General features: G+C 41.0%; 6 protein-coding genes and 1 long non-coding RNA gene across 11 annotated transcripts in view; 2 read left to right on the top strand and 5 right to left on the bottom strand.

Moving 5' to 3' along the window:
• clcn5b (chloride channel, voltage-sensitive 5b) overlaps positions 1-3965 on the top strand; it is a 29599-nt gene extending 25634 nt beyond the window's left edge. For all 4 annotated transcript variants that reach the window (XM_061031707.1, XM_061031706.1, XM_061031709.1 and 1 more), the window contains one exon: positions 3691-3965. In XM_061031707.1, coding sequence (XP_060887690.1) covers positions 3691-3781 — 91 coding nt within the window. In that variant the 3' untranslated portion in view covers positions 3782-3965. The remainder of the gene's footprint in view (positions 1-3690) is intronic.
• Positions 3966-4190: 225 nt separating this feature from the next.
• On the bottom strand, positions 4191-4785 carry LOC132958745 (uncharacterized). Its single transcript, XR_009666817.1, has 2 exons — positions 4637-4785; positions 4191-4601 (listed from the first exon to the last, which is right to left on the bottom strand). It is a non-coding gene; the product is annotated as an uncharacterized LOC132958745 (long non-coding RNA).
• A 17914-nt stretch (positions 4786-22699) lies between these two features.
• Positions 22700-82543, bottom strand: tnfsf10l (TNF superfamily member 10, like). The gene is made up of 7 exons (XM_061031760.1): positions 80927-82543; positions 53525-53674; positions 29478-29514; positions 29276-29383; positions 26719-26882; positions 26425-26535; positions 22700-26340 (listed from the first exon to the last, which is right to left on the bottom strand). Exons 1-7 carry the CDS (start codon positions 81146-81148, stop codon positions 26155-26157), a joined length of 978 nt encoding a protein of 325 aa, XP_060887743.1. The 5' UTR covers positions 81149-82543; the 3' UTR covers positions 22700-26154.
• A 4769-nt stretch (positions 82544-87312) lies between these two features.
• Positions 87313-90885, bottom strand: si:dkey-171c9.3 (uncharacterized). The gene is made up of 2 exons (XM_061031769.1): positions 89533-90885; positions 87313-89497 (listed from the first exon to the last, which is right to left on the bottom strand). Exon 1 carries the CDS (start codon positions 90858-90860, stop codon positions 89991-89993), a length of 870 nt encoding a protein of 289 aa, XP_060887752.1. The 5' UTR covers positions 90861-90885; the 3' UTR covers positions 87313-89497; positions 89533-89990.
• Positions 90886-97666: 6781 nt separating this feature from the next.
• Positions 97667-105511, top strand: ccnb3 (cyclin B3). 2 transcript variants are annotated; one of them, XM_061031742.1, is made up of 12 exons: positions 97667-97849; positions 98090-98204; positions 98419-98502; positions 100476-100588; positions 100719-100893; positions 101055-101153; positions 101266-101358; positions 101647-101784; positions 102551-102706; positions 102827-102976; positions 103854-103984; positions 104930-105511. In XM_061031742.1, the coding sequence occupies exons 2-12, from the start codon at positions 98121-98123 to the stop codon at positions 105003-105005; spliced, it is 1299 nt and encodes a 432-aa protein (XP_060887725.1). In that variant the 5' UTR covers positions 97667-97849; positions 98090-98120; the 3' UTR covers positions 105006-105511. The 2 variants fall into 2 exon arrangements, with proteins under 2 accessions (XP_060887725.1, XP_060887724.1); XM_061031741.1 differs by having other exon boundaries at positions 97670-97853; positions 98092-98204.
• Positions 105512-125222: 19711 nt separating this feature from the next.
• On the bottom strand, positions 125223-129069 carry LOC132958725 (serine protease 33-like). Its single transcript, XM_061031757.1, has 6 exons — positions 128935-129069; positions 127853-127873; positions 127564-127714; positions 127147-127373; positions 126852-126988; positions 125223-126146 (listed from the first exon to the last, which is right to left on the bottom strand). Exons 1-6 carry the CDS (start codon positions 128990-128992, stop codon positions 125736-125738), a joined length of 1005 nt encoding a protein of 334 aa, XP_060887740.1. The 5' UTR covers positions 128993-129069; the 3' UTR covers positions 125223-125735.
• Positions 129070-135117: 6048 nt separating this feature from the next.
• LOC132958726 (chymotrypsin-like protease CTRL-1) lies at positions 135118-139064 on the bottom strand. The gene is made up of 6 exons (XM_061031758.1): positions 138927-139064; positions 138680-138700; positions 138355-138496; positions 137304-137560; positions 136535-136668; positions 135118-135865 (listed from the first exon to the last, which is right to left on the bottom strand). Exons 1-6 carry the CDS (start codon positions 138982-138984, stop codon positions 135488-135490), a joined length of 990 nt encoding a protein of 329 aa, XP_060887741.1. The 5' UTR covers positions 138985-139064; the 3' UTR covers positions 135118-135487.
• Between the last annotated feature and the right edge of the window lie 5115 nt (positions 139065-144179).

Below are 144179 nucleotides of genomic sequence, written 5' to 3'. Positions count from 1 at the left end.
CGTTGGTGGTGTGTAAGAAACACATTTCAGCCAAACCAGGACAGCAGATACTCCCCGTGAGAGGGAACTTCATCCCACTGTTTCACTTCTCAGACCCGAGGTGTTTACATGGAAATCTGACATGTTCAAACACACGGCTCGAGGGGATTTGGGAGAGGGATTATGTATATTTTCACGAGTGTACAGAAATAGAGTACTGTACCAACACTGTCAAACACTGGCTCATGGTTACCACACACACACACACACACACACACACACACACACACACACACACACACACACACACACACACACACACAGGGAACAGTGTGTGGTTTCTTTTTGTCACTTTCGGTTTCTGACGCACACTGACGGGGTTTCATTTTCAAACTGGAGTGAAAAGGCTCTGTTTGGGAAGGTAGTGGATGAGATTTTAGTCTGGGTTTAATAAAGAAGAACATCTAACTTTGACTCTACCAACTGAGCCATAGCCGCCCCATTGTACATTTGTAATCGTATTGACCAATCACGGATCAGCAGGCTTTGGTGTTTGCAGGAAAAAAAGTCCACATTGCGAGCAAAAGCCGGCAGAAAATAATCAGCCAAATAGATGTTCCGGCTCCAATGGGTGGTAATCTGACAAAAAATATTTATGTCTGAACAGCCAACAATCAACAACAATCCCTTCTAGATCAAGAAAGTCAACTTGAGCGACAAATCTCTGTGATACCGTGTCAGGATCGTCAGCGTTCAGATTTCACGACTAGCTGGAATACACTGGAAATGATCTTGACATTATTTTTGGGCCATTTCTGCCTCTAATGGGTAGGACAGCTGAAGAGAAACAGGAAACGCTTGGAGGAGAGAGTGGGGGGCAACATGTAGCAAAAGGCCAAGACCTGACCCAAAACCTCGGCTGCCACGACGAGGACCACAGCCTCTGCACATGGGACGATCGACTCAACCCCCAGGCCACCCAGAAACCCCGGTTTCAAAGAAGATATTTCAGCAAATTCACCAACACTCCCAGAAGCATTCATCCGTGTGGGACGATAGCCATGGAGATTGAAGTTTACCTTAACATCAATAAAACAGTTTTTACAAGACCTTCAAAGTCCTCACAATGTGCTGAATCACTTCTCTGCCTTTTGGTGTTGGAGTTTCCCACTTCCGCTGTAAAATCTGTGCCGCCTGGAGGTGAAGTGGGCTCAAATCTGTGTGAAGAACAAATTAACCGTCAGCTGCGTTTCATACTCCGAGTGTCTCTGGTGTTAAGCTGCTGCTCTCCTCCAGAACATCTGATCATAAAGGACTCATTTAGGGGTTCACTCCTTGCTTTGTCATCAAACAAACCTGTTGGAAGGCCGCTGACAGGCCCAGCGACTTCAGCGAGACCGGCACATGTTCACTTTCAGACGGGCCAGACAGACAAGACGAGATCCATCGACAGTGGATCCACGTGTGACACTGAGACAGAGCAGACCGATGAGGAATCACACATCCTCTACGGGAGAGAGAGCGTAAACAGGAACAAGAGGAGACAGAAGAAAATGTTGGAGAGGAAGAAGAGGAAGAAGGAATTGCTTTTGTAGCCGGTGAATCACTCACTCGTCTGGGCTCCGAGATTGACACGCAGCCGACAGGAAAAAGACCTTGAGGCGATGTGAAGTCGACCGTAACGTTTCTTTGGTTTGTCTGGAGAGATTAAAGATGTTGACTTCACCCCCTCTGACTTGCAACAAAGGAATTTTCCCAGACTATCTTTTGGGTTGGATTGTATCTTTTATCGTAGGTTTTCTCCCTTTGGCTGGAGTTCAAATCTAAACCGTCGAAAGTAACATGTTTTAAAAAAACAACTTTGTTATCAGCTTTACTACGAACTACGACAGGAAACACAGAACCATCCGTGAGCCTTCAAAATAGGAAACAATGCGTTGGGGTTTTTTTTGGAATTAGATGTTTTTTGCTGTGTATATTTGTTTTCCCATTCCTGTCGGATGGACTCCAAAGAATGAATGAATCAGTCGTGTCTGATAAATTGTTCGGGGCAGAGTTTAATCAACAACAGACGAATCCAATGAACACATCTGGGACTCTCTGTGCCCCCCTTTAAGAAGCACACTGCCTATTTGGTGGAGAATTTGAAAGCTCCTTTGTTTATTTCATAAACAATGATATGGATGTTATTAGTTGTTTTAACAAGAAATGTTTGAAAAGTCCGTTTCTCAGTACTCATGAATGTGCCTCCTCTTTTTGTGGTTCTCTGAACCAGCTTCCTCGTTCTCTCCATGGACTTAATCATGTTTTTAAGTGAATCTGAATGGACCACAGCTGGTTTCCTGAAACATGTTGATGATTTTCTTACCTTGCTAATGGTACTCAGAATAAATGTAAAAGCCTTGAAGGTGCACTATGGAGTTTTGGTAGAGAAATTTGAAAGTTGGAGACGTGTACAAATTCTGTTAATTGTTCATAACTGAATACAGAAACTGTCCTCAGAGGAAGTAACACTGTTTGAAGATAAAATGCTACATGAGAAGTTATGGTGGGGGGTCCGCAAAAGTGAAACCGTAACTCTCCTGGTAGCTTTTAAGCTAGGGGGACCAGGGACCTATATTTTCCTTTGAATAAAGTTTGTGTATTCAGTTCAGAAAATATAGCATAGAATTGTTTCACTTTTCCAACTTTCACATTTCATCACCAAATCTCCATAGTGCACCTTTAAAGGAACATCATACTCTGTTAACCTGTTATTGACAAGATTTAAAGATTGGCCAGGAAGCCTTAAAGCAACAATATGAAACTCTCCCACCTTCAAATATTTGTTTCAAAGTCGATCTAACAGAACAGACTGATGTAACATTTGGCCGTATTGTCATCAGTGTCATCGTTGTCTCATGTTAAGCAGCTTTAATCGTCTAACCAAAGCTGTGTCTCAGATTTGAATACTAAATCGATAAGTAAATCAATTTTACGCCAAGACGATGTCTCCACAACAGGCTGTAGAGTCGTAATTGCGCTGTTCATATGAAACACAGAATTAAAACTGGGAAAATGATGTTTTATTTCATTTGGACTTTAAAGAAGTTGTATGTTAGCTACATTAGTATTCATGGGCTACTACCACGCTAAATCAGCCTTTAGCATTAAAACCATTGAATGTGTTGCTCGTTCATTCTTCATTCTCTTAAAATGACTTCGTATGAGGATATATTTAAGTGTTCCTTCTGCCCACATCTTGTGTGTCAAACTACAATTACTTCCTGTTGTGTTCCAACTTTTATTACCCCAATTGTGATAAATGTGCGATCTGTCTACGAGCTCATTTTCAAGATTTATTAGACTGTTCTCAGCTCTTGTTTTTAGAAATAATAAAAACCCCAGAGGAGCTGGATTTTAACTTTTGTTCATACCAACTGTCGTGAGTGTGAGCTCAGTGTCGGGTGCAATCAGCCTTAGTGCAGTCGGAGCCTTTGTGTTTCTTTAGCGCTCGCCCTGTTTACTGTGTTTTCATGTTTCTTTCATCTCCCGCTGCGAGCCAGTTTCCCTCTGAGAGCGTCGTAAAACTGCCAAAATGTCAAAAGCAGACCTCCAAGCAATGTGCGAGCGCCTCTGCTTTCTGTCACCGCCGCAGCTTTCCATGATGAAGCAATCAAAGCATGACTTGAGGTAATCCTCTTCATTGTTCTGTTCTCTCTCTGTGTCCAGGAGGCTGCTGGGAATCATCACTAAGAAAGACATCTTGAAACACATGGCGCAGATCGCCAACAGAGACCCTGACTCCATCCTCTTCAACTGAACTCCTTCCTCCTCCGCCACCGTCTCACCCCTGTAGACTAGGGGGAACAGAAGCCACCAGCTAGAGAGAAATGCACCTTTACCTCGTCAGCTTTAAGAAGGCAGGTCAGAGAAAGCCAAGTAAGTCCTGCACCATTTGCACAGGCGTGAGAGAACAATGGATCTTTCTTTTTCTTAATTTTTTTTTTTTTACAAAATGGGGGCGGCGTTTTTTTTTTTTTTGGGGGCTTTCTGAAAGAAAAGCAATCTCAGAAACAATGACTCATCCTTACTGACGCTGCTGGCCCCGGTTTCAACTTGGATCCAGGAGGATGTAGGCCAGATCCACATGAGAAATACATGGATTCTTTCACATCTGCTCCTTTTTCCACCCTCCTTTCTTTCTCTCTTTAAAAAAAAGAAATGGAGAAATCTCGAACGCTAAAAAGCAAAAAATCTTCCCTTGCTTTTTTTTTGTAAACCTAAGAGAAAAACATTTTAAAAAGAGGTTTGAAAAGATAATCGTGTGTCATAGACACTGACAAGAGAAGAGGAGAAATAGTGAGATTATCAGGTGAGATTAAGAGATGTTTTGGAGGGGGGGTGGGGCTCCATGCCTGCCTGCCCTCCGGCCTTCCCAGCGAGCCCAGACAGAGCACTCCGAGCTGGGCTGATGGATGCTCAGCCGCCCTCTCCTCCTCTTCCCTCCCTCCTATGAGAGCTGTCCTGAAGCCTCGGGGGTGAAGGGTACAGGAGTGTGAGAAGAAGAGCCTCTGAAACACACACTTTACACTCCATAAAGACTCCCAGACAGCCTGGGAACTTTCCACAAATGTCTTTGTCTTCTCTATTTTTTTTTTTGTCATATTTGTAACACAGCGCAAGATGCCAGCCTGGGAACTATGCAGTATTTCCTCACCCATCTCTGAGTGGCGACCACACGGTTATATTCTCATACAAGTATCATGAAAACATCACATCAATGCTGCAATAACCATGTCATGCCTTATGGAAGATGTTTCTGCATAAACAACAAGAATCATGACATATAAGTTAAATTATGTAAATGTAAAAATTGTTTGTCCCACTAAATTATTTCACAGACTTGAACGTGTTTGTGTGTTATTTCTTTGTTTGGGAACTTCATCCAAGGTTATAAAAAAAACAGACTTTTTTCTAAAAGCACTTGAAAATGCCTCTAAATGTTTCTGTTAGTTTAAAATGTTAGCTTTAATAAATCCAGTCAGGGTTTGAGCAGATTAGAACTCAGGAAGCAGGTTTGAAATGTTCGTAAAAAAAACAGCACACAACGAAAAGCTCAAAAGAAAAAGTTGCTGTTGTCTCGTTTTCGGTTGCAAGCTCAACAAATTGATATTTGATGATTCATTATTGCGGTCTGATCCATCTGGCAGGTCATTGGCAGGATAATCCAGAACATCAAGGAGAATTTAACCTCCAATTTGATCCAATTTGACAGAATCGAGTCAAATGTAACCGCATCAGAATGCCTTCTCATTTGACTCATTTGTAGTCAAGTGCACGCCAGCATCTTGTCATGTCTTTATTTTTTAAGACATCTGTTTTCTGTTTACATGTGCTGGGAGACAAACCCACTGAACCAATTGGTCCTGGCCATCATTTTTTATTTATTATGTTGCTGAGACCTGATGCTCTTTCCAAAATATGTTGATTTGTTTCAGAGAATTGGCCCTCATGATCTTAAAATCTGAGAATGAGTTTGTCAGTTAATGGTTTCATACAGGTGATAACTCAGCTGAAAAAGTTCTCTGATTACCATAAAACTATCTGAGAACATGATTGAAAACATTTATTCTTTAATTACTTAAAGGTCTTGAAGCAGTAAATGTTTCTACTTGACTGAAGATTCAATTGGGACAAGTTTTGTTTCCCCATTTATACAAAAACTGGATGGATTGAATCATGGTTTAATGGCCCCTGAAGCCGCATCAAACTTAAGCCTTGTATGTCCTACATAGGGCGAACGTGGAGAGAGATGGATGTCTGCTCAACTGGAATGGAGAGTACGAAACAGTGTCGATTCTAGACTCTGTTGGGGCCCAGGCAAAACTCACACGGGGCACCACAAACCAGCGTCATCGCCATTATGTTCTAAATACACCAATGGTGACTTTAATTTTAAAAAATTGAGTTAACACTGGAATATTGTGACATATACCAGCCCCATCAGATGGGGCTCTCTTAGGGGGCTCTCCTACTGTCATTGCAAAATTCACACATTTTGGGCCACTGCTATGGTTTAAAGTTTGGCCAGGTGCCCCCAGCAGTTGCCTGGCTTGCCTGCTGACAAACAGCACCTCTGGTAAGAAACCAATTTGAATGCTTATTTAGTAGAAAATTATACAAATTCATGGATTTTCCACAATGACTGGAAGCTTTCAAATAACATTTTTGTCTACTGTACCATATTGTTCTTCATTATCAAGAAATAAATGGGATTGCAGTCAATTTAGTGGAAATGTTAAAATGAGTCTAGATAAATGGTTTGTTGGCTCTTCCAATGAGTCAACAGACAAACCTGAAGGTTCTGAAGAAGACGTTTAAAATAAAAAATGTAATCTACAGCTGGAATGTGAAATGGACTTGTAATCATTACATTTTGGGGACTGCTTCTTCAGATGACCATTGCTCTTTTTTTATATTTCAGACCCTCTGGGTTCAAGGTGTCATTTTGACTCGCCGTCTCCCCACAGCGAGTCCGAGCTCGTTCCTGGGCCACATAATCTCTGTGAGAAGACTTGAGGGGGGCATAGATCGAGAGGAAGTGTGTGTTTGCATGCGGGTTGTTATGGTATGTGTGTGTCAGGGAAGTTGACTTTTCCATGTGTGTGTGTGTTGCCGGACTTGTGTGAAAATGTGTGTGTGTGTGTGTGTGTGTGTGTGTGTGTGTGTGTGTGTGTGTGTGTGTGTGTGTGTGTGTAATTAGGGAATGTGAATCTATTGTGGCTGCTTAGTAATGACTCAGTGTATTCCTGAGCTCAGTTCCTGTGGCTGAGACTTCACATGGGGCTCGTGTTACCGACCTGCTCGTGGCTTCTGCATTCTCACACCTCACACACACACACACACGCACACACACAGTACCCCGTACAGATTGTCCTACCTTCTTAGGCCTATGTTTTTATCAGACATTTTTTCTGTGTTCCTGCGCTTTTTTGTTTCTAAAATATGTCGCCTTACCTCATTTGCCTCCCCTTCAGATAAATCACCCTGTTCCCATGCCTGCCATTGTCTTGGTGCACATTACAAAGCAGTGAAAATATTTCGGTGTGGTAGTACGCCAATTCAAGGTGTCATCCTACACCCCAAAGTGTCAAATCTCCTCTCTTACCTTTCTCTGTTTGTGTGTGTGTGTGTGTGTGTGTGTGTGTGTGTGTGTGTTCACATGTGTGCAGAGAAAGCATGCAAACAGGTGACGTGTGTGTGCGATTGTCTCGAGGGCTGGACAGAGCGACCAGATATTTAGGATCAAGCACTGTCACAATGAATCTGAGTGTGTGTTTGTGTTTGAAGGAATGCAATCCAATCCGCTGTGCAGTGTTGCGTCGCTGCCCTCGTGGCCTCACCTGAGGTTATAAGGTGGAGGTTCCCACAGATTCAGTCGCAGCTCTCTGTCTCTGCAGCTGCTCATGTAACACGGACTAATCTCACTGACCTTTCACAAACAAATATGTGAACAAAACTAAAGCCAATGAGACGCGTTAACTTATTTCTAATGGTTTTCTTAACAGCCTGAGTACACTAATTGAGTCAGATCATTAGAAGACTAAAACTTCTTTATATTCAAGTTGTCTTTATTTGGCTTTTATTAACACACTGTTGTTTGCAGTGTGTGATATCAAACTAAAAACGATACACTCAGACCCCAGTTCATCGTAATGAAAAGACGTCTTTAAGCTATATTAGCCAAGAAATGGTAAAAGCTTGATTTATGTATGAAAGAACCATCTTGGATCCATTTCACCACCAACAAATTTAAGTAGAAAAGATAATCATGATGCAAAAGTACATGTACAACATGTTCCATTTTCAGGTTGCAAAAAAACGATTAGTTAAAGCTACCTTCATTTTTTTTTGGCCACTTGGGGGCAGTGCTGTGAGCATTAAAAACACACTCACATATAATCACCTCTAAAAGTTGCAAGTTGCACACATCCAATTTACAAGGAGCAACATTTACAATTATTTGAAGCCAAAGCCACTTAGCCTAGTGTGATTTAAACAACCTCTAAATCTGTTGTCCTTTGTTTTACCGTCAAAAACTTTCCAAATCAAAATAGTTTTTCTAATTTACTCTGACATTCTGAAAGAGGCCTTAAAAAATCACTCAAGCCTTGAGGAGAAACGGCCGGTCTGAAGATCATTCTCTGTGGGTTTGTCGCTAAAAGCAACCCCTTTCACATTACACGTCAACATGTGGTTCATTGTTATTATAAAATATTGATAAGTGTAGTTTTAAGACTTGCTGACAGGTACGGCCTCTAAAGAACTCTCTCTCTGGACATTTTGGCATTCTTAACATGAGTTTTAGAGACTTGATCTCTCCCTGAAGGCCCGCACCTAACTGGTAATCAAATAGTTTAGACCCCTCCTGAACTCAGTGCGTCTGGGGAGAGCCCTCTTGTTGTATCTTAAACCTCTTAAAAACTTTTTGCATTCCCAAAACCCAACGTGCAACCCAAAATGTTTTAGCCAGTCTGATAATATTTTAACAAGTCACACAGTTTTGGCCTACAACGTTAACCTTAAGTGTTGCTGGCAGCTCTACTATGCCACCATAAAGTTGTAGTATATGTTAATTATTCCATTTTCACTCTAAATTGTGTTCTTCCAATGGTGTTCGATGGAGTTTATTGGACCTCTTGGCCCACTGTTGGTAATAAATCAAATGAAATAACTGTGAAAGCAAAAGTCATTCCTCTGATGTGGTGACAAAAAGGCACCGCTTCGTTTTTTTAAGAGCTCCAAAGGCGATGAGGTTAAAAACGGCTGATCATACTCGGGAGTTTAAATAGGTGATAAGAGTGTGATTGAATCCAGGGGAAGTAGGGGGAATGGGGGAATGGAAAGAAAACTTCTATTGGGCCAAGACACACTCTGGACGTAATGTAGCTACACTTGGATTTATATTCTCTCCGCTGGTTGTATCCCATATTGGATTGTTGGCAATCGAAGGCTTGGATCAACCTCTCCATTGGTCTAACGTCTATCACAGACCTCCCAAACACACACAAAACCCCCCTATGGATGCAATCAGATTGCAAAAAAAAAAAAAAAACCTGCTGGACAGTGTTGTAGCTTTCCTCCACGGTCACTGGAAACTCGTTTGAGGTCATGAGTGGGACTCTGCCAATATGTCCCTCAACTGCAATATAATCCTATTTTTGCACTTTTTGTAATTTCATGGAACACTTTAAGACTGTATCACATTCAACCACGTCCAGGAGCATTCATCGTACCCCTAAACAGATACATATTTAGTGTTTCTCGACAATAAGCTAAACCCATTACCCTTTTTTAAATAAGGTGCTAGTTGTGATTTGACGTTCGAACTCTGATTTATTTGTCTTTCTGTGAAAACACTTTATTCCCCCAGATCCCATTATCACATTTTTTATATTTCATCAAAATGGGCCAAAGGTTTCCTAAAAAATGATGATGGTACTGACCTGCAGACCTAACTTATTGCAAAAGTTGCAGTCTTTAACTCTCATATTGTATTTCACTTCTCGTATTTCTTCTGCGATCTCTATCACCTGTTTACATCTTAATGCAAACACTAAAGTGTTTTTAATGTACTCTGACGTACAGATACCAAAAAGAAAAAGTGGAATCGGTCACGCCTGTCAATCACTGAATGAACAGTGCCACTGTGACCGATCCGTTCCAGCTCTTTGTGGCCCTCAGAGTGTTTTCCACATTAATCAAGTCTTCTAACACAACCCACATTCATTCAATAATAACTGTCCATCAAAGAAACCGACAGGACCTTTAATCGCATTTGATTTGTTCCAGGAATGGCTGAGAGTCTCAGCCGCACAACATCTTCTGTGCGATGCATATTTTTCATATTTTCGGGACTCCGCTTTCTCAGACAATCCACACGGGTCCAGATGCTATCGCGGTGACCTCCAGTCAAGTTTATTTTCATGTCTAACGCCATGCTACAGAAACTTTACACACTCCCCACATATTGATCCCATTCCCAAACCTTTCAAAACCTTCCCTAAACACGCTGCAGATGTGCTTTTTTTTTTCCACAAGTCGATGTTCAGATGGAGGATTATTACATTTGTCATTGACTTATGGAGCCTGTTTGGCTGGTTTATCACATTCCTACATATCTACAGTCCAAATCTGTTATACACTGAAGTAGGGGAGCCTACATTTTTGTTTTTTTCGTCCAGCCCATTTGTTGTTTTTCAGGTAAATTAATCAACTTATCCAGTGGGAGCCCTAGAGTCTGTTGGGGTCTCAGGCAAGAAATACTTGGGGGGGCTTACATCCCACATTTATCACCATAATGTCTGCCAATGTCTGCCAATGTCTCAAAGCTTACTCCTCTTCCTGTTTCAGTTTTCTCTCCTATAGACGGATATTTTGCCTTTTGACAAGAAGCGACTCAACGAGTCGACTGAACTTATCTCCCTTAAAAGGTTTTATATGCGTTTTTTTGATCGGATCAGATGTCGCCCTTGAGCACCATCATGAAACCAAAACAACTCGCGCTGCATTGTTGTGTTAGCATGCTAATGCTAGCAATCTTTATTATGCTCGTATCTTCACACTGCATGTAAATTTACCTGAAATGAGCGTGATCTAGAAACACAGTTAAGCAGTGAGTACAGTATGTTATTCTTCTTTTCTCTAGTCCCTCAATTAAACAACTTTTATACACGAGGGGAGGAGTCAGCCGGCCGGATGTCCGGGCGATGTAAACAAACTGAAGATAGGACTCTGAAAACTCTGAAAACATCACAGACAGTGGGACTCGGGTGTTACACCCATTGTAGACAGTCATGACTCACAGAGTTATTTTCAGAGGAGATACTTGATTTCTATTACATTAAGTGTGAAAAATCACATATAAAGACTTTAACAGAGCTCATCAACTGATTCAAAATCACCCCACAGAGCTCTGCTATTGTCTGTCTCTAAATAATCGCACCTCTGCTGCGTCCCAAAGAGGCTATTTTTAATCTTTTATAACCGTTAGAATAATATCAGAGTGTATCACAGTTGTTTTTCTCCCCGTGTTGCATGTTGGCAGCCGCAGTGCGTTTCCCTCTTTTCCACTGTAAGGATCCAAAGCAAATACTGGTCTTGCTTCTCTTTATAGACTTTCAAACCTCCACAGTACAAAGCTGTAAACACAACCTTGGCATATTATCACCTTATAAAGTGTTATGGCTCGACATGGTTAGAAACAGTTGCCGGTACGCAAATCCTGCAGAGACAGAACTACATGAAGTTGTCTTTTGGAACAACCAGGAAAAGAGAAGTTCAAAATTCAGCCCCTCCAGGATTTCACAGGATTTTTAGTGATAGTGGCGGTCTGAAATTCTGTATCCACCTGGCGTCTTTCTTTTTCTGAGAGTAGTAACGGTCAAATAGCGAGGCGGTGGCTCAGTTGGTAGAGTCGTCGCCTCTCAACCGGAAGGTCGAGGGTTCGCTCCCCAGCTGAGCAACATGTCCGATGTGTCCTTGGTCAAGACACTTAACCCTGCATTGCTCCTGCTGCTTCGGTGGCGGTGTATGAATGGATAAGTGTTGTACTTACTCTCTGATGTACGTCGCTTTGGATAAAAGCGTCTGCTAAGTGAATTGTGACAATGTAACAAATGGCGTCAGTTGTCAAGAGACTGTTGTCATAGAGACAAGATGCTCATGCAGTCCTTTTCATTCTGACCGCACAAGTGCTTCATCCTTTTTTTTTTCTGCAAAAACAAAGTAAACAAAGTGTAATTTCCCTGATAACTCTAATTAACTCTTCAGGGTCGTTAGACTCTGTGTTCCCTTAGACGTGAAGGAATCCAAAAGGGGAATTATTGAGCTTCTGTCTCCAATCAGTGAGACTCTTATTCCCTCCCTACGGTAAGTTTTCATCTTTTATTTGTTTACTTTTGGGTTTCCTCCATTTTCAAACTGTGACATTTAATTTCTGACATTAACGTCTTCATCTGTGTGTGAAACCTCGACCGCTCTGAGCCACACGGCTTTGTTGTGTTTTAATTCTCGGCGGGTTTGTTTCCTGTGACAAAACCCCTTTGTGTGCCCAGGAGTTGCGCTTTAAAGACCTTTATCAAAGGCTTCATGATGTTTGTTGCTTTACTGCAGGATTAAGCGCATTGTTTAGGTGCCCTGAAAGGTATTCTGATCGCACCACTCCCACTGACTCTGAAATTCCCGTTTTCCAATGGCCGGTAGTCGGGGCAGCGGGGTTGAATCAGTAGTATTGTTCTCCTTTAAAAAAAAAAGTGTGTGTGGGTGAGTGTGTGTGTGTGTTTGTGTGTGCGTTTGTGTGTGTGTGTGTGTCAGGGTGAGCGCTTGTCTGGCCCCACTTAGTCTCTTCAGGATGTTTTGGGTTTTCTCTCCTTGTCCCCGTGTGCATGAACAACGTGTGTGTGTGTGTGTGTGTGTGTGTGTGCGCGCTTTCTTAAAACTAATTTCCTGGCTCATTCTTAGGAAAACAGAGAGAATGCTGGGTAATAATACAGGAGGCGTGGAGTGAGCGGCAGCACTGTTGATATGAAGGGTGTGTGGCAGCGATATGATGGATGTGTTGTGTTGCCGTGTGTGTGTGTGTGTGTGTGTGTGTGCAAGAAGAGGGAAAGTGGTCGCAGTATTTAGAGAATGCTGATATGGAGATAACTGCAGTGTGTGTGTGTGTGTGTGTCAGGAAGGGTGTTACTGTATCGTGGTGGCAGGTTAAAGAAACCAATAGGTCTTTTGTTAACACTCTTGTAAAAACACAGCGGGTCAGAAAAAGTAGATAAAATGTTGAATATGACAAAAAGCCTCCATTAATCACACAGTCCGTCTGGGGACCTGAGATTAAAACACAACACTCTGTTCTCGCTGTTTTTTTAAATAAAGTTTCGGGCAGAGTAGCAGGAGGTGAATGTTGACTATATATATAACAATAATAAATTAAAACATTTCTATGTCCACCATTTCCGCTGCATTCTTTTCACACCCTGTCCTTCCGTCTGAGCGGCAGCCTGCAGAAGGTAAAAACAATCTACTTCTGTGCTGAAGTGGTGTTTTTATCAGACAACAATGTTTGACTGTAGCCGTGTTAAACGCCTTCATATGTCCTCTCTGACATGCACACATTTTCCTTCTCATGCTGCACACATGCTCTCCAGGTTTTGGATGTTTCCTTAAGTCTTGAACTCTTGACATTATCATCGCTGCATGTATTCCTACTCTGCAGGACTAATGAAACTGAACAAAACCTCACAAAGACACAAAATTATACATTCTTTATTTCTTGTAAAATTGTCTAGTTGCATCAACATAACCATAAATCTCTCTTTGTCATGTGGAGCTTGATGTTATTTCGTCGCCTTCATGTGGTAACCACTTGACTCTTTCAACATGTGAACTGCTCTAATTGCGGCTTGTTGAGCGTGATCTGGTTTATCCTAAAACCCATTTAAAACATCAGCAAGACATTAAGTGAAGCCAGAACTAATGTAAACTGAATGTGAATCTGAGAAGTGTCTGAGACTTTACTCTCAACATTTACTGTCCTTACTTGACCCCGAGCGCCTGTAAGGATCCCCTCTGGGTTTTTGAGATAGATATGAGGCAGGAAACATGGAGTCGGGACTGCGAGACCAAATCTGTTTCACCATCAGGCTGCAATCTGTAATTTTTAACGACCTCATATGATTTAAATGAAACCAATGACATGTCATAAAACTGGACATATTGGCAACAAAGCCCAAGAGCTTTAAATCTTTAATGGACACTTTAATGTAGAGTATCCAATGAAAACCATATTTCACAATAAATAGTATGTTTTCTAACCCTTTTTATTTAATTTGTAAATAGACTATAAAGCGGTGTTTTATGGTCTTGGCCTCAGAGTTCATCTTTCTTGTTGATTTATTTATTTTTTATTTTTTTAAATGAAATTCACATTTGAGCCAGCAAACTAGCGGCATTCAAATTAAAAAATACACGTACCATTTTATGTTTTCATGTAGTCAAATAATACTAAAATGACTATGTAGCTGTATTGGTAATGATGCTAGCTTGATGCTGTTTCATCCAACGTAGCTCTGTGGAAATACGACATATGGCTTGTAGTTTAGCATGTTGCTAACGGTCGGGTTTGTTGGCCGTATATACCGTTTCATGACGTTTTCAACATTTGTTAAGACATCAAAATAACTTTTATGGTTGGCCAGGCTTAATAAATCTTTGAAAACTCTGAAGTGTTGGCTCAAGAGTTGCAACATGCCTAGCGCAAATATTGACTAGACATGTAAAGTCAACACAGGGCCAAGTAGAGAGTCGTATATCTAGCTTGGGACTCAACAGTTTGTTGGCCGAACGTGTTGCTGGGGTTGATGGATGGGCAGGTTATGTTTGTTTTACTGTTGAGTATTTACAGTTAGTAGCATGAAGACAAGTATTTTCTAGCCTTTCATGGTAAGATTGGTCCCCCCACCAAATTAAAGGGCACCATTTGAAACCTGAAAGTGATATTTAAACCCTTACTTGTCCAACTTTAATGCAGCTTTTGGGATTTTTTCTGTCACAGCAGGCTACAATTTCAGAAAGCTAACAGATGTTTCACCACTTGTTACAATACCTTCAGTTGCTTCAGGCTGTCCATCCCCATGGCCCTGCTGTACATTTTTACTGCAACCCTGTCAAGCGCCTAAAACCTCCGACAGCGGGAGACACCTCTCGAGGAAATACATCAAGGCGGTTTTCGGCACAGGAATTTCTGTGGTGCCCTCGAGCCTTTGGTAACCGCTGATTTATGATGTGATTTGTCAAGGGTGCTCAGGATGTCGCCCTGTCGTTCTGTACATCCCCTCAGCATTATCGTCCGTGTAGGTCAAAAGGCAGCACCGGCTTCTCGGATGGACGTCGGTGGATTGTCAGTGATGTATGCTAGCTTAGCTCTCCATGAAACATTACATTCTTGCACATGGCAGCCTCTCCCTGGGTGGTTTTATTTCCCGCTTCAGGAGGATAGAAAGCAAGAACGGCAATATGTAAAGCTTTACACCGGGATTAGTTCACAATAACATCTTCAACGATCTCAAAATTCAAAGCTTATCGAAGCTTTCAGTCCAGGTTTGTGAGCGGATTGACCTTTTATTGGTTAGCGGAGATTAGTGCTAATAAAAGCCTTGCAGATGCTCGAGGTTTTGATGTGTTGCCAAGGTGCTTTATTCACACCCACACACACACCAATCGTAACACAAAAATGTTAACAGCATCAGACGCTTTGTGGTATCCGCACAGACTCACAGCTGTTGGTTTTGATCTCCCTCTGAAGAACTTTTTGAGTTTTGAATTTGACCTGGGGGAAGGACAAAACACTTTGAGCTTCCAAACTTCTCTCCATGTCCAGACTGTTTCATCTTTAGCTTTATAAACATAGTGACATGTTTGGCAAAGTGGCCATGTTTGAAGAACAAATCAGACTCTTACCAGAAACGTCAGGGTATCAAATGGACAAGAGTGATGTTCTTGTGTTGGCCCTGGTTTGTTCACATTATGTATTATTATTGTGTCCCATTCAGTAACCAGTGGTTGACATCACCGAGGCTTGGTCCATGGTTCATACCTAGCATGAAGGCTATCCACTTGTTATCCGATCCCCCAGGACTCATGTTAATACACGGTGGAAACAACCTCTATATTCTAATTCTGTCTTATGCTGTTATTTAGAAACGCTTAGTTTAACTCACAGCTAACTCACTGGTTCCATGACAACACTTCCTGGTTGTACCACCCAAAGCAGCATGGGAACTGTAGTGCGAAAACTAATATTATTGGGGGAGGGGTGACTGGAAGAAGGAAATGATTATAGCAATAACTGCATCTTACTTTGCTTTTGATACGATAGTGATATAACATTTAAATATTTGTCCTTTTATATTGTATTTATATCTCTGCATTAATGACATTCTCTCCTATCAAATCAAATTTAGACATTTGTTTCTTGTTTAACAAAAATCGACATGTGGACATCAACCCAAACGACTTAACTTTGTAAATTTAGTTTTGTAAAAAGCTTCCTTACACGAGGATAATCCCACTAACACACCACCTGACACCCTTCCTGTGTAGCCTAACATGTCAGTATCAATCAGTTTCTAACTTTACACATATAAAGTAAGACCTGTTGTGATGAGGGAGGAAAAACTGACCAGCCCAGGCTTTAGTGGGATGAAACCTTCTGTAGAGGCTTTTCTGAAATCATACTCAAAATGAAAAACTCATTGACCTTTTCATGTTCTGAACTTTGCCGATTTAAAGTGAATACACATTTCAAGGACAATTTGTTCTTCCTTAGAAAAGCAATAAAAGAGAACAAAGCAAATTTATTCCCCACTGCTTGCAAATGCAACTGATCAAATGTATTTCTTCTACAAACTTTTTAAATTTTTCTTCTGAGAATTACATGTATTACGTCTTTTAAATGACCATGCCTCTTCTTTACTGGGCTCTCACTTCGAGGAGAAGAAATCGTAAAATTTTGTTCTGTTAAGTAAATCAAAACATTAATTAATTCACTCCTACATTCGGTTAAGACAGAATGGGAATAGCGTGCCAAAAGCCAAATGAATGGCCTCAGTTTTCCTGTTTGAATAGGATCAGTATTAGCAGGAGACCATCTTAACACAATTAGAGTTGGTGATTTGTGTTGGAATTTTTACTGAACAAATCACAGGCCTGGTCGATTCATAATAGGGTCAAAATTACTGCAATTATCAGAAATTACTGGATGTCCCCAGATAATGCAATTCCTGAAAGAGATGGGAAAAGGCGAGTTTTAGTTCTGGATCGACCCCTTAACCAGGAAAACTGATTAAGAACATGTCTGTTATTTTAGTGGCTTTGGGGAGCAGTTTTATGTTGAGTGAAACATATAAGGTACACGTGTTGGTGCTTGATTGTGGTGCCAAAATTGAGTTTGAAACGGGGCCTGTAGTCCATCACGGCAGGTCGGAGCAGGCCGTGCATGAATGAGGACGGTTGTGGTTGTGGGGACGACACAGTCTGATGGTGGTAATTGGGCGTCAGAGACGTCGGCGGTAGTAGTGCCAGATCACCTCGCTGAAGGTTGGGGGAGCTTCATCTACTCAAGAGCCTGGCTTCTGCAGCCGGGACAAGGCCTACTGATGTGAATGAATCCAAATGAGTAATCTTTCAAACAGGCAGCAGCCAATCAGAAGATCATCTTGCGTTTTTATTCCTGAAACATGTATCAGTTTCGGTCTATCAGAGAGAGTTTGTACCGAACAATATCTACATTAATAGAGAGTGTTTCAACTGAGGGATTTGCGTTTACAAAAAAGAAACCAAGTGGGGAATAAATTGACATAAAACAGGAAAAAAAATCTTGAAAACTGTAGTTAAATTCCATTTACGAGGGGAGTTGTATAAAAAGTTAGATTGAAGTTGGATGTAACAGAAGAGTGAAAAGGCCATGTCTGTGTTCCTTATAAACACTCACATTTGTTTCTGATTACAGTCAGCTGTGTGTGTTATTGTATTACAATTTGCATGAGATCACATCAACAACTCTCTGAAGTGTTTAAAATCTGCCTGTCCGCACCTCTTCAAGGGGTACATTTTGTTTAACTTTGAGTTTGATTTGAGCTTATTTAGCGACTTTCAATTGAAGTTTTCCCGGACCTATTCTAAAAAAGGAAGGTGGGAGGGGGGAATCTGGATTGAATCTATCATCAGCTGCTGCATTTGATGAATTTTTCCCAATGTAATTATCCTGCAGCAAGCATTGTTTTCATTGTGTCATGCTCCAATGAAAAACAGCCACAGAAACACACAACAGTCACTGGAAGTTCCGTGATCTGCTCCCGATGAGTTAATTCGTCTCTTTATCCCAACAAGATGTCACAGTATATTTGGTACGGTCCAATCATGTTAATCTCCCAAACAGTTGGGGGTGAATTTAAAAACTCACTACTCACTTGTGCTCGTCATCGAGTTATAAGCCCCAGATGTTTATCATTGGTGTATAACAGAGTTAATGTCATTGCTTCTGTTGCCATGGTTCAATTAGTGAATCAGGCTAAATGTAAAAAAAAAAACCCTTCGCTTTTATTCGTTCATGAAGGAATTATTAATTGTGATTTTAAAAGATTATCTTACTAACTTACCTACATTGCTGACTCATTGCAGAATAGATCATAAACCCTGCCTTCTTCATGTTAACAAATGGGACATGGGTCAAACTATAACGTTTAAATACATGGGTAATTTAACGATGAAGAGGCATGCCGACTTCCATATTTCCACCAATCAGCTCTCTTCTGCACATGGCTCCATATAACTCCACCAACACAATATGCCATCACCCGCTGTGAAGGTATTTTGGCTTCACTTTGGACAATGGAAGGAGATGCGAGATGTCTTGTCCATATTAATATATAATAAATGGTGGTTAGGCATTACTACATATCTATGACAGACTGCCTCATCTTCAACAAGTCAACCATAAACCCAACGGTCTCCCAGTATTTCACCTAATAACAGGTGTTAGCATGCTAAACGATTAAGCTATGCCCCATGATTGCAAGTAGAAAAATGACCCTAGCCGGCAAACGTATTTGAACAGTCAAGGTTTTAAATGTGGACAAAAATCCACTTGGCAAATCATTCTCGAGGAAGAAAATTATTAAAAACAGTAACTTGTTAGAGATAACATCAGATTTGGATTTCAACAACAAATGTATGAGTTATTAAAGACAAGCCTTGGCTGACAGATCGCTACATTTATCTTCTGGCTTGCAGGTCATGTTTTTCAACTGTCTCCGAAGCCTAAGCAGGAACTGTTTTTACTTTAAGAAATCTGGTCTGTCAAACTTTAACAGGACTTGAGATGCACTTCCCTCTGAAATGCGCAGTTATGTTCAGCAAGCCGCACTATAATCAAAATGTAAACACAGCCTGGATCTTGGAACGAAACTCGATGTATGACACAGCTGGAAACTGAGGCTGATTTACACAAAGTTCATGGAGGGCTCTGAGTGCTTCAACTGCTTTGTATCTTTCTCCTGGTGTGCTGAAGAAATGATGAACAGTGTGTCCAGCTCAAGGTCTGGAAGTTTCTAACGTAACACTACAAAACTCTGGAAATGAAGTTCAAAACCACATTTTTGCCTCACACAGGACAAACACACACCACATAATTACACAGTATTTAACATAAATTTGAAACATCTCTGCGTCTCAATGCAACAAATGGTTCTGCAGTGTTGGGTCGATGCCATCTTTGGGAATGTGATTGATTAAGTTGGCCTGGAGTTGGATTCACAGCAGACCACTAAAAGTCATATCTGTCTATACACATAAACACACTCTCTATAACTCACATAAATAGATACTCCTGAAGGCTTTTCTGCTGAGTCATGCATGTTTCAGAGCAGCCTTTATGTACATTTTAATTGATCGCTTGGTTGTTTAAATCTTCTCAGGGCGCCACAGGGACTCAGAGGTTTGCAAAAAGGTTTTGGGTTTTGGACCCCAATCTGATGGCCAGGAAATTTTGCTGTGGTGTTTGACTTTTCCTCTTGTTTCTGCTTTTGTTTCCATGGGAATTTGACACTTCGCTGCATGGCCTGAACCAGATTTTTTTCTTACTGGGACACTGACTTATGCAGGACTTGCATGAAGTTTGTGAGTACTCGTGAACAATGAAAGCATTAATGCACTCTGTCTGTCTCCTGTAAACATTTCTACTTTACTAACATTTACTTAAAGATGCTATATTCCTGTATATATTCTTTTTTTTACGTTTAAGGCAGCACTATAGACTGGCAACATATTCCAAGCTTTACTCTTTAAGAACTCAAAAAGAAGAAAAAAATGCCACATTCAAATTAAGGAAGACAAGGAAGATAGCCAATTATTGTTAAGGATTTATGAAGGCCACAATCACAAAGCTTAGCCTTTAAAAAAGCCATGTCTATTTATTCCAAAACAGTTTATTTAATGCTGTACTTAATCACATGTATTTCTTGCCCATCTCCAAAATGTATCTAGAAAATTAAATTGGTGATTAGATGGCAACAGGATTCTCCAAATATTCTGAAACCCTTGGTGATACTGTGTCATGCCGCATTGCAGTAAGCGCCTTTCTTGCTTCTTTAAGTGGCTGCTTGCCTTCATTTTGGCGTACTGGAAATATAATATTTGGTGAGTGTAACTGAGGTTGGATGGCCAGCCATGGCCATTCCAGTAAAGTAAATAAAATCTCCTGCTCTGATTCACCCAATGTGTATTCAACCCTCCAACATCGTAAAAAACTAAAAGTAAGTAATTTGACCTCATCATCATTGTTTCATTTAAAAAGAAACCAAGTGCCATTTAAAAAAAAAAAAGACGATAAAAACTCAGCTTGATGCTTCCTTGTTCTGAGGAATTGGCCTTTTATTCTACTAACGGATAAAATACAAACGTTGGTCTTTATGACTCAAAACTTTGCTTTCGATGTTACTGCTTACTGGAATGATTGGGGATGATGAGGCCCCACACTGTGCAGGCAGACTCATGGGTTTTTAAGTGCTGTTGAATGAAAGACTTGTCAAAAAAAAGCAGCATATGTTCCTCAGACTATTTTAAAATTTATTGTCAACTGAAATTGAAGAGATGGGATAAGTGAGAGCTCACTTTGCAGGGTGCCACAGATGTAAAACATTCAAACTCCAGAAACTTTATCGATGAGCCAAGGGGAGTCACTGCTTGTAAAAATGTGTTACATTGATGAGTACTTTATGGATCCCTGGAAGTATCCTCTTGTGACATTTAGCTGCTACAAAGGATGGTCAAAGATCAATGGTCAGTAGCTGATGGGACACTATGGCGAGCCTTAACTGTATCCTGTTGAGGTTGACTTGAGGATGTCAGTCAAACATTGATATGAAAATCAGTTAGGACTCTAACTTTTGGAATGTTACCTCTTTCAGTAAAGCACATTTTACTTAAAACAGGATTATAATGTCTTAGAATTATGAACAGTTCATTAAATTTAACATAACCCCAATCCAGAGCTCTTTTTCCCCCACTTGACCCAAAGCCCAAAAAGAGGACCGACAGAGGCTAGATCAACTTCAGATGGTTGCCAATGGGTTCAGAGATTTTTTTCAGAGAACAATTCTTTGACCACAACATTTAAAGACCAACATACCAGGCCAAGTTGCATTTAGTTGTGAGGTTGCAGATTGCAACCAACTGATAAAATACCCCTCCCCCTCCCAAAAAAAAACCTTAAGGGGAACCTTCGAGGTCAGCAAAACTCACAGAAAACTCAAAAGATGGTCTCTAAAGCCAGTTTTTGATTTGTAGGGCTTCTGTAGACACATGGCAGTAAAAACAAGGCCCACTCCATGGAGAAGACCTTCTGCCTCTGTAGATATAAAGAGCTAATTATAAACTTACAAAACCAATACCATTAGATTTCACCGAATGTAAAACACTGGATCTGTAAGTGTCCTTGCAGTAATGTAAAGGTCAGACTCCAATGTTTGAATAACTGCTTTTAAAATCCATTTGAAACAATGGCCACTTGTGTTAAGAAATACATGTATATAAAGAAAAGAAGACGAATGGCAGGCAAAGAGGTTTGTGGTGTGAAAAAGCCCTGGGCCAGTAAAATGCTGAATCTCACCCCAACTCTGTTCATTTTTCTTCATTTTTGGCCCATTGTAGTCCAAATTGCACTTCATATAAACTTAACAAGCAGCGCTGGTTGCAGTCCATGTTTGTTTTGGTACAAGAACACGCCATTTACAGCCAGAACCCAAGTCTTTATTGACAAGTTGTGTAATGTGTTGTCTACAGCATTTAGTCAGAAGGTTGGGTTATTTCAGGGTGATTGGCATACAAGGTTGAATTGGACATTATAACAGTAAAGGGTTTATTTCCTTCACTGATATTTTCTGAGCCCCAGCTGTGATACCGCGCAATGGAAATTGTGTGCCCAAGAGTTGTAGCACTCGAGTCTCGAGACCACTTTTTGAAGGTCTCGTACTGGGTGGACCCGGATTTTAAATCAAGATCGGTCAAGACCACCACTCAAAGGCTATTTTTCAACATCATAACTGTGATTAGAAGGAAAACATCTCTTTCTAAAATAACAATTAACTTCAATTCATGACAGCTAAACCTTCTGGGTGTTACGTTCTAAATGAGTGACACGCCCGCTGCATAACAGATGATGATTTTTCATTGATATTTATGATCTTGGTCTTGACTTGGTCTCGATCCCTAAATGTCTCGGTCTTGCCTCGGTCTCTGTTATGTCTTGGTTTTGATTACTGTGGTCTTGACTACAACACTAGTCCGACCTCATTGGTTTGACACCACATTGATGACTGGAGCATTCAACACACTGGAGGTTGACCCCGGGGTGATGAAAATGACATAAGCATTTGCTAGTTTTCAAGTTAAGGTCGTAAAGATGATCATTTGATGGAAACACCAAAAGTGTGTTCCAATCACCCTGAATTCACTCTATATATGTATGAGTGGTTTTCCAGTCTTTGTAGGATTTAACTTCAGGTTTGACCCAGGTTTTTGCATTTACTGTAGATGTTTTGTTTTACCTTTGAATAACCAAAACCAGACTCACTGGAAGAGCTGATATTGAGGTGCTCTCTGTATCCACATACTGCCACACAGGGAATGTTCAAATATTTGTTTATTTTCTTAGCAACAATATGCTACACATGTTCACAGCTACAAAACAGTCCAGTACAAACACATCTCAGACACATTCAATGCAGAAGTTTTCCCAGCTGGGGCCCGGGGATTTATGCTGTTGTCGTGTGTATGTTGCATTATCATCAACACTGGACCGCTTCCAATGAACTCTTTGTTTTGGCTTGGAGTGCAAGAAGGAAAAACGTATGATTTGTTGAAGTTCACCATGGATAATAAACCAATTTAAGTTCAACAGAGGGAGATTATGAGATGTTGGGCTGCGAGAAAGCCAAGAAGAAACGTGACAGGGTGCATGCCAACCAGTGAAAAAAAGCTGCTAAAACAGCAATCAAACACAAAATGAAACTTAATTTCAATTAAGTTCTTTGCACACAAAAATACACAGGATTGGTTGATGTTTTTGCACAGTATATACACAGGTAAAGGTGAACCACAGTGCCATAATGATGATTTAACCTGGATGTCACCAGGTTAAAAATGTTTGTGCATGTTTGACCTTGTTTTATGAATTGTCCATGTGAACCAAGCCCTTTGAACAAACATGCCCTGTAAGTTCACTAACACACACACACACACACACACACACACACACACTCCCTGCATGCCTTCGACTGATCACTGACAACAACCAGACAGCTTAGGGAGGCTAGACACTGCAGATAAATTAGTGTGTGTCAAGAGAGTGTTTGTGTCTTTACACTGGATGTGACGGTGGATGATGTGTGTGTCTGCAGAGAAGCCGTGATGTGGTGTGAGCTGATGTGCGTATCCCGTTTTTGTACATGTGCGTGCTATGGAGGCATGTAGGGGTTGAGTTTGTGCTGTTCTGTGCATAGTTTATATCTGTGAATATCCCCGCTCACTCCGCCAAAATCTTTCTTTATGTGCATCTGTCTCTTGTCCAAGCTTCGACTTAGAGACTCAAAATGTTCCATAGTTGGTGTGTCTCCAGGTGCGTTACCAGGTGAAATATTGTTTCAGAGTTTGGAAAACATGTTTGTTTCCCAGAATACGAGCGGCCATTTTGGACGTGACCATCTTTATAAACAGTTTTAGTACAAATGTTTTTCTTGAATCTGGTTGGCTAACTGAACTACAATGTTTGAACAAATCTCATTGCCAGTGGCTAGGGTTTACATATACTAAGAGTAGTTTTTTCATTCCTGGAAATCCGTTCATATGCTTGATATCCAAGTATTAGACAAACCGTCCATTGATGATTTAGCCTAGCTTAGCATTAAGAGTGGAAACAAGGCCAAAAGTGGTAGAATAATCCTCGAGGTTAAACCGACTCCTGACTTAAGCCTTAAAATTTGAAGAAAGACACAACAATGGATTTCAATTCCACATCTTATTCTTGGCGGGAAAAATGTCAAACTGTTCATAATAGTTGGGGGAGAAAGTGTAATATGTAAATTAAAACAACTAAAGCAATGATTGGCGTATCCTATTGTACACATTGTCAATAGTAAACACTTCAGAAACAAGGTTGTTAATGCAGAAAGTGATGACATTTGTTTCACAAAAAATAAACTAATTATGAAAATGATACCTGCTAGTTTACACCCTACACAGCGTTTTTTAAATGAAGTTTTAGTTTCTATGCTAGAATAAGTTAAATCTTCTCCAATTTCAGTCCATCCCCTCATATTTTCCATATCTTACTTTAGTTAACTTTTTTTTTTTTTGACTTTAAAGCTCCTGTGTGAAACTGTTGTTTGAACTGATTTTGGCGCCCCCTGTGGACAAAGCTGTTCCTCTTATCTCTTTGCTAATTTGTCCTGTAAATGTGTAAGTTGTGTTTTTAACAATCCTGCCTACTCTGAACAGTCAAACATGTCACTTACTGAGGATTTTTTTGCAGTGGAAAATGTAAAAAAAAAAATATATATAAAAAGTTGTTTCCGCAGCATGCTGTTTACAGTATCTCGTAGTCTGACACCTACCCCCTGGCAGCAGTTTCAGGCTTAAAAAATTAGAAAAATCAATCTTGATGCTGATAGTCTCGACTTTTTTTGGGATACCTAATTCTTCAAACAGCATTTAAGTGGTTATATTTCTTTGCTCTGGATGAATTCTTTCAGAACTTAGACTTCAAATGAAACCTTTTCTGTTTGATCGAAACAATCACATAAACAACGCTCTGTGAAGGTTGTTTTCTGTTTTTAGCAGCAAGCCTTTTTTTTTTGCACGCGTATCTGTCACCTTGTTTTGATTTGAACGACTTTTGTTCTGACCTCGGGGTTGTTTGATCTTTAAAACAAAAAAAACTGAATGCAGCTTCACCAGCCGGACGAGAAAGACAAGGTTCTTGACATGAAAAGAAAGACAAAGATGGCGGTGGAAAGTGAAAGAGAGAGCAGCAACAGAGACTTGTCGAGCTGCATTCTCCTCTCGGCCTCTTCCTCTCTCGTGCTGGGCTCGTCCTTATTGACATTTACAGGATTCATTTGAACTCCTCCTTTTCTTTGCAGAGTCATTTCTTCCAAAGGCACTGTTTGCTGCTTCTCACAGTCTTTTTTACAATGCTCAGCAAACATTTCCGTCCCTTAAAAAAATGTCCTTGCGTAAAATCCACAGTTCTAGTGTTGCACAGAAAGTCCTCAGCAGAGTCCAAGTGGTTTTAAGTTCAGTCAAAAGTAAAATACATATGAATCACTTTAAATCAGCACGGTTCATCTTCCAAATTTCATTCATAGCCGTTAATATATACAGTATTCTCATGGCACGCTTAAAAAAAAAACTCATTTTCTTTTGCTTTGGTTTGGTTTGATTTTCTTCCTTTACAAGTCCACAGTCCTTCCTCACATCTTCGATGCACAGGATCGAGTTTTTATTGTGTTTACATTCTTCCGTCTAGAATCCGAATCTGAAGGGTCCGATTGCTTCCCGGTAAAAAGGCTGTTAATGTGAGAGATACGCTGAGATTTACGTTTGGATTTTGGTAAAGGGCAGCGTGGGTGGCCTAATTTTTGGCCGATTCTCGTCTTACAAAGAGACTTGAAGGTTTATAAAGTTTGATGTGGTTTACTTCTTTACCTAAGTGATTTCCTTCCCTAAGAGTCATCAGATAATGGAAACCCTCACATTGACTTTCGAGGGATTGCACATGAGTCTTTCGTTATCTTGTTCTTGATGGTTGGGTTTAACTTAACGGAAAGTAAAGAAGACAAATCCATTGTTTCTTTTCCCTTTCTTCCCGTCATTTTGCTGCTTTTACGAAAGGGAAGCCTTCAAACCCAATCCATCCATCTTTCAATGTGTCCGTCCAAGCGAATGTCAAGGATGAAAAATCCAACATCTCTCTCCAAATGACCCTTTTTTTCCAATCTATGGACATTCAAGAGTCTCTAGTCCAATCATCTATCCATTCATTGTCCCATCTTTTCCATTTTTCTTTCCAACCCTTTCCTTTCAGAGGTCCAAGCGGAAGGCACCAAAGTAGCTGGAGGAATCGTCTGCGTTGACCATGGTCGGTGAAGAGACGGAGACGAAGAGCTCGTCGCCGGCCCGCAGCTCGAACAGTCCTCCCTGGTAGACGGAGTGGAGGGCGTACTCGGCGTCTGGAGCCCAGCACTTTGTTCCCACGCCCTTTAAGAGCTGCAGGGAAAAGGATATCAAGGTAAGTAGGATGTTCTATAGTTGGTATGACTTGTGATCAGAAGTGAAAGGGGGATAAGTTACCTGTATGGGGCTCGGGTAGGACGTTTTCTTGTAGACACACTGCACCAGCTGGTGGCTGACGCTGCGCTGGTCTCCATCACTGGCTGCTGGAGACGGATAACGGAAATACACCTAGAGGGAAGATGATCAAAATTCACTTTATGTATTAAGATTCTTCTACTACCTCTAAGGTATGCATTGAAGAGATTCAATTCAATAAATGCAAGAATAGTCAATAATTATTTGAAAATTGCTGGCTGTTTTGGGACCCTAGTTCCCCAAATGTAACGGTACTAAAAGGAACTGTATAATCACCTGTGAGTACAGGTAGTACCGCCCATCCTGGGGCACTCGCAGCTTCCCATTGTTTAGCGTCATGTTGTGCAGATGAGCTCCAAAGCTCTGATTGGCCCACGAACGGACCACATGGCGACAGGACTGGTGGAGACCCGGCGTGGGGGTCTGGTGGGGAGGGATCCCTGTTGGGAAACAAATCGTAAAATTTACATCTTTGCTTTTAGGAATGAACACCACCAGCTCATCAGTGGAGGTAACCAATGTCCATATCATCCAATGGTTTGTGGACAACTGTTTCAGGCCTCTAGCTTGACATTTGGTACTTCATCACTTTGGTTTTTGGAGACACAAACAAAGTGTAAGCAAGTTAGCAAGTCATCAGCTAGCAGACCAATTTCCATATTATGGGACTTGAACCTTCGACCCTCCAGTTCCCAACCCATGTCCCTACAGACGTAGCTCCTGCTGCCCCAAACTAGGACCAACTAGGACCAAAGGCAGACGATCTCCCTGGTGTGTCAGGGCCTTAAGAAGAATGCGTATTTCCTTTAACTTGGGTATTACTTTGGGTGCTGTTTTAAGCTAACCTAGCTGAAAACAGGCTTCAACAATAAAATAAAACCACTATAATACAAATGAACTTGTTTGAGAAGTGACTTGTCGACCACATGGTAGTCACACCTTAAGCATGGGACCAAAATGTATCACTGTGAAGAATACTTCAAACTTTGAGTGCATAAAACTCACCAGGAAAATGTGACCTGAGGTAGCAAACCAGGTGATTAATAACGTTGAACATAACTTGTTTTCACAAATGAGAGAATTTCAGGGAAGGCGGCCCCTGAAATCAACCGGGCTTGTTTGTTAACAGACGCACCTCAAGTTAGGGAACTTTGTATCAATGCTACATTGAAAATATGTTCACCGCATCAACTAATAAGTGCTAGAGAACATACCACAGTGTGTGTGTGTGTGTGTGTGTGTGTGTGTGTGTGTGTGTGTGTGTGTGTGTGTGTTTGTCTTGGTGTGTTAATCCTCTGGCTTGGCTTTAGTTCAACTCACATTAATAAGATAATCGTTTATGAGAAAACACAACTAAGGTCGACTCTCACTGAGCAACTTCCTTTAAGAAATCCAGGCAGAACGTGTGAACCTCACCCTCCCTTTCTCCTCACACACACACACACACACACACACACACACACACACACACACACATCGCTGCCTTTGTCAACTGGATGGAAATAACTTCAGTCTGCCTCTGCCAGATTGTCAACACCCCTCAGCTTGCACGACACTCTCAGAGGAAATGATATATGAAGTTCTGTAGAACACACCGACACGAGGAACATATTACTTTAGAAATGACGCTGTCCTTCTAAATGTCCGTTTTACTGCTCCGCTCGTCGACACGCCTCACTGATTCAGCAGGTTCTTGGGGGGAAAAGTCCTCCGGCATGCAGGAAGTGATGTTTATTAGAGGAACGACAGCTCAGACACAAAGAGGCTGAATCCTTCATCGTGCAGCGATGATTCATTTTAGAGATTACAGAGGAATCCGAGTAAGTCTCATGGAAAACGCTCATCTTTAACTTAATATTGCCTTCAAGGATTTCTCTGTCCTTTGATGAACAACATCTGCTCTCTCACTATCACACTTCAACATTTCCCCTCACGCATCAGTTTTAGACTGTTTCGCACTGTATCTACATTATTTTTTAGTCTCGAAACTCTTTTTTTAAGATTTTTTTGGGGGCTTTTTGTGCCTTTAATGGAGAGACAGGACAGTGGACAGAGTCGGAAATCAGGGAGAGAGAGAGAGTGGGGAATGACATGTGGGAAAGGAGCCACAGGTGGGATTCAAACCTGGGCAGCCCGCTTGGAGGACTACAGCCTCCATACATGAGGTACGCGCACTAACCACTGCGCCACCAGCGCCCCCTAGAAACTCATTATTGAGGAAGACTTCCTGGACTTTGGTATATTTGGACTTTGGATTTGGATTACTTTAAATCATTCTTCCTGCTTCCTTTCCCTTGCAGCCTCTGTTAATAGCTACATGTTCATTTACAAATTTTGCAATGACAGTCGGAAACCTCCCTAAGGGGCCCCCGTCTGACAGCCTTGCACCTGCTAAGTGTGGCATGCATTTTTGCTTTGAAAACCAACATTTGTCAATGAAAGTTACCGAAGGAAATGAAGAGGAATTATCCGTCTGGGAGTGAACAAAAAAAAGAAAAAGAGGGAGAGGAGTAAGCGTCGGGAAACTGGAAGACATATTGGTGATTAATGCTGATTGGAGGGTCCCCCAATGAATTTCTGCTTAGGGCCCCAACATACTCTAGAACCGCCACTGATTATGGATTAAATTAAAGCACTGTTTAAGTACATTTTGACACATAAAGCCACCTAGTGATTCAGGAAGTAATCTGTATCCAGAGCCTCTCCATAAACCTTCCTCCTCTCTCTGCACTAATGATCGACCTGCTGACAAACATGTCAGGAACTTTACTCAGACTCAGTTTCCTCCTGTTTCCTGAAACCTTTGACCCAACAGCCCTGATCTCCAGCTCACCTTGAGAGCCCGTATCTCGGAGGGTCAAGTGGGCCGACGGCCTCTGCGCCACCGAGGTCATGAACTTTGACCCCGAGTTGTTGAACGTGCGAGGCATCGTTCTTGCTTCTGAAGGGAGAGAGGAAGGAGAACATGTCAGACACTGTGTAGTAGCCCTTTGAGTCTCTGTGAGCGTTAGTTTGAGAGCGACATGGACACTGACCTATGAAGGTTTGTTTGGAGATGATGTTCTCCGTCACCTGAAAGAGAGAGAGAGAGAGAACATGGCGATGAGGAAAAGGTTGATCAGTGTGACGTGCATTGATTTCACTGGCTTTATTGAATCTGTGGTTCCTCTTGAAGTATTTATTTGACTTTTATGAACTTGAAGTCAATCATCAACCTGCTGTGGTTCTTTGTTTTGTTGGCTGCAAAGCAGGAATCTGGCTGTGGGTGTTTCTGTGTGTGTGCGCAACGTGTTCTTCATTTACTTTTTATAGATTACTCAGTCAGGCTGGATCAACATAAAGTGGAGGGCTTTGGAATCTCTTACAGTACAACATATAACATTTGAGTTGGATCGGACAGGAACAGGAAGAACAAACCTGCGCAGACAGAATTCAAAATCACTGTATTACAATATCAGGTGCTGTCAAACGATTAGAATATTTAATCACCATTAATCCCTATTAAATTGTTCATTTTTTGGCTTTTATTTTGAGATTTTCAACTTTGTTTGAAGCTGAGAGTACTTTTCTTGCCGTTTGAATTCAACCCTGCTTTTATTTTGAAATAAAGTAATCACCTTCTGGTACATGGGAGGTCACGGCATTAAAGGGAACTCGTTAGGGATCACAAACTAAAGTTCAAAGAAACGCTAACAAAGGTCAATGTTTGATCTCATACTCTGGACTCGTCAGCTGAGCTGTCTGAGAGTTTGTTAAAGTGAAATGAGACGTTCAAAGATGCAGCAGTGTCCTTCTTTTACATCACTGCGACTACAGGGAGACACTGAGGACGACTATCTACGGTGAGCGTGAAGGGACGAGATAGCTCGAGATGAAACGCGGTAAAAAATGAATGCAATAATATCAGACCTCAGTTAACTTGTTATTGCTTGATAAAGAGAAATGTCCAATCATTCTTCATCTTCTGCACACTTTTTAAAATAAATACGCACACACGGGAAGTATTCAAACTATTAAGAGCATGTGTGATATTGTCATCGCTCTCGCATACTAAAGTTCACACAATGACCTTTTAAAAGTTGATGTTTCCTCCATGAAAATGCCGCACGGCGCGCTAGAAACGCTCGTAATAAAGTCGGAGAACGGTTTGAAGTTTGAGGACGAGCCTCGACATCACAGCCATAAAACACACTCTGTGCTCTGTCTCGTTTCTCCCGCTGCTCTCTGTCATCCCACGCTCGCCTCCGTTTAAAAAAACCTCCCAAACATGTGGACACAACCCAGCCTCAGATATACACACACACACACACACATTATCTCACTCTCACACACACACACACACACACATTATCTCACTCTCACACACTCAGTTACTCTTCTTCTCTGGAACACTCGTGCTAATGCTTTCTGCACCGGCTGCTGCGCCTTATTTTTCTTGTTTCCCACTTTGTAAATCAAACTCACGTCGCCCCTTCTTTCATTTTTTTCCTTTTTCATTTATCTTTCCTTCCTGTCTTTTTCACCCCCATCCTTTCATTTTAACGCCACACTTTTACATTTTTCTCTCCATCGCCGTCCATTTATATTCATTTAACCATTTTCTCTCTCTCTCTCTCTGCAACTTTTCACCAAGTTCTCTCCGTCTTTCTTTTACATTTCTACTCCTCTCTGTGCCCCCCCCCCCACACACACACACACACGCCTTCAAACCAGAGATCACACATTTAATCACCTGTTTCAAGTCTGACGGGCTCCAAATCTCCCTGATTCATTTGCTGAAACGCCACAAAATCCTGAGTATGATGAATCTCAGCGCTCGTTTTAATGGTCATCCCGCTATAACCGCCGTGTTATTCTTGGCTGTTCCTCCTGAAACCAACCCTCAACCTAACCTGCAAATTGGACGTGATCGCTCTGGGGGTTTGGCGTGTATGTGTGTGTGCGTGTGTGTATAAGTGTGTCTGTGTGTAAGCAGAAGGGCCCCACACGCGTGTATACTCGTATATACTCTTAAGGGAACCCAGCACAGTGAAGCACAGAGCGCTGACCGGGCCGTGCTAGCTCGTCTCGCTTGGCGTAGCGTGCCAGCCTCGGCCTCACGTTCCTCCACTCCTGAGAGCAGAAAATTACCGACATGCACACCCACACGCATTTTTAAAGATCGAGAGAAAATTGCCAACAGATTTTCCCCGCATGTGGCTGAAGTTGAACAAGAAAAGTTGGAATACAAAAAAAAAAAAATAATAATGTGTGGGTGAAGTTTTCAGACACTTGGACACGTTGTGACTCCAGAACAGCATGTTTTCAATCTACAAGTTCAACATGGCTGTCGTCTTTAACGCCTAAAAAGCTCACATGGGAATCGTCCGGATGGCTGAAGAGGGAAATCAGCTGTGGACATGCTGCATGCTTAATTTATGCTCCTCACAGCCGTGGAAGCTCTCTCAGTCTGAGACTTCTGACAGGCTGCATGTTTAAGTGAACGCCACGGACTGTCACTTAGAGTTACAGTCCATGCACTCTTGGTTTTAATCTACTGTGTTTTTACACCTTACACCTGGATATTACACTCTGTACGGAGTTAAATATCACACACATTTAAAGGCTTTATATGTGATTTTTCACACTTAAATATAATATAAATCAAGTATCTCCTCTGAAAATAACTCTGTGAGTCATGACTGTCTACAATGGGTGTGACACCCGAGTCCCACTGTCTGTGATGTTTTCAGAGTTTTCAGAGTCCTATCTTCACTTTGTTTACATCGCCAGGACGGCCGGCTGACTCCTCCCCTCACATATAAAAGTTGTTTAATTGAGGGACTAGAGAAAAGAAGAATAACATACTGTACTCACTGCTTAACTGTGTTTCTAGATCACGCTCATTTCAGGTAAATTTACATGCAGTGTGAAGATACGAGCATGATAAAGATCGCTAGCATTAGCATGCTAACACAACAATGCAGCGCAAGTTGTTTTGGTTTCATGCTGGTGCTCAAGGGCGACATCTGCTGGATCAAAAAATCACATATAAAGCCTTTAAAGTGAGCCAAACCTAATCCTAACCCACCTGAGGAGTAATTACAAAAGCACCAAATAAAACATACTGGTCTATTTGGAACATTTTTCTGATTTGTTGACAATTGCCCAACAATTTATTGAGAACACTCATCTTTACCCAACAAGAAACAGAAGCTACAGTATAGCACCTGAATGAAACATAATATCTCCATCAGGAGGGAACAGATCAAACCATCACACTCTTGACTGCATGGATGGTTTCAAAGGGGAAACTTTTCCAATCACAGGAACTTAAAGCGCCTTCATTTTTTTTAACTTCTGCCTTTGTTTGAACAGTCGCAGCTTGAAGTTGTTACTCTTCCCTCGGGGTTAAAGGTCAGACGTGGCTCACATTATGGGATAATCCGGGTAATAAGGGCCTTTAGATGTTGAAGCAAAGTGTTAATGACAACAGCATGCCAATGAAACCAATTTCAACCTCGTAAAATGTTGAAATCGGGGGTATTTGTTCCATAGAGCTCCATAAAAGGAAAACCATGACCATTTATTTTATTTTCTTCCCCATTAGAGAGGCTTCAATTGGCTTTACAATTCAGGCGCAAAACTATTCCTTACTTTGACGGCGCAGTTTCTTACTTACGTTATCACTACCCTGTCAAAGTAGCCGTATTTATTCCAATTTCTAAAACACTAAATTGTCTCCTTTGGATGGTTGGCCTGCAATCACATGACATTTGGGCAGGTTGAGTAACAACATCATGACAGAAAGTAACAGAAAGTAAAGTTCTGTAGATGCTAGCAGAGTCATATTAGTAGACCTTTGGTGGGCGTCAAAGCGCACCAAACCGAATACCTACATATTGTTGCTTTAAGTTAATCTCAGCTGTTGAGCGACCTCTAAGTCCAAGAATGTTAAACGTCTGCATGTCTACTCAAGCGTCATGTGTTATCTCTTACCTCTCTTCACGCCCTCTGAAGCCTTCCTCTCCATCTAACTGCCTCCGTCACGCAATCATTCACACTTTTTGAACCACTTCAAATGTAACAGAAAGTTGTTTTAGAGAACATCAGAGAAACGCGGTCTTCAGTGAGGTTGACCATTTGTCTTTGAAACGTTGCAACCTTGGCGTTTTTCAGGGGGGGGGCCCTCGCCTTCTCACTACTCGACTGCCATGCTTTGTTGGATCAGAGCGTTTAACTTAATCCAGGTCATGATTCATTCAGTCTTGGCTGCAGGGGGGGGGGAGTATGCAGTATGTGGCTGCAATGAAGGAGTAGGAGTCTAAGTCGATCCATCTTCCTGACTCAAAATGGACTCCCCGGGCGGATGATACCACATATTCTGTCAGATATATCAGTTATAAGAAGCAGCGCTGTTCACCCTCCAATGCTTCCCATAAGGCCGCCTGCTACAGCTTCCTGTCCTTTTTTCAGATAGTACCTACACCTCTTGTTTTAAGGGTTTCAGGTTTAAGGCCAGAGACCAGAGAGGTCAAAATCAGGACCGTGTGGCATGCAGGCCAGAGGGGCACCTCTGACCTCTGTTAAATTACTTCAAGCTTTTACTGCCTTTAAAATGTGTTTCTCTAACCCTTGATCAGCAGGCATGGTGCGAGTCCAAAAAGGAGACCCCGAAACTCTTTTATCAAAGCCAAATGTTTTCAGAACCGCAAAACAAGATCCTTAGTGTCTTTGAGTGTATTGAAAGTATGATGCCATCATCAAGACCGACTTCTCTCAGCACTCTAACTACGACTGACGTCCAGCGTCCCTGTCCATCTGACTCTGCCGGAAGGTCACGTCTGACCTCTTGCCCTATGTAGAGCAAAGGATTCTGGTTCTGCTGCCACCAGGAAGTACGTCATGTTAATGTGTTTGAGACCTTTGCCCATCACGAGGGGTCCTCGCGGTCGTCAAGTGGTGATTCACTGTTAAACACTAAACTCCCGCTCCTGTTTAGTGGGTCACTTTTGTTTCGAGTAAATCAGCCTGCAGCCTCTGGGCGAGCCTCAAAGTTAAAGTTCGCTGAAAGTGCGACCCTATGAGCGCATTCGTGTGTGTGTGTGTGTGTGTGTGTCTGTGTGTGTGTGTGTGTGTGTGCGTCTGTGTGTGTGTGTGTGTGTGTGCGTCTGTGTGTGTGCGTCTGTGTGTGTGTGTGTGTGTGTGTGTGCGTCTGTGTGTGTGTGTGTGTGTGTGTGTGTGCGTCTGTGTGTGTGTGTGTGTGTGTGCGTCTGTGTGTGTGTGTGTGTGCGTCTGTGTGCGTGTGTGTGTGTGTGTGTGTGTGTGTGTGTGCGTCTGTGGGCGTCTGTGTGTGTGCGTCTGTGTGTGTCTGTGTGTGTGCGTCTGTGTGCATCTGTGTGTGTGCATCTGTGTGTGTGTGTCTGTGTGTGTGCGTCTGTGTGTGTGCGTCTGTGTGTGTCTGTGTGTGTGCGTCTGTGTGTGTCTGTGTGTGTCTGTGTGTGTGCATCTGTGTGTGTGTGTCTGTGTGTGTGCGTCTGTGTGCATCTGTGTGTGTGCGTCTGTGTGTGTGTGTCTGTGTGTGTGTGTGCGTCTGTGTGTGTGTGTGTGTGTGTGTGCGTCTGTGTGTGTGTGTGCGTCTGTGTGTGTGCGTCTGTGTGTGTGCGTCTGTGTGTGTGCGTGTGTGTGTGTGTGTGTGTGTGTGTGTGCGTCTGTGTGTGTGCGTCTGTGTGTGTGCGTCTGTGCGTCTGTGTGTGTGTCTGTGTGTGTGCGTGTGTGTGTGTGTGCGTGTGTGTGTGTGCGTCTGTGTGTGTGCGTCTGTGTGTGCGTCTGTGTGTGTGCGTGTGTGTGTGTGTGCGTGTGTGTGTGTGCGTCTGTGTGTGTGCATCTGTGTGTGTGCGTCTGTGTGTGTGTGTGTGTGTGTGTGTGTGTGTGTGTGTGCGTCTGTGTGTGTGCGTCTGTGTGTGTGCGTCTGTGTGTGTGCGTCTGTGTGTGTGCGTTTAGGCTCGGGCAGCATCTGAAGGACTACAGGTCTGCAAACGGTTCCAGCTGCAACAACAACAACAAATAAAACCCAAACTCGTCTGAACTTTCACCCAGTTTAGAACAACACACACAAGACAGAAATAGTCTGATGTCTTCATGTCACACTCCGTCCAGCCAAAGGTTTAAAAAAAAAAAAGAGACATAAATAACTGAACCTGAGGGAAAAATGAAAGTTTCAGAGAAAGATTAATATCCGAGTGTGGTTGAGTAATTCCTGAAAAATCTCTTTTTGGCTCGTCTTATCTACTTCATCGTTGTCTTGTTGAGTTGACTTGGTGCCCCGACAGGTGTTTTACCTTAAAAGGTGATTCCAAATAACACTTTCATACAGTTGGGAGGCTTGAAGGAGTATCATTTATGACATATTTATCAGAATTGGAGCCGTACTTTTTTTGCTTTTACGCCTGATTATGGGCCAAGCTAAAAAAGACAACTAAATCCTACACGTCCCATAATGCACCCCAATTGTGTGTTTTATTTGTCAAGACACTTCATGCCTCAGTCCATGCTTCTTTAAAAATAGAATTCTCCACAGGGTTTACAGTAGCGGGTATTTACCTACTTTCGGTTGTCTGGCGGATAAAGATATCAATTAAGGAGCAAAAAAATCTGACACAAAAAAAAACACAATAAAGACAAAAAATCTGATTCTTATTTTCATCTTCAAGGCAACGATTTGCAATTGATTGAACGAAAACGTCTGTGGTTTTATGTAGACAAGCTAGAAAATCAATAAATAAAAATCTGAAAAAAATTGAAATATCGACCAGATGATGGAACAAAGTGAACTCTTATCTAGCAGAGGGCCAAACTGTCTTAAAATTAAGTCTCTTAAATCCACAAAATTCAAACCTCATGTTGATGATACTGAAAAATATCGGCATCGTTATTCACTTAGAACATCACACTAATCCACCCAGTCAGGTCCAGCGGTTTGGTTTGAGCCACGCGGCCAACGGTCAAGGTGTACTTTATGAATCCTCTCAACTTTACCAAACAGCCACGTACAGGTCGTAAAAAAAATAACCCCATGCACAAACAGCATCTTTAAAAATGCATTAATGTACGTATGTAAAGATATCAGAAAACAACAAGTCTATAATGTTCTCTGGATGCTGGAGAATGAAGAAGATGTGTTGCAGTGACCTTAAAAGACTGAAAACACAGCAAGAAACAGTTTAACTCTCTGACAATTGAGAAGAAATTATCATACTTTCTGTCAGAACAAACAAGATTTATGGATCAAGTTAAATTACTTCCATTATTTTTGCCTCTCTGTCCCAATTTGAGCTCCAAAAATGTGATTTTGCAAAGAGCAGATGTGAGAGTGCCAAACGTCAGATGATGGTGGACGGGGAGAAAAAGCCCCCCCCCCCCCCCCCCCAAAAAAAAAAAAAAACAGAGAGTGAAAGATGATGGACAATTATGGGAAACAAGAGAAGAGGAGGAATGAGGGTGGAAAAAAAAAGTTTGGGCAAACACAGAGGAGAGAGTCAGAGAGGGGGGAAAAAGGGAGCAGAGGATGAGTGAATGAGAGGATTGAGAGAGGAGAAGAAGGAAGAGTGAAAGAGGGGCAAGTATGCACATGAAGGAGCGTTTCTTCGGCAGATTAGCAGGAGCTGCAACCAGATACTTTAATATGCTGCTCGACCCCGACGGGCTCAGACTCACCCTGTGTGTGTGTGTGTGTGTGTGTGTGTGTGTGTGTGTGTGTGTGTGTGTGTGTGTGTGTGCGGCGGTACGTGTGTGTTACCCTACAAACTCTTATCAGGGCTAATCTGGTCTGAGAGGGCTACTCTTTCCTCGCTGTGTGTGTGTTGTGAAGGTTTAGTGTGCCTGAAAATCTGATTTCTGGTAACTGCAGTGCACAAAAACCAAAGCGTCTGTATGAGTGCATGAGGGCCAAATATGGAGATGAAAAGTGTTGTTGTGCATGTAATGGCTAATGTTGCTAATAAGTAACTCAGGCTTTGTTTAAACCCAGATCGGTATGTGGATTTGGAGCATAAAGGAATGCACTTTACGTTTTAGGAAACTGGTAGCAGCTCCACAGAGATAACATCACTAATTAAAATGTAACACATGGATATTTTTGAGGGGTTTTTTTGTGCACAGCAACGATCTGGCTACTTCCACGACCTCTTGTTTTTTTCTTTTTTTTGCCCCGGGAACTTCCCCCTGACTCACAACCAGTGATGGATGCTCGACAGGCTGAGCCAGCGTAGAAAATTGACCCTCAGGTAATTCTCCACGCACACGTCTGAAATGATGAAGTCTGTTGTGTCAAAGTGAAGAAGCATGGTCTTCTTTGGCCTTGAAGCGGCAGCGCTTTGTCAAAAAAAACGTCTTCAAAGAATGTGCTAACCTCACTTTTGTCTCAATTCTGAAGTGTTTGACAACTTTTCGAAACAATGATGGAGAATATTGTACAAAGCCAACTCCCAGTCCTCAGAGCCCAAGGTTAAGGTTTCCTGTTATATCTGATTATTCCTTCAAAGATTTTCCATTTAAAATGGCAGAAAATTAAGAAGAAAATCCAAAAACGTCCAATTTCAAAAGATTGTGCCAGCAAATGATGGCGGGATTTGTCAATCTAATTAACCAATTCCAGTCTGGTTCAGTTGATTATTAATGATCAACTGAACCAGACTGATATGGGATTTTTGGGGCCAATGCCGATATCAATATTGGTAAAAAAAAAAGAAGAAAATCTGATACCGATATAACAGCTGATATCTTTCTTAGATCTATGTTCAATCTGTATATGTTGGTACACACATTGATTTTGTAGATCCGTCAAACACTTGTTGTAAAGATACATGATGAGGACAAGATGGTCACTCAACTGGAAAGTAACTGCACACACCGCTCAACACTCTGGAGAGTTATCATGCCTGTAATATTCCATATATAACACTCTGCTGGTGAAAGAGAAACGTTTGTTTAAAACTCAAATGAAATGCTATTTGATGCAGTTATATCGGTGCTTATCTGTGTTAAAATGAGTCGATACCGATAGTCACTTGATGAGCTAATATCGGCCGTAATTATCGGCTGGCTGATAAATCGGTCAGGCTCTATGATCAGGTTGATCATCGAAGAGTAGAGAGTAATTGAGTTGAATTAATGTAGGCAGAAGGCAGATTTGTTGCAGCAGAATTCTTTACCTTTCTGTCTTTTGTTCCTTTTCTCTCCCTTAAATACAAACTGAGGATGTATTTCATGACCCTAAAACTCATGGATCCTTTTTTTTTCATAAATCTTCGAGTCGCTGTGTGCCGTCAGCTCGGAGGTCTGACTCTGATTTACTCCTCCTGCCACTAAACCGGAGTCTCTCATTAGCCGTTTTATCGTGGAGAAGCAGTGAGTCGAGTCTTTTACGACAGGTAACGCACCAGTGGCCCGACTCGATGCCGGCCTCTGATAAGCGGTGCTGTTTGCTGTGGGAGTTTCCTGCCAGACAAAAGTTGTGTACAGGCTAGAAAGCAGTTCACTTCACACACATGAGGAAGACGAGATGGATATCAGACTTTTATTGCTGTTCAGTTTCTCCATCCACAGATGAGACTCTGAGTTAATCATCTCGCTCTTTTATCGATTCCAGCGCTCGGTTTCCCAACAAAAACAGGATAAAAGTGTTTGTAGACTAAATTATTGACTTGGTTCTCATGTGCTGTGTATATTTTACCTTCCTACATGTGTTTGTTTGTGTTTCTTTCTCTATTGTTCTCTCTGGTTCCCCTGCAAAACTAAATATGAAATTGTAGTCCAGGAGGCAGCGTGGCTGATGTACATGACTTATCTCCCTCCTGATTCTCTTTATGACTCTTGCTGTCGCCCTTAATCTCTCGTCCTACGATGATTTCACTCATAAAGACACAAACAGCATGAAACTAGGCCAGGGGTGCGGCTGTTGTAATGCTTCACTCTCCCTTATTATTGAAATCTAAGTTTCAATTCACCCAGTTCATTACCACTAACAATACAAATACTTGTGTGAGTACGTCATGAAACATGTGATGCCTTTCTGCAAATTTTGTTCCCCTAAAAGTTGCAGCTCCAGCTCCAAAGGATGAGATATTTAAAGTTTGTTTTGAAGGGGAAACCACAATTTTATAATTGCATTTCCTTTCTAAGCCAAATTCCCATTGTAGAAAAAAAAAAAGTTTTGTTGTTTTTGCAGAAATTCAAAAGTCCAATTCTTGCTTCTGCACCTTGCGTCGAATATTTGAGCATGCAAACACCTTCAGTCCTCAGAAAAATTGCTTTAAAGTTGTATGAAAACACGATCGTCCAACTCGGATCAGCAATGCTCAATCATTGGTGTCATATCTCCAAGCAAAATCACTTTTATTGGTCCAATAAAGACTTTGACCTTCAACGAGATGTAGTTACAGGAATTATCTGTGAGACAAAACATTTTTTTTTTTTTTTTTTCCATGAGCCTCTGGTTCAGTAATAACAAACTGCTGCTGCTGCTGCACATGAAGGAGGAAGTTGGAGAACCGGTTCTGTTCATGTAATCTAGGTCACTAATGTAGGAGCTGGTTCAGCACTTTCATTCATGTCAATGAGTTTCACACAGTGGCTCCATGTATAGGTTAATATTGAATCATCGGTGTATAATGAGAAACTTTGACGATGATACAGAACAACACAATACTTTTTGACTGTTGAAAAAATCTAGTAATATCCGTGCATATCTGCGATAAAATTAGCCTATACCGTTAGTCACTGGATCAGCCCATGTTATCGGCAGGCTGATTTATCAGTCAGACTCTAATTTAAATTGAGTTAAGCTAAATTAAACCAGTAGTTTAGTTGTTTGTGTACACTGTGTGTAGCCTTTTGCTGCAGCTTGACTCTGGCAAATTTACAAATTTTAAGAGTTCCAACACCTTGTAAATACCGATTCATCTCCACTATATTTTGAACCATTCTTCTATTTTTTATTTTAGTGTCATCCAATAACCCAACCCATCTGGCAGGTCGAAACAAACTCCTGAATTCAGTTTGGTTTCAACTCGCTTGTCTGTGCTTACCACTGAATCATCTCCAAAGACCACAGCTTCCTTTAAATAAACATCATAAAATCCTTTAAAAAATGATATTCCACTACTCTGGTGATTCTGAAGGCTGCAAGGTGGTGGGCCTTAAATGCTCATTGTCTAGACTGTCAGAGGCAAGCCCATATATTTATCAAACACAGCTTGGTTTAAGACGTTGTGCTTATAGTGCATGACTTCATAATGTAGGAGTTGTGTGTTCTTTTATCTCACGGCCATGTTTATGCCAGGCTGTCCGTTTTATTTTTCACGCTGACAGCTAGATCAGTCTGCGGTCCAGGAAGTTGGTACACAGTTAGGGAATGGCTACAGATAAAAAAGAGATAACAGTCTGAGTCAAGGAGACAGTGTTGGTCAAGAGATGATATTAAACATGAAGAAAACTATTTAAAGATTCACAGACGCTCTGGCTTGTGGCTGGGGATTTACTGAGGGGACTTTATTTTTCCCCTGAAGTAAATTCTCTGAAACTTGATCAACAGAAACATCCTTGATAGTGGTAGAGAAACCATGACTTCAGACCCAACCGACACTCAAGGTTGTAACAAAGCCTGCAGTTATGTTTTTAACAGCAGCAATGTGTGGCCTGTTTATGCCAATAAGAGCCACTGTTGAATTTTTAGCCGCGGTCAGAAGTTATAACAATGTTTGCTCTGTTCTCCAAAAACAAGTATGTAGATGTTAGAGACAAATGTTAACCCCAAAGGGTTTAAACCTTATATGAGCAGTGCTGCCACTTTTTTTTCACCTCAAAAATATCAAACCTAAAAGATAACATGGAAAAAGTATAATTATAACAACACATAAAATCTTAAACTACAAATCATTGGTTAAAAACGATACAGCACTAATAACTGCTTAGCTCACTAATAAAACAAAGATTAGCTGAAAAGGGGATTTAAAATCACAAAGATGATAAGTAAAACCCAATCTTTTAAGGCAAAATCACACCATAGTTGTATCTAATAGCTGTACTCGTAGGGCTAGATGTTGGTGTAGCTAGTAGGATAACTGCTAACTTGCTAGCTAACTGAGAAAATGCTCGCACAATTCAGTCACAATAACTCTTAAACCTTCCTTATGCTCATCCTTTAGACGTTTTTTTGTTTCAAGGACAAATGATCTCATGTCATAAATAGTTATTCAAGATGAATCAAATCTCAAATTTCACCTAGCAAAAACGTTAGCTTGATTGCTAATGGGATGATTAGCAAACAGTGCACACAAAGAATATACAAAATGCATTGATTCTGCCTCATAAGAGTCTGAAGTGAGTGTCTCCCTTCCAAGAAGTTTGAGAAAAAGTTTAGCCCAATTAAAGAGGATGATGCAACACAGCTTATAAGCTAACAAGCTACAACAGCTTCCGTGTAAGCTCATAGAAAGGTAACTGGCAGTCCTTGGCCTTTGTTAGTACATCTCCATACCTGTAGTACCATATTTCCAGCTACAAACCATTTAGTGTGATACAAATGATATATGGATGCTTTTAAATAAGAGCTGGATAGATGGCCAAACAAAGCATATTGCGTAAAGCGTAACCAAAAGCAGACACCTGAAAATCCCTTCCCCGCCTCGGCCTTTACCTTGGAAACTCCTTCAGCGTGAGCTTCTTTAGCTTTAGCGTCTCAAACTTGAGTTGTTTTTTTAAACACTAAAGACAAGAAGCTTCTGAGCTGCACCCAGGGTAAAGCTAAGAGTCATCCACAAAGAAACTTTTGCTTCTCCATAACAATCACATTCATCTACCAGAGTGGATATGATTGATTTCCCCATAACTGTAGCTTCATTTTAAGCTAAACATTGGATGCGGTTGACTGTGATGAAGCTAATTTATGGATGCTAAAGAGCAAGTTTATAGAGGATGATATTTCAGCTTGTGGGACAAAAAGTGTGATAGATGCAGTAAATATTTCCCTGTGCGCCACTGTTAGCTTTACAAGCTGCTATATTATCATTTAAGTAATCTGGGAGGAGCTCTAAAGCTTTATGTCTTCTGTGTTAAACAAACAGCTATTGCTAGATGCTAATATACCTAGCAGAAACTCATAGTGAAGAGTTTGGTATGTATTTCGGGGGGTCGCTGTACAGGAACTCCGGTATCATGAGGGATAAACTGTTCTCGGCTAAATCTCAAAACAAGCTAACGGGAATAAGAGAGAAAGTGTTATGGAGACGTTAATATTTCTTTGTGGACGACTGTTAGCTTTACAGTATGAGATTTAAACAATTAGCTCTCAAGCTTCCTGTCTGTTGTGTTACTCAGCTAATTCTAAAGTTGCTAAAGAAGTTAAACAAACTCAGTGAAGCAGTTGGGCATGTAAAGATGAAGGCAGAGGGGGATTTCGGGGGGTTGCAGGACAGGAACTCCTGAGTTCCCTCGGCCTGAGGGAAGAATGAAGAGAGGGGAGGGTAGTCGACGCCAGACACAGTAGTCTTTTGTTTTTGTGTATCAGCTGGAAATCACTAACAACACAGCAGCCCTCCACTCCCTCCCTGCATGTGTGTATACACGGCATGTCAGTGACTGACATTTGCTTTTGAATAGGCAACTGTATAGACCAGAGAGAGATAAGGAAGGACTTCTCAGAAGCCGACTTGTTTCTGTGGCATTAAAATAGACTCCAAGATTAGACCAAGTGACCGACACGCTAAGTAACAATGTTTCTACGGTTACGCCAACCTCACCACATCGCATCTCTTCACCATTACTCAAGAAGGACATGACCTTCTTTGGACAAGTTTTGGTTCATGACAAATGAATTGTCGACTTTAGCACGTATTCTTTTCTTCTTCTCTTTTAGCCTTTAAAAACCGTAACCATGACCTTTTCCAAAACTAAAGTCTTATTAATCAATTAAGTTTTAAAAGACAAGCCTGGTAATGTTCCACATTATCTTATTCTCGCCAAGTCCAATACAAAAAGCATTTATCTCAAGTGTTTCAACTTACCAACGTGATCTTTCTGAGTGTCCAAGCGTCATATAACGTTATCCTCATTGCTTAAGAGCTCCCTTGTCAAAAACTCTTAAAAACACATCCAAGAAGGACACCTTCGTAATGGTTGGCGTATCACAGGGGTGGTGGCTGGTGCATCATTCTCTCAAGTGGGGGGAGGGCGTCATTTCTTCACAGATGGACATGGATCTATATCTTAGGAATAAGTCCGTAAATAGATATCTGTTTATAGCCATTTGATGAAGCTAAATGGTCGTTCGATGTTTGCTGACTGGTTCAGGGACTGCATTGGCAACTCTTTTGCTCTCCAATTATTATCCTCGTATTGGCTTTTACTCCGTTAAGCCATTGGGTCTAAAATGCTCGTAGTAGTAAATGATACTATAAGGACTACAAATCGAAACCTGATTATTTCCTACAGCCTAAAGATTTGGCATTTTTAAATACAGCTTGTTTTCATGGATGGTAAAAAAAACAGCCAGTGTTTGTCAAGTGTTGAGCGAGAAGACATCAGTTATTGGACATCCACTGGCTACATTGGCGGCCAAAAATATTGGCAGCACCAAAGGGGCTAAATTGTCTGGAAATGATAGCCAAAGGATTTCAATTTTGAATAGTACATCATGTGAACATTTGTCCTTTAAACTTTTTCTTTTGAAGTTCGGGGTACGAGATAAAAGACATTTTGTGAACCACAGTGAAAGCAGTGTGTCAGTGTTTTCAGAAAGATCAGTAACAACTGCTGGCCATTTAGTGATATTAAGATAGTAAGTCAAGTTAATGGCTTATTGACATCAGAAGAATAAACTTATTGAACCCAACTCATGCAAGAGCTCATTGATTTGATTTTAAGAGAACTTGTTTAAAGATTAGGACTCATGAGTTGAAAAAAGATACTTTATGGTAATAAAATGTTCACACTTGATGTTAAATTTTAGTGTCATGTGTCTCTCTATCAGAGCTTTCTGAGCAGATGACTTACTATTCATTGTCCCTTTCTTGGTATTGAGTCACATTGGTTCAATCCATCAACTCTCCTGTATGTGAAGATGATTCTTTGAGCGATTCCTTAATAAAAAGAACCATTTAAGCCCTAAATTCTTAGCATGCCCTTTCAAAAACACAGAGTCTTTCATATTGCGAACAAGAAACAAGCAGAGGTTGGGAATCAAAGAAGCAGAACGCCTAAAGAAACGTGGAATCTCACACCCACTTTATCGTCGTTTCATCAAACACTGAGCAGATTTGATAGTGTCATTTTAAAAATTCCCATTATCTGAAAGCCTTCCTTCATTGTGACGCCTGCTGTGAATAATTTGGCTTCAAAGAGCTCTTTAAAAACTGAAGTGCATGACGTTCTGAGGTCTGCAGCTTGTCTATCCACACCATGACCGGCAATGTCAAAACAGCTGCTTTGCATCAGCAGTCAAACCCAGATATTTTCTATGACATCAGAGCTTTGAGACAGAGTAGATTCGGAGATACGGTACCACAATAAGTCTGCGAGAGACAAAGAGAGGCCGGTGGAACTTTGTTTCTTCAAGGAAGCTGACCTTCGATAAGAAATGAGCTGCTGGAGCACGACGGGTCGACAGCTTCTTATAATTCATCTCAACTGAATCTTAATACATTAAGGTTACTTCATAGGAATACAGCACACAAATATAAGATTGGACGGCTCACTCAGGAGGTTATCTCAAGTTGAATATCTATAAAAGTTGATTAAAAGAAATTTATTCACCAAGCCAAGAGTATCAGGAAAAAATACACCAAATCTGAAATCCAGCAGAGAACATCTAAACTGACGGTGGTCAAATTCCTACAGAGATGGAAGTGTTATCCCCCGGTATCCATTACAGCGACTGGAAACTGGGAGCTCATGTATTAGCAATTTCTCTCAGCAGGTGAAGATGTTTCAGCGTGTCTTCGTTAACTGGGAACAGCAGGGTAGAAGAGCGGAGGAAAGTTCCTCGGTTGTCGGCCGGGGCTGAAAGATTAAGACTGGAATACCTGAGCTTAGTTCCACGCATGCCATCCTAAATCCTCCTCTGTTGTTCCTCTCCTCTCTCCCATCCTGTCTCTCTTCTCTGCTGTTTTCAAGACCACTTTCTGCTTTCTTGTTGCCTCACTTCTGCAACTTTAACATGTCAATGCAATGGCAATAAACCCGTCTCTGCATGGGTTGACATATACTACAAACTAAAAAAAATTTGAAGGTTTAAGGAGCTAAATTCTCCAACCTGGAAGACAAAAATAACAGAAGGCAAACCCCAGGAGAGCAGATTTGACTATCTTCCACCCCTGGTCTTTTTATTTTTTTTGTCTTCCCCAAGCCCCCCTGGTTGATATCTGGCTTTTATCACATTTCTTTTGATTGGTTCATACTTTCATGATTGAAAACATTTGTACAAAGAACAGAAAGTATCTACATTTTCAGTCTCATAGGAAATACGTACTTTGTCTCCATATATTGTAGTGTAAAAAAATGGATATCAGGGACTCAGAGTCTCCCATATCGACATTGTTTTAATACAAGAAGCTACTGAAGTTAGATAACTAATCAACAGGATTTGTAAATTTGCATGCACAGACACAACAAAACGTCATACAATAAAACAAACTGAATTTGACCTATTTTCTTTCCACACTCTCTTCTTCTTCTTCTTCTTCTCTTTTTTCCCCTCCAGACATTGTTTTTTATAATTGAAACCTCATTGTGAGATGTGTCGCTTTTTTGGCCACTACCTTAACAACTGCTTTCCACTTCTCCTGCCTCCCCACTCGTTTTCTGCTTCCAGTTTTCCACCGTGTGTCTCATTCATATGTTTATTTTAAACATTAGCCGGGGCTCATAGGAGGCTGCAAAGGAAAAGCATGTTGGGCAACTTCTAGAGTTGCAGTCTTATTGGTACAAAGTTACTCTACATCCAAAATGGAAGAACATCAACAAAATGTTGTACTAAGCAGCTGAGATTTTGGAAAATGTATGGGTTATATCACATTATTAGTATGAATAATTTCAGTTTACTGCAAGTGTTATAATATGGGTCATAATGTGGCGATTTAAAGGGGGACCTCAAAACATGTGAACAAGTAGATTTCCATACTTATAATGGAATTGTTCAAATGTTTTAGAATATATTCCAAACATGCAAAACTACCAGTGTCATTATTAATGACACAAATATATAGTATTATCAATATAATAATCATATTATAACTTTTCTTGAACCCTCTGGGTTTTAAATTGGCCAAACAACGCCCTCAACACAAAGTTGTGAAATTAAAACCTCATATTGGTGTTAGAGCTCCATTATTTTCCAGCTTTTTTTCTCCAAATCTATCATCTGTTTCTTTTTATTGGTTCTTCTCTCGTTGGTTTATTAATAGCGTCGTTCCTTCTCACAGTCTTGTTTATTTTCATGCTTTGTTTCCATTATCCTTCCTTTCTGTATTCCAACCTCTGAACTGGACGTCTTTCAGTTCACTCCTATCAAACAATCCAGTCTACATATTCATCACCATCCTCATCGTGTCACGCCAAAACCACTGTCATTATTTACCACTTTATCATCTTGTTCATCACTCACTCACTGGTCCCATTTAAAACAGCAGGTAAGCCTGTGTGCCTCACAGAGCACTCTATGAGCAGAGCCACATTTATAATGATTTCCAGGAGATTCAAACTGCAGCCAAAGTGAGGAAGTTCGCCTCTTTATCGCCTTCATTGTTGTTTGTTTTCCAGTCTTTTCCCTCCACCAATTCCTTATTCTTCTGCTATGAGGCGGTGAAGCTGAGCATGCATCCAACCTGCATACTTTATCTATCAGTGAACCAAACCTTAACATCTGTTTGGGAATCGTCTAAATGTGAATTCTCAAACTTATGGCATATTCTTGTGGATTTAAACCTCATTTTTTTGGCATTAGAGCAATCATTTATCAAATATCTTAATCCTAAATCATAACTCATCCATTACGAAACAATCCTTTCTCATATTTTCTCTGAAACTCAATTGATTTAGGTCCCTGTTTTTTGTTAGGGCTTAGCATTTCTATCTAAGTCCTAAATATTTAAACTTCTTGCAATAGCAATGGATCAAAAGGCTTAGAGAGGCAGAGTTGCAGCAAGGAGCCTTGTTTAGCACTTCCTCTAAGCACCTGTTCGCTGCAACAGCTGGGTCTTCTTACCCACACCAACAAGCTGTATCAACAGGTCTCTACAAGTGCCTTTGGTCAGACTTGACTTACATTTGCCATCAGGAATGTTGCTTCTGCTATCCCACTGACCTTCTGCTACACATGTTCCCATGGGACCTTCCCAGTACACCAGTAAAACCACAGCAAACTCCTCTGAACAACACAACTGAGGGTCAAAGGAGTCTGGAGATCCCCAGTTTGTACATAATCATGTCGAAAAAATCTTGGTTGCTAATAATGTCCCTAAACTTTTGGTGTCTAAATTAAATGAAAGTTGGCAGCCAGCAAGCTTCCTGGAGAGAAAACAATTTCACAGCTATGCAGAGAGTTAGACAGGCCTCGAACATTGGTAAGCATTTTGGGCATTTACCTTAGCTTGGGATAAAAGTCTGATAGCAGGTAGAAACAAGTTAGCATAGCTCTTTTTAAAGGAATAACTAATTCATACCTGTCATCAGTTGGTCCCTAGTCAAGTATTAGTGAGTAAGTAAATACAAAAAGATGAACTTAGTTACCCACTGTAAGGCTCCTGGTGGTAAATCAGCAGAATTATTGCCTCTAAGCAAGGTTGCTCTATCCCTTGCGATGGTTGGATGCCAACCAAGGAGCGCACTGAACCCCTGCCAAGGAATGCCAGTTCAAAGCCAATCCAAAGAACCAGACCATCAGAGCTTCAAGCTCAGCCAAACAAAAGCTTAGCAAGGAAACTATCAACTGCCAGCTAGCATATCAGCAGCTACTGCAATAACACATACGTCAGGTTTTCACCAACATCTTAGGTCAGAGGTCAGATTTTTCAGTTACTGCACTGCTGCTTGGTGGACTTTCTTGTTAAGCCAATTGGCTCCTGACTCGAATTAAATGGAATGATTGGTATCCGTCTTCTCCTGTACCATTAGCAAAAAAGCAAATTGGCACATTCACAAAATAAGAAAACTATTTAAAGCTTTAAAAACCCTTTTTTGATCAAATTTGACTATTAAAACCTGTAACCCACTGATTTATAAAACAAACAAAAAAATCAGTGCAACTCGACTGTAAGGCCTGTGGCAGTGTAGCAGCAGGATCATTACCCCCAAGTGTGGTTACTCAGTCCCTTGCAATGTTTAGATGCCAACCAGATAGAGCAACGCACCAGCCAAGGAATGCCAATTCAAAACAACCAAATGAACCAGACCATGTGAGCTACATGGCCTGACAAGACAACTGTTAGCAACTGTTAACTAACCTTGCAGTGGTCAAATCTTTTATAAATTAGGGGCTATGATGGATTTTGAGCTACTTTTCCATTTGGCTGCTTCTGTAGTGGTTTACTTCAAAAATAAAAACAGGGCCGAAGTAAGAAGATTTAATTTAAGAGCATTTTTGGATGGTTACACGGTGCATATGCCTCTAGTAAAGATTAAGAAAGCATTACTCATTCACTTTCATTTTGGCCTAAAAAAACAAAGGTGGCACTGAGGTCATGTCTTTAAAAGCACGGTATTTAAGGCCCTGATTGTTAATGGGTTATGCATTACTGAACCTTATAAAATGGATGTAATTCAAACTGTATAATTACTTTTCAACCTGACTATTCATCTTTGTAAAATGTGCTCCAAAATTGGATCTTGGGTCATTTCACTGAATGATTTTATAAGATAACAGACCATGCCTGTTTGGTCTGCCAGTTTTTTTTCACCACTATTTTGGGCCTTTTCATCTCCCCATTTTTTTTTTCAGAAAACCCTCAATTCAATGACGCAAGCTAAAGAAGAACACAATACTTTGCTGTTTTACCAAATCTTGGAAATCTTCTTGGAGGAATCTTAGTTATAAAACGTTGGTAGTTTGTCCTTCTCTTTAACAAGCTCTTTTTAAAATGTGTGTCACCAGCAAGTGCATGAAATTTGTTTTACCCGTTTACACTGGAGGAAAAACCAGACATTCCTGTTCCTGTCTACTGAGGGTAAACGAGCAGATCCTTGATTGTATTGTACAAACAGAGAAGGAAAAGATAGAGAGAAAAGACGAGGGAGTAGGTGAGAAGAAAAGGCAATAAAAGATGGGGCTGAATGTAAGACATAAACTGGCCTGAAGAAAAGGGTAGGAGTTTAAAATAAAGACAGACGGTAGGAAATGAGGGGGTTGAAGATATACGGCTGTAAGCACCCAGACATTCAGACAAAGTGGGAAAAGTCCTCTTGGCTGTGTCTGCAAGACAATAACTTATATTATTGGAGTGACTCACTGGGCTTATGAATGACTGTTTGTGTTTGTGTGTGTGAGCGACTGACGGGGAACTCTCGAACCACAGCTGCCTGGGGTCATTGGTATTTTCATGCTGATTCAACCTCAGCACTGTGGGGGAGTCTGACATTATTGTGTGTCAGCCGTAGTCTGTTCTCTCACTGCAGGAGTGTGTGGGTTTAATTATATCAGTGAGCATGTCTGAATCCATGTGACTTCCAAGTTACGACTAAGTTTGTAGCCTAGAGGAAATAATATATACAAGGGCTATTTGCAAACAGTGCATCTTTTTCTCTGCAAAATACGCATATCTATATGCACATTGGAAGCTATATTACAGTCTTGGGTTTTGCCTCAATTCACACAATTGTGTCAGTCCAATTAGACTTGGCTCTTCAATATAAAGCCTGGCTATTTGTTATTTTATTTTCAATTCAGCATGCCACCAAACTTTTTAAACTTTTCCTTAATAAAAAGGCGGAGATATGACTGACTGAATTCAACTCTGTGTCTTCTCCGCTAGTGACCATCGACTTTTTGGGAACAGCCTTACTTGGTGCTCAAGGGTATTGATAGGTCCCCTAGAGCCTAGGACCCTATTCCCATGACAGGTTTGGATCCATTTTTTCATTTAAGTATTCATTTTAGCTGCCAGATATGTCTGGTCTTTTTGGCCAGAACCGGTCCAGGGTCTCTTTACTCTTACACTCTTTTATTTGGTTAGTTCTGTAATATTCCAGACACAAATTGATTTGGTAGGAAAACTATTAAAAATGTGGGGTTGAAATCAGATCCTGGTTCAAAATTTTGGGATACATTAGGATTCAGGTCAATCATTTTGGACCTGTGAAAATCTGTGCTTGGTGAAAACATCTCTTGTCAGATCCCACTTATCAAAACCAAGTGATTCCAGGTGTTCATAACCTTACTCAGCAGAAGCAGATGGAGGGTAAGTTCGCCCTGAGGCCCAAACGTTTCAGTACAAAGTTCACACTTTCCTACAAATTGGCCTACAATTTTCCTCAATGTGCACACAATCAGGGGCAATTTGAAGGATCAGTGTCTTTCTCAATGACACTTGACATGTGGACACAAAGACTCAGCACTCAAAACACCAACCCTACCATGAACTGCTGCTCAACCACCTGCTGCCAGACAGTTAAGCTAAATGAGCCTTCGACTGAAAAGAGTGGTGCATGGTGTTGTTCTTTAAACAACCATAATGGAGGCAATTAAGGTTTTTTAAAAGACCTGCAATTCGCTTTATAATTCACACATGTAACTTGAATGACAACCCAAGCAATGCAAACAGAACTTTCTAAAACAGACATGTTCCCAATCTTGGGGCTAGGTCTATGGTTTCCCTTGAGGTAAGCTCACCTATTTGTGTTTGTTTGGCAGCTCGATTACTAAAACTTGGAATGGTGATGCATAGGCTAGAACCCCCTAGACTTTTGATTCTGATCAGACTCAGACACTAGTAAAAATTGGCATATCTAACTTGTTTATCTTGTCATCTTTATCTATGCTGGCTGTTTTGCATACAACACTAGACTATCAGCCTTGGTGGAGGTCTCTGCTATCTGAGTTCTCCACTAGTTTAGCGTAGCAATCTTGAAGATCACACTTTTTGCTTTCCAGCAGACTGTGGGGTGATATGCAGTAAATGCAAGTATGCTTCTCGAAAAGCCATCCACTGAGTGTCATCAGCAATGGTTTGTCTTAGTCTGAAAGTTGAATTTGTATTTTGTCTTTGGATCTGAGAGTTTCTTCTCTGTCGTGACCAATCTCTTCTTTGTTTGGCTGTGGTAACCACTCCTTTGCAACTCAGCAGAAACTGGAGTAAACAGTTTTGTTTTCATCTTCTATGACCTGATCCTTTCTGGTTCAGTTAATCGTACAATCAATCACTTTTTCTTTGTATAACCAACACATCATAACAAATGTGCGGCCCACCTTGAGCAAGTACTTGGCCACAACAATGGCAAGGAAAAACTTAATTTTATAGTTAAAACTTCCCTTCGGCCATACGCTCATATGACATTCTGTTTGCTTATTCTGCCAAGAATTAAGATACAAATACATTTTTTAGTAGAACATCTGTGAAAAAATAAATTTGAACTGTTTTTAACTGTTGCACAATTTCCTTAATCATCGGTTTTGCATATGAAGCTGATAAAAGCCGACCAGGCTCAAACCAAACACCTGGCATTCAAACATAAACGCTAGTAAAGATAACCAGACGTTTACTTTCAAATCTGTGTGTGAGCTAACATCCAACTAAAAACAGCCACGGGCACTAAAGTCCTCAAGTTAAGACTCATGTACGCACAAGTAAGAACCTATAAATGTAGACTTGCAGCAACAACAGGTTCAGTGTTGCCAATACTCTGAAGATTGACACTGTGTCAACGACGATGAGAAAGATAAAACCATCAATGATACCATCTTCTTAGATGGTTAACTGTAAACACCCATCAGTAGGAAACTAACTGAGCAGTCTGCAGAGGTTCAGCGTCGACATTTGTCACGTTCAAGCTGAGGAAAATGAGGTGGACCTTTTTGTAGCTGTCTCATTTTTCAATACTACTAATGGTTCTCTTCCACTTAATTCATCATAACACAGTTTCCATGTCAGGTATGCATTTATATGATTAATGCTCTTTGTCATATTAGGTGGTCTGTGGTTTCGAGGTTAAGCTGAGTTCATGGTTGAAATAAGATCATTGAGGAGGTAAAATAGGCAACTTATTGGAAGTGTGAGATGTAATTATAAACAGTAAATCTGCTGTTTGTATGGTTACATAAATGGTAAAAACCACCAAAGAATTCCATAAAACTCATTGGTTCAACCATTTATTGAACAGTCTTCTCCCTTGTCCATTTCAGTGTGTTTAATGTAACACATATGCCATTAATAGCAATTTTGTACGATGAACAATACCCCCTCACAGCTGAAGGTTTAACCATTACAATGACAAATACGCCCAATTAGTCCCACCCAGAGGTTCTGCGTCAGTCCCCACAGATGTTTCTCGGCTCACTGTAACCGAGGAGATTCCTTCACGCTGAAACAAGCTCCATCTGTTCTGTAACCCGGGGTCAGCAGAGCCCCCCCAGCATGGACTTTATTTAAGGAATCATATCCAGATTATATCATTTGGGGATTGACAATTATATCACTTAGCATTGGGGATGTATAAAATTGATTATTAATGAAGTAGAAGTGGTATAAGCTTAGGGACAACACATTTGATTGTCTTTCGTCTCCATTATTTTGTAAGAAAGTTACCTTTTGGCCCCTTTTTTCCTCCATGTTTCTGAATATTATGGACCCATTAATCCTCCATTCTGATTGGTTGTGCATTATGTAAGGCTTTTCAAAACCAAAACACCAACAACAGCAATACAAGTCTTTCCACAAAAGCTTCAAAGCCTTTATGTGACAGTGTGGGAGATTTTCCTGGACAAGAGTACAACCAACACTCTAATACCATAGAGGTTATAAACCATTGCAGAACATTTATTCTAAAATATAAGAGAAGCTCTATTTGTGCTGTGTTTTTTCCGAGCGTTTGTAAAAGTGGTAGACATTTATTTTCTTACCTTGGAGATGTAAGCTTTGATGCCTTCGGCCAATTTGATGCAGGGCTCTCCGAAGAGCTGGGCCAGCTGGTCTGGGATGTCCTGGTCTTTGTCCAGAGCGTTCAGTAAACTCAGACACTTCAGCTCCTCCGTGACCCCCTGACTACGCACCTACACGACAAACACACAATAAAAAACACAGAATTAGCGGGGGGGACATATCGGCGACATTGACCAAATCTCTGCAGGACCTTGAAATATTAATGGTCAATACATATGGTGGAATAATTTATTCATATTCTCTGTGGTCCAGTTTTGACAGAATATACTCAGTAAATAATTATACTACTTTACTGACTGAATCATCCACTAAGAATAATGAGGTATATTTCTTTTAACGTTGACAACATTGCTCTTTGAAAAGGTTAGAAGTAGGGATGCACCAATGCATCGGCTCAACATCTGTATCGGCTGATATTGGCCCTACAATGTTTATTTGTATTGCCAAATCAATTAAATGCCGGCATCTCGTTCACCTAACTTCTGATTCAGAGAAGCGGTTTGTTATTGGGCCTATGAAGTCACCTGTTCACATTCACACAGAAAAATGTTGGCAAAAGAAGTTAAGAAACAAACAACAGAATCGGCTCAATCGTTATGTCAAACATCGGTATCAGTATCGGCCCTGATTTCCCCAATCGGTGCATCTCTAGTTTGAAGGGAAGGTTAAAGAAAAAAAAGACTAAAGCTCCAACCCAATTTCAATAAAAAATCACAGTCTAACAATATTTGAATCCAGAGAGCACTACAACATACCCTAATCTAGGCAGACAATTAACAGGAATCCCCCCCCAAAAAAAACAATTATAATAGATTTTTATGGATTCATCAATCTGCCTCCTTAGCCATGAGTTCATCGAAACATCAGAGCTGTTATTCCCTTTTTATCGCCCTCTGGGGACATTCAAAACACTTCATTAATTCCTGCTGTTCAAACTCGCTTTCCTCCAGTGAGTCATCACTCTCTCTGCACGTCTCTAAATCTGCACCACCGGTGTTTCAACTCATTTTACTCCTGCAGGTGTTTCTTATTCCTCTTGTCATCTTTATTTTCTCATACAGCTCTACTCTTCTGCTGCGCCTTTTACATCAAATGCACCTCAAGCTATACTCCTTTCGCAACAACAAATTCATGTGTGAACCCTGAGCAGGAGAGCACAAACATATGCAAAACGGATCACCATATCGAGACATATTAGAGACAATTAAAGTATAAAATCCCTGAGAGACAGAGGGGAAATTGATGCTTTCCCCTGTTTTGTTACGCCTCCTGTTTGGCAGCGACTTCCATATGAAATAGGAAATGTTTTTCATGTAATTTTGGGCAGCACGGGTCGAATAAAGCATCTAACTGAGATGTGGAGAAAAGCTTACGTAGCAGTAGAGTGTGTCTGTGTGTGTGTACCCTTCAGGGAGGTTGTAAGCGTCACGGTCTGAAAGCCTTCCTAATGACTCTATAACAAGCTCAGATGAGGAGGGGGAGATTACAGAGCCGCACTCCTTCACCCCTCTCCTTTTTTAAAATGAATTTCTCCCCGCTTGACCTCTTTTTTCTAATGAATCTCATTCCTTTTGTCTTCTTTCCCCCGCAGTATGTTCTTCCCCTCAGCAAAACTCATGTTGATACATAAGCAGATTAGTGTGTTCCCTGCAGAGATAGCAGTGTGTCTCTACTGTGTGTGTGTGTGTGTGTGTGTGTGTGTGTGTGTGTGTGTGTGTGTGTGTGTGTGAATGAATAAGTTGAAACCAAGCGGGAAGGACGGGGCACTTACGGGAAAAGCTATGTTTCTTTGAGGCCTCGTCTCAACAGTCTCAACATGTTACTCTTTAAAAGAATGACTCATAAGTCTAATGGCTTCACTTCGATTCAGGGACCAATCATAATGAGTCCAATTAGATACAGGTCATTAATCCGGTCAGTGCACGTTCCTGCAACAAGCTGAGCGTGCTTAAAGGTCACATATTATGCAAATTACAGTTTACCACACAAACCCCAGATTTATGAGCAAAGTCTATCCTCTCTCCGTCTTTTGCCTGCTCCACTTTTCAGAAAACGTGTGCTCAAACAGGCCGTTTGGAGATTTTCCCTTCATGACATCACAAAGGGCAGTAGCCCCTCCCCCAGGTGGGTGACACTCCCACAGCTAGGTGTTTGTTCTGCCCTCTGAGTCTGCCTTCTCACCGTAAACAATAGGACATGGAGCGAGAAAGCCCGAGCCACATCCCCTTCCAGAGAGGGGGCGTGGTCAGACACAGTTCATTTACATATTTAAAGGTACAGACACAGAAACAGCCTGTTCTGAGCAGGGCTGAAATAGAGGGGTTTATAGACATGATCAAATACAGGATCAGAGTGGATTTCTTGGGGAGCTCTGAGACTTATTTAAACTTCTTGAAAAGGAGGCTTATATGTGACGTTTAAACCTGACATGGACTGTTCCCAATAAAAACTTTGATCCAAAGAATGATGCAACAAGTCAGTAAACCACATGCAACATATTTAAGCACAAAATGAAACCCGCATTCGATCCATTTCAATTAAATTGACCAGAAGGACAAAACATCTGACACTCGAAAAACCGTTTGTCTTTTGGTGTTAGTCTGATGTTTTGATTGATTCCTTTTCTGCTGGAACTATCCGCACCACACATCATGATTTAATTTGAGCCAAATTTAAAAAGAAGCTTTTGTTGGATGGATGGAAAGAATGCACTTTCCTGTTCTATTGCTCTATTACAAATATTTGTCGTTTGTATACTTACACATCCCCAAGTAAAGTATAAGAATAATCTAAGTACTGTGTTTTGTACACAATATAGTACAAACACCACAAAATAAATAACCCTACATTTATTTTTCAAGTTAGATTCATCAGCAAAAAAAATGTGCTTAAAATATCAGTATTTAGTATTTATGAATGCATAACCCCCTTCATGATGAATTTCATAAATAAAATTTGTCTTCAACTGCAAAAGCACTGACATTCAAGCAGCATTCCAATCGTACTTAAAAACCTTATCATGTGCAGGATTCAAGCTTATCTGTAATGCAGCCAATGCTAGTCAAAAATGCAACAGTCAACGTTCAAGTCTAGTGGATTAAAAGTCAAAAGTAACAAATTGCATGCCTGTTAATGCCTGAGCAGATTTCCCTCAGAGATAGAAGCCTGTCTTTGACTTGGTCTGAAGTATTTGTGTGTAAATTGGTCCAAACCAAGCGGGAAGTGTGAGGCATTTACGAGAACAGCTTTGTTTCCTTGATAAAAGATTGGGGCCACATTTCATAATGAGTCCAATTAGACGCACACGTGTGTGAGAATAATCCAATCAGTGCAAATTCCATGTACCAGCTCAGTAATAATAATAATAATAATATATTGGTTTTTTATAGCGCTTTTCTAGGAACCCAAAGACGCTTTGACAAAATATAAAAGGAGGAGGTTTGCATCTGCAGACCTGAGAGTGCGGGTGGGAGTGTGTCGGTGGAGGAGGTGAGACAGGTAGGGGGGAGCCAGGTTGTGAAGGGCTCAGTACAATAAAACAATATAAAAACACAACCAACAAAGCAACCCAACGCCAAACAAAACATAGACCTAATGGACTATCAGCAAAACTGTTCCTCAATTCTTACAACCAGACCATTTTCTGGAAAAACAAAAAGCAGCCGAGAGAAATAGAACTTAACCAAATAAGAACAAACACTTCTCTCCATGTTGCCAATGCTCTACGCTGTTCTGTAGTTAAAACAACATTTAGTAATGAAAAATAAATACAGGCGAAGTGCCTTGTTCGCTCACAATAAAATACCGTAAAGTTATTTTCAGTAGGCCACAGAGTTTTGTTTTATTTTTCATGGCATGTTCCTGCTACAGTGCACAGTGCACACCTGAGAATGTATAGGCTGTGCATGTGGTACCCTGTTTGATATTTTCCTTTGAAATGTCCTGCTATAAAGTATAAAAAGACATACAGCAACCAAGGTAAAGCACCTCAAAGAACATACATGATGTGCTTAATTCCAACCACCCCAAAGGACTCGTTTGAAATGTCCACACATCCATATTGTTTCATTGTGTTTGAGTGCTCGGCGAGAGAAAAGGAAGCCCAGCAGGTCGTCACATCATCTGCATACAATCAGAGAACATCCCATCTAAAAACTGCTGACAGTGGAGTCTGAGCAGAGACACTCTGACTATTGTTGCGAGCCGCTGTGTGATGACAGCTACCGCTGCGTGAAGTGTTGGGGAGGTTCACACATGCATGAGTGGATGGGAGCTCGCTCAACACAACAAACGGAGTGAAAGTAGGTTTTGTCTCTGTCTCTGGAAAAACACACTCCCTGCTTTTTTTGTGGTTCTGGTTGAAGGATTTATTGTTATTGAGGAGTGTCTGAAAAAGGTTAGACTTCACGGGGCATCCATTTGTGTCTGTGTGTGTGTGTGCGCATGAAGGTCGGGGCGTTTTGTGTTTGTATATGTAGGTCCATTAGGTTTTGGCAGGGCTTGTAGGGAGTGTTTTATCCATGTAAGTAAGGAGATTAAGTACATGAGGTACAAACCAGATTAGTAATAAACTGTATGGTCTTTTAGTGAATACAAACAAAGTAAGTGGTTACACCAAGCCAAGAACTAAGGAGAAAATTATGATCAAGGTTAAGTTTCTTTTATCTGAGTCTAACCTGCACAAAACCACTTTCTAGTAAGCACCCAAGAATAATGGAGTGATAATCAAATTTCTGAAACGATAAGATTTAGATTAGATTCTTGCAGTTTCCTCACACTGAATACTTTATTGACAGTTTTGCCTCAGAGAAACACATTTCATGTCAGCATCCATTAACACCCTTTAAAAGTAACTCTCTTAGCATTTGGTTCTGTTTTTTAACAGACCACAACAGTGTGGTGTCTGGCAAGAACTGGAACTTGGCACCACCAAAAAGCCAAACTTCTTCTTCACTTTCCATCTTCTTTACCAATTTTGACTTCTCTATCGCCTTGCTTTTCTCCATTTTATTCCTCTCACATTACCTTTCTGATACATTACACTGTCGTTGATCCGTATCGCTCACTGCTTTCGAGGCCAAGAAGCTGAAACTCCACAAACATTGGAGTGATTTGATCAGTTACTTCCTTCACTTTTGTTGTTGGTGCCATAAAAAGTGTTAAAACGCTAAGGGGGAAATGTGAGAGATTCTGTAGGCCAGTATAGACATGCAAGTCTCCAGAGATGTGGGTCTATCCATCATTATGATGCCCTGGGAGCATGCAACTGGAACCACTCCGCAGGTTTGAACCATGTAAGAAGACAACCCTTCCCTCGCCCTCTCCTGAGTGCTTCTTTGACAGCAGTTTCTCTTTCCCAATACCTGCTTAGCCAAATCCCAAAATTGAAAATCTGACCCCATTAGCTTGCGTTGTATGAAAGTACTAAACCTCCCAGTGATTCAGCACTAACAAATCAATAAGCTGACAGAAAGCTTGCCTCGACTGCTGTAAAACGTTTGGTCTTTGTTGCTTTGTAATAAGAACTACTTCAGACAAAAACTTGATTAATTACTTTTAATTCACAAACAAACATCTTCAGACGAAACATTATTTTGCTTGTAGCCATAAACTGCTTTTCAGTTATGCTGATCGCAACTGGCACGTCTCCTTTTTTGACGACCAACTCTCATCCCTGCAACATGTCCCCTGAGAGTTGTGCTTTCCAAATGTGTGGAATTGATGTCCTTTCCTGGGCCCTGAAGCACTCAGTCCATTGGGCCCATTGAGCATCCAAAAGAAGGATAACACAAAGGATGTGAGTCTTTGCAGTGTTCTTAAACTAGGTTGAATTCCTATATGTGATTATGTTTCAGATGTCAAAAGGTGATGGTGAAAGTGTCCATAAACATCCAGATCCTGTCAACAAGGAGGTTTCACATAAAAATTAAACTGAATATTCCCCCCTTTTTTTCTCGATATCTCTTCTCAGTTTCAGAAAAAAAGGGGCCTTCCAGATGAGGTAATAGTCTAAACAAGTAGGCGGCCATGTTGATGGTCCTTGAGGTGAAACAGCTGGCTAAATGTGTGCGGTTTCTGTGTCTCAAAGATTTCACAAGTTCTTAAATCTAACAACGAAACGATGTGAATTTGATCATCTCCCTCAACTCTGTATAATACCTGTATGCTTTCTGATGTGCCGCTGTTAAAGTTAAGAAAATATTACGGGAAGGAACCAGCCTGGTTGAAGGTGTTAGCAGGAATTTTGTGAACTGTGGCCTTCGTTATCAAAACAACAAACTCAGCACACCTAACCATGTATAACCCCCTTTAAAAGAATTGTAGGTGTACAATGAAATCCAGATATATTCCATTGCTAAAATCGTGAGCGTTATTTTTCCAATGACCAAAACTGGTTGCCTTTAAGATAACTGAACAAACCACCTATATGCTTGTTTTCACCATTTTTGGTAGTGATAGTCAAGATCAAGCAGCAACTTCCAGTGTTGCAAAATGAAGATAATGCGCAAGTGCAAAAAAAAAAGCACTTCCTCAAGTGTCTACTTGCTGTGTAGCTGTTTTCCTGGAGGCTTAAGTCCCACTTCAACTCCACGTCTCTGCCTGTTGCGAGATTGATCAAAGTTAGCTAGCACTTCGAATATGGCGGTCGTCATCGATGGGCTGCAAAGCACCGTTTTCGTAAACCAATGGATGATGTCACTGAGACTATGACCATGTCTTATAAAGTCTTTGGTCTAGATTAGCTCTATCAGATCGTTTCTTAGTTAACTACAAACTATGTCATTTTTTAAAATTGTAAACATATTTAGCAAGAGAGAAAAACAGCTAAGTCTAGCTAAAGTAGTCCAATTCTTCAAGAAGCTGATTCATTGGGATGACATGCATGTAATGCTCAGGTCGTTTAATACAGAGGGGATATGATTTAAGAGGGTTAGAATTAGAAAGTCTAGCCAGATGGTTTGGTGATGGAAACTAGGAACTGTTAAAGCCAACAAAGCCAACACACACACATCTATCTATCTATCTATATATATATATATATGAGAGAGAGAAGATTTCTCAAGCTGTCAGGATGTTATTTTTGGACTTGGAACTTTAACTTGAACGATTTATAGCCTACTACTGTCTTCCAAATGCAAGAGCTAAACTGGGATTGTCCCTCATGGCTTGCTTTTAGAAAATCATAAACGCTGCAAGTGATCTATGCACTGTTTTTTTAAATCTCTTTTTAATCCAGAAGACATGAGGTCTCTCATGGCTCCCCACACTGAATTGGATGACTGGGCTCCGGAGAGAGGAAGGGCCCGGGCTGACAGAGCTCCTGTGATCCTGATGCCGACTCTCTCAGGAAACAGTGAACAATGCTTCACTGTTCCCTCCCCAGTGTCGTGAGTATGTGTGAGTGCGTGCATGTACATATGTATTAATGTGTGTGGCCTGCTTCTCAGTGTGTATGTGCAGCAGAGTGTGTGTATAGTTGGCCCTTGCTGGACACCAAACCCTGAAAAGAATATCTCAGAGGGCCACTTGGAAACCCGGCCACAATTTTCTGTGTGTATGTGTGTGTGCTGGTCTGGGAGATCCTTGGCAGACCAGAACTCTCATTTGAAGGGATTAGGAAGAGGAGAAGGTGGCCACGTAACTCAAATCCAGCAGGCCAGAGGTCCGGTGTGTATGTGTGTGTAGGGGGACGAATAGGGAACACAGAAAGGAAAGAGAGGGAGAGGGTTGGCTGAATTTCAGAATACTTTCTCAGCTTTGTGACAAAGTAGACAAGACAGAGAGTGGGGGTGAAATAACATCTGAGACCTCGCTAGCAGTGGCACTGAACATAAATAACTTCACCAAAACACAGTCGCAGGGATATACACAAGTTCACGAGTGAAGTAAAAGCACACAATGTTAAGATGCGGTGGAGCCAGCTTCATCAAGTTGATTAACATCCTGCTGTGTAACTCCCAGCCTGTAGATTAAGTGTCCGTAGGGGGAAAGCATTCAAGCAGGTTTTAGGTGATTTAAATTGGCTGTACATCTTCAGGCTCAAAGACGAAGTCACAGTGACGGGAAAGAAATAAGGAGCACATCAAAAAAAGATTGCAGTTCTGCAAAGTGCCATAACAAAGTTCTGCTGTCATAACGCCCTTGTACTTACACACTGCATCTTTTTACACTGTGACCCAGTGTGTGAATTCACATTGCATTATGGCCTTGATAAGAGGTTTACCTCTTGGCCCGGACAGCACATATCCGAGCTTTATACATTGCACGTGAGGTGCAACATGGGAGCAAGTGTATCGCCTTCAAATGGCAATCTATGAGCCACAAAAGTTTGTCATGGAGTTCCACAAGGTTCAGTGCTTAGACCAATACTATTCACTTAACATATCCGCCCGCTAGGTAATATTACCTGGAAAAACTCAATATATGGTTGACGCTATGCAGATGATACCCAATTATTGGCTACTTATCAATAAGGCTATGAAACCTGTAAGGTAACTTAACTCCAATTGATTCCTTAAATGTGTAAAGACCTGAAGGACAAGCAATTTTCTGATACAAAACTTAGGCATAACTGGCAGCATTTTTGCCTAACCCTGAACACTTTAAAACCCCATTATCTAATCAATGCCATTTGATGCATTCTACCAGAGTTAGCTTACAGCTAATTTACATCTGCAGTCTCTTGGCACTTAGTTGTGCACATGTTGTCCCACATTCATTACAGACAGATTTTGTAATTTATGATATCTCCTTGTAAAGACTGATCTAGACTTTAGAACTTGCAGAAAATTACTGATTTGCTTTGCCATTAAAATAGGTATGGGATTGTGGAATATCAGTACACAATTGGGTATGTAGGGATACTTAAGATACAGATGTTATTTTAATACGCACTAAGCTTTCTATTGGCCTAGGTCTATCAAAGGTAGTTATGAAACAAGTGGTGGCTAGTCTCGAGGAGATAGACAAAGCTGTAAAAATTGTTTCACATTGTTGGAACATGTTTTATCCTTGTACTACAGCAGCTTTAGAGATTACATTTTTTTTTTAAATTGATAATAAATACAAATGTAGGCCCCACTGCCATGTAGAACTCAGCTTAAATGAACATGAAGCCAAGGTTTGGGCCAGTCTTAATGCCCCAACACCTCCCCCAAAAAAGGGGTCCAAACCATTCAAGGAGTGTCAGCAGTTATGTTGATGATTGTAATGTAGAAAAACACATGTTGAACTGATTTAGAAAAAGTTTTACATAGTCATAAACACCAGTACATTTACTATGAGGAGGGTTTGCTGCTGATTTATGACCAGTTACACTTACAAGGCATCTATTTCTGACTGTTAAGATGAGCCTGTCTGCCTCTTCATCTCAACTCAGACATTTGCACTTTGACTCTGTGTTGTGAAAGCTGGCCCAAAGCAATCATTAAAAAGCTGAACTGCATGTAATTTTTTTTTTTTTTTGCATGAATGTACCAGCTTCCGGTAGTTAAGTGCGGTCTGTCGGCTCGGGTGAGAATTAGTACATATACGTTTTTTATTTGACAACATGTGCCCATTTATGTTCTTGGTTTTAAGTTCAGCATTTGTTATGGTATTTATGGTAAATGCACACTTGTGTGTGCTGCTTGAGTGTGTCTTTCCCACTTTATCAACCCCTTCAAGGCTTCAGTGTTTCTGGCACACAGCCAAGGTGGTGCAGACATTGATTTATACGTTAAAGCTGTCCGATTCTTCCCTGCTATGCGTTTAATGACCAACAGTTTTCTCGACCATCCATCACGTTAAGGAGCAATCAGGCCGCTCACTACACAGGGAGATTTTTGATTGCCATCCATACACAAAGGTATTTATGAGGAGAAAATAGAGGCTATTTCAATTATGAACAGGGAGTTTGTACTTCACAGCGCATGCCAAGTTTTTGTCTGCAGTGAAAAAACAGAGCCCCCCCCCCCCCCCCCCTCCACTGCAAACAGCGTGCCAGAGCCCTGCACACAAACAGACCAGCAAATCTGAGCCAAAAACCCAGCCATTAAGAGGGTTTGGGGAACATGAACCAGCGTTTTTAACATGGGTTCATGCAACCAAATGCGCCCTGGGCTTGTCCCAGATGCCAACATCAGTTTGATCGAGGAAAAGAACCATAGTGCAGACACATGCTGAGACATTTGAAACTGCATGGCCGTAACTGCAGCCTCATTTCATAAAAAGTGTTGACGTGGTATAAAATGCTAATAAAAACAGAATGTGATGATTTGTCGAACATTAAAATCTCGTATTTGATTGAAAGTAGAGCAACTACAACATATTTAATGACAGAATTGAGATTTTTCTTTATTATGTTTGGAAACTTACATGCCAGTTTCAAATGTAATGCCAGCAACACGTCTCAGAAAAAGTTGGGATAGGGTCGTGTTTACCTCTCTGTAGTAGCACCTTCTTTTAACAACCCTCTGTAAGCATTTGAGTTTCTTTTATTTTGAAATGATAATGATGTCCTATTCTTGCCGAATGTAGGATTTCAGCTATTCAACAGTTCAGGGTCTCCTTTGTCCTATTTTACGCTTCATAATGCTCCAATTAGTGCCTGACCGATATGGGATTTTTGGGGCCGATACCGATATTGGGGAGAAAAGAAAATCGGATCCCAATATATCCACCGATATCTTTCTTAGATCTATGTTTGATCTGTAGATAGATATACACATTTATTGGGTTGATCCTTCAAATGCAGTTATCAACAATTGTGGGAAAAGATAAGGAAGACAAGATGGTCACTCAACTGGGATTTTTTGAAAATCATCACATTCTGTTTTTGTTAAAAATGTCCTAAATGTCAGAACTTTTGAGATGGAATGGAGAGTTGTGGGATCAGTGAAGGCCTTCAATTAGACCCTGTGACTTGAAACCTTAAGTAAAGCTTATTTTATAAAAAAAAATATGAGACAGGAATTAATAAACCAGCTTTGAAATGTATCCTCATGAGGAAGTCCCGGCCCCAGCCTTAAGCTGATTAAAAACCAACAAAAAGGATCCTCAACTTCCGCACCGTACCTTCCTTCTTCCCATACCTCAATGGCTCTCTTGTCTGTCCTCGAAACGCCAGTCATCCTTCTGGGAATGTGTGTTTGGTCTTTGAGAAAGATAACAGCAGCAGGTGCCTTAAAATGCAGAGTTTGGTTTGTTTTTGTCGAGGTCATAACTCTTCTTTTAAAAAAACTTCCGATGACTTAAAATAGAAAGTGAAGCTGACAGAATAACAACAACCTGACTCATGAGCTAAGGTAGGGGAGGATTGTTATTTAACGTCACACTTCAGGCTTTTAGTCGACTCCCAAAGTGAAACAGAGAGAAAACATCAACAAAAAATGTTTTGTCATCCTTCCAGTTTCATGTGAAAACTTTAAGACAAAACCGATAAGAGATATCGTGATCGCCAACAAATCTGAAGCACTTTCTTTCTCTAAATGACCTTACTCTGAATGATTCCATTTGAACTACCATTTTCCCACATTAATGAGCACGTATTTAGCCGATAGTCCGCAAGAAACCTTCTGAGAACTTCTCTGATTGCGGCTTTTAAGGTAGTTTGAAAATGAGGAGGGAGCTGCAATTTCAGTCAACACACAAAGAAAAGAATGTGTCCCTGTTCAACCTTGCTCCGGGATCTTTCTACTATCCTATAGAACTTCAAAAGTCTCTGAAATAAATCATGTGAGCGTGATAAAGCTGCATGTGCACAGCAGACAGACAGTAAAAGGGACAAAGCCTCCATATGTCAGTCAGCACATTTCAGTAGTGTTTGCAGCTGCAGCCCGAGGTGTTGAGTGACTTGTTTAAACTTGTTGATGTTGGGGAAAGTGTTGAGAAATGAAAGAGAATTATAATCAAGACATTTCCTTGAAAATGGAAGTGCTTGACAAATAATTTATTTTGTATGCTAAGACCTCAAAACAAGTTGACTTGAGCGTTGCGATTTATTTTCTTTGGGATACTTTAGAGATTCTCAATAACGACATGTCAACTTTTTAATTTTGAGATTACGTGCAATTATTTTTTTTTTACTGATGACGACAAATATGTTTTTTTTTTTTATGCGATGAAAAAAGTAGTGCCCTGATGTAGAATGTAACACTCTGACAAACAAATGACTGATTGCAGATGGGGGTATTTACAACATACTATGGTAGTTTTGTTTCAAATGTACTTGGATATAGCAATAAAAATGCTCTAGCTAACAGTATCACAATATATATTACAAATAGGGCAGTTAAACCTACATTATTTTACATTTAATAATAACAATCCCAAGGCTTTTATTTTGAATTGGCCGTCAGGGTTAGGGTTAGGTTTGGGACGAGGTTAATGCTTGGAGCATTAGGTGCACAGGCTCTGGTTATTTCCTACGTGACCTTGGCTTTATTATTTTAAGGTCCTAGCCCCCTTATTGTGATGAAAATATAAGACGGTTAGGGTTAGGCCTGTTGGTGCACTTATCCAATGCTTTAGCTTATTAGCCCATCAAAAAATCAACCTGTTTCAGGTTAGTTATTCTGTAATGACAAGAAACAACATTTTTGTGGGCTCAGCGTAGAGGTCAATGATTGTTAATGCTTGCAAAATGTGAACAATAACTGTTTTTCCAACAGTAATAGGTATGATTTTTTCCACCTAGTACTGAAGGGGTACTTCAGTTTCAGCAGATACTGAAGTTTCTCCACTGAGTATCGGTGTAGATTAATGAACATGCATAAGCTAAAGACACCAACCATGCACATAGAATTTCACTCAAATCCTATCACCGTGCATACAAACTGGGGTCATGAAGAAAAATAATCAGTTTCCACAATGAGAGGCAACAGTATTCAACAAACTGAAGTGTGAAAAAGCCAGAAGTTTACAGTTTGACTTGCTGTGATTTCTGGCCTCCTAGGGTTTCACTTTCGGGGATTTGAATCACAACAAACAAACGGGGTTGTACACACAAAACAAACAAGTCGATAATGAGTTTCAGGTAGTGATTCTTCTTCCACATTTGGTCAACACATGCTGCTCTGATTGAAGTCAGCCCAGGAGATAGTCTGCTTTGGTTTGGAGACATTAATGACATTATTTGCGTGTGGTTACTTCCATTGTGTGTATTTGTGTGTTTGTTTGTTTGTGTGCGTGCGTGTAAACCAGCTCTTTTTTGTGCTGAGGAATGTAGTTAGTGATTGTTTCCTGGATGCTTTTTTTTGGAACTAACTGGTTACTCTTTGACTTCTGAGCTTCAATGAAAAACATATTCACCGCCGCGTGTTCGTAAGAGTGCGTGCATGCATTCGTGCAACAGTTTGCGATTGATGATTGTGTCCACAACCCCACAGCAGGTCTGCAGAAAACCACTCCCAGCCATGGCGGGTGGAACTCTGACCTCTCTTTGTCAAGCCTGCTCATTTGGATCGCATCCAGTTTAAATAAAGTTTAAAGACACACAAAAGCAGGGTGGACCTGCCTTCTGATATTCCGGTCATTTCTTTCTTTCTCTCTAACTTCCTTGAGCCTTAAAACAATTGGGAGTGTTTCTGTTTAGGTATGAAAGAGCTGTTAAGATTACTTAGGATAAAGTCTCTTTGTTGGTATCCCAGAGTTTATTGGGTTTTGTTTATGGGAGTGTTGGCTGTGTTATCTAAGCTGGAGGCATTGAGAAATTAAGTCACCATAAGCTTTCGCTCCAGCTCCAAGGGTTAAGTTTCTGGTTCTCGTCATGTGGCTTGGAACGGGGAAGAGGAAAAGAAAAAGAGGGAGGATGACAGAGGTAATGAGAATAGCAAGAAGAGGTCAGGACTTTCCAGTTTGTCTCAGTCACCTGTGCGCACATACCGACGCGATCGCCCGGGGCGACGGAGCTGATGTGAGAGAGAGAGAGATTTACAAGGAAGACAAACGGGCTGAGCTCAGACTCTGGAGCTTCTATGGAAGCCCAATGATAAGACAGCCAGGTGCCAAAGGAGGCAAAACTGGTGGTGTAATCAGATTGGTCAATCATTTACAAGTTTACCAGCAGGAAGTTTTCCTCAATTACCCCACCAGAATTTCAAAACAAGCAAGAAAACCAGAGCAACTTCTTGAAATTAAAATATACATAATGGAGAAAGAAGGGGCCAAGTGAATACCTACATATTTGAAATTCCTTGTAAAAAGGAACATGTCCACCCAGATGGGAAGAAAAGATTTGTCTTTACACCCGTCATCCATTGGAGAGTGTATTTGCTTCTACTTGGGAAATGTCACCAACGACTGGTGACATTTTATTTTGTATAATTCATATCATTTACCCAGAATTCATGATTACATTTTCCACATCTGGAGGATGACATTAAAGGTTGCATTGTGGGAAATTACAGCTGAGAAAATGATAGAAATGTAATCAAAGTACAGTTAATGAAAGACCAAAGGAAACAAAAGGAAGGTGATAAATGAAGTTCTGGTCAGTTTGCTGATGTGGGGTCCTTTGGGTGACTGGCTGTGGGTGGGCAGGTCCAGCCTGGGTGGGCAAGTGTTTTTGCACGAGGAGGTGGTGAGCAAGTATGACTCAGGAGAGGCCTTCAGAAGTGTTGTCATAGTGGCATAACATGAAGTTGATATGTGTTTTTTCTGGTGGGGTCCACACAAGACCGAACAGTAGAGGGAATAAGGGCAGTTTGATTAGCTGAAGAGGTTGTTTTAAAGAAAAGGTTATGGTTAGGTGGCGCCCCATTTACGGAGGTTTCTTGTCATTCTCTATTCTCTCTCTGATTTCCGACTCTATCCACTGTGCTGTCTACATAAAGGCAAAAAGGCCTACAATACATCTTTTAAAAAAGGAGAAAAAAAAGGTTAGGGCTATTTTTAGGGTTATTGTTAAAGGAAAAGGGCTGAAAAAGATGGGGACTCAATATGCCAAATTGAAAACCAGAGCATATTTGCTTCAAATTACGCCCGACATGGTTCCATATAAACAAGCAGCCCAGCTCTTAGCTCCTGTTCTGGCAGATGAGTAACTGACGGTGTCACAAGCTACGACAATAAACACACTGTTGACTTCAGGGAATGCTCTCTCCACACTTTTTCTTATACAAGACACAAGTCTGTCTTATTTGTGTGTGTCCTTGTCATGAGTTTGAAGGAAAATACTTTTGAAAAGTCTGCCTCAAACTGGAACTGCAACTCTTACATAGTTGCACAGGGAAGTTTTATATCAGAAAGAAACTAACATTCACTTGGTGGGAAATATATTTCCCACAAGACTTAATTGTTCTTCAGTATAATGCTTTGATACTATAGATAAAACTATAGACTATAGAAGTATTGTGTACAGCTATGGTGCAATAAAAGCAGAATCAAACCTTCAAAATGACCCACATCCTCTACAGAAAAACTGTACTTACAAAGAATTGAATATCTCTCAAACACAGGGCTTTTTCCAGAATGGCGTTTATCAGTTTTTGCAAATGAACTCTCCATATATTCGTCCACATACTGTATACACTTTGACATAGATTTGGCCAAAGCAGGGTATAAAGACACCCACATTATTTAGAACAAAGCATTCCTACCACAAAAAACAGACATGCAATTAGTACTACTTTATGGTATTGTGCAGAATTTCCAACTTTAAAGGCAATAAAATGTTTGCCCCCTCCCCCCCTTAACTTTGAAATGTGCAATCTATAAATATTGTGGCAAAGACCACAGGAGCATTTCCATCACCAATAAAAGCATGTAATTAGCAGACTTCTCTTTCTGATGCAGAAAAGACTGCAAGATGTTCCAATTGCCCCTCCCTCAACTTCGAAATGAAACCCATGCCATTGAATAAATATGCCCTTACTTTGGAGATTACCTGCTATGCCTGTGAAATCTTAATCAAGTAATTGAATTCCTTCTACTCTATACTACAGAAGGGAACACAGAGATTGGCAACAAAATAGTCAAACCAAATGTCATGATATCTTGACAGATTTCTGCCATCAGTTGGTAGAAAATGTGAAACTGTGCAGACTTCCATTTGGTTTGCTCTAACACCCTTGTCTGAGGATAACTGTCGACTTGTGAACCAAATTTTTAATAGACGTTAGCCTTGACACTAGAAAAACATCTACCAAGGTAAACTGTGGTGAGATGTTTAAACATTAATCGCATATGGCAATATCCAGATAACACTGACTACAAATGCATGAACGTTATCAAGCAAGGCGTCAACCAGACTTGAGTTTCTTTCTCTGTTTGTCTGAAAAGTCAAAGGTTATCACGAGCCGTCATTACCTCTGTGAGCTATCACAAGGCTCTAAATCCTTGAAGTGAAAGCAGATTACAGGTTTAGATTGATTACTGAGAAATGAGCTTCACATTCCAGTTAGCAGCACACAAACAGCTTCTTTGATACTGATAATTTCTAAGAGAAATATTATTTGCTTCAATGTATTTCCTCTCTACCGGACAGATTGCCACTACATTTTCCAGAGTCACTCATGGCCTCCAGAAGATGAACCCTCATTAGCAGACCCCTGACCTTTACTTCCACACCATCATTGTGCTCCCTGTTGAGATGTTTATTGGATGACGACCTAGCATACTGACACTAGCATATTATTCGAAGATGGGGCTACAGGCTCTTGGTTGTATCAGATCATTCCTTCTAAGAAATATCAGAGAAATACATGATGTGAAGGGGAATTAAAAAATGATCTTTGTGACTTCACAGTTGAGACTGTTTTCTCAGTTGGCCTCAAATCTTGAGTCAGCTAAGGAACCAGGCCCTATATTGGCACGTTTTCATAACATTTGTGTAGATTTTTATCTTCTCTACAAGAGGCCAAGCCATCCAAGGAACTATTTCTGGAACACAGGACCTCTGCATTCTTATCTCCTTTTCCAAACATGTAGAGTATGTTTGCATTTCATTCCCATTCTCTCATGTCGCTGGAAAGTAGAGGTATACCAGAATAAAAATCCTTTCAAGTAACAACAGAACCTCGACTGAAGATATTGAATTCCAGTCATTTAAGATTTTAAGACGCAGAAGAGCCAAGGGAAGACTTCTCTCAAAACGACGACTTGTCCTTCTTCCGATTTAAACGTAATCAATTTGAGAGTTTGCTCATCCAATGTCGAATTTCCCAGACAGCTTAAATGACGATACCATGGTGCCATAATATTTCAATTTGGTTAACATGACAACTTCAACCGAATAATGATAGAATAACATAAAATCCCATTATTGGCTGACAAGTTCATGATTTCACCTCTTTTCCCATGCTTTTCAAAATTGGGTTTTCCATTCAGCAGCTGCTGACAAAGCCAAATTCATGCTCAGTGGTTGATTCATTGGTTCATGGATGACATGTCCAAAAACCTTACAAGTTTCTAACAAGGTGGTTTTTTTTGTAGGGAAACAGTTAGCCAAACACTAGCTGCAGTCCAGAGGTCTTCAAAGCGCTGCAAAAGTGAGACAGCAGTGTTAATGTTAGAGCGTTATACATCTACAAAAGCTACGATAATGGACTTTCGTTTAACGGCAGAACTAGAGTGTCCTTCACAGTCAGTGGGACATGAGACAGACAAAAGGACGGCCAACACCAAGTGTAATGGAGTAGGAAACTGTTGTGTAAGTAGGACAAGATTTGGTTTGAGAGATAGACGAGATCATTTTGGTGAAATTGGACAAGCGAGAAGAAAAGACTTTGCCAGCTGTTTAATTGGTACGTAAATGAGAGCTGACAGAGGAACGGGAGGGTTTTTGTTACTGGGCTTAGTGTCAGAACGCTGATATGAGAAAGAGAATGAATCTGTGTGCATGTGTGTTTAAGGGAGGGAATAATTTGAGAGACTTTTGGTTGACACTAACAAGCCCTCCTTCTTGTTCCAGGACAGAGATGTCTGCCCATTCCCAGGGATAGACCGCGAAAGACCAACTAAGAACTTTCCATCCTAGCAACTATTGGCTAATCAGGTATAACACACACACACAGATCCATGAACGCACAACATTTATGGAGCACACCATTTATGGGACACAATTGTATTTGATAACATACACTGTAACTAAGGCGAAGGTTAAGGTTGCTGAAGACCAATTATCGGTCGCTGCATGAGCGTGTGCGCCTGGAAAAGAACCCACAAAGAAACTTGTACCCTTTCCCCCTTTACTCACCAATATGGCCGCAAAATTTGCAATCAGTATATGTAAACACTACTATGAATACTACATACCCTAGGGGTTTTGCCACGTCTACCAAATTGGCTTACAATGACCAATCGATTACCAAGAGCAACGGCATGGCATGACAGGCTACATTGAGACTAAAAATGACCACAAACCACAAAACTAAATGAGATGGAAGCAGGAATGGGTGGTAGAAAAAACAGAGGAAATAACATTATTCCTGACAATGACAGTACAGTATTTTGTTAAAGTCAACACGATAGCACACAGCGTGAGATGAGCCGAAGAGTGGAGTCCTTCCTTTTGGAGACTAAACACAAAGACAACGCCGACAGCAAAGCACAATCTCAACACAGTGACGAAAGTAGTGCCCAAAGTTCAAGGGCCTTAGACATGCACCTCACCATCAAAGATGAATGTTGAGTCTTTCGGCTTTACCCACAACGCTCATCTCTGTGCTGCACTTGCACTATGCTCCATACTGCAAAATACAGTCATGGCACATGGCAAGACATTGGAAATTTTAAAAATGGCCGCTTTTTGCAATGTCTTAAAAGGAACATGAGGCAGAAAATAGCAACTCGATGTGTTGGCTGCCCTCACACCCTGAAACAATAACTGTAGTTTCAGTTTTTTACTCATCTGGATATTTTCTTTAAACAAACCAGTAAATCATTTGGTTCATACTTTGAGTATTGATATTTACACATTCCCTAAGCCCCCTTGAGTCATCGTATTGTTAAACAAAAGCAGATCCTCATGAGTGACAGGCTATTTGGGAGTTTGAGTGTAAAAGTTCTTCTGAAGACTGACTATAATAGTTGATAAATCGATTTCTCTCCAGTGGTGACCCTAGGGGGAAATTAATTCTAGAATTTATTTTATTCCTAAAATGATGCATTGAATGGTTTCATGTTTTGCAGAATGGTTGGCAGGAACGTTTAGTGCTTTAATGACTTATTAAATTAGGTTTGTGTGGGTCAGAGTTTCAGATTCTGAAGATGTTTTGAATACAGCTTACATTTTGGATTCAAAAATGTCAATAATCTGGGAGGAAATGGTCACATTTACAGGCGTTGGATATGGTTTCTGCTATTCACAAAACACTCCGTTTTCCGTACATTCCTTTTCAAATTGTTTTTTCTTCTCAATCTTTTCCTCTCATCCCCCGCCAATTTCAAGGTTTAGCCCTCGTTGGATTGAACATGTTCCAGCACAGGAAAGCAGCATCTTTTCCATCCCTCTTTCATTTTGATACATGTATAGAAAGTAATGGGAAGGATTTGGTTTCCATATGATGGGAGCCATATGGGGCCCATACAGCGCAGGTCGGAAATACGGGAAGATGGATTGATGAGAGGAAGGACATTTCATTGTAGCAGGTCAACGTAAAGGTGGACTTCAACTCTCCAATTTATATACATTATACCCTCATACATCTGTTTCCTGGTAACACCACAGATTATTAGATCGTTTCTGGAGCCATTTATTCGCCCCAAAACTGAACACTTTTGCTCAGACACGGGCATTATTTTATGGGAATGCAAGTTCATGCATGTGCTCCAATAATCTAATAAATCACATAATTAAATACATCTGACTCTCTTCAAGTGCCAACAATTTTATTTCAGGTTAATAACGATCAGATTGTGGCTATTAAATCAGCTTTTGTTTTCATCTTTTAATTCATGACATCTCAAGTTAGACGACATTGTTGGACTTATAAAATGCATGTAAGGCGTTTTGCACTGAGTGTTTGTAGCTGTTTTGGTCCTAAACTGAACGTATTTGCAAAAACTTAATTGAAGAAATTGAAATGCTAGCAGGTGTACAGAAAGCTCAGCAGCACTGATATCACCTGCTTATTTATGGTTTCAGTTCCCTCACATCGTATGAACATCCCTTATCAGACCTTTATGACCATGTTGACTCTGCAAACACACTGATAACACACAGACAGCACCAGCTGTGGCACACACACACACACACACACACACACACACACACACACACACACACACACACACAGATCACAGCTGTAGCTACATCCTAATGAGCATTCCAACGTGGGAACGCAAATATCCTGTTTTCAAGTGTCAAGCTGTTAAGCCGACGTCGTGTGTGTCTGTGTGTGGCGGCTCTTTGTGCGTCTGTTTTCTGTCAGATGAACTAATGTGAACACTCTCTCGTTTTCTTTTCTCCTTAGCTTCTCTCCTTCCTTTAATGCAATGATTTATGTGTCAAGAGAAGTCGTCTGCTATTCTTTGGCCCCTTCAAATAGCCTTCCAATATTTGCACATACACAAAAAAAATATGCAAGGAGTTGTAGGATCCAGTGATTTCTGAGCTTTTATCCAAGTTCATTATAATAATAATGTCTTCCTGTCTTCCCCCTCACTTTGTTGATTTAACTGTCATGCCCACTTTCTCCTCTCCCTCTTCCTCCATCTCTCTTTCCGGCAATCTCTTTCTGCTTTCCTTTTCATCTTCATCCAAATGACCTGGGCATGAAAACAGTGCATGCAGCTTCGTGCTAAGACACTGCGTCTGTGTCAGACTAGACGACAAGAATTCTTTAAAAGACAATCAATTCAGGACGTTTCTTCAAAAATTGGTGAAAAAAATTACGCGAAATCCCGAAGGGTCATGCGAGAACAATTATCGATTCTCAACGGAAAAAAGAGCCGATGTTTCTCAGGAAGTTCAAACGATTTCTCGTTTCATGTCATCCTGGCCTTGTCACATTTGGTCATGAAGATAGAAACCAAGGCCGAATACCACTTAAATCATCTTCCATTAAGCACATATGTCTTTGTACACAAACAAGCATCTTCCTTGTTCTGTTTTAGCATCCCGCACATTGATTAAATAAGATAAGATAGAAATGTAGGTGTTCCAGCAGCCATCATACATACATACAAACGCACAACACAACACATATATACATACATATCCCACCCATACAAAAAAACATGAGCCCACAATACAGTTTGATATATGCAGCTCAGGCTAAAGTTTAAAAGTTTAAATGTCTTCTGTCCTTACTTAAAGGGGAGTCGTTATAAAGTGCAATTGCAGTAGGTAAAAAAGTATTTTTAGATCTGTCCTTTTTGTAGCTTAGCTGCCGTAGCCTCCCACTAAAAACACTCTTTTGTTCACACACGAGATTGTGTAAGGGATGTATGTTATTGTCCATAATGTTCAACACATTATGAAACACCTTATGTAACTGTGGAGACGAGCCCAAGGCTGGTTTAGATGCACAGACACACATAAATTGCCGCACATAAAGAGTCACTTAACTTGTACCTCATAAAAGAAATACTGCTTGTGTCACTCCTGAAAAATTTTCCCCCTCCTGCCTGGAGCCCTAAAACTGTTTGTAACCCGATTCTCGATGTGGACTTGAACCATAACACGGAGAGACTGCAGGGGGGAGAGAGAGCGAGAGAGAGAGAGAGAGAGAGAGAGAGGAAAAAGGTGAGTTGGAGAAAGAAAGAGAGGGAGGTAGAGTTGTGTGTTTTGGCCATGGAGTCTGCTGTGGGAGGTTTATATTAATAGCTTTGAATTAAAACTAAATATTTAGACTGATGGATTTGATTTGACTTTAAATCGGTCTCTGATGATGAACACAAGTCTCTCGCTCTCTCCCTCACACACACAAAGAAAAACACACCTAAGAGACCCCATCCCCCCCTGTATATGAAACACACGTGTCACATGCATTCTTGCTTGATTATCCATTGATTCTCTTTTACGTTAAATTGAACTTTGACCTCGTCCAATAAAACATGATCTAGTGTGAAACTCTTGGGTAAATATAAAGCAGATTTATGCACTAATGGAAAAAACTGGTCCATACGGTTCTATAGTGCGCTATAGGGGGTTGCGTCAGAAATTACTTGGTTACAACAGCCGTGGCCACACACGGAGGCCGGACTGAGAAACAGCTTTGTACATCAGGGATTAACTGATATTTACTGACCGTCTTCAACCTGATTTCATAGTCTTGAAGTTGCTGCAGATCTTCCAGCATGCAAGCAGGAGGAAACACGTTGTCAGTCCCAAACCAGTACAGCTGAAGCTTGCCGAAGCCAACTCTGAAATTCAAGCAATATGTAGCCCGGCGGTTCAGATGTTGTGCCATAGAACCGCAAAGACTCTGCCATTGGTTTCATTCAGGGTGGGGGAGCTGGTTGCATTTAATATCCTGTCTCCTTGTCGTGCTTCATGTCTTAAGGCGGGTACAGACCGTTTTGTACTGTTCCAGACTAAAGATGATCAACCGTGACAATATCTGTGGTCATGGCTCCAAAACTGGGGTCCTACTTCGCACTGTGATTGAGGGTCACAGATGTCCCGGTCTTGTGATCAGAGACAGCTTGTGGCAAATATCATGACAATTAGCTTAATATGTAAAAGCTTCTGCGATCCACGTTAGCATGAAACTCAGCATGATCATACCAGCACCAAAGCGTATGCTAACAATCTCATGACTTACCTCAAGCTCTCTTTGTGGCATCCAAATGTGTCCGCTTTTCCCTCGCAAATTCCCAGTCCCAGTTTTCTATCCCTCCTCTTTTTTTACCTTTTTTCCAAGCACATAAACACCACTATGGCGGGAGCCGCTATATATTGGTTGTTTTCTTTCCATCAACTGTCATATTGATGTATTTAATGTTGATATTGGAATAAATGGGGATAAAGAATGGGGTTGACATGCATGAGGGTGGCGCGCAAGAATTGAACCAGATTGGATCCCACAGTACGGCTCACGGGCATACTGGCATGCTTATACAGTCAGCCTAAGTCTGTTATTGGCGTATCAAGATTATATCCATATAAAATAGTCTGGACTGAAAAATCTTTTTTTGAAAATTGGATCCAAGCCACATTTGGAAGTAGCTTGAAATTTGATTCAGAGAAAATTTAGTCCGGTAAATCCTTAGACCACTAGGACACGGTGATACCAACCAATATTGGATTTTTCACAATCAAATAGCAGAGTGGATTTCAAGGTGGAACTGTGGCTGGAAAACCATTCCCAGGTGGATGGTTAAATCTCAAATTACACCATAATCAGAGTAATGCAATCTAACGTCTCCCATGCACACCTGCATCTGTGCAAATGTGAAGTTATTTACCAAATTATTTACCATTACCAATGTTTGTCAAGTAAGCCAAAACCCAGTGTTCACTATCAATGCACCGCAAAGAAAAGTGTCAAATCTTTACATTCAAATGGCAGGAAAAAGGAAAATTTGGTTGAATTTTGCAAACAGTTGTTTGATCAACTCAGTGTAGTAATTGATGTATGTTCATTGAGTTGATGGGGGAAATCCCTGAAGGTACACCTGAACCTCTACAGAAACTTAGCTGTCCATTCTCGGCAGTGACAATTGTTGCCTGTGTTGAACTCACCGCTGAGCTCTCAAGTAGATCCCTTGAAGTCCCCATCATCCTTGTGAAATCACCCTTCCAGATAGTAATCTTTAGAAAGTTATTACGTGGTTGTCAGAGAGGTTAGGGCCTCTAATAGGGCCCTGAGTACCCTATTTACTGCTAAGTCTTGTCATCGCAAGCCTAAATCTGACTTGATTCTAAACTTTAAGCCTATTAAACTTTAAGCCTAAAATATATTTAAGTATATATTTCAAAATGGACACAGAAATGTCAATATTTTTTTTTTTAAATAAGATTTTCCTCATCTGCTCAGCAAAGGGTCATCTGAGGGTCACATAGATAAAGCACAAGATCGTCCACATAGAAACACACTTTTTTGTCAAAAAAGACAAAGACAGGCAGTGAAGACAAAAACTGGACTTTTTAGGGGACTAAGTGGCCCACACACACTTTAACACACACCCAATCAAACACCCAGAGCTTCTTCAGTGTGAATCAGACCACACACACACACACACACACACACACACACACACACACACACACACACCGGGTGTATTGTTGCATGTCTGGGTGAGTCAGAGCCTATCAGCGAACCCAAACAATAATAAAGTGGACCAGTGAAGTGGAAGGGATGGAATGCCAATCTTACACAGATAACACTAGAAGCCTCAAATGTTCTAAAAAAAAAAAACCCACCAAGACACAGAATTTGCTGAAACACTGACTAATGCCACTGTCACACCTTTGAGCCATCAATCTTCTCAGGCATCCTGAAACTATTGTAATGCTGATCAGTGTTGGACTTTCAGTGGCGCTTCATTCGAACCCCAGGCTAAAATTCACAGGGGGCCCCTCAAACTTAAACTCAAACTGTTAAGCCGCCTGTATAGTAAGAAACTGAACCCCTTTCAAGAAACTACCACGCACATGGCAAATTTTAGCATTCGTTAGCTAATGCTCATTAAACTTCTCATTTACTTTGGTGCGCATATGCTAGCGCAGGTATGCTAGCTTTAGCTTACATGCCAGTTGTCGCAAAAACACTAACGTTGCACAGGAGCAGCTGAGATGTAAAGTATTTCAACCCTTGAAAAATCACTGAAGTAATTAGTGAAATGAAATTGGATTAAAATGTTTTGTATATGTGACTCAACCAAATTTATACCAGCCATAAATCTAATCTGTCCAACGTTTACCACTCTACCCGTAACCCACAGTACATTTATGTGTTAAATGTATTGTTTGTAAAAAGAGCTTCAACAAGCAGTACAACAAAGGGCGTACACGCATGTGAGGCCCGGAAGCTTCCATATTTGTTCGCATCTGTTTGCTTGTGTGTGAGTGCTGCAGCTTTGGGGCAACACCGGGGCGTTCCTCATTGTGCTGCACCTTTATTGTTCGCAGCGTCTTTTGTCTTAACCAGCCTGGCATTGGTGGGGTGTAACTGCGCTGCGATTTCAAAGAGGGGCCTGTTTCCAGATTAAAAATAGCCGGCCTTCGCATGAGAACCGGGGGATTCCCCACATTCAAGATACATAGCTCCGTGTTTTTCATTCGTCTCTGTCCAGTGTCTCCTCTCTCTCTGTCCTGCATGTGACTTCCTGCCAACTCCAGCGTGCCAGACAAAACAGACTGAACCCTAATGTGAAGAACATGTATAGTCTCTTATTTACTTCTACATAAAGAATGTAAGGACTGTTTCTACAGCTGACTCTGCTGATAAAAGGATTGCTGCTTTCATGCCGTGGAGTCGATTGGAAGCAGACGCGGCCAAATTCAGATTTACCTTCATATTGAGTTCCTCTCATGAAAGGAAGTCCATAAACCATGAGGAGAGAGCAGGAGGATTTCTGACAGCATTATTACCAGAAATCTTCTCAGAAATCCCTTCATGCCACAAAGTCTTTCCCCCATAGCTTGGAAGTTGCCATTAGCATCACTCAAACTAAGCTCTCTATCAGAAATGTAGGGCTTATTTAGGGCAGGGTTATTGTCGTATAATGTATAGCTTAAGGTATGTATTCAGTTGAGTACAGAGTTAACCTCCATTTCTTCTGGTGAATATGCTGAGCCCTAATTTTTCCATCATTGCGACTATAGGGAGACTTATCAACGGTGCGCTTAAAGGGACAAAATAGCTTGCGATTAATGAATGCATTAATTTCAGACCTTGATTAATCACAATTAACTAGCTAATGTTGACAGCCCTAAGAAATCTCTATAAAAAAATGATGGTGACATGTCTATTACGCTAAGCAACTGTTCATCTTGAGATGTTTCACTCCCTGGCCCCCGCTGTTTCAGTGAACAAATGTGAATCCATCACTTTAAACTCCCACAGACTTATTTTCCCTGAGTCTCTTTGGATTGAAGCATCAGCTCCCCCCCCCCCCCCTTTCGATGATCTACAGCACTGGTGCAGGACACATGTGCATAAAAAGTTGTCTGAAGCACACCTGTGTGTTCTCACCCCAGCAGGAGGCGGAAAGCATGACACATTTTCCACCGCGAGTTCTTACAGAGGTTTACTCTCGTGTGGAGATTGCGGAGCGCTCTCTGACGGAGTTACAGTTTCAACTGGACCCTCGCTGTGATCCATACACCAGTTTCCTACTTCTTTCCTGCGGATTTGTTAAACGGTTCAATGTATGAACTCCCCACGCTGTGTATCAGAAACCACATGCTGCATATCTCGTCGTAGACCTCTCCTTAACATGCTTTAAACCCTCGGGTGTGCCTAATCTATCATATCAGGCATGTAGGTCGCTGCTCTTTCATAACAAATCCCCAACGGAGAAAGGAGGACACTGAAATCTAATTTTTTTTAAAAAGAGAGCTGAATACAGTCTACTACTTGTGCAGTTGGACTCATAACTGGTGCTGCAGGTCAGTGTTCACTTCCACTGACTGTAGTGGTGACAGCAGCTCTGCTAATTGATTTCTGATGTGAGAAATCAAACCTGAGCTGTGCAAATGTTGCAGCAAAAGGCCTCCTGCTCAACTTAGCTTCAGAAATGTAACATATTAAAACACCTTCAGCCAAAATGCAACGACCTACAGACCTTTTAAGCTACCTGCTTGTGGTTATCTTAAGGATAAAGGGGGATTAAACTCTATGGGGATGGCTTACAGCTCTAAAAACTGACCTGCATGTATAACCTCTGCACACAACATCTGCAACATACTCAAAAGCCAGCCCCTCTGCTGCACCCCCAAGACTACACTTTTCCACACAAATAGTTACAGCATGTGCTCCATTAATGAGGGGGGGTCGTGTGCAGTTTAAACGCTGCTGGGTGGACAGCTCGCGCCCTCGGCCTTGATAGCTTGTAACTTTCAACAAGTCAGGTCATGCAAAAGCTGTTCTCCTCTCGATGCGCCTGGCGAGTCAAACGCGGGGGCGAAATGCGGCAAACTTGTTCCAGAAAGGAATTACTCCCCCTAACTGAAGTTTCATTTCATCTCCATGAAAAAAATGCAATAAAATTTTTTATGACATTCTTATAGTCTTGCAGGGAATTTGAAAATGAAGAATTTGAAAATGTGTTTGTTTTTTTATGTATAACACTCAACATTAAAAGTCACTCTGCTAAACATTTTAGGGGGAATTCAAATTAGTACCAGATTTTCTTGGAAATTCACTAATTTTGTGCAGAAACTGCAGCCTGTCCTGATGCATTTCTTAAGTGTCTGCAGCCTCTTCCAAAGTTCCCACTTGGTGACCAAAGCGCAGCAAAAAAAAAAAACAGTAGGTGCAAGCGGCTCTTACCTGCGATATGGACATGTTCAGGTAGAGAAAGAGCCCCGTTGTGGAGGCGATCTGCAGCACCACCACCACTATCACCACCATCGCCACCCACATCTTGGACGGCGCTTCCCGGCGCGCCGTGCCGCTCGGTCCGCCGGCCGGGACCATCATGTACGTGGTGGACTCGCTGCTCACCGATCTGTAATAATCCTGGTGCTGCTGCTGTGCGCTCGGAGTGGCCATGGCATTCCCGACGCATTAGCAGACCATAAAGAGAATGAAAAAACCAAGGGAACAGCAAAACAGTAACAACAACAACAACAACTTCCACGGACTTGGGCAACAAAAACAAAAAAAGAAAAAGAAAATGGAGCAAAGTTAGATCTCCATGCGTCCGCTGTTGCAAATGTTGATTTTCATTTGGAGCGTATAAGATGTTAAAGGACACAGGAGAAAGACGACCAAATGTAGTGTAAAGTTCGGATCTGTCCACGTCTGTGCGTAAAGACGAGCTGCTGCTGTGAAGGCAAGCAGTGCTGGACTGATGATGAGCTGCAGGCCGGAGGGGGGAGCAGCAGAGAGGGGGCTGGCTTAACCTTTTCACCACCCTGGAGCTGTGTGTGGAGGAATCCTCCCTCCCTCTCTATTTTAGTTTCAACAGTGCTTTCTAGGCATGGGACACTGGTGCCAGGCATTGCAACAGCAGAATAAAAAAGTGTCGAACATAAAATTCCAATATCCCCATAGGACCTAATGAAAAAAAAGTATTACATGATGCAGATGATAACGCACAATTGTTTTCAGAAACTTGTTATTCCCTGTAACTGCAGAGTAGAAAGTAGATGTTTACGCCTCGTCTTGATGGATACCAATTTCAACCTTTTTGCAAGTATTGGATGTTTTAAGTGCCTTTGTTGAAGGTTAAATCTCCCTCACAATACACGATATATATGGTCGTTGGAAAAAGTTTGTTGGTCTTTATAGATTGATTGATCTATGTCCAGAGACTTGGGATCAGGACAAGCTAGCGGTAGATTTTCCTTCTGTCATTTCAGGAATTTGCAAGGATAAAAAGACTGCACTGAAGCTCAAAGAATCCATCCTAATCAATCTTATCAGTTATTAAGACACATGAATTGCCCAGTTTTCAAAGAAAACGACAAAGAAATCAATCATGTTAGCACCTTAAATGTGACTACTTTATATTTATCTTCGTGTTCTATAATAATTAATTGATTTGGGGTAGTTAGTGCAATAAAACCTGAAAAACATTTCTACCTCTTTCTGGGATTCTATAGATAGGTTTTTAAACAAGCAGACGTCTTTGTTGTCCTAGATTGGAAGTTAAACTGATTAGTAGCTTAAAATAATGGCATAAAAGATCTCCTTCCTTACCCTCAGATTTACTCGTTTTGTTCTCTGAGCCGCTTCGCCCCGCTGTTTCTGTGTATGTTTGCCTGTGGTCTGTTTTACAGTTTTCCTCTGTTTGAGAGCAAACAACACCACTCCAGTTAAACGCAGCGAAAACAAGTGAAGCCATGGTTAGTTCAGTTTCCAAAAAAACATCCCAAATCGTTCCTGGACACATTCGAACACAGACCAAAGATTTAATTTTAGAGATTTATGCAGGATTTTAATTATATTGCATCCGTCTGAGGCCTCCATCCATTCCGGTCTTAAATCACCTGAACACTAAGCTTTCAGTATCTGCTTTTTATCATCTTGACTTTCTTTGTACATAAATTGTAAGAACAGGAAAAAAATAACAATTATGTGGTCAATCTTGTGAAACCCATGATCTGTCTACAAGGCATCTGTAATCAACAACCTTTAATATCTTTCCATCACCACAAACAGCTGAGGAACAATCCGTGACTGCCCGGCAGTCACGGATTGTTTATCCAGTCTGGGAGGCGGACAGGCTTATATCATTGCCAATCAAACAGCTATGGGCCATTCGAGGGACTTTTCTCCTGCCTGGACTTTGGAAAAACAAAGTAAGGCTCTAAGAGGGGTTAAGGTAGAGTAAGGTAGTAAGGAAGTAGAAGGCAATGAGAGTTAGTCCAAGAATAGTGGTGTGTTTTTGGTGGGAAAAATTGACTTTGTGATACAATAATTTGTATGTACTCAAAGAGAAGCTCAAATTCTTATCATTTCTCAAAAGCTGCAGTTGAATGAAGGTGTGGTTTAAAAAAATGGTCCAAGGTCAAGTTAAACCCAAAGTGACAACCTCTGGTGTTGAAAAATCAAGCCAATGCAGAAGGGCATTGGGAAGGTTTGTGGTTTTTTTATTATATTAAGGCTATAAGAGTTATGAATAATTAGGGGAATGGCTGATCCAGGTGACAGTTGTAGATGTTTATCAGGAGGATTGAGGCCCGCCTCAGTTCCATTAGTTAGGCGCGTAGAGTAGCTGACATGATTGACAGGTGGGCGCGATGTAACGGTACGTCAAGAGGTTTAAAACTCGTCTCAGCTCCAGCTCACAGCCGGTCGTTAGGTTGACTGAAAGATAGGTTGAGACAGGATCTCCATCATAGTGGCTGACGCTGATGAGCCTCCCGAGCCCCCTGCAGGAACAGATGGCTGACGTCACTCCGGCTTTGTTCATTAATATTTACAATCTTTGTTCAAAAGTTGTCCTAGGTCGTCAACTTGTGGTTCACTTCACTTTTCCCAATGCTCTCCAAAACACCATGAGACAATCCAGATATGACTCAAAGTGCTGTAACAAAGTGTTCTTATCTGACGTCCTGGGATTAGAAAGAAATTCAGATTTTTTTTCTTAACCTGCGGGCTGTCAAGGCCAGGTCAGTGGAAGTGATGGTTTTCACATCTGGAGTTGGCCCCAGGTGTATTTCAGCTGCATTTTCTGTTACTTGGAACCTTTTTCTGTTACTTCACATTGATTAGACAACAACTGTCAGAATCCAAACCGTTTTAGATTTCTAGGCAAGGATGGCACTAAATAGAGAACAGACACAACTGGAAACCATGTGTGTGTAAATAAGACTCCAATGGATTTTGGTGAAGTGTTGATGACGTTGACAACCTAGGACAACTTTTGAACATAGACTGTAAATATTAATGGATGAAGTCACTGCGGCCCCCATTATCATGGACGTGATGAGGTTTCGAGTTTAAAGATGCCACCAAACGGCAGATTCTGCCACAGCAAGTGACTTTGTCTAAATTATACTTTAGCCCTCCAAGGTCAAAAGTTTGACCCAACCATCAATAAAATCTCGAAAACAAAGTTCTAAAAAGATAGGCCTTTAGTCAAATATTTTGATTTACAAGTGGATGTGTAATCAAGCAAACTGTCCTAATGGGTACCACTGCGACAGAGTTCCTACAAAATTCTTACTTAGTTGCCATTAATGATGTTACCATCAAAATACTAGAGGTATTTTGCTAGTCTTGCCAGGGAGAACTTCCTAACAGCCAACATCTTTTAGGAGGGACACTGATATTCCAAAGCCAGAAGGGATCTTTTCTTGATTTATTGTGGTACAAGAGCTATAAATCTCTCTTTTGAGTTTGAAACAAAGGCTTTTGGTCCATTTGGGTTTCCAACACTTTAGATTCCAATTTCTTGCAGGAAAAAAAAGGACCATAAACACCTTTCAAACATTTCACTGCAGATAACAGATAAACCAGAGATCTCCTAAAATACATACCTGACGATCTTTGGGTTATTATCAACAAATACTGTTCTGATGACATTTCCAGAATCCTGAAGGACTAAAGTGATGCACAGCTCAGTTATAAGTGTTTTAAAATAATCCACTGTAAGACCTGAGTGTAATCGTAAAGCAAAAAGACGATAAATTGGGGGCATTTTCAATAGGCTTTGCAATAAAATATGAGACCGCTTTAGTTGAATATTTCCAAATGTCTTACTTGCTTTCTTTCACTTTTTTCCATGGCTGCACATTCTGAAGTGTAATAACTTTCAATCATTCTTCTTAACTACCAGGAGCAGCCTCTTGTGGCTCGTTCCTTACACAGGGTCAAAAAACAAGGTAGCTTCTGCATTCTCCACTCTGCATGTGCAGCCAGTAGCTAAGGGTCCCTAATAAAACAAACTGAGGGTTTGATCTGTTTTTGTGAATACCTTAATTCATAAAGTACGAGAGCTGGGTCGTATCATATATTCGTCTCCCATTTCTTTGGACCTTTTTGTTTTGCAGGAAAATTCAGCTAAAAGCTAGTTGTGCTTTTTTGTAATGGCAGCAATTGTTGGTATGCGTTAACACTTTGCTAAAGGTCGGTTCAGTTTTCATGCAAGTTGCTTGATGACCTGAACATTTGAAGGAAACATCTTTCCCATGCGATCAAAGTAATTTAATTTAGAATTCTGAACAGTCTGTTTCGGTAGATCAAACTCAACTGCAAATGAAAAATGAAACAAAAAACGAATGATTTCCAATGCTGTGACTCGGTTACCCACCGCTGATAAGACATGTCTGATCAGAAGATACACATTCGCGTGTTAAGCAGTGCGATCCTGTCCCATCACTAAGATGCAGTAAGACAAGATAAAGTGAAGTGTTGGTGATAACTAACTGAAGGGAACATAACCTTCAAGAATGAAGAGAGGAGATAAATTGGTAAGAATTTCAGAGATGCATGAAATGCGTGGTTTATTGCAAAAGTTGTTGCCATCAAACAAGTGTTTAGTAGAAGGATTTATTATTTAGAAAAAACCTAAAGCTGCCATAATTACAATTTTTATAGCAACATGTTATCAAAAGACTAGGGTTGCGTGAAGTAGCAAACATTTCCCCCAAAACCCCTTCTGCACACATGAAACTTACAGATGAAATGGAAAGTTGAATGACTGTGTTAGTATTTGTTATGTTTGCAACCGTTTTTCTTTCTCTGCTAGGATAATCTGGTTTACAACGCTGCAAGTAGCTCCATTTGACAACAAAGATGCTGATTGCTGATTGTGAAGTTATATTTGCTGTTTTTCTGCATTGCATAACTTGCAAAACAAAACTACTCAGAAAAATATTTTGGCTTCACTCCCAGGCAGCTGTTTCTCTATCCATCTTTATATACAGTCTACGCTGTGTTTTTTGTCCATAGACTGTAAATATTAATGGACGAAGCTTGAGTGACGACACCAATGTGTTAAGGGAGGGGGCTTCAGACGGTCATTGGCGGCATTCCCCATGTCTCAGCATAACTTTCAGACAACCTAACGACAGGCTGAGAGCTGAGGCTGGTTTTAAGCCTCTTGACAAACCGTTACATTGCTCCCGCCTCTCAATCAGGTACAGTGTATGCCAATGCGGACAATAACAAATTAGACCTAATTTGTTTTGTGTATCAAACATGTTAATTTCTACTGTAAAAACGGGCTTTTCTGAATGTGGTGACTTCCGAGGTTATTGTGTCCAGCCTCAAGTGGACCCTCAACGAAATGCAGGATTTTGCACTTCCTTTGCGGCTCGATTTTGTCTATAGGTGGGGTTACCTTTCACTAGAACAGTCAGGGACATTGAGTACTCCTGCCATCAATTTCCATTATAGTATGAAAAAAACTCCCGTCCTATAAGCATGTGTCATAGTACTTTTTCCCTTTTCCATCTCCTCCCTCTCTTTTTGGCAGCCGGTCTCATGACAACACAACAAGCATTTCTCCAGATGTGTGCGTGTATGTGTGTGTTTTTCCCCCCTGACACCACAGCTGTCCACCCAGCCCAGCAGCTTATCTATGTGAGCGTATGTGAGTGTGTCAAGTCGGTCCGTGTCCCGTGGTGAGAAAACATAATGGTGATCAGCAGAGGGAGTTAAAAGTTCAGACTAAGCATTTCATGACATATTGTGTATCAGAGCCAAGGGAACGATCACGTACTGCAGCCAGGTCGTCGCGCTGTGTTTGTTGACGTATGCAGATGACATTAAAGCTAACTTTTGTAGCTCTAGCTCCAATAAATGGTTTAATTTTAGAGGGAAATGTAACATTTTTCATTATCTAAATTTACCTGTGAAAGACTTCTATTGTTGTGAAGACGCTGAATCAAAATATAATTCAACCAACAAGGCAAGAAGTCTGAAATCATGCTCGCAGCTCTGTTTGCTAGCATATATTGTAGACTGTAAAAACAAGGCCCTCTAAAAAGCCTTAGAGTTCTGGCTGCACAAACCCCGCCTCCTTCATGTTACCAAATGGGACATGGGTCAAACTTTAGAATGAAAATACACATCAAATACATTGTTCTCAACTCCGGATTCTGTCGTAACGGTTAGCCATTATCATTCTGATAAATCTCCAAGTTTCCAGAAAACTTTGGTTTTAATTTATTATTTGATACTACTACGGCCTCCTGAACCAAAATAATTGAACCACAACTCGAAGCATGGAGACCGAAAAACATCAAGGGACACCCCACAGCTTAAAGATTAAAGCCAGAGCTTTATTTAACAGAAATCTTCCCAAAAAATACTCAGGAGATAAAGAATAAACCAAAGAAAACAAAAGGGACTGGAGACCTTGGCCAAAAAGAACAAAAGATGGGAAGGTGCTGAGCCAAGCTCTTACTCGCCTAAGAGAAAATAAAAGACCGAACTGGACTGCCAGTGATCTCCAGCCTAAACTAAAATAATAAAAAACCAGCAACCTCGACATAGGTAAAGAAATAAACACCTGGATCGGTGGGAAAAGAGAAAAAAGTAAAATGCAGAAACGTCTCTAGAGTCGAAAATCAGGGCCCTAACCACTTGGCCACTGGCGCCCCTTCATTACAATTGCTACCTGACGATGGTGCTAAATGAAATTTAGGGGTGTTATCATTGTCGTCCCTAGAGCTGCAATGGAGGTGGCGTTTTTAGTGCTGTTCCTGAGTCTGTTTGTCAGCAGTTTTTAAAAAAAAACTATATGTGCAATTTGCATTACACTTGGTAAAATCATGTAGCATGTGCCATAAAAGAGCCCAATCAATCTTGGAGGTGGATGGTGATCCAGCTCAGGAAAGTGTAATTTACAGCAGATCAGTAAGAATTTCTTCCTGGCAAACATCGAGCATTTGTTACAAGTGTTTTTGATAAGAAATACAATATAAAGAACAGTTTTCTCTTTCTTACAAAAGTGTGTAAAGTATGTGAAAAATTTCAAGTTTAGAGGCACAAACAGTAATAAAATGCAAAGCTGAGATTTTGTTATAGATTTGGAATTTATCCAGACATAAATATAGTGGCTGTTGTTGCATATATGCATCTTCTTAAGGAATCGTTGGTGGAGGTCTGTTCTTTCTGAGTGCACTAAATGGAATGCATCCTTTATTCTCTTGATGCTATTCTGTTGTCCTGAAATTCCTTGTTGGCTTACAACAGGATTGAGTTGTCAAAGATAAAATAGAGTTTTTGTTATTCCTCCAAATCACTCCATCTGTGTTGCGTGAGAGAGGTGTTTTGTATTGATTGTAGATCTGTTCTTGCACACGTGCAAAAACACAGGAGACCTTGGCGAGGACAAGAAAAGTCTCAATTCAATCCTGCTTTATTTGTTCACTTAACTGGTCTAATAGATAAGTTGTCATCCTCTGACGGTTATATTGAAGCGGAGAGGAATATAAAACACAATTTGTTTGTGCTGCATAATCACATCCTTGTTTGGTTTAGCACCATGGTTCCCTCTTCTTTCTGGCCAAAATCTTACCACCATGGCAATCTTGAGTTCATAAAAGGAAATGAATGAATCACCCTGAATCCATTAAGATTTTCAGGCTGATGACAAGGAGAAATAACCAAGTACCTTCCCAGCATCACACTCAGTTATATAAGTTAGTCAGACCATCACTTATTGGTGGTGGGATGCAAATCCATCAAATGTCTACAGTGAAAATGTAAACATTGGTCAAAGCTTTACTCATCAAAGAAATCTCAAGAAATATGTAAAGGGTCTTAAATAGGAAAAAAAGATGTTTTCAACAATAAAGCAAAAAAATAATATGCATGTGTATTTATTCCCCAAAATGTTATTTCCACATTTAAATATTTAATCAAATTGAGTAAAGTTATTGTCAAAGAAGCACTCATGATCACTTCACTGACCGCATGCTGAAAGCACTCTCATTACTCCTGTGTCACCATCTACAGGACATTTACGGATACTGCAGTTTAATCCCAAGCAAAAAATGCATTGGTCCCCTGCCAATGTACATTTTATTCCAACCTGGACTCAAAATCTGACCTCAGGTCCGTTATTTAATACAGAATATATACAGCTACAAGGATATATGCGTCATTAAATATGCCAGAGATTGTTTCTATTGTGAGTAAATCGTCTTTTTGTTGGATCGCTGCTGAGTTTTTACAATAAATAGTTTATATTTCACAACCAAACTCTTGAACTGGATGAGCTTAAAGTGAACTTTGTTGAGAAATAAATTCAGTAAACCAAATCAGCTTCAGAGTTTACAGCGTTATTATTACTGTAAATCACACTTCAATAGAAATGTCAGGCAGACAGCCTGGAGGCAACATGTGGGTGGATAACAGTGTTTTTCATTCTTGAGTGTATGTGTGTCTGCTAGTCATCAGCTATATACACAATCCCATCCCCCTCCCAATAGGCTGCTGCTGTATTCGAGGTTGAATAATAAAATGTACCAGACAAGTTTTAACAACTCTTGAAAAATTAGAAAACTGATTTAAACTGATGTTTAAAATCCTTTGGGAAATCAGAGAAAAAACATTTTAGATAACAGCTAATGCTAGCATTGAAGCACATCTCGGAAAACAATAACATTGCTAGTTTTATTGTAGCTAGTTAGTTTGTTTCCTAGGTTATTTTTTAATTAAGCCTTCTTATTGTAACATTTAAAACAACCAAACCGCAGTCATTGCTTTGCGTCTTTCCCTAGATAAGAGTAATATTGTCCAGTAAGTGGCTACTAATTTATCTTGTTGAATATGTTGTTTTTCTTCAAATATGCCCTTCCAGATTTTCACAGTACAGTGAGTGAACCGTTGAAACAGTATCTGACCTTACCTGCTCACTGTGAGCATGACATAGAAGGAAAATGGCCGCCATTTGAATATGGTCAGTTGATCGTCTTAAATCATTCAGTCATCAGACAGTCATCTTAGCTTCATCAAGCGAGGAGGAGATGATGGTTTCAGCCAGTTGGTGGGCTAATTTATTGAGGTCGCTAGTTTCAGCCATCAGATCTCTGTTTTTGAAATTCAAGACAGACTCAATGATGTCACATGAAAGAGCCTCCGCAAAAGCCACTACCTTGGCTCCATGGTGACCCCCAATTTCCAAATACTCCCTTGCCAACTCATCCGTGGACAACGAGTGCATTAGATGTTCCATTAACTCCACTCGAGGGTCATTGTTGGCGCCGTCTCCTTCCTCCTTCGGGGTTGGTGGAGGAGGTGATGGCATAAAAACCTTTGCCAAACCTCCTTTGAGCTTCTTGGCAAAACTGTATCTGCTTCTCTCAAGCTCAGGAAGGAGGGGTGTCGTTGGAGGGGCATCAGGGTAGTCGATGGATCCCAAAACTAGGAACCCTGACTGAGACAAGGGTGCACGGCATGGCTGGATGTCTTCAGAAGTCTGGAACTGATTGCTTGGATCCATCTTTGGGTTGAAATCCTCAAAGTCGTTCTCAGATTGGTCCAAACCTTTGGCCTGTCCATCCTCTATTTCTAAACTAACTGGTCTCTGAAATATACTCTGACCTCGACTGACTTCCCTCAGAGCTTCCTCAACCACAGATGACGCTAACTCTTCGGCTAACATCTCCTCATTTTGTTTGAATCTGGACTCCACTTCAGGCTCCACCATTTCCATCTGGCTTAGACAAGACTGCATAATGTTCTCAGTCATATTTTGGGCAAACTGCTCAAGAACCACATTGTGTTGGTGGCTTGTCTTGAGGCCAAGGTTTCCTTGATCGGGTTCTGGCACCCTTGGATCGGCACTCACTTCCTGCATTGGATCCTGCGAGAATAACAGCAATGATTAAAAGTAATATTTAAGAAAATATTGTGTTTTTAGCAACAAGAATGTGGTTAAGGTCAGCGCAAGACACAAGCACTGAAAACAGTCCAAAGATGGTTTGAATCACAGCCTTGTTCCTATAATTAGTTCAATTTTGTGTTGTATTGTACTAAGGCTTGCCAATATGTTCAGTTAAAGCCAGGCAGGACAATAAATATTTCTCCTTAATGATCCCCTTTTAGCCTCTGAACTGTAAATGCTTGGACATTCCTGGCTTGTTTGAGAGGGCGAGAACATTTAGATACGTCTCAAATTGAAAGAATGCGAGTGTGAAATGGCAGAAAAGAAATGCAGAAAATAGATGAGAAAAACGTGAGACAAAACAGAACATAAACTATTCCATCTGAAGCCTCTGACGGAAAAGAGTTGAGGCCTCGACCACAGCATGTCACCATATGAGCTGCAAACCAGTCAGGATGCAGCAAACAGGAAGTAGGGTTTGCTGTTAGATAAGCGAAAACTCTGTATACACATCTGTAGTTGATTGAGATAACATGTTGTCAGATAAATGTACTAAAAGCCAAAAATCAAGAGTGGAATAAAAACAATATTACATCAAATGTGTCCAGCAGTTGATGTGTCAGATACAATTGCAATGTGACATCTGTAACTATTCCAACACAGTGGAAACAAGCCAGAGCTGACACATGGATGTGTGAAAGGTTCTTTCTTGAACTAAAACCAAGTTTTCACACTCTGAGCCTGTCAGTGTGATATTATTCACTGTTTTCTGATGACTGTGTTGAACTAACAAAGTTATTAATTACCTCCAGGGCATTACATCCAAGCTAATGCAAAAGCTGTTTGGTTTGTAGTTTCACTGTTCTTTTAGTCAGTTGTAGAAACAAATCCAGACTGTCTGACTATTTTACTTGAGAACTCTTGAAGGCTGTCGTCCAGATGAGCTGCCTAGATATCAAAGTATTAGTACAGCATTCTGGTAAATACACTTTTCACTTTGTTGCTGAGAATAAGATGGAAGGAAATTGAAACCCCTCTCTTATCTGTGCAGTTAAATTGAAGCTTGTGCGAGCTACTAGTTAGCCTAGCTTAGCTGAAATGAAACTAAATGAAATAGCTTGCTAATCCTCAGCCTAAAGAACTATAATCTACCCACCAGCAATTTAAAATATCCCATATTTGTTGAACTTGTTAGCGACAGAAGAGCTAGTTTTCGGCTTTAATTTCAAAGCAACTTATTGGCTAAAAATCTTTAGTTCAACAATTAGAAAAGTTGCTGTAGCTTAGCTAGCATAGGTTGACTAACATTAGAAGCCCCTGCTAGCATTTAAAAAAAAAAAATCCTTCTCTAAATACTTCATTGCAAATCTGGCTCGCCCTCAATGATCTCTCCGAGAACTTAAATAAAGGTTGATGGATGATTATGATGACTTTAGTACTACAGCTATAACAACATAAACGGTACATTTTGAAACTAGCCATTGAATTTGGGCAGATCAGAGAGATGATAAAAGTTGAACAGAAAAATCCCTGAAATCAGGTCTACATCAATTCAAAATCAATTTCAAGCAAAATTCCAAACATTCCAGCCAAAGAAAATGATGCTTCAAAAGACTTCATAGGTAGGTTGAAAAAAATGAATGTATCTTGTTGTGTGCGCATGACGACTTCTTAAGGAGTGTCACAGTTCAATCCTGGCTTCAGTCACCCACAGCCTGGGTTCAGAACAGACAGAGCTATTAGAGGAGAACATGATCGAGAATGAAGTGCAGATGTGGAACAAATTACAGCTAAACTAAAGAATGCTCTCTCTAGGCGATTTCACTTGGATGGCCAAACTAAAGTTTAGTAGACAATGAAGATTCATCACTATCTGTGTGTTTGTGTGTTACTCAGGCCTGTCTACACAAAGTCTGGTCATGGTGATGGCGCTTACTTGTCTGATGACATGTTTCACCTATAGCCTCTTATAACACCCTGACACTGTTTTCTATTAAGGCCTTAAAGTGTGTTGCAAAAAAATGTTGGAAATGGAATTTCCTCACTTGAACTTTTGTCTTTTTTCTCACCAATTTTCATGGTGTTTCATGAAATGCGATAAATCCTCAATTTTTAAGGGTTTTAAGGTCTACTTTTGTTGATTAATTACACTAAATATTTCTACACAGGGATATTTTGTTTGATATATTGCAAGCATCAAGCAAAGAAAGAAAAAAGTAGACCGATAAAACCAAAGATTTAACGCCATGAAGGTAGATAAAATTAGAAAGTACATATTTCAAAGTTGCTCAAAATAAAAGTGGATTTAAGAAGTATTTCCTGTTAGAATGAAACTTCAGATTTATGACGAGACCTGGCAGGAAGCAGGAGGTGTTGTTGGAGCCAATTGGAGGATATTAAAAGCCTAAAAGTTGATTTTAGTGTTTTGCAAAATGTGAAAGCATGACACAGGAAACATCAGGAAGAGTAGACAGCCTGTAGACAAACTTACCAGTTTGGTGTCTTCTGTGCGAATGAGTTGAAACGGAAATGGTTTGACGAACGAGCACACATGTTTCACCCACTTCCTGTGTTTGTGTGTTTGTGAGAGAGTGATGGATAAAAAAAACAGAGAATGTGTTCAACCTCATGAAAAAAAAATCGGCAAATAAATAACTGCGTAGATATCTAAACCTCTACTGAGTATGTTTTAACCTTTGACTTTGTCTTTAAGACATGATAACCAGAAGAAGGAATAATAATAATTTAGAGATCCCGCAAGGGGAAATTTGTTTTTACACTCTGTCTAGTTAACATGCTACACAAACATAGGCCGAAATACACAAGCATGCACTGATGGAGGGGTCTCGGGGTGGGGGGGCTGCCCGCGGTGGGCGCTCCTGGGCTGGTGGGGGGGGGGGGGGGTTGGGTTGGGTTGGGTTGGGACTGGCACCTCTCCAGCTACCAGACCAATTTCCGGACTTGGTCCGTGCCGGGACTGGAACCGGTGACCCTCCGATTCCCAACCCAAGTCCCTACAGACTGAGCTGCTGCCGCCCACAATACTTGTGTCAGGAGTGGGAAGAGGGTGCAGAGGATGTTTTTGCCTTTATTAGTGAGGACAGCTGAATTGAGACAGGAAATGTTGGGAGGATTGAGTAGGTAGATGAGATGCAGCAAAGGGCCGAGGCTGGATTCAAACCCACGGCCACTAGAACGAGGACTATTGCCTCCTTGCATTGGTTGCGTCATAACCGCTAGGCTATTGGCGCCCAACATTTCTGCCAAATTTGAAATACTGTTCTTCACTCCACTTTAGAATACATCAGACAGAACATTTTAGTAATGGTGGAAATAATCAGATTCTTTAAGTAAAAGTACCAATACAACCCTTTGAAAGTTAGAAAGTATGATTACATGTAAGTATTCAGTATTGATGTTAGTGTTAGTGAAGCTAAATGTATAAAAATGTCCCTTGTGATAATTTTTATATTCTTGATATCAACCAAAACCAATGATTGTTGTATCTATGGATGAATCTGCTGAGTATTCGACCTATTAATAGATTAACTGTTTGATAGCCAGATGCTCTATTCCACTCTTTGACATGGCTTGTTTTCTCGAACAGCAGTTCCAACCTCCTAAATGATTCATTTTATTATCCCGCTGTGTTCTCAGGATTCATCAATTGGTTTTCAAGATGTGTGTACAAATAAATTAAAATTATGAGTTCATACAAGACATTTAATTAACAACTCAATAAATATTCTGCTGAATGTTAACATGGTCTTTGGCTCTTTTATGGCTTACTTTGAATCAAATAGAAATCATAAATGATGCCAGTTGTGGGGAGGAAGTATAGTGCTAAAAAGAAAAAGCAGTAAATAGTCCAAACGTATTGAAGCTTGAACATTGTTACTGCTTGAAAAATGACTTTTCTATTCATTCTCTGTAGTTGAATTGTTCATAAACCAACTTCTAATTTCTTATCTACCAAATTATACCATAAAAAAACACAACGTTTTATTTGCCTTTTTGTAGATTTTGCATAGTGCAGTAACAATTACAATATTTACCTTCAAATTGTACGGTACTTGAGTAGAAGTATAAGGTTAGCTAGAAAGATGGAAGGGTGGATGGATGGAAAATTCGATAGATGGATGGATGAAAGTTAAATGGCTGAATAGATGAATGGATGGACGATGGATGATGGATAAAAAGTTAGATGGATGGATGGATGGATGGAAAGTTAGATGGATGGATGGATGGATGGAAAGTTAGATGGATGGATGGACGATAGATTGATGGATGGATGGAAGGTTAGATGGATGGATGGATGGAAATTGGATGGATGGATTGATGGATGGATGGAAGGTTAGATGGATGGATGGATGGAAATTAGATGGATGGATGGATTGATGGATGAATGGAAAGTTGGATGGATGGATGGAAAGTTAGATGGATGGATGGACGATAGATTGATGGATGGATGGAAGGTTAGATGTCTGAATGGATGGATGGAAATTAGATGGATGGATGGATTGATGGATGGATGGAAAGTTAGATGGATGGCTGGATGAATGAAAGTTAAATGGCTGAATAGATGGATGGATCAAAAGTTAGATGGATGGATGGACGATGGATTGATGGATGGATGGATGGAAAGTTAGATGGATCAATCGATAGATGAAAGTTAGATTGGATGGATGGATGGATGGATGGATGGATGAAAGTTAGAGGGATAGATGGAAATTTAGGTGGATGGATGGATGGATAAAAGGATGGACTTTATTGACCTCAAAATTGGAATTTGTGAAAACAAGAAGAGAGTGACTCAAATTTGTGTACTGGAGTGAACTCCCAACATACTGGATGATTAGAACTGACAGTTTTTGAGTAATTTTCTGTGATGCATAGCCTCCATGACCTTCACTTTTGAGCCTAAACCCCACCTCTCTGTGCAAATCCATTGAATTGTAAAAGTCTTCCTTCCAGCACGGATGGACACAATCTGGATAACTCTCGTACAAAGCTTTTAGTGTTGAACTAGGACAACAACAGGGTGCGGAGCTCAAATAAAAGCGTTGTGTTGTGAGATGATATCTCTCTGTAGACTTCATTAGATGCCAGAATGCACCATGTGAACTAGAGCCTGGTTCAAACAAAGTGTATGTGGGGTGAATTCTAAAGCTTTTTGTGTTGTTGAATCTCCTTGAGATCTAAAGTCCAGAGAGACTCACTGTAAAGGCCACGCTAGTGATCATTTAGCTCTACATCCCATTAACATGTCTCTTCAGGTCAAAGGATGATTCAAATTCGATTTATATTTTTCTCTGTACATCAACTTTATTGCCTCTATTCCCGTCAAACAGACATGAAACAAAGATGACCTCCTAAACCCCTGGCAGCAGAGTGTACGTTAGCTGCCAGCTTTTCCTTGGCGTCCATCTTGGATCTGCCCTCTGTGTGCACAAGTGGGACTTTATGGCCCTCTGTTATCCAAACTGTTACCGCGGTAACTCCGTGTTTTGGGCCACAGAAGACCCTCGGCGCTCCTTCCACTCCAGTTCAGGAAATTATCTGTGTGTCAGTGAGCTCATTGCTCGACATGAGCATTTAAGTTGAGGGTTATTTTAGAGCCTTTTGAGTGTCTTTTGGGAAATTCAAGAAACGCCAGTCTGTGTTACACAAACGAATCAAAGAAAAGCAACTCAGCTTTCGTTTGAGCAAATCTACCTAATAAGGTTGTAGCAGCAGAAACATAACTAACAATAATCAAGTAAAAACTAAGTCAGCTTCTTAAACAGATATTCTGAACCAAAGCTCAACATACGGCCCCGCGTTCATTTGGCTCTTTCGTACACATCTGATGGTTTTAACAAGCAGATGGTATTGGCTCATTTGTCAGGGCTGATTAAAATCATGCATTTCCGTCCAAACACAACATTCCATAATTTCAGTTTTATTGCAGGAATTTCAAACATCTGCTTCAATTCTTTTATGGCTTCTTTTTTTATCGGACATAATGTAAATCAGATGCAGCTGCTGTAACAATTACCGCATGAAATATTAAATTCTGTGTTCTGTGCATGATGTCTGACTGCAATGTCTTATTTTATTAATCATATTAGGCCGAACTGTGCGATTTGCTGCAGGTGGTGTTTTTGGATTTCTATCTTTAAGTAGAGTTTTTTTTTATATTAAATAACTTTTTTTTATTTTAGGCATTTATGGTTAATTGCTATATGCATAAATATTATGCTGCAAAACAAGTGAAAATGAATGAAACAAGTATGAATGGGGAAAAAAGCATGGACTGTAAATAAGGAAAAGGGAACACGCAAGATTCGTTTGATCATGCGCAGTAAGGACATAAATACAGTCTGAAACAATTTCACGTATTTTGCTGTCTTGAAATAATGAAATAATCTGCAGCAGTTAAAAACTAGTGCCTCCCTCGTGATGAAAACATCAATAATAAATCCCCGACGTGGTTTTAAACTGTCAGCATGTTTGAAAATTGTATATTTTTCATGCTCCTTCAGGGTTCGTTTGTTTATGTGCCGAGGAAACCCGGTGGGCGGGAATCAACTGGAATATTTACTTTACATTTTACCCAGCGAAACAATAGACCAACACTATTTAACAAAACGAGAAACATTGATTAAAATTAATAACACAACGCCACAAGTATTCAGTTATTTTAAACAAAAAAGGCAGCAGATGTACTGCCGGGCGGAGCTGTTGCACTGAAACCAGCGCTCCCTAGCAACGGCATCCCTAGCGACTCCCCGATTGGTCCGCCTGGCTCAAATTCCAGCCAATGAGAGCGAAGCGCAGCAGATTCGGATCCGCAGCTGAAACACTTTTTGTTTGAGCTCTCGCCATTGAAGAAACACAGCGAAACTGGACTATTTACACCAAGTTTTCACTCCTAAACTAAGCGACTGAGTCAAACGAGGGGGTATTCTGATAGAAAAAAGGTAAGTTAAAACAACAATATGATAACCTTTTAGTTTGTTACTGTCAAATTCGACCCGGTTTAAGCGTGGAGACCCCACCCAGCAGACACAAAGATGCACAGTGTTTGGCTTGTTTTTGCACCCTGTTATTCTGCTTCACCTACAACACGCTGCTTCGTTTTTTTTTTGTTGCTGTTTGATTCAAAACCCACCCGTCTTTTTTTAAGGTTTTTTAAAATGTGCATTTAATTATCATTGCAGAGTTAGTTTTCGTCGATTCAGGAGTCCAGACATGCCGATACCGAGGGGAAGGAAGCCCACCGTGGCTGCTGGGAACAAGATAACCAAACTACCAGCAACCACCAGCGAGAACCAGGTAAAAGAAAGATGCATTTCCACACCAGTTTCTCATGAATGAACCAGAAAAAGGACTGTAAACAAAGCAGACGTGCAGCAGCTGTCCCATGAAAGTGCACGTTTAAAAAAAACAAAAAAAAAAAAAGAGACTATTTCTTCTTCTTTTGTTCCTGCAGTGTGTGCACAGGGAGTGATTTTGTGTGTGTTTTCAGGCTCATGTGTTTGTGTTGCAGGAGGATGGCGCCCAGGCAAAGAGGTCCTCGTCCCCCCCTCAAGGAGCCCCGAAAAAGAGGACCGCTTTCATCGACATCACGAATGTAAGTCCGGTCACGCCGGTTTGTTGTTTTTAATTCATGGTCGAGTAAGGTCAGAGGTCAAAGGTTTCTTTATTTCGTCTCCCTCGGGAGAAATTTGTCTGGGATGCTGGGAAAATTGCTGCATGGGGACAAAACATCGAAAACAACATAAAAACAGTAATCACAAATGTGCAAAAAAAACATTGAACTTCTCCGTGCTACAGTTCACCCAAGCGTCTGCTTACATATCCATACACACACACACACACACACACACACACACACACACACACACACACACACACACACACACACACACACACACACACACACACACACACACACACACACACACACACACAGTCACAGGCGCATGCACACTGTGCACATGCCACTCCAGACAGTTTCAACATGTCTACAGTTATCGGTACATTGGGGGCCTCCTGGTTTTCCGTTCCTCCTCTATTTTTTGCTCATTAATGAGCTTAACTGAAAAAGGGACTGATGAGTTTTTAAAGCGGTTGTGTTTGCACAGAGGAACCCTGAACCTTCTCCCTGAGTTCAACAAAACATATTCAGAGTGCAATACATGGGACGTGTCCGATAAGATGCCCTTGGCCTGTGTGATTGTGGCCTGCTCAAAAAGATCCTGGGGGGTAAGAGGAGCACACATTCCCATGATCTTGCCTGCTGAGGATCTGAGCTTTAGATTTTACTGTTAAAACACCAAACCAGCTGGTGATGCCATACCGTGAAATGGACTCTATTGGATGGATTTTGGCACACAAGAAGCGGGTCTCCCTGCTCTCTGTTGAATTCACACTTTTACAGCAGATCAAGAATGATGAGGACACCTGCCTCTTTTTATTCGTCCATAACATCCTGAAAAGTGAAACCAGCATGATTGAAGCGTCCCTCTTCTTCCGAGCAGCAGATGTTTCACCGCAATAACTTTTACGCGTTCATCAGCCAGGGTCAGGACGCGGGACGTAGGGATGCTGAGGTTGCTGCAGCACCCCCCCTGAAATCAGGAACAATAATGACAACCAGCAGCTTTAAGAAGATTTAAACCACAGTTTTATTGTATATGTGGATGTAGAAGCCTCATGTGTGATCGTGCATGTTTTAGTCTGTTTTACTGAAGCAGTCTGTGCCCTGTACCTCCTGCAGAGTGACGCAACTTACAGCCAGTCGGTGCTTCATGATAGATGCTCACACGTCACAATCAGAAATACTTTATTAATCCCAGGGGGAAATTCGGTGTATTGCTCTTCACACAATACAGCAGTAGGAAATAAAATAGAATAGAGATAATAAAATAAGCAATAAGTACGAAGTAGGGCTACAATAATAGGATATATATGTCAAGGTGTTTTGGAGGTTTTAAACACAATCAAAGAAGTTGAGGAGGTTTGATCATCCTGTCAGAGGAAGAAGCATAACTAGTTGTTACCCGAGCTGAATATTCTCTGAGAACCTTAGAACAACTTCTCGTGACTGAAGCAGAGAGCTGGTGATCGTTTGTTTTGGTGCAGAAGAAGCGTCAAATGAAGCGTGCACGGGAACATCCTGAAGCAGAGAGTCAGCGTTAACACAGACAGAAAGTTTGACTGATCGTACCCGACCTAAAAAGCCTCTGCATGTTTCTAATAAGCTCCACGAGCAGAAACGTGCTCAAACTAGGATCAATATTGGAGATGCTTTTTGAAAAATGGAGAGAGGTTAGAACACAGAAAGGTTTACAGACCCATGCAGAGCTGGATAAACACTGAAGCTTCAGTGACCAGGGATGAGGGGGTGGGGGGAGTCAGCTCTCCCAATGTTTTGAATTTGGACTGCAGTACCCATTTTAACCACTAGGTGTCAGAGTACCAAGTAGCTCCTTTACCCAAAAAATGTTTATAATGATGTTAAAAAAACTGAAAATGTGCGACTGAGGCCATGACTTTAGAGTGATTTTTAACATCTTGAATTCCTTTTGTCTTTTCTTAAAGGCTCACAAGGTTCAGATCAGCCTCCCAGGGAGGAAAAAGAACGCGGCGAAGAAGCAGGCAAAGAAAACAAGCTCCGCCTCCGTCACCACAAAGAACCAAGCAAACCTCAAAAAGTAATTCTCTTTCCCGTTTCCCCGTTTCTCTCCTTCGATTTTAAATCCTTCCTCTTCCTTTTTCCTAGTTTTCTCTCTCTCCGTCTTAACTTGTGGCTTCTTCTCTCTCTCTCTCTCTCTCTCTCTGCAGGTCCTCGTCCGTGAGCTCGGAGGGGACGCCGGCGGAGAAAGAAAAGCCCGACGCGGAGGAGGAGAAGGGAGAGGAGGCTCTGAAGGATGCTGCAGCTCCAGTTGAAGAGCTGGCGGCTGCTGCTGATGCGCCCCCTGCTGTCCGGGAGGTGCCAGCACACCTTCAGAAACAACATGTAAGAACACTTTAACATAGACTCAATTTTTTTTTTTAAAGTGGGTGTGGCCTCGAGATGTGTGAGAAGAGATGACTTCCTTACATCTTCATCAGAGTGCCTGACCTGTAAGAGTGTTCAGATCAAGCCTCTTCGCTCACTTTTTTCTTCCGTCCTCTCAGATCCCGGCCGAGTTTGACATCGACTCGGAGAACTCCGAGGACTGCAACCTGTGCCCCGAGTACGCCAAGGACATCTTTGACTACCTCAAGCAGAGAGAGGTGAGAGCTGGGTTCAAAAGTCACTCTTCCACTGAGGAGATTCATTTTAGGAGTGTGAAATGTGAACATGCAGCTCACCCCTCCGTTCTCCTCCTCCTCATCTGTGTTTCAGGAGAAGTTCGTCCTCTGTAACTACATGCCCAAGCAGCCCAGCCTCAACCCGGAGATGAGGGCCATCCTGATCGACTGGCTGGTGGAAGTGCAGGTGTGTGTGTGTGTGTGTGTGTGTGTGTTAATAAGAGATTCCCCGCGGTGTAAAGTGGGCGCGTTGATCTCTTCAGTAAATTAAAGGTGAAATCAGTGCTGATTAAAACACAACAGGCTGCAAATAAACGTCATTTTGAAGAACATGATTAGACAAATTAAGGAGATGCTCGGTTGGAAACCAGAAACAAAATTACCTACTGTGTGTGTGTGTGTGTTTGTGTGTTTCCCTTTTTCTGTCTTTATGCCGTGTATTAACGGTTTTCTGTTTCCTGTTTTTTTTGTTCAGGAGAACTTCGAGCTGTACCACGAGACCCTGTACCTGGCCGTGATGATGACAGACCACTACCTGTCCCAGACTCCGGTCCACAGGGAGCTGCTGCAGCTCGTCGGCTCCACCGCCATGCTCATCGCCTCCAAGTTCGAGGTAACGACTGAAGAAGAAAAAAACGTGCAAACAGTCCGGGGTCCAGGAAGTGTTACATGAAAGGGATACCTCACCTGAAACATGAATCTGTACTGACGTTGGGTCATATATGAAGTAGAAATGTGAAATTACATTTTGAAGTTGGAGCCTTCTTGTCCGAGAAAAGGCAGAAAGTGTCTTTTTGGCTCATGTGGATGAAAGACACCAACTCCCAGAATGCACAGCACCGCAGGCCACTCCCACTAAGGTCCTCTAGTTCAGAATCAGAAATACTTGTACCAGGTTTCTAATGATGCAAAGCTTAATGCAAATGGGTGAAGTATCCCTTTTAAGGTTTAACATTTGTGTGTTCTGACTGCAGCTTGAGATCTCAGTTTCTTCAGCTCAGACGTTGTTAAATGAATCCTCGTCATGACCAGGGAGTTTTATTCTGAAAGGCATCAGGTAGAATATGATGGGGATCAACAGGAAGTACTCTCCAGGTAGAAAAAGTGCAGATTTTATGTACAGTATGTTGCCGTTTCTCTGAGCAGAAACAGCTAGACGAGTGCACAAAGGTTTCATCTACATGATGCATAGATTATGAGACATGCCCCGGTGTTTACAGTTTTTATATAACATGAATCCAAACAGGATAAAGCAGACGAGAGTGTCTCTCTGCAGGAGGTCTTTGGGATTAAAGGCTGAAAGCGTGTCTAACAAACATGTCGATTGATTAGAAGAAGAACTCATTGCTTCCTGTTTTTATTTTTTGACGATCCTGCAGGAGCGCAGTCCTCCGTGTGTCGACGACTTTCTCTACATCTGCGACGACGCGTACAAGAGGGAGGAGCTTATCTCCACGGAGGCCAACATCCTGCAGACGCTCCGCTTCGACATCAACATCCCCATCCCGTACCGCTTCCTCAGACGCTACGCCAAGGTGAGTGCACAGCGCCCCGCCCCTTTTCTCTGTCACACTTTTTTATTTTTTTCAAAATGCATTTCTTGATCTCCACGTCCCCCCTCGACTTATCATCGTCCCCCTTGTGCGTCTCCGCAGTGTGTGAGCGCGGGCATGGACACGCTGACTCTGGCGCGGTACTTCTGCGAGATGAGTCTAATGGACATGGAGCTCGTGACGCAGAGGGGCTCTCTGCTGGCGTCCGCCTGCCTGCTGATGGCGCTGGTCACCAAAGACCTGGGAGGATGGGTAGGTCACACCTCTCGCTAACTCTTCTTTACTCTGCCGCTCTGCTCTGATTTGACCCGTCAGGATCCCAAAAAAGTGTCGCCGAAACATTTTGATCTCACTCGTAAAGGTCCTAAGCTCCGCCTCCTCCACGTTGACCGATGGGACATAAGTCAGGACCCAGACGGTCTGATCTAAGAGGGGTTTCTGGTCTTCGTCACCAGCTGTCGTTACCCCCCTTTACGATTTTTGTTTCTAAGCGCCGCCATGTCACCTAGCAACCGTGACAGCTGCACCAGAACCAGTCAATGTGGATAGCCCTGCGGTCATGTTGCACGCCCCAAACACGGAGGCTGTAGTCCTCGTGGCGGCGGCCGTGGGTTCAAATCCGACCTTGGCTCTTTTGGTGCATGTCTCCTCCCCACACTTCCTGTCTCTCCTCAGCTGTCTTATCAAATAAAGGCAAACAGGACACCAAAACAAACCTTTAAAAAAAAAAGTGACGGCTGGTTGTTTCGCTCTGGTTCTGATTCTGGATCTGCTGCCGTCTTTCACTTCAACTCGAGCCTCGCTGCAGCGCCGCCTCCAGTCCTCAGTCTCCCTCCTTTCCATTTAAATGTAAATGCGTTTCCTCTGTGAATTGGACTCGGGTCGTTGCAGCAGGAGTGCGAGGCGTGGCTGGATGATTTCATTCTGCCTCCCAGAATCAGCTGCTGTGCCACTTTGTTTGCAATTTGGAGATGATGATGTTTGTGGAACAAACTGAAAGCAGCAGAGACGGAGTTATAAAATCCCGAGCAGTGGATTTGTTTTACATGTTTGACTTTGAACATTTGAGTGTGAACATCTCCTCTTTCTCTCTCTCTCTCTCTCTCTCTCTCTCTCCCTCGTGCTGCAGAGTGCCATCCTGCAGTTCCACTCCGGGTACCAGACGTCGGATCTGGCGCCGGTTGTCAGAAAGCTCCATGCGATGCTGTCGGCGCCTCCTGACGACAAACTGAGAGCCATCAGGAACAAATACTCCCACAAGTACGTACAGAACCAACCTGTTTCTCATTCTGTTTATGAGGCCTAGTCCACACGTAGGCGGGTATTTTATTAAAACTGGTGTTCCTCCGTTTAAAAAAAAGAATCCTGCACACACACACAATACGTTCTCAATAACATACACATGGAAACGCAAAACGCAATGTTACAGCCATAATGAGCACGCCAGGTGTCACACAGACGTCAAACGGAGGAGAATCCGGCGCACAGCATGACGTTACAAGCCCAAAACACTGTTTTCTCCGTCTACTCATCGGGATAGATTGATATTTTATTGATCCCGAGGGAAATTCAAGAAACACTTTCAAGGTTTTATGTGATTTTTCTCACTTAAATATAATAGAAATCAAGTTTATCCTCTGAAAATAACTCTGTGAGTCATGACTGTCTACAATGGGTGTAACACCCGAGTCCCACTGTCTGTGATGTTTTCAGAGTCCTATCTTCACTTTGTTTACATCGCCCGGACAGCGACTGACTCCTCCCCTCGTGTATAAAAGTTGTTTAATTGAGGGACTAGAGAAAAGAAGAATAACATACTGTACTCACTGATTAACTGTGTTTCTAGATCACGCTCATTTCAGGTAAATTTACATGCAGTGTGAAGATACGAGCATAATAAAGATCGCTAGCATTAGCATGCTAACACAACAATGCAGCGCGAGTTGTTTTGGTTTCATGCTGGTGCTCAAGGGCGACACCTGCTGGATCAAAAAATCACATATAAAGCCTTTAAATAGAGTTTCTGATCATCTTCACCCTGGAAGGAGTTTTAGTGAAGGTGAGTTTTCAGTGACCTAAAACGGCAAAAGGCCAAAATGCACAGAAAAACCTGTTTTCAAAAATACCCGCCAAAGTGTGGACGAGGCCTAAATCAATCAAGAGATGTCCAGTGTTAAATAAAAAAATGTGTTGTCTCCTCCTCAGGGTGTTCTTTGAAGTCGCCTCGCTGCCGCTGGTGGACATGGACCTTCTGGAGACGACGTTATCTCAAACAGAGTGAAACTATCGAACGTTCCCGTCCCACCTTGTACATAATTTGTGAATATGTTTTAATATTTATAAACACAGTGTAGTCCGTCTTTTTTATATAATGTTGGAAATAAATCTGTTATTCCCGGTTGTGTTGGAAAAAGAGTTTGAATGGGCATTGGTTGGTAGTCGTGTTTTAATAATAATTATGACTTCTTTAAGTTACCTGGCATTTTATTTTTTACAAGATGAAAGAAAAAGAAATCTTGCTTCCTGAGTGATGTGTGCGCCTCCTCCTGTGTAAACGTTCAGACTGTGAGTTAGAGAGGTGAGTAAACACTCACCTTCACTGACTGAAGGGTCAGCATGTTGAGTTTATCTACAGATGTTGTAAAAGTGTTTTATCATGTTTATATCACCATGTGAGTTCATCTCTGTGTAAAAAAACGACCGGATGATGCTGTGCTGTTTTTTAATAGCTGTGATGCATTCTCTTAAAATAAAGATATGTGTCTTTTATCTGTTTGATATAAAACAAAAAATCTGCTTCATGCTTTCATCATTTGGGGTCAGAGGAATCGGAAATAGAAGGCGTCTTTTTCTGGTTTGTAACGACGACGTGCATTTTGTAAGAGCTGCGTCATCACAGGACGAGGGGCGACAGAAGCTCGGGCTGTAGGGGACTTGGGTTGGATTTTAAATAGATTCATAACTGGCTAAGCAGTCACTCCCTGCTGAGTGCTAATGCTAGCTCTTTAACTCAGCAGAATGCCAAATGGAGCAGCAAGAAATTCAGCCGCTCTCACAGATGACTGGGGTGCATCCTGAATTCACAAATAGACTTTGAATTATGAATCCAGAATCGATTTGAATCGGAAATGGATTCAAAATGGAATCAAGACACAGTCACAGATTCCCAGCCCTTGTTGCTGGTTCAAGTCCCATTGCGGACCAAAATATAGAAGTCGTGCTGTCAGCTGTGGAGATGCCAGGTCTGAGATCTGACCATGTGCCCCTGAGCAAGGCGGTGGACCCTCAACAGCTCTGGTGCTCTCCTTGTGTAGCAGCATCACTCTGACATCTCTCCACTAATGCATGTCCACAGGTCCTGTTTGTGCGTGTGCGTGTGTGTGTGTGTGTGTGTGTGTGTGTGTGTTTCAGGTCTATGTGTGTGAGGAGCATGTCTCTAAATGACAAGCGTGTAAAATAAAGTAGTGACGTTGTGTTGCCACAAGAGGTCAGTGAAGCACCATGTTCTGTGTCAAACCTCAGCACTCTGCACGGGATCAAGGCGTTTACTGCACCAGGATCAGATGAGTTTCTCTTGAACCTCTTCTTGATTCCAACCCCCCCCCCCCCCCCCCCAAAAAAAAATAAATATGGCCGCTTGTTGTCAAACAGTCTCGAGAGGTTTTCCCCTTTTAAAAAAAAAAAAAGCCCCCAGATGACGATCAGCTGTGGAGCATTCGGCAGGGCTCCTGCTCTCCCGAGATTTGTCCGGATCAATAAGTGGACCAGATGACAGCTCAGATTCTATAAATCCCTCCTCTGCTGCCTGGTTTTACAGAAACCTAGAGCGGCTAAGTGACAGTCTGAGAGAGGAGGGGGGACGGGGGGGGGGGGACGGGTAAAAAGTGTGGAGATTGATTTTGTGTCCTCAGATGGAACCGGGACAGAGCTCAAGAGTTTCACTTTAGACTGTCAAAGTAAACCTTTAACAAAAAACTTTCTCTCAGTCAGGACTGAGAGAGTCTGTCCTGTCTGTCAGGCCACAGACTCCCTCAATGCAGCGTTAACTCACATTTATAAGCCACTTGATTATATCAGGATAAACCCCCTTGAGGTGTATCACCTTGTTTTGAAGGGGGTCCCAAACAGACATTTACAAACACAAGAGCACAGATTTTTATTAAGGCTAAGAGTTATGTGAACATTTACATAATTGTGGGCGTGGCTTGGTTGACTGACAGGTGCATTGCCTGCCTTAACTCCAACTCTTTGCCCGTCTCTCGACTGATCAAAAGTAAGGCGAAGATAGCATTTCCAATATGGCGACGGCCATCATTGGGCTTCAAAACGTGGGTGACGTCACCGAGACTGAATCCATGTTTCATACAGTTTATCTATGGCTTAAATACGCACACACACACACACACACGCAAACCTTACTAAGTGGGGACTGTCTGTCTACATTGTCCAAATGTGGCCTTGTCTTTCTGGTCATTTTAAAAATAGAAAAAAGTAATACCACATCTTCTTGTGATGTCTTTAACCATAATATTACTTCAAATGTGGTTTTTCACACACACACACACACACACACACACACACACGCACGCACGCACGCTTGCTCGCTCGCTATGGATCACTACCAAATCAATCTACTGGCCATCATCTCCTACAGACACTCAGATACTCTGCTGCTGCATCAGGAGACTTCTGAGCCCATTCTCTCTCTGTTATTCACTCGATCAATTAATGTGATTGATTGGCCACGCTGTCTGAGAGCGCGTGTGTGCGTGCGCATTCATTCCCCCCAGTTCACTCCGAGCCACGGATCCCAATAACTGAGTCTGATTAAAGCGTGCTGCTGGAGATAATGGCCATTCGTCCGGGCAGATACGCATCGAAACTAGCGCTGCCAAAGCGCATATGAGCTATTGATCAGTGGCGGGCCGGGAAACAGCTCTCACCCTGTTAGCTTTGCCCAATCAGAAGGAGCTGGCAGCTTTTACAGTCTTCAGTTCTCACTTCAGAGTCGCAGCTTTCAAGACTTCAGAGCTGGAGAATAAAGGGATTGTTTTGTTTTGAGGGATTTTCCATTTTTCATACTTATCCACAGTCACAAAGTCGTTTTTTTTCTCGGACTCCGTAGATATCCACGCATGGAGCTCAGATAAGCAACAATTATGATTCAAACTTCACGCGGAGTCAGGGGTTTGTCTGGCTCTGGATGAATTCAGCTCACAGCTTCACAGCCCCGTTCCAGCAATCAAAAAGCCACTTGTACCAAGAGTTAAATAGTTCTGATGCTTTGCCAACTCGTGGCAACTTCTGCTAGGCGAGGCTGACAAATTGCTGCTTTGAAGTGATAAAACATGGACGAGGTCCAGCTGTCGCCCAAAGTTGATTTACACTGATGAAACCTTTGAGTTGAACAGATGTTATGTGTCATAAAACCTGTTACGGGACTCTTGTTCCAGGTAAGTAAACAAAGGAAACTTTACTGTTGACTTCCCGTTGGCTAACTCTTCAATCCTTCAAATGTTATTGAACCCAGTGGCTCAGATTGTGAACACAGAGCTAAAAACAACAAACACAGAGGAAGTTTAACTTCACTCTCTCTCCAGGAAGTCATTACTCCACAATACATTTACATTGAGAACATTAATATTAATATTCACAATGTCACAGCCCTTTAAAATCAAACATACTCGGCATGCTAGGAACTTAAAGGAAGTGAGATCACCAGGCTCCTGTAGCCTGCATTTGATCTCTGCTAGCGTAAAGAGGATCCAGGCTACATTCGCTGCTGCTAACACGCCTACAACGTTTCCCAACTGCAAATTAGTTGGGAACCTATGATAACAAGTTTGCTTTCCAATGGGAATTAGCAACAGGTGAAACAAAATGCCCTTGGATGCTTAAACCAATCATAACCAGAAAACACGTGATCTAGCAGTTTGCCGCTAGCATGAGTACCTAGTTTGAAAATTCAGCATCGATGCTTTCTAGTTCAGATTTTAAAGATGTGTGGTGTGAGGTGAGTTAGTAGCAAACATGCACCATTTGTATTTGAGTTGTATTGTTGGTAACATAATTGCTAGGTGCAGAACTATCAATCTACACCATCTAGTGTTGGACAATGATTTCTTGGTTTAATATTTTCATTCAATATGCCACGTCTTAGTTTGTCTTAAGGAGTCTCTGCCCTTTTCATCATCAAATAACTTCCTTCCTTCTCTCTTTGGTCTGCCTCTCGTTCTATTTTTGGTATCTCTCTGTGTTTTCCACTGAGCTGCAGGGGCAACACAACAAAAGGCACACATTAGGAATCGTCTGTCGTTGTGAAAATGGGTTTTCAGTGTGTTTCCTGTTGCTCACTGATTCACAGTGTGTTGTCAGTGGTCTTGTCTGCATGCGTTGCCATTGTCTGGCTAATTGTCTTGGCCTCCCCGTGTTGCCATCAGCATTCCCCAGCTGGACAGACACGAAAGGGCAATCTCACCCTGTCCACCAAAAGAGGGATTGAGAGAAGACAGACAGAGCGAGAGGCGAGAGGCGAGAAAATCAGATGAGCCAAAACAATAGAGCCTCTTGGATTTAGTTGTTGCTGCCCCCGGTGATTGTATTTGTTTGTGTGTGTGAGAGCGTGCCAAACGTTTGAGAACTGAAACAAGCAGCATGAATATGGATGCAGCGACCGAGCCCGCGGAGCTGGCGGATACATCATCAGAGGCAACACTGTGAGTGTGTTATAAAGGCTAAAGTAAAAACATCTTATTTTCTGACCACTGTAACCTAGATCTCTTACCACAGAGAAAAAAACAGTTTTGATGTTTCTTGCATTCTTTCTGTTGTTTTTTTTCTGTTTTAAAAATACCACCATAATGTTTCATGGCGCTTTGATATTGAAGCATACTGGCTAATTAGCAGGCTTAAATCAAGCCAGGTAACCCGGTCTACACGCCGAGAGTTATAGTTTTATGTTTCAGCCTGTTCACAGTGGGGATTCTAGAGGTTGTTTGTTGGGATACTAAGCAAAAATTCCCAGCTCAATTCCCCTCAAATGGCGACTCTGACCCCTGACAGCGAGCATTCGACCCAGCTACAGCTAGCAGAGCACGCGCACTCGCAGACAAACTAGGCTGCTTTGCTAGCTAGGTTGACTAATGAGAAAAGTCAAAGAATATACGCCATAATATAATGCTAGTAGAAGTTTTGTTATTTAGTTTAACCCTTTAAAGGTCCCATATTCTGCTTTTTCAGGTTTATTATGCTCTTTAGTGTGTTTTCCAAGTGTCCTGTGCATGTTTAGGCACATCTATGTGCAAAAATTCAAAGTCCGTGGAAACGCGGCTTCTCCTACGTCCTCCTGTTAGCTGTAGCATTAGCTGCATGTAACGCTCGGTTCTAGCCCCCCTCGATAAAAATGTGTCAGTCCGACGTCATTGTCAGTGTGATATCACTGCTCTAAGCCCATTGGCTCGTTGTGGCAAGCCCTGCAGCTCATGTTGCACGCCCGTTAGCTTCTGTAGCACGCCCACGATATGCCGTAGCCTGCGGTAGCACAGTAGTGCTAAGGTGCTAATGTTTTTGCTCCCCTCGGACGGAGCCAGTGGCTGCATTCCCAATATGGTAAAAGAGGCGTGACATTTCCGAGAACCGTGCCGAGCAACTGACCAATAACGACAGAGCGGATCGGCAGACCAATCAGAGCAGACTTGACCCATGTGGGGTCTAACAGTGTGGGCTCAACAGAGTCTATCTGCATCAACTTAACCTTCATGTTAATACATGGGCACACACTATACAGGGGATGAATTTTTCTTAAACAGCTCCGTTTTGATTTTATGACCGATACGTGTTATCCATAGTTAGGCAGCATAGTTACTCGTCAAGAGGCTTAAAACCTGCCTCAGCTCCAGCTCTCAGCCTGTCGTTAGGTTGACTGAAAGTTAGGGTGAGGCAGGATTTCCAACATGGCGGCTGCTGGCGATGAGCCTGCGGAGCCCCCTGCAGGAACAGATGGGTGATGTCACTCAGTGTCATGATTTGGTCTTATTTAGTTTTGTATTTCAGTGTTTAGGTTTCCATGTTTTCATTTCTCCTGTCCATCCTAGTGTTGCATGTTTCCCGTGTTTGTTTTTTGTCTTAATGTTTCATCGTTTAGTCTTAAGTGTTTCCTGTTTTATTTTGTAGTTTTTTATCCTTGTGTTTCTTTGTTCTAGTGGTTCTAGTGTTACATTCTTGAGTTCACTGTGTATCTTCGCGTTTCTTGATTTATGTTGTATTTCTAGTCTCCAGTGTTTCTTGTCTTGTGTTTACTCCTGCCTTTGTGTGTTTCGCTCCAGTGTTGATTACCCTCATTGTCTTCACCTGTGTCTGATTACCCCTGTCTATTTAGTCTCTGTGTTTCTTCCCTTCTGTGTCAGTTCATTGTCTTATGTTGGTCCTTGTTAGACGTAAGTTTTGCTCGTGCTTCTGTGATTCATTGTGGCTCCCTTTTGGTTTTTTGTTGAGTAGTAAGTCTTGCTTTTTGTTTAAATAAATATTTTTAGTTCTTCTGCACTTGGGTCCTACTCCCTTGTTTTGCACGCCGAACCGTGACACTCAGGCTTCATCCATTAATATCTACAGTCTATGGTCAAGATCCGTTGATGCTAAACAGATTGAATTACTCAACACAACTTAATATTCAGTTTTGGCTCTAGTGTGTAAGAATTTCCCCTTCTCTGTCTCCATGTGTCGATTCCCATTGGGCCACAGTGTTGATGGTGAGGGTCCTTCCTGACTTTGGGTCCATGTGAAGGTTTTGCAGAGCCTGTACCAAAGACACAGTCAGTCACCGTTATCTTACCAGCACCCTCCAGGGTAAGTGAAAGGAATCTTACAGTGAGAGTTGTGATTAAATATAAATGTAGGAACTGTTTCATCTTTCGCAAGCACTCTGTCAAAAAACCAAGCACAACATGCTGTTCAAACAACAAATATGCATCTGCAGTTCTGCAGATTCTGACATTTAAGCTGCTTTCACATCTCTGCAGGTTTAGCATCAATCACTTTATTACACTTTAAGGTGTATGTCCTTTAAACTGCTGTTTAAAGGATTTGATATTTCAAATGCCTCTGCTTTGATTCCGATGCCGTCTATGATCACTTTAGTTCTTTATCAGAAACATTTTCTCTTCGTCTCTCACATAACAATTCTTCTCCCTGGAGAAAAAAGCTCACCAAGGACCCTTACTCGGGCTCCTTTCATTCCTCCGCAGAAAATTGGGCATTGATAAAGTCATCTGTTGTTGTCCCTCCTCTTTATCAGACTGAGGGTACTTCCTCTCATTCCTCGCCTCCATTGTTACTCGTCCTGAAAGGTTATTTCAGCTGTGCGGCCGAACAAATTCCTTTTACTGTCAAAGCAGTTCTCTTTGTTAGATAGTGCAGCCTCATCCTCAGCCTTCAACACGGGAGAGTCTCATCCCCTCTGATCACAGTTCTCCACAAAGTTTCTTCTCAGAACTCTTGTTGTTTCCTTTCAGTACTTCCTCTTCATGTATTCTGGGCTTTTCTCACTCAGTCATATGAAAAAAAAAAACAACAACGATGAAACAACGAAGCCATTTCTGTCCCATTCCGTTTTGCTTCTTCTATCCCTTCAGAAACTGAAATCTTCCTTTCTTGACACCTTGACTTATTCACACAGTTGACCTCCCAATCAGAATCTTCAGATGTCTTACTTGACTCAAGTAGCTCCTTAAAAAATGCTTGCCACAGATTTACCTCTGAAAAATCAACCCACATGACCTCCTGGTTCTGTTCCTGTCTATGTAAACGCCCGCACTTATGTAAGTTCTGCAGAAACTTCTCAATCAGTGCTCCTACACTGATTGACTGTTAACACTTTTCAATCAAACAGCACTCCACTGTTTCTTCTAATATATGATTATGACCTCATGAGGGAGTATGGATGTTGGCGCTGGAGCTAGAGGTGTGGTCTGCAGAGGGTGTGTACACCTAAAAACCCCAGGAGATGGTGTTATCAGGGCCAATGGATTTAAATAAACACATTCCTATATTCATTATTTCTACTGATGGCAAAAGGGGAGTCAAAACAACATAAATGGTAAATGGACTTGAGCTTGTATAGCGCTTTTCTAGTCTTCTGACTGCTGAAAGCGCTTTTACACCGCAGATCACACCTGCCCATTGTCTTGCCAAAGGACACATCGAAAATGTTGCTGCAGGAGCTGAGGCTCGAACCCCCAACCTTCCAGTTGACAGACTACCAACTGAGCCACAGCCACCCCAGGCGTGTGCAGAGTCCTTTGGTTGTCTTTTTATTGTAATGGAAAAAAAAAGTGTTAATTATCACCGTCCAACTTATTTCACATCGGTACAATGCCAGACTCAATTTAATTTAACATAATTAAAAAAAGATGGAATAAGAACTGCTCTAAAGTACTTGGTGATTGACTTAATTTGACAAGATTCTGTCGCCAACACGCAGAGTAATGACAAAAATGTATTGTTTTCAATCAAAGCTGGCAGAGTAATAATGTCCATCGCCTCCCGGTTCATGATCAATTTGCCATCGAAGTGATTGCAGCTGTGTCCCCGTGTCTTGGCTGAATTTCACTCTGGTCTATTTTCTGACACTGTGGATGTACACAATGGTGTTTCTGCTGCCGCCCCTGTGTTGAATTTCAGCTCTGTGATTGTTGAATGACGCATAGAGGATGATACCAAAGTGATTACAATCAGCGTGTAAGTGGTAAGAAAATGACTAAATTCAAAAACCAGATTTGCTCAAAATGAAAACAGACTCTTATCAGTATTAGAGGGTGTTTTGATTTGTACGTGAATCCTTAAAGAGCTTCCTTACCTTCCAGGAAATTAAACCCTGAGGCTTTAATTCTCATGCGGTTCCTGTGTGTGTATTCAAATGTTTGAGAGGCTTTCAAGAGGCATGCCCTCAAACATGCGACTGAACTGAGAATGACCCCAAGCTTTTAGATTTGCCAGCTCAGATAATTGACAATCCATTACTGTTGGTTTGTGTGAAGAGTCAGCTAGAAAGAGTCCTTAAATCCATGCATTATTAGGCAGCAGGACCGTGTATCCATTTCATACAGAAATTGAAAATATCTCTCAATTTATCGGTCAGTTTTCAATCAGACCCTTGGTGATGGTCAGCGGCTGAAAGAATGGGAGTGACACCAAAATGAACCCGAATTAGTTTTTTTCTGTGTGGCTGGCTTCACTCTCCGTGCCGGGGCGAAGAGTGCACTGATTCAAGACGACCTCTGCTGCTGCTTCAAGACGAGAGCGGCCATTAGAGGTGAATCAGGCCGTCTGGTAATGTTGGCTGGAAGGTACAGGGAGACCGAGGGGGGAAATTGGTCAAGATATGATTGAGGCCTGCACCTCCTAGCTTTCTCCTAAATGTTGTGATTCTTATTGCCGGGGGTTACATTTGTTAGAGTAGATAAGATAAGTATGTTTTTTTAATCTTCTACCTTTTAAGAAAAACAAACGTTTGCTTGATTGAATTTAAAAAGTGATAAATAGTAAACCATTTGCCATGTAAGGAACTAAGTATCCATGACTCAGTGTCATTTTCTCCCAAAGCTTCCAAAGATTTCTGATTTTGTCACTAAAATAAAACACTTTAGTATAAAAAATGAAGAAAACTCTTCTGTGCTGTTGCTGCCATCTCTGATCTTCCCCATTTCTCATTCTACAAGTCAGTGCCCCTCTGAGTATTAGGAGGTAGATGTGTGGTGAAACTCATTATGTCTCTTGAGGAGACATGAAGTTGGCATCCCTTGGTGAAGAACAAAACCCCAAGAAATGAGGCTATGGGCCATTGGACTCTGCCAATGAATGCAAGCAGTACTCTGGCTTCACTCCAATCAAATCAGCATGGTATCAACGTGACTGAAATGGAATGACAGGGGGAAACCCTCAGACCACCATTATTACCAAGTTTAGCTATGGAGGCAGAAGATTTAGAGCCGGTGCCTTGCTCAAGGGCACCTCCGGCTACCAGACCTATTTGGAGATGTTATTCCGCACTGGGACTTTAACCCGAGACCCTCCGGTTCCCAACTTAAGTCCCAACAGACTTAGCTACTGCCACTCCAAAAGTTAATGTCAGAGGTGGGATTTGACCAAACGCCTACATTCAGATGGAATCTCCTCAAGCTAATCCATTTTCTCCACTTTTTCATACCAAGAACCTTTACATATCCACCTCCCTGTTCTTTTTGTGTTTGTCTGACCAATTCACGTCTTCAGAGTTTAAAAACAATGTTTTGGCTCATCGTAAAAGAGCAGTATCATCGGCAAACAGTTGAACAGTCATAGTCAGAAATGTTCAATTTAACACAAAAACTCAAACTAACGTGATTTTTAATTCTTCTTTTCTACATTTTGATTAATTTAGTAAATTATTTTGTGTTGCTACAACCAACTCAAACGCATTAACACACACACACATACTCCTGCAGTCCTATCATTACAAGCCTAAGTGCTTTCACACTAGAGCAGTTGTTGACTCAGCGTCTTCATTCAGCAGAAAGAGAATGACGATCAGCAAGACAAGTGATGCATGTAGCGGTGCCCACTTAAAACAACCTGTGTACATAAATCAAAGCAAACATACGGCTGCTCACAGAGGAATGACACAGATACAATCACAAACCCTTTGGCTTTGTCTAATGAGCCATAGACAAACATAGTGTGATTAGATGTGTGAGGAGCTTTGAGGAAACCATCGGTTGCCCAGATGTCTGCTGACTTCTGAAAATGTGCACTTTAGTCTGCAAATGAGAGAGAGAATAACCTTAAACTTCACAGACACATTTAAAAGAAAAAAAAGGAAAGGAGCCACAAGTTGGATTTGAACCAGCCACTCCTGAGGACTTAAGCCTCTGCTTCTGTTTACCCTGATTAATAAAATGTAAACCTTTTAGCCTATAGTAAGAACTAGCTGGGGTCAAAGATTATCCACTGCCACAGGCGCTTATCTTCATCATATGAACATTTTTTACACATCACAAGTGGATGAAATATTCAGAGTAATCCATTTAAATCCCTTGAAGTGTTCCTCCAGCCGTCTTATCTCATCTTTTGAAAAGAGAGACATCGAACAGAAATGTGTAATAAATAATATCCATCTCATCTTTCTGAATGCAAAATTGAATCCAACCCTGAGGGAGGTTATCTTTCCCTGCTAACGAAGCTCTGTTTTACAATGAAGAAAATCCAATTTCTAGTAGACGGAATCGGTGTTGTGTCAAACTGTTTCAACTAAACAGCAGTTAGAGAGTGATCTATTGAAACCAATGAAGTAGAAATAGAGTCCGCATAAAAGGAAGAGGGGAGGATGAAAATTTGTAGGGGTATAGAAAACTCATCGGACAATAAAAAGGTGAAGGTGGTGAGGATAATTAGGCTATAACGGTGTTATAAATGTGGGGTGGAGGGGTGGAAAAGGGGATTAAAGAAGTAGTGAAATATAAAGGAAAAGGAGATGGGAAATGAAATAAAAAGGTAAAGGAAGACAAAAGGAGAAATCCATGCAAGGAGGACTTCTTGTTTTTATATCTTCACACCAACTCTCCTCCAATTTCACTCAAGGGCACAACGTCTTCTTTTACTCTCTTCCCTGAGTTCTCCACTGTTCAGCCCGTTCTTACGTTATCAAGACTTTGATCAATATCACGCTCAACAGGGGAGAAGCCTCAATTTATAACTTCAGCTCCATGCCGCCATCTCATACAACAACTTTGTCAGAGGCGCTTATCTCTGTACTTTCTGGCTTCTGCTATTTTGATGACTCTAACTAAAAGAAAAAGCCACCAAACCTGCCTTCTCATATAACTTCTCAGAGTAATGCTGATCAGGTTGTATATTCTTAATCTAATAATGAGGCTTTCCTGGTTAAAGGAGCAATATGTAACCAAATTCAAAACATTGTAGAGATCACTAAATCCTGTCAGTCAATCCATCACAAAGACATGGAGGCAGAAATTAATCAGTTCCCACTGCGCAGATAAAAGTGAAGGGCAATCGTGATGGAAGGGTAAGACTTCCACTCGCTGAAGTGAAGCATGATACATGCAAGTATCCATAGCTGATTAATGAACCTGTCAGTCACCCAATCGAAGGCAGCGTTGAGAGCAGTGGTGGAACGAGAAGTTCCAGATTCCATTCTTACGAAGCAGGGTAAACAAGCTGCTTTTGTTCCTTCTGGAATCTGCGTCTTTTAAACTCTAGGATTTGACTCTTGTGTGTTTGTTTAGTACGTAAAGGTGTGTCTATGAAAACCTGTCACCTCAGAACATTTTGTGTTTTTTCTGTGCTGAGTTTTCTACCTGCACAGGTTGAAACTGAACCGGTTTAGGGAAGCTTACAGCTGGGAGTTATGCTAGTAATGTCAGGCAGATGATGCATCAATGAAAGAGATGGTAGCCTTCCCAGTCATCTCCTCTTACGATATTTATAAGGGCTTAATGTTTTAGCCAGATTAGTTGTCATTTGACATTGGCTGTTGGCTATTGTGAAACCCCTTTTTGGCAGTCTGATGGCGTTCTGGCAAGTCAGGAATTTCGTCTGAGATGTCATAATCTGATATCCAAGCCAGTTGTCATTTTTAATTCATTTTAAACTATACTGAGCTCTAACTTGGCTACATACTAAAAGTGTACCTGGCATCTGGTGTGGTCCAGTATGAAGGTTTAGTAAGGCAGCTAATGCACTTTCACCCTGATTATAGCAAGATTAATCGGTTGGGCTCTACTCTTTTGTGGTGCAGCTAACATATACAGGTTAATCAAAACCAGTGGTTTGGTCTGTGTTTTGAATTCCCCCGAGACCAGGATATGATTTATTTAACTTTAATTCCAAAATACTAGGAATGTTCTTTACAAGAACATAAATGACCTTAAACAAGAGATTGCATTTAGACACAAAAGCCAAGCCGCCTGGTGGTGATGCAGTAAAGTTTATGAGAAGACTTAGACTTAGACAACTTTATTAATCCCAAAAAGGCAATTTGGTTCCACAGTCAACACCCAGACAATGCAGACATTTTACAAAGAAACAACAGAAGGAGATTAATCAGAGACAACAAACAAATCAGTGTTTGACAAAGGTAAGAGTTGGCACGCTGATAGCCTCGTGTCGTCTGTTTGGGCAATGACACCCACAAGGGCCAGATAAATGATGTCGATGCAGACGAGACAAATGATACCAAATTGGTCAAGAAAGTCATGCATTTTAATTTCATGTGGCTTTCAGAAGATAAAAGTTCACACAGATAAACATGAGCCCAGTCAATGATGCAAAACGGAGCGAAGATATCTAGGTCCTTCTGCATACCTAAGTTCTTATACATTCAATGTGAAGGCAATAAATGTGAATATGATTTATGACCAAAACAACCATAGCTGATCACAGGTGTATAGTTGTGTGTTGGTATGTCTGCTGGAACAAGAAAAGCCAGTTCAGGATGATACCACAGGCTGTGAAGAGGAAGATATCGGCATGTACTGTTCTATCTTGTTTTTATTGTGAAAAGTACACAAAGTACAAAACAAAAATGTGCACATAGACATGACAATTAAAGCGATGGCAAATAAACAAAAACAGGCAAAACAGAAATAAACAAAACAAAATCAAAATAGGCAAACATTAGCAAAGACAAATACAATTGAAGTAGATATAATAAAAGTCAAGTAGTAAGTTGAAGTAGTGTATAAGAAACATGTGAATGTGTGTGTGTGGCAGTATAATACATTAAAGTGAGTGGCTGAATGGGAAGTAGCAAGAAAAATAAATAGCAACAAAATTGAAGATAATTGAGAGGAAGAGAAAAGAGAGGAGAAAAACAAAAAAAAGATATGTGTCAACATTAAAGGAAAGAAGAAAATTTTAATTTCAGTTTGAGGTAAGATTTTTCTGAGATTTAGGTGAATTATGAATGGATTCCAGGTGTTATTAAAGGCTGATATATTGTTATTCTTGCAGGCTGCGATTCTTTCTATTACAATGTGTTCTGTGAGTAGGTTGGTCCAGTGAGTTATGTGGCAGTATCTTTTTGATTTCCAGCTCTGATAGATGATTTTCTTGGCGATAGTTAGAGAAATGAGTAGCGGGGTTTTTGTAGTTATTTGGGATGGTGATTTGTGATGTGTCTCCAAGTAAGCAAAGTAATGGGGACGGGAGGATTCTGCAGCCCAAGATAGTGGAGAGATTTTCAGTGACTGTGATCCAAAATGAGTGAACTGGTTGACAGGCCCAAGTGGCGTGAAGATAGTCATCTGTGAAACCATGAGTGCATTGTGGACAGATGTCTGTGTTAGCTAAACCCATTGTGAACATTTTACCTTGAGTGATGTGTGTCCTGTGGATGGTTTTGTATTGTATAAGTTGTAAATTAGTATTATTGGTCACAGAAAATATGTTTTTATTGATTTGTGTCCAGAAGTCGGGGTTGGGGGGCAGCGTCAGATCCTTTTCCCATTTTGTAGTGGGGAGTGTAATGGAGGTTGTTGATGTGGCTATAAGATTATAAAGTTTAGAGATTATTTTATTTGAACTGTTGATTTTCATGATTTCTTCACTAAGTTGGGATGGTCGCAGAGTGTTGTTAGTTATATTAATTTTGGATTTGACTATTGATTTTAATTGTTGATACTGTAGGAACTGGTCCCTCCCAACCCCGTACTTCTGGATTAATGTATTGAGTGATATAAACTGATTGTTTTGAGGTGAGTGATTCCTTTTTGTTGCCATGATGGGAAGTAGATGGGGGGTGTTGCGTAGCTGGAAGTCTGGGTTATGCCATATTGGGGTGTATCTACATGGTGCTAGTGATGATATTATGAGTTTTCCACCAGGCTGTCAGAGTTGAGGATATGGTGATGGTTTTGTGGTAGTCCAGTTTTTTAATTGATTGTGGTAGGGAGGGAAGGTCTGCAATTGAAGTGGTTTTACATTGGTTTTGTTCCAGTTCTAGCCATTGGTTGTTGTGTTTTTCTTTTTTTTTTGCGTCCATTTGAATAAATACTGTAATTGATTTGACAGATGGTAGTAGAGAAAGTTTGGTGCTTCGAGGCCGCCCTGTGATTTATGGTTTTGTAATGTTTTTATTGAAATTCTAGCTCTTTTGTTTTTTTCCAGTAAAATTGTGATGATAATGAATCTATTGTTTTAAACCATTTGTCAGTGGGAGTGATGGGGCGCACTGAGAATAAATAATTCATCTGTGGTAAGGTTTTCATTTTAACTGTGGCGATTCGTCCAATGAGAGTGAGTGGTAGTTTGGTCCAGCGCTTAAAGTCATCCTCTATTTTTTTTTTTTTAGCAGGGGGGTGTAATTAAGGTGAAATAATTCTGACAGCCTGGCGGAAATGTTAATGCCTAGGTATTTTAAATTGCCAGTGTTAAATGGGAGGGTGATATCTTGGGCTGCAGAATCCCAGGCTCCTTCTGATATTGGCAGGATGGTTGATTTATTCCAGTTTATGGTCTAGTGAGAGATGGAAGAAAAATTTCTAATAATATTGAAGGCTTCTTGTAATGACGCTGAAGGATTTTGTAGGTGTAATAATAGATCATCTGCGTAAAGGCTTATTTTATGCTCTGCTAGTTCACTGTAGATTCCTTTAATGTTATTGTTTTGTCTTATAGCTGCTGCGAGAGGTTTGATGAAAATTGCAAATAGGGATGGAGAGAGTGGGCATCCTTGTCTGGTCCCTTGGCGTAGTGTGAAGTTCGGTGAAGTTATCCCAGTTGTGCTTATTGTGGCCCTAGGTGATGCGTACAGTGTTCTTACCCAGTGGATGAACGAGGCGTGTCTGTTTTTGATAAAACCAGTTTGGTCAGGGTGGATTATCATTGGAATGACTGTCTCTATTCTTGTTGTTAGTGTTTTTGTAATAATTTTTAGATCAGTGTTGATAAGTGAGAGGGGGCGGTAGCTGGAGGGGTGGGCAGGGTCCTTATTGGGTTTCAAAAGTAGTGTCATTACAGCAGTGTTTATGTGTGTGGGTATGTTGGAGGTTGCTTTAATTTCTGTAGTTACTCTATGGAATAGTGGTGATAATATGTCCCAAAAGTGTTTGTAAAATTCTGCAGGAAGTCCGTCTGGTCCAGGAGATTTATTGCTTGGCATTTTATGTAGGGCTTTGTGTAGTTCTTCAGTGGTGATGGGTGTATCTAAAAAGTTGGCTTGTTCTGATGGCAGGGTTGGTAGTTCTAGGTTATTTAGAAAGGTGTCTATTTCTGATTGGTTTGGTTCATGATCAGGGGAGTACAGGTTGCTGTAAAATTTATAAAATACTTTATTTATATCTTCTGGGTTATGGGTGATGGTGCCGTCAGTGTTAAGTATAGATGGGATTATTGCTTGTTCCTTTTTGAAGGAGATACTGTTCTATCTTATGTGCCCCCCTGACCTCTGTTTCTCATGCACGTACCAATTAAGAAAAGTCAAAGGAATGGAATAAGCGACACATACGGAGGTTGAGTTTAAAAACGACTTCTATCATAAAACCGCAGGTACCTATTTAAGGATAGAAAAGTCCAAGAAGAGTGCGGATGGCTCTTCATTATGTTGTGTAACAGTGATGAGGAGGTAGAGAGGTTCAAAAGAAGCTCACTAACAATGGCAGCTTCTCAACTTCTCGGTGAGTCATTGTAAACAATGAGTCAGCTCTGACACGGAGCTGCAACCAGCTCTGCAGCCTGCTGCTGTTTACACAGCTCTGTTTTAGAAGACACCCGTCACCGTGATCCGTCTCCAGTTTGAGTACTGAACAGCTAATTCTCAAGTATTCCCTGTTGTTGTATGTTTTACTTCCTGGTTTGGTCCAGCTTTGCTTTGATTTTAAACTCACCAGTGTATCTCAACGTTTACAGTTTATTATTCACTTAAGTTGTAGTCTTGATTGAAGGGCTTTTGTTGTGTGAGGTTTAAGTCCAGTATAAACACATTTTTCACTCATAGGCTAACCTGTCTGAGCTCAGTATTCATTTAAGTCTTAGACACAATTTTACTGGTATTTTTGTCCTGGGTTGGCCCAATTTACACTCAATTTAAGTGTATAAACTATTTATTCTTATTCAGGCCATGCTATATTGTCCAACATTCAATGGTGTTTAGTTCTGTTTCAGTCTCTAATGAAGTTGTGATTAAGCCAGGATCTGGTGTACTGTTTACCTGGGTTTCAGTCCATTGTGAACTGGTATTTTAGCCATTGTTTGTTCCAATATTCAGGTATTTAAGTCCTGTTGTGACAAAAATCAATACCAAGTGAGGTTAGACAAGTTTGAGACTAAAACAAACTGCTCTTTTGGCCTTGGTTTGGTGTTTTAATCTAGTTTTAGACCAATTCAAAACGGTCTTTAAGCCCTAGTTTGGTCAAATATTTGGGGATGTTTTAGTCCATTACTCACTTGCGCCATGGTTTCAGAATGTATATCGATGTCTCTTACATATTTGATTTGCCTGTCCCCTTAGTAGCCTTGTTGTAACCTAAGTTAAGATTCATATTTAGCAATGCTTCAGCCCTGTTTTGGACATTTATTACATCTTAAACCAGAGTTTGGCCCAGTCTTTGTTGGTGTTTAAGGCTTGTTTTTGTTCAGTATTTATTTTAATTTTTAATCAGAATATGTGTATTTTGGTTATTCTTAAGCTTTATAGAGATTTTTTTGTCCACTTTAAGTCTACTCTTGTATTTTAGCTTTAGCTTTGTCAGTGTGTCCTTGGGTTTTGCCCTTATGTATTTATCAAGTACAGTCTCCTGTTACGCTCTGAGTCGTCAAAGAGATTGTCTTTTCAGTCCTGTTTGAGGCCAATGTGTACCTACCTCTTGTTTGGCTTCATATTCTCTGTTGTTTTAGGCTTTGTGTGCACTGAGCCACCTCATCTTTATGTGATGTGTGTGTCTTAACTGACAGCATTAAAGACTGCAGTGATTTTCTGCCACTCAGAAGAACTTCTTTTAGCGCCTTGAGAAGACATTTCTTCTCCAGCCTAAACTTTTCCATTAAAGGTTTATTCTCCACACACCATTGATCCTGACAGCCTGCCTTGAAAGATATAGGCAGCGCACAGGTTAATTGTGTGGGTATTAGGGATGGACAGTATGTCAATATTCACAGACATTTGTGAAATTTGTTCATAGAAAAATTGAAGTGTAAAGTTAAGTTTTGTGAAAGCAAAACTCTCACACAACTTTATCAATTCGGTTTAAAGGCTTTAATGGCTGGAAAGTTTCACAATAACCATCTTGCTAAAGCATTAAAGCTCACATATTATCCTATTTTAAATGATTCCCTGAGCTCCCCAAAACATGTCTTTGAAGTTTCTTGCTCTAAATCCACTCTGATCCTGTATTTGATCATGTCTATAAACCCCTCTATTTCAGCCCTGCTCAGAACAGGCTGTTTCTGTGTCTGTACCTTTAAATATGTAAATGAGCTGACTCAGACCACGCCCCCTCACTGGAAGGGCTTGGGTGGCTCGGTGCTTTCTCGCTCCATGTCCTATTGTTTTACGGTGAGAAGGCAGACTCAGGGCAGAACAAACACCTAGCTGTGGGAGTGTCACCCACCTGGGGGAGGGGCTACTGCCCTTTGTGATGTCATGAAGGGAAAATCTCCAAACGGCCTGTTTGAGCACACATTTTCTGAAGAGTGGAGCGGGCAAAAAGCTTATTCACCAATAAGCTTCTACCTTCAAAGTTTTCAGGATGACTATGTAAATTTTTCCTTATGGACGCCAACATAACCACGTTTTTTTCTTCTTATTTTCCTCTTCAGATTTTCTGTTTCTCCTTTTATAATGAGCTTTTCTTCTCTGACTGCCTAATGGGGCCACACTTTTCTTTTCTTGCCTCTTCATGACTCTCATCTTTGCACTAATGTGATGAAAAGAAAACCTTCAACAAGCTTAATTGAGCTCCATCTTACTCTTTGATTTTCAAAAGAGACCCAAATGAGAAGCATTATGTGAGAAGGCATTAAAAGGGGCCCTCAGAGGTAATGAAAATGGACTGACAGAAAGAAAGATGCTCATCAAAATGAAAGGTTTTGCTCTCTTGAAAAGAGGCAAAATGGGAGAGATACACAAAAACTACATCAGGGAAAGAAATCAACTATATTTTCTCACAAGTCTGATCTGTTTTCTGTCATTTTTCTCTCTGAGCTTCAGTGTGTGAAAGCACACCAACACACCACTGAGACCAAAACAAGAACGCGCCATCACAGCCACCGAATAACAATGAGACTGTTCCTGTTGCTTCGGGCTGCTTTCTAGTTAGCTTTCCGATCAGCCACGCAGAACATATTGGAGTGCGGGTTTTGTCACAAACTATCTACCGGTGCCTGCTGGGGACAGTCGCTGCGTTCATGTGTGAACCCATGAGAATTCAAATTAAAAATCGTGAAAAGAAATGAAATCTAAAGTACATTTGGCCCAATTAGGTTTCCTTTCCGGGGAAGTTTGTGAACCGCAAAGGGCATCTAAGGACAAAACTGCATGCCTGCACACATTATCAAGATGGGGGAGGGGGAGGGGGAGGGGGGGGGGGGGGGGGGGTTAACACACACAGATATGAATACACAACAAAAGAGCACTCAAACACACTTGGAAACAGTGCATGTAATTTTTCGCCTGATTGATCCTGCAGGCCAGGGGAGATGAGTTCCACTCCCCTGCAAGGATAATACAACATTTTGTGTGTGTGTGTGTGACACCATATGTAACATATGTAATCCTCTGGGCAGCATCATGGGATATGACAGAGCAGGAGAATAAACCACAGCTCCCACTGTTTCGGGTTCGGACACCAAGGGAGTTTTTAATAGACATTTCGGTTTTGTACCAAGGCATCAAATATTTTCCAAAACGGCTGAACACGTTTTAGCCCCACACAACAAGGGTTTTATTTCTGAGCTTTTTATTCAGAGAAAGGGCGGTGGATAGAGTCAGGCATCGGGGAGAGAGAGAGAGTGGGGATTGACATGCTGGACAGGAGCCACCGGTTGCAATCTAATCCGGGCCCGCCCAATCTGGGCCCGCCCAACCCGGGCCGCTTGGAGGGCTATAGCCAGAATAAATACTTGAATGAATATAGTTGGTACCACCACCACATAATGTGATAGAGCTGATTACACCGAAAATACTTTTTGAGAATAGCAACATATAAATCTTAGCCTAATTTTTTCGGACTCAAAAAAATGTATGTACAAAGACACAATTGAAAGGCACAAATTGCTCTAGCACACTATCTAAATTGCCAAATTACATTAGTTGGCAATATTTTGGTACAGAATCATTTCCAGTAAATCATAGTTTGCAACTTGGGGTGGCACCTGGGTTGGCGAATCAGATTTAAAGGTGGGTCCATGCCTAATATACAAAGTCTTCAAAAAGGCTTTTTAAGAATTGTATGTGTGAAATAGCAAGAGTTTCCCCCTACTGTTGGAAAATCCAAAACAAACAAACGACAGATTGAACATGAGTTCTGAATTTATTGGTTCCATATATGTAGAACGTGTAAATAGGACATTACAGCTTACATGTTAGCCTCAACACCAAAAGAATCTACTATTTCATTATTGATAGCTATCAAACAAAATCTTTGTTATCATCGTAAAACATATTTTGTCATCAACATCCCTTCACCAAAAAAACAAAAATGATAATGTAGGCGTATGAGGAGTACCTATGTTTGTATTGAAAACCCAAATGTATGATCATGTCTGAAAATAAAACAGATTATAGACTTTGAGAAATCTAACTTAAACAGTAACCCAAGACTGCATCTCCAGGACCTCTAACCTCAGAGGGATGGCATGACTTGATCATGTTAAGTTCCTCTCTAATTTAAGATTGATTACTTAAAAAATCCCATTCCATATTGATTTAGCTATCCTTAACATGAAAGGAAAGCGCTCAAGGAAACCTAGTGAACAAGACATTTGGGCTAAGAAGCTTAATGCTCTACCACTTTCATTTGATCCATCACCAGTTCATACTGTAGAACGACAGAACAAGAACACAGAGTAAGATGAATGGAGAAGATTGCATTGCGACACCATTTCCAAATACACTCTCAAAATCTTCCCTGCAATCATCTGCCCATGGATTTAAACACAGGGAGGGATCTGGGGTATGGGGTTTGGGGAATTTGGTGGGGAAGGGGGTTGTTGGACATTCATACTCGCTGTCAGTGTCATTTCCAAAGAGCGCAAAGGGAGTAAAGTTGTTCTGGTCTATGCCAGTGACCTGGCCAATCCAGTATGCATGACTGGTCACGTTGGTGTATCCTCTGAGACTTGTGGTGAGGGGGCAGGTTGGATCCACATTCACAACTCCAATAATGCTCCAGTAATCTCCATCAAACTTGGCCATCAGTGCCCCCCCTAAATTGCCCTGGTGAACAAAATAAATGAAATTATTTGAGATAGCATAGGACGCATGTATACAGGAGAACTTACCACAGTAGTAGCCATCCTGCTGAGGCAATAACTCCACATAGCTTTTTGGTAACTTCAAAAGTTTGACCTCTTTGGACATAACTGTCACACATAACCGGATTGATCTAGAATAAAGTATTAATTGGTACAATACTGGATTCACCGGGTTAATGTAAGATAGTGCTAATATAAATGAGCTAAACTAGAATTAGCAAAGATAGCACAAACAAAGTTTGATTAAAGTAAGGTAAACTTATGGTAACATTACTGGATTAAACTATGGGAAGCTAATGCTAAGATAACTATATTACCCTCAAGTAATGGGCACGTATGCTAACCTCACTAGATAAAACGTACGTGACGGGAGCTAATATGTAAAAAGCTGGATAAAACTGGAGTCAGGAGGGCTTTTGCTAACATAGCTGGATTAAATAAGAGTTAGGTAGACTTGGTGTGACATAATTGGATAATAATTGGAAATAGAACATGGTAAAATAGTGAAAACTGAGCTGGATAATCTAGAGTCAGGTAGGCTTTTGATAACGTAATTGGATAAAACTAGAACAAGTTTTGATAACATTAGAAGAACTAGACAAATCCAGAATCAGAGTAACAAGCCATCACATTACAAATACAAAACCATGCGAAAAGTTGTGGTTACCAGACAGTTGTCCATCTTTTTGATATGTTCTTGTCTATATCCAGCACAGACCATATCCATTGGACGTTTACGAAGGAAGCAGTCACACTCATTGTTTCCAACAAAGGGTACTTGCACCCTGGCATGACCAGGGTAACCTAATGAGAGATAAATGAGAGATTCAAAGGCAATATTCATATTGGGGTGCAAAACACCAAAAAAGAATTGTGTACTTTATGTAATTATTCGTGCAGTGTTAGCAGAACGTGTGTGTGTATAGAAAGCCTTTCTTTATTTGTGTACATTGTGATCTTACCGGTAGAGACCCAGCTGTCCAGCGTAGAGTCAAACTGGCTATATGGTGAGGCAATGCAGATTGGATAGATGGTGTCTGTGAAATTCACAGGGTGTGACAGCTGCAGAAGACATACGCCTTCCTTGGTTATCTTTGAACGCACATCGCATGTTATGTTTGCAACGTCTTTCCAGTCCTCATAACTGCCCGTGGTCTTGTTCTTGCGTCCCAGAAAAACACGTTCAGGTCTTGAAGGGGAAAAAAAGAAGGTAAGAAGTTCATGTTTAATTGTTAAGCATCCAAAATAGCAAGGCCAATATAGCAAGTTTGATTGATTACAACTTGATATATTGACATAAACATCAGGTCAGGTTTGACTCCCAGTCTTGACCCCATTGGTTTAAACATTTAAGAAGCAAAACTTCAATCGTCCCTCACCCATATCCGCAGTTGCCGTCTGTCAGCACAAAATAGGGGGAGATAAGGTTCCCTAAGCATTGCTCCTTCGGCAATTGAATAACAACCTGCCAAGGCAAATGGTCATCAAGGTCTTGGACCTTTAGCTCTCGCCCGCATGATGGATGTGAGCCTGGTAAAAACACAACATGGTGACTGTTGTGTTAAGGTGAACTTATTACAGGTTGGAGTTAAACGATGGAATTATGGAGATAAAACAATGGCTTTTGATGTCTATTGTTAATTAGAAATGTGAACATTGGATGTTTACCTGGGTCATCGGCGTGACACCCTGAGATTGAGAACACAGAAAGAAATTTGTCAGGGGCGAGGCAGATGATGACTTGCATATTTCAGTGAATTCATACCAAAGAGAGACAAAAGTAGGCAGAAATCTCCAAACCAAAAATAGTTCAAAATGAAATAAAATGGAAATGAGCATCTTTTTGACAATAGTTGTTGAAATTAAATACAAAGATTAAATAGAATACATTACATGGCATAATAAACTATACACCAACTTAATGAAAATATGCATTACATAAAGAATACAGAATGCATTGAACAATATTAGCTCTCATTAAAATAACTGACCTCTTTTTTCACTTTATGAGATTGGAGACATAGAAAAGTCAAAAATCTAAATCAGAGGTTGAAATCGACCAAAGAAAACTTTCAAGGGCCATTGCACGCCCTTTTCCAAACCTTTGTTTTGTTTGTTTTTTAAGCTTTTACATCTACTAGTACTCAAATTCTTTGCATTAAAGGGTAGGACATATTTTCACTTTATATTGAAGGGTACTATTAAACCCCGGCTAAGAGTTGATATTTGATTTTATTTATTGTCCTTTTTAGTTTCCCAGCTTTCCCCCCTCTAGCAGCAACCTCGAAAAAGGCGTTTTGATGCAGAAAATATCTTCATTGTTGAGTTAACGCCAATGATAAATCAGTTCAAGAACTCCATTCATGTTAAAACTGTTGCAATTTGGATGCTACGGCAATCCTTCAACAGTAACCCGTTAGAAAATGTTAATAAGAGATGCTTCTTTTGGATGATTTTCCATTTTGGGTTCCCATACTACCCTCCCATAAAGCAACCGGTAAAAAAAGTTTTTTGGGACAGACTGTAGAATCACAAACGGTTGGTAAATTGCACTGAAATCGAACCTGTTGCAGGTTTTTGGAAAAAGTAAAACAAAGCATCTTCTCTAGAGCTACTTTTTGTACCTTTTTTCTTGAGCAGTTTTCAACCCAAGAGCCCTAAGGTCAACTTGAATCTGATATCAGCAAAGGAAACACTCAAAACATTGATTACATTGTCAAGTAAAAAAATCCTCAAACTGTCTTTCTTACCATTTGATGTGAGAAGGATCATCACAGTTACACCACTCAGGAGCTTGTAGAGAGCCATTTTTCCACCTGTTCCTCCTTCACATTCTCCTTAATTTATATACCTTTGCCTAAAACTGAGCTCCACCTACACTGTCATACCTAACAACATACCAACAGTTCAATCTTCCCTTCATCAATCTCTGCACACGAGATCATGTGGAACATGTTTTTCTTGATGCCTGAGTGTTTTGTGTTCAAGCTCCCAGCTAGTTATGTTAAAGTATTTACAAGTAATGTGTGAGAGTTTAAATTTCCCTTCAAGGACCTTAAACATGATGCGTTCAGTGTCGGAATCTTTCCCCTGCATGTGTGCCCTATTCCCTCTGAAGGAAAGCAGAAACTTTTTTTTCAGTTTAGCTTCAGTCTTGCTAACAGTAGCAGGCTTTTGCAACTTCAGTAGAGTTTATTTTTAATTTAAGTTACTGGAGTGTCAGTCTAACTTTTGTCAACAGGAAGCAGCCAAGCAAGTGAAAAACAAGATGTTCCTGTGAATACCAAACATCAGTTTACGATTGTGCTGTCTGTCACCTACCTACCTACCTACCTGACCATCAGGTAACAACAGCCACTAATAGTAGGAGTCATTACAGAACAAAGGATGCAGAGTTTGTGTCATACTGGGATTAACATAATGGTGCAGACAGACCCAGTGCAAAACAATGGTAAGTTTGCATCCATGTTGTGCACAGTTCGCACACAATTAGGTGTCCAGAAACACTTGAATTACATGTTACTCCATGTCTAAAAATTGGTAAAAAGTAAAATTGTGGCTAACATGTAGCCTCAATGTCATAAGGCCAAAGTGACTACAACTACAGCATTGTCTGTTTCCCCCTAAAAAGCTGAAAAAAACCCATCTTAATCGTGTGATATGATTATAAATGTTATCTTGTAAACAACATCCAGCCACCTAAAGAATACAAAATGTTATTCAAGATGTATGAGGGATTACTAGGTTATATCAAATTTAGCTGGAAAATAATCAGCCAAATGATTTAGTCAAGCCAAGGCCTTGAACCAAAAGTGCTTTACAGCAGACATTGATAAGACACACTAATGTAAGATCAATGGTAATGGATGAGATAAACCAAAATGAATCAAATATAAATCAAATAACTTTGAGAAATCAACAAAAATTTTAACAACCCATCACCAATCTGCAGTGCTTTAACTTCTCTCTAACCTTTCAGGCATGACATCGCGTTTTGGTTTCAGTACATATGCCAAATGACACATTTCGTGCCACACCCTGGTGAAACATGCTGGGAACTTTCCACTTAAGATGACACGATTGTTCTGGATTCTGGAGATCTATTATGAAGAAAAAATCCAATCTACATTTGCACATTTGGCATATCGATAATGTCTTTGATTCAGTTTGATTTGATTTGTAATTTAGTTCCCCTATTTCCTGCATACAAAGAAGAATTTTTATAACACCAGTGATTGAGACACTTTGGACTAAGTAGCTGATTGTTCCACGCTTTCATTTGATCCATCACCATTTATTGCCTTAGATCGAAAGAATGAGAATAGAAAGTAAGAGGAAGGGGGAAAAGCGCATCACGTTTACACCACCAAATATACTGTTGTCCCTGAGATAATCTTGTATTTGACAACCTGCGGGGACAATGGGGAAGGGGTCTGGGGATGTGATCTGGTGGTGGCATGAAAGATTCTGGGTGATCGGGTGCTGGACAGATAAAGCGGCTGTCAGGGTCCGGTCCTGCGCATTGGATGGGAGCAAAGCCTGGTGGATTGCTAGCGGTGGCGTTTGTGAGAAAATCCGCACCCAGGGCCACACTGCTGTAACTTTTAAGACTCTTGAGTGGACCACAGTTTGGATCCAAACTCACAACTCCAATCATGGTCCAGTAGCCTTTGAAATCAACCACCAGTGCTCCACCGAAATTATCCTGTGGACAGACATGCATGACAATTATGTAGATAGCATAGGAAAGCAGTAAAGAGGAATACCTATCACAGAAGCATCCATATGCAACATAAGCCACATTTCCACCAAGCGGTCCAGTTTGGTTCGGTACAGTTTGTTACGGTAAACCGGTGAAAGATTGTGAAGGAGGTAAAATAATCCTAATGACCCCATTAGGATGGGGGAGGGTAACAAGGCATCTCATCACAAATATACTAAAAAGTTGTAGTTACCAGGCTACTATTCATCATTGGCAAATGCTCTTCAGTATCTCCAGCACAGATCATGTGCTCTTTGAGTTTGGGATGGGAGCATTTACACTCATTGTAGCCGACTACCGAGGCTTTCACCAGGGCTTCAAGATGTTAACCTAATCAGAGATAATTCAAAGTTAAAATGGTCTTCAGGAAAAAAAGGAAGTTTATGTTTAGCTAGTCAGCATGCAAAAAAAAGAAAACAGCTCTACAAAGTAGGTTGAGATAATACTTCACTTCCAATCTAAACAAGTGATTATGTTGACATTTGAAGAGAAGGGATGCAGGGGATGCATAGAGGTGCGAAATAAAATCGAGATGTTGCAGGTTGGATGCTAAGTGCTAAGGCTAACTCAGTCACTCAGTAGAATGCCAAATGGAGCAGCAATAAATTCAGTCAATCTCACAGATTAGTGGAGTAGATCCTGAAGTATGTACTAAGAAAAAAAATAGACTTGCTAAGACTCATGAATCCAGAATCGTTTTAAAATTGAAAATAGATTCTCAATCCAATTGCGACCCCAAGAATCAAAATCTTATCGTGAGACACCTAAAGATTCCCAGCCCTAGATGCATTTCAACTTCAGAAAAAAAAACAGAGGTGGAAGTTACAACTCTACTGGTGATTTAAACATTGGGGGTTTGAACGGCTTCAACTAGATACATTTACAAAAAATGGCTGCAACTAAAAATCTTCTTTTGTCAAATACTCATGCAGATTATTTGCATTAACCATAATCAATCATAGTTTAATTTATCAAATGTCAAGTCATCTACAAAACCCAAAGACTTGACTACATTTTCATTTTAACAAACAACAGTGCAACAGTGATATTCCTACCACAGATCCACAGAAATGTAAAACACAAGTGACTACAGGTTTTATTGTGGTCCTGTCTTTAGACCATGTTGTATATCCCCATCATATCTTGTTACAAACAGGGAGACGAAAAGTTTAAGAAACAAAACTTCAAAAGTCCCTCACCCGAATCCGTCTGTGAGCACATGTTGGTTGGTAATGAGGGACCCTAAACACTTGATAACCCCATTGATGGTGATAACGGCCTGCCAAGGCAGATGTTCTGGATGACCTTCGGGCCTTATGCCGCATGCTGCAGAGAAGAGATTTAAGCGTGGAGAAGATTCAACAGGTGATTCAAACATTAAAGTAAAGCATTTATTTCAGGGCCGAATGATGGAGACAGAGCAATTCCTTACTGCTGTTCTGTGCTTAATAAATCTGAAAGTAGGGAGCAAAATAGGGGGAAAATTTAAACTTTGGTTTCTTACCTGGCATAACTGCGTGACACCCTGAGATTGAGAACACAGAAGAAAAAAAACAGTTAATCACAGCCTGTCAGGGTGAGGCAGACAAAGACAAAAAGAGACAGAAGTTGACAGAAATCTCAAAAAACACTTTATTTTAAACAGCCGGCAGAATTTTCAAATAATTTAAGGTTTTTTTAATCATTGTCTCTCCTTGTGAAAATTAGTAAATTTCAAATGGTTGATTGTGCAACAAAATCTGTTCTATTGCCAAAATGAAAGAAACCAGAATTTCCCTTAGGTATTAATAAAGTATATAAAAAATTATAAAGATGACATGCTTTCACATTGATCCTGAAACACTTTTGTCGCAGACTTTCACTAAAATCCAGTCAGCTTTATTGCATTTAGTTTCCAAAACTACATCATTAAATTAATACCTCACACCAATAACTTTTCTCAGTTTTAAATGGAAAAGGACAATGTCCACTGAATTAATTTTTTTTATGCCTTCATTTAGGATAGGATAGTGGATAGAAATAGGGATCTGGAAGAGAGAGGTTGGAATGATAGGTGGGAAAGGGGTCACATGTCGGATTGGAACCCGGGCCTTCTGCTAGGAGGAAAACAGCCTCAGTACATGGGGCGCATGCACTAACCACTGGGCCACCTTCAGCCCAAAACATTACAAAAAATATATTTCCATCACTAAGTAAACATCACAGAGCGAGCAATTGGTACATCACATCCAGATCAAACTAGTTGCGGGTTGGATGTTGAGTAGGTCCTTCAAGATAACCTGCTAGAAAAATGTTGAGGGAAAAAGAGGCATCTTGTAAAGATCTACTTTTGTTCTTTTACTTGAGCAGTTTTCAACCCAAGTGCCCTTACATCAACCTTAAGTCTGATATCAGGAAACTATAAAACGCTATATAGTCAAGGAAAATCAAACAGTCTTTCTTAACATCTGGTGTGAGAAGGATCATCACTGCTACCCCGCACATGAAGTTGTAGAGAGCCATTTTTTCGAATGCGTCTCTTCAAACGTTCTCCTCCATTTATATATCTTTTACCCTATACCGACCGCCTCCTTAAGTGTCCCACCTTCCAATTGACCTACATAACTTGCACTCATTACATTCAACCTTTTAATCATTCTATATATAATTAGGTTTATCAAAAAGCAATCGGGTCGAACATGTTTTTCTTCATGTCTGTTTGTTTATTTGCAGCATATATGTTCCAAAGTTTCAAACCAAAGATGTTCAAGCATGGTATGTACTGATCAGTAATGCAGGACATAAACATTGCATCAATCAATCAATCATCATTTGTATAGCGCCAACTCATAACTCATAAGTTATCTCAGGACAAAAGAGCAAGTCACCTTACTCTTTAATGCAGTCTCCATCATCCTGATATTCACTCACCACGGTTCTGAAGGTGGATGTGTTGCAAGCAGAGTTTGACTTACTAAACCTAGAAGTTTCAAGTAAAGTGGTAACTTAGCATTGTGTATATGGATGCAATGTGTGAGATGGTGTAATCATGACCCACTCTGGAGGTCACAACGAAGCCAGACACTGTGTTGAATGTTTAAACCATTCTTTACTCGAACCAATACATCGAACAGTTCTTGATGAAACCAAATTAGGTAAATTTAAATAGTTTAAGAGTTAAGTATCTCGGGGTCTTGTTTACGAGTAAGCATAGGATGGGCCACGAGATTGACAGACGGACTGGCTCAGCGTCAGCAGTAATGCAGGCGTTGTGCCGGACCTTGAGGGAGCTGAGCCTGAAGGCAAAGCTTTCGATTTATCGGTCGATCTTCATTCCAACCCTCACCTATGGTCATGAGCTGTGGGTAGTGACCGAAAGAATAAGATCCCGGATATAAGCGGCCGAAATGGGTGGCTGGGGGCATTAGGATGCCTCCTGGATGCCTCCCTTTGGAGGTTTTCCAGGCACGCCCAACTGGTAGGAGACCCCGGGATAGACCCCGAGTTCGCTGGAGGGATTGTGATTATGTCTGGCCTGGGGACGCCTCGGAATCCCCCAGGAGGGGCTGGAAAACATTGCTGGGGAGAAGGATGTCTGGGTTGACTTACTGCGCCTGCTGCAACCGCGACCTGACATTGGAAAGTGGAAGAAGATTGATGGATGGAAATATGAGTTGTGTAAGTCAGTAAAGTCAGTATGGTGTATGTGGGTGTAGGTGCTGTGAAATGTACAAGGTAAAAAGGTTAACAAAGTGGAGCAGAGAGAGAGTCTGTGTGATACTGCAGGAGCTTAAGCGGGGTTCCCACTACGAGATAACCGACCAGATTTTTGTCCCAGATTCCAGTTTCCATCAATTCTGAGCAAAGTCACGATTTTTACCTTGCTAGATAGAAACAACATAGGAGGCAGGCATTCTTTAGGCAGGTGAAACAACACGGCATGAAACTGATAGACTGATATATACTTATCAGTTCTAGTATGAACTAGCCTTTACGATAAAGCATTGATCTTGCAGTGAGTGTCTGCTTCTGGTTGCGATGATGGGCCGACTTTGAATGTTGTGTTTATAAGCGGCAACGAACAATGCTACTGACTCCACCCCTTCTAAAATGTATGCAGACTTACTCAAGTGTGTCCCCTCCCCCTCCCCATGATTGTAAAAAACAAAAAAACACTTGAAGACAAAACATGAGATTTGAATTTATTAGGTGTCCACACATACACGTAAAATAAAAGTCGTGCCATGGCTGATGAATGTGTAAATCATTGCGGTATATATGTTATCCACAACATCATAAAGAAAGTATTTAGAATTTTTACTGCCTGCTGTCCCCAAAAGTCAACATCTATATTGTATGTTAACGTTATATTAATATCTTGTAATCAACTTTCCTTCACCAAAGAATAAAACATTTTAATCAAGGTGTATGATATGGCAAATGAATAATCCCAGTGACTGAGCGTGTCATTTTATTTCCCTAATTTCTACATAAAAAGAAGAAGGGACTTTATAAAACCCTGTGAATGAGACACGCTGAATGCTCATTTTGTTCGGTCACCATCAAGTACCATAGAGCGAAAGAAAAAGAACAGAGAGTAAGACGAAGGGGAAAGAGGGCATCATGTTTACACCACTTGCAAATAAACTGTCATCCATGCAACCAAATCTTGTCGGATATGGACACATGGGGGTTTGGGTTGGACGGGGTTTCATTGTTTTACACCTAAATTGAGTGTCTGGGTCATATTCTTTTGGGCCCAAGGGAATAAAGCCCGGTGTGCTCATGCCAGTGACATCCCTGATCCATTGTTCATACAAGGACACGTCAGTGTAAGTTCTGACATGTCCAGCCGGGGGGCATCTTTGATCGTATTGGTTGATCCCGATCTGGGTCCAGGAATTATTTTGATAGGCCATCAGTGCCCCACCTACATTTGTCTGAGGAAAGAAATTAATGATAAAACAAAGCAATAACATATCTGAGAAATAGCCATTCTTCTGAGAAACATTTGTAACTGTTAAAGTCTGAGTGAATACCAACCTCACTGGATTAACTAGCATAAGGTAAGATATTGCTAACAGAGCGGGCTAATTCTGGTCCGGTACGCTTTTGCTAACATGATTGTATTAATGGATAACCCTAAGCTAATAATGAGAGAACTGGATAAAAAAAAAAGTGATATGTTGAACTTAATGAAACTGGAACAAGGTGTGTAAATGCTTACACAACTTAAGTACACTAGAATAAAGTAAGATAATGCTAACATCACTGGACTAAATTAATGTTTAAAAAGTTGGCTAATTCTAGCGTCAGGTAAGCTAATGATAAAATAACTGTATTAAAATAAAATAAGATAAAATGATGCCAACAGTGTTTTATTGAACTAGAATAAGGCAAGTTTAAGATAATTTATTCAGATTCAATTTGGGTAAGAGATGCTAATGCTAACCTAACTGCATAAAAGTAAATACAAGGATGCTAATGCTAACATAACAGAATCCAGAAACCTCAGACAAGCTGTTAAAATAAAATAAAACTAGAGTAAAGTAAGCTAATGCTAAGGTAAACAAAGTATTGCACTAAAATACACAAAAAGTTGCAGTTACCATACAATCTGTGAATGTTCCCTCCTTGACTCCGCGTCCAGCACAGATCACACTTGGCCCGATTTCAGGACGGTTGCACTTACACTCATTGCGTCCGACAATTGGTACCTCCATCCTGGCTGCGGAAGTTGTACCTTTATCAGAGACAATTCATAGGCAAGGTTTATGTCCGGTTTCAAAAACATGATCAGGGAAAACACAAGTTATCATTCATGCAGTGTTATTCAGAAAGGTTATGCATTCCTATTCTATTAACTGACTAATGGCTGGCACGGACGCTCATGTAAGCCTTGAACCGTGGTCCTCAACTTTCTAGGTTCAGGACCCACCACCAAAAATCGCCACCCAAATTTCTGATGTCTTTTAACCAAGCAGTTTCATTTAATGACAAAAAGCTCAGTTTAGACCTCAGATGGAACAAATACTTTTTTTTAACAGATTTCTTTTTTTCTAGTCACACACTCGCAACCCACTGAAAATGGCTTCCCGACCTACTTTAGGGTCCCGTCCCACTAGCTGAGAACCACTGGCCTAGAAGATGGCTGGTACTGGCTCCCAGTCCACATTGGTAAGGTTGGAATGTGGTGCTAGTTACTCAATGTTCCACTTTGTAGATATTTACACGATAAAGGTAGAATCCTTATTTATATATTTTAACTTCACTGAAGTCAGCAGCTTATCAGTAAGAGAGCTTTTATCTTGAATCTGATTAAGCAGTATCGTGGGTTACTATAATTAATATGTCTCTTTATGTGCTCTGGGATCTTACCGCTAGCGACATAGCTCTTCATCCCGGAGAAGGAATTGCTGTTTTGTGCGACCAAGCAGACCGTAGATATGGAGTCTGTAATATTCACAGGGCTCGATAACTTCACAAGACATACACCCGGCTTGTTAATCAGTAATCCTTCATCATCATCATCATCACTGCATGTGATGTCTTCCACAGTCACCGATTGTTCGTAGAGCTGAGTTGCAAATGAGTTGCGGCTTTGTCCAAGATGAACCCACGTGCCTTCTTCAGATCTTGAGAAAAAGAAGTAGAGAAGTTATTTTCAACCCCTGCTATAAATGAGTGATTACACTATCCGTAAAAAAAAACAAAAAACAACCCCAAAACATTAATTTGAATACCAATGTATATAACAGACTGTTTCTGAGGATGAATTGATGAATCCATTAATTGTGACAGCACCATTTACATTACACATTAAAGTGTGTTGTAATATTTACATTCTATGGTTGTCCCTGAAAAAATGATGACGTAAATCACGAGTCGCAGTAGGTGCATTTTTCTCCATGGATGGGCAATTTCTCATAGATGGCTGGGATAATTTGATAACAGGGTGAAAGAATAAGCATAACTTTGAAAAATCCCCATCTTGTGTTTAGGGGGCGTGTCACTGACTTGGTCCTTAAAACCGAGGAAGTCGCGTACATAACTATGGGATGAAAATCAAACTAAAAATGCATTTAATTTATTTGTTTTTGAAGGCGGCATTTTCCTTCTAATCACAGTAATGACTTGGAAAATTAGCCAATCAGTGGTGGTCTCGGCCGTTATGATCTAAAACCCAGTCTGAGACCGAGACAAGACCGAGAAAAAATGCTTTTGATTCTGAGACTAGACCGAGACCACCAAAAAGTGGTCTTCAGACCAAGACCAATTTCCAGCACTACAAAACTACCTACCAGCATGTATACCAGCCCCTTTTCTGTTGAATTCCATTGTGTTCATGCCTTTAGACGATGGTGTGCATCTCCAGTTTCCTTTCATGTCCCGCACATCAACAAGAAACAATACTCAAATAATCTCTTACCTTATGTTGCAGTCATTACTTGTCAGCACCCACTGGTCGGTAATCAAAGACCCTGAACAGTTAGTGAGTGAACTTGGACTGGCTATGATCGCACGCCATGGCCAATTGTCTGATTTTGGATCTCCCATCCCTCTGCCACATCCTGAGGAGAAGAGCATGGAGCACATGCACCTTGGTGATTATAACATTTAGGTAAATCTCAAATAAATGTTAAGGACTGGAGTTAAAAGATGAAGTTATGAACCATTCCTTGATGCTGCTCTATCATTAATATATCTGACGGGAGGGAGAACAAATCAAAGAACTTATCGTTTTGGATGCTTACCCAGCTGTTGTGAATGACTCCCTGAAATTGGGAACACAGACAGAAATACGTTAAACAAAGCGGGTCAGGGTGAGGCGGATGATGACCGAGCACATGCAATTCCATAGAGAGCCATGAGAAGACAGAAATGTCAAATTCAAAAATACTTTATCCAAACCTGATGTATTCATCAACCTGTTAAACTTCTCTTTAAACATGTTACCGCAGCACAAAGTAACTTTTAAAAACATCAAACTGTTAGTCTTACCATTGGGAGAGAGAACGAGCATCACCGTTACACCACAGAGAAACTTGACCAGAGCCATTTTTTTCCATCTGTGCCGCCTTCCCCTTTTTCCTCATCTTTAAATATCTTTCACAAAAAAACACTCAGCTCCACCCAGAGTGTCACCTTACGTAATCCAACATCATTCATTCATTCATTGCCCAGAAAACTGCTTTATAACAATCGAACAGTAAGCGCTGGATCAGGCCATGAAAGAAAAGGCAAGTTCAACATGTTTGTCATGATGGCTGAGGCTTTTGTGTACGATGGGCTTATTATGTTCAGGTACGGACAAAGAAGAATGCATTACCTTAATGTGTAAAAGGTTAAAGTCCCAACAATAAGGACCTCAGTCATCAGCTGGAAGCAGATAAAGTAACGTTTGTGGCCTCGTTCTGTCATTTGATTTGATGTAATGAAGAAATTTGACTTTTATTTTCATTGAACTTCCTCCAGTGACAAACTCCTGGAAGGGGAATATTCCATGTTATTTTATGTAATTTTACCTGTAAATGTTTGCCTTTACTGGATAGGACAGCTGAAGAGAGACTGTAGACACTGGGAGGAGTGAGTGGGGGATGACAAGTAGCATAGGGCCGAGGTCGGGGTAGAACCATAGACTGTAAATATTAGTGGACGAAGCCTGAGTCACGTCAGCCATCTGTTCCTGCAGGGGGCTCCAGAGGCTCATCGGCAGCAGCCACCATGCTGGAAATCCTGTCTCAGCCTAACTTTCAGTCAACCAAATGACGGGCTGAGAGCTGGAGCTGAGGCGGGTTTTAAGCCTCTTGACGAACCGTTACATCGCGCCCACCTGTCAATCACGTCAGCTACGCGCCTAACTATGAATAACACACATCGTTCATAAAACTTGACTCAAATCAAGGCACTCATGTTGTGATTTATCGATAACTACATCTTTTAACCCTCTTGTCGACATAAATCCTATTTGTCAGATTGGCATGTTTGCTAACCAACACACAAAAACTTTGTGTCCATACACAAAAATGTTTTCCTGAGACATGGCTTTAATGTTACACAAAGACACCTACGACGAGGCCCAATAATCACGTGTTGTTTTCATGTCCTTCCCCACATCAAACCGGTTGGTCATGATTTATTAGTTTTTAATAGACGTGCTTGGAGATCTTGGCATTGTCTGGCAAATGATAAAACCCACAGAGGCTTTGTCCTGCCGTCACATAACACCCATGTGATGCACAAACCAAACTTTATTTTTTGCACATTAACCACGTGTCCTTTGGTGCTGGTGCACACATGAACCCAGTTGATCATGTTGGTTTTTCCGACAAAAGGAGTGACTAAATGGGCCTGGCCTTGTCTGGCAAACACAATAACCAGAGAGTCTTTGTCCTGCTGCCAAAAGACAGAAACCACTTTTTTGCCTTTGGTTCAGGGGTGGAGCAGCATCTTTAAAACAAAATAGAAAACTGACTTACAGAAAAGCAAGAAACCTGAAAATAGGAATACCGGGTACCTCCAGCCCAAACTAAAACAACAAAACCCATCAATCTAAACATGCATGGTGGTAACAATGTCTAACTGAATGTGCAGAAAGCAGAGGGAGACCAGGCTGCACATAACACATGGTTCGAATAAATTGGAATCAAATATTAAATATTCTAACTTCTCAAATGAGTTGATGCCATTTTCTAAGTTCAAATTTGACTTGAGAACATAACATCTCCGTTGTGTCTGATTGACAGTGAGTGGGGAAGAATGAAACAAATGTGAACCACTCAAATTACAACCCAGCGATGTTGTTGTCGTCAAGAACCGAACGTATCAGTGTTTCCCACACATAGACGATACCTATGTTTAGCCCGAGTATGTTTCCAACCTGTTTTTCTTCATTTTTTTATTTCTTAATAAAAATTCCCACGTGCACCAGAGCGAGCGGGGCAGAGGGAAAAAGCGCGAGGACCTCGCTGTGCACACCCCGCGGATCCATGCAACATAACAAAACTCCCATTTTTTTAAATGAATGCACCGATCGAGGTGCCGTGCTCATATCAAAAACTGAAGCTTCTCATTTGAATAATGTTGATGTACAGCTGCTTGCTGCTGATTCTGTCCTGTACTCTTATCAATAACAGAATATCAAGTGGAACGAGAGGGGTACTCCTGGAGGGAAAAAAACACATATAAATACAAACCTAATATTAAAATATATTGCGTCATTCTGTGGGAAACACTGCATACATGCACAGAAATAAAGATAAAATAAAAAATTAGGTAACATGCTCTACACCTCCACGTTTAAAAAAAACCACCACTTGTTTATCCCAGCATATAGATTTGACATTTGATTCTCCCCTTTGTGTTTCATTCTTGAGACATCAGATGTACTCTGAAGCTCTTTGACACTTCATGCCATGAAGAAGAATGCTGTAATCATAACATGTAAACACGAAGGCATGAACTTGTTTTGTCTTTTCACCCAGCAGTGACAATCGCCAGCTTACAGACCCACCCATCTCTGCAGCGTCCAACTGTGTACAACAGTGAGCTGAAAACTTTCCTACATGTGAATATTTGCGTCTCCTCTGAAGGTCGAACGCGTCCCGATGTCATACCCAGCATGCAAACAAAGCCACAAAAAAACAACAACACGACTGCACCACACTTGAATGTTTATTCAGCATGTCTGTTTTTATAATTGCACTTTAACACAACTACCCAGTTAGCCCATCCAAATGGTAACACTTGAAAAAAAAACACTTGAAAAAAAATGTATCCAAACTGTGTAAAGCTGCAGGTAATGCATGGGTTTCATCTGCACTCTGCACACACTGTAAGTACAGCTTAAAAATCCACTGCTGGAATCTGATCTTACAAGAATGAGGGTGTTGCTTTTGTGCCCTTGCACGCATCAAACTGGTTAATCATGATTCCCCACCCCCACCCCTACCCCCGCACCCTCACATGGTTTCCTAGTTTTTGAAAGTCAATCATGTGATAGTTCTGAGAGACTTTGGACACAGTTCCCACATAATCAAAATTAAAGGACAATTAAAACCAAGACCACCAAATCTCCATATGAGTACAAATAAAGTAACCAAACCCAATGTTTGTCCAAGCAATGGTCAAAGGACAACTTTCTGAACTACAAAAACAAGCAAAGCCCTGTTAATATAAAGATATAGTGCTTTTCTGTAGTCATTGTCAATGTGTCAGATTTTTGTTTTAAGTTGTACAAAGATCCTCAGATTCATTACCTGTCGATCTCGTCCTGTGTATACGAACCCTACCCACAAAGACCATCCTGTGTACAGTTCAATATCTCTCACTATGAGTCTTTGTTAACCTCTGTATCTGACACCAACCCAGCATCAACATCCAAAAAGCATCAAAAGCAACTCGATGGGAATAATCATTAATTTTGCTAATTTTGCTTTTTTGTAAACTTTGAAGAGGCATCGGCATCATTTTCGGTGTGTTTCATAACCAGCTGAAAACTCCTCACAGGGGCTATAAACAAATCAGAATGATCTCGATAATGATGATGCCTCTTTCTGTTCTTGTACAATGTAACTTGGGTTGAATGGGTCTGATCTGAAGGGAAACGTCTCATGTTACCTGCTTTAGCTCTGTATACAGAGTAGAGGTATAACAATGGAGACAAAAAGATTAAAGAAGGCATTGACAGTGCATGAGACAATGAAACTAGTTCAGTCAGGTTTGTCAATAAAAAAAACACTTTATTTGCAGTTATTTATCTTTGGTGGTATAGCTCTGTTTGTGGATCTCCCTGTCCTTCCAAGTGCGTATATGTAGAAAACATTAGACAGGAACAGAACACATTCCTGCCCTTCCCATGCACACAAGGACATTTTAAGGCAGGTAGAGAAGCTGCAAAAAACCCCTTAACAGTGCAGGTATCAGTGACAACTTTATGACATTGATTGAGTCAAACAAAGCCTAAAAGGAAGAGCTGGGGTGGAGGAGGATTTGCATATGCGGCTTGCAGAGGGAGCAGCAAAGAGTAGGAAGTCTAGAGCAGCTTAAAGGAGACGGCATTAGTGAGATTAGCCAATAGGATGTTTTGAATATAGAGCCCGACCGATATATCGGCCCGTCGATAATTCAGCCGATATTAGCTTATCAAGTTGCTATCGGTATTGGCTTATTCTATCCCAAATATACGCCGGTATTACTGGATTTATTCACCAGTCAAAAAGCTTTTTATTTAAGTATAGTTGTGTTACACTAGCAGTTCTCTTTCACCAGAAGAGGGCGCTGTATGGATTACAACAGGCATTGTCACTCTCCAGAGTGTCAAGCGGTGATGCACGCACATGCTCGGTTATGTTCCCGTTGAGTGACCATCTTGTCTTCATTTTAAATCTTTACCACAAGTGTTTGATAACTGCATTCGAGGGATCGACGCAATGAATTTGTTCAAACCGGTTGAACTTACATCAAAGAAAGAAATCGGCCAATATATCTGTATCAGATTTTTTTCTCTCTCCATTATCGATATCTGTATCGGCCCTAAAAATGCTACATCGGTCGGGCCCTAGTTTTGAAGCTAATCAGCTGGCCATCAGCTAATAAGAGCTAGCATGAGATCAGCAGTGTAAAAACGCTGCCATGACGCTAACGCTCAATGTGCGGCAAATTCACAAAATATTCCAGTTCTTGCATAACCTTAATCTTTGTTATATTATCTACAAAGACCCAACGTTAATCCACCATGAGCACTAAGCAACATTAGGTAAAGTTACAGTGGGAAGGAAAAACTTCCTTCAAGAGGCAGAAACCTCGAGCAGAACCGGACTCATGTTGAACAGACTCCTGATGAAACTGTGTCGGGCTCGGAAAGTAGGATAGAGGGAGAGGATGGTCCAAGTGAGCTAAAGTCAAGTAGAAGTGGAAAAGTCGAGGTGTGTACATTTGAAGGGAACAAGATTGACAGGTGGAGGCTGTGGTTGGTGATGAAAGCTTGCCAGGGAGCAGACGAGCTGGTTGTAATGATTCAGATTAAGTGATGTAATCACCGGAACCTCTCCCATCCCTCTCAATCAGATGGACTGGGAGAGACTATTGATTAGAGGTGAGCCAGGTCTCCTCTGTGTGTATGTGTGTGTGTGTGTGTGTGTGTGTGTGTGTGTGTATGAGAGAGAGTTTTTGGCAGAGTGAAGCGGACAGAGTGTGTGTAATTTCATTCACAAACTGGATGCTTTCTCGTAATTCACATTACCATCGGGTCAT

Source organism: Labrus mixtus, chromosome 23 (genome assembly GCF_963584025.1).
Source record: "Labrus mixtus chromosome 23, fLabMix1.1, whole genome shotgun sequence".
Classification (NCBI taxonomy): Eukaryota; Metazoa; Chordata; class Actinopteri; order Labriformes; family Labridae; genus Labrus; species Labrus mixtus.
The sequence above is the reverse complement of the archived record's forward strand: the minus strand, read 5'-3'. Positions and strand labels throughout refer to the sequence as shown.

Bases quoted from the DNA above. Each gene is read 5' to 3' on its own strand.
- tnfsf10l (XM_061031760.1), bottom strand. From the start codon at position 81,148: ATGGCCACTCCGAGCGCACAGCAGCAGCACCAGGATTATTACAGATCG. The intron at 53,675-80,926 runs GTAAGAGCCGCT...TTTGTCGTGTAG, and splicing joins TGAACATGTCCATATCGCAG to GTGCGTAGTCAGGGGGTCAC. The intron at 26,341-26,424 runs GTAACTTATCCC...TTTTCCCTGCAG, and splicing joins CCTACCCGAGCCCCATACAG to CTCTTAAAGGGCGTGGGAAC.
- ccnb3 (XM_061031742.1), top strand. From the start codon at position 98,121: ATGCCGATACCGAGGGGAAGGAAGCCCACCGTGGCTGCTGGGAACAAG. The intron at 100,894-101,054 runs GTAAGAACACTT...CCGTCCTCTCAG, and splicing joins CACACCTTCAGAAACAACAT to ATCCCGGCCGAGTTTGACAT. The intron at 101,359-101,646 runs GTGTGTGTGTGT...TTTTTTGTTCAG, and splicing joins ACTGGCTGGTGGAAGTGCAG to GAGAACTTCGAGCTGTACCA.
- LOC132958725 (XM_061031757.1), bottom strand. From the start codon at position 128,992: ATGGCTCTCTACAAGCTCCTGAGTGGTGTAACTGTGATGATCCTTCTC. The intron at 127,374-127,563 runs GTGAGGGACGAT...TTCCCCTTCAAG, and splicing joins GACGGCAACTGCGGATATGG to ACCTGAACGTGTTTTTCTGG. The intron at 126,147-126,851 runs GTAACCACAACT...TTTGTTCACCAG, and splicing joins AAAAGATGGACAACTGTCTG to GGCAATTTAGGGGGGGCACT.
- si:dkey-171c9.3 (XM_061031769.1), bottom strand. From the start codon at position 90,860: ATGCAGGAAGTGAGTGCCGATCCAAGGGTGCCAGAACCCGATCAAGGA.
- LOC132958726 (XM_061031758.1), bottom strand. From the start codon at position 138,984: ATGGCTCTGGTCAAGTTTCTCTGTGGTGTAACGGTGATGCTCGTTCTC. The intron at 137,561-138,354 runs GTAAGAGATTAT...CTTTTTCTCAAG, and splicing joins AGTAATGACTGCAACATAAG to ATCTGAAGAAGGCACGTGGG. The intron at 135,866-136,534 runs GTAACTGCAACT...TTCTTTCCTCAG, and splicing joins GAACATTCACAGATTGTATG to ACAAATGTAGGTGGGGCACT.